Below are 144179 nucleotides of genomic sequence, written 5' to 3'. Positions count from 1 at the left end.
CATTTGCACACACTGTATATATATTTTCTGTTGTATTTTTGACTTTATGTTTTGTTTTTACCCCATATGTAACTCTGTGTTGTTGTTTTTATCGCACTGCTTTGCTTTATCTGGGCCAGGTCGCAGTTGTAAATGAGAACTTGTTCTCAACTGGCTTACCTGGTTAAATAAAGGTGAAATAAAAAATAAAAAAAATATATATATATATAATTTGGAAAGGCACACACCTGTCTATATAAGGTCCCACAGTTGACAATGTCTGTCAGAGCAAAAACCAAGCCATGAGGTCGAAGGAATTGTCTGTAGAGCTCCGTAGAAACCTGGCACCAACCCTACGGTGAAGCATGTTGGTGGCAGCCTCATGCTGTGAGGATGTTTTTCAGCCGCAGGGACTGGGAGACTAGTCAGGATCGAGGGAAAGATGAACGGAGCAAAGTACAGAAAGATCCTTGATGAAAACCTGCTCCAGAGTGCTCAGGACCTCAGACTAGGGCGAAGGTTCACCTTCCAACAGGACAACGACTCTAAGCACACAGCAAAGACAATGCAGGAGGTGCTTCAGGATGAGTCTCTTAATGTCCTTGAGTGGCCCAGCCAGAGCCCGGACTTGAACCCGATCAAACATCTCCGGAGAGACCTGAAAATAGCTGTGCAGCGACGCTCCCCATCTTGAGAGGATCTGAAGAGAAGAATGGGAGAAACTCCCCAAATACAGGTGTGCCAAGCTTGTAGCGTCATACCCAAGAAGACTCAAGGCTGTAATCGCTGCCAAAGGTGCCTCAACAAAGTACTGATTAAATGGTCTAAATACTTATGTAAATGTGATATTTCAGTTTTTTATTTGTAATAAATGTGCAAACATTTCTTAAAACCTGTTTTTGCTTTGTCATTATGGGGTATTGTGTGTAGATTGATAAGAAACAAAAACAATTTCATCAATTTTAGAATAGGGCTGTAATGTAACAAAATGTGGAAAAAGTCAAGGGGTTCTAATACTTTCCAAATGCACTGTACACACTGGCTTTACTCGTTAGTAAAGATTGAAAGTAAGGGGCCTAGACAGCAGCCCTGGGGAATTCCTGATTCTACCTGGATTATGTTGGATAGGCTTCCATTAAAGAACACCCTCTGTGTACGGTTAGACAGGTAACTCTTTATCCACAATATAGCAGGGGGTGTAAAGCCATAACACATACGTTTTTGCAGCAGCAGACAATGATCGATAATGTCAAAAGCCGCACTGAAGTCTAACAAAACAGCCCCCACAATTTGTGTAAGTGCTGTGCTTGTTGAATGTCCTTCCTTATAAGCTTGCTGAAAGTCTGTTGTCAATTTGTTTATCTGGTCAAACACCATTTTTTCCAAAGTTTACTAAGGGATGGTAACAGGCTGATTTGTCAGCTATTTGATCCAGTTTAGGGGGCTTTACTATTTTTAGGTAGGGGAATGACTTTTTCTTCCCTCCAGGCCTGAGGGCACACACCTTCTAGTAGGCTTAGGAGTTGCAATATCGTCCGCTATTATCCTCAGTAAATTTCCATCCAAGTTGTCAGACCCCTGTGGCTTTTCATTGTTGCTAGACAACAATAATCATTTCACCTCTTCCACACTCACTTTACGGAATTCAAAATTACAATGCTTGCCTTTCATAATTTGGTCAGATATACTTGGATGTGTAGCGTCAGCGTTTGTTGCTGGCATGTCATGCCTAAGTTTGCTAATCTTGCCAATGAAAAAATCATTAAAGTAGTTGGCAATATCAGTGGGTTTTGTGATGAATAAGCCATCTGATTCAATGAATGATGGAGCAGAGTTTGCCTTTTTGCCCAAAATTTCATTGAAGGTGCTCCAAAGCTTTTTACTATCATTCTTTATGTAATTTATATTTGTTTCATAGTGTAGTTTCTTATTCTTTTTATTCAGTTTAGTCATTCAGTTTAGCCATGTTCATGCATTTACTCATGCAATATGCTGTTTTGAAGTGGTCTCTAAAGTGGTAGCACTTTCTGAATTGGATTCAAACCACTATATTTCAATGCAGACAAAATAGCTATTGAATTCGGAGCTGAGTAATTGGAAGCCATGTTGTCTAATATCACAGAACGGTGGATGAGGTAGAGTTATGTTTTTGTGTCACACTCAAACCAATGACATTTCAAAGCCGAGTACTATAGCACAAATTGTATGGGTATTGTTGAATGGGACATTGCTCTCCATTGTACAGTATATGAACAATATCAACGAGGAGTTGGAATGCAATTTGGAAAGATGCATTTCGCTTTGATTTGATGGGAGGCTGTGAATTAAATAGAAAAATCTGCATTTTACCAAGAATATACAACCAGCCAGTTTGAACAGATATACTGTATTTGTTACAGTATGAACATTCCAATCTGCTGCAGAAACCTGACTGTTTCCCATTGACTCTCTCGTTCTATTCAGGGTATTTTTTTGTTGAGGGTTATGGCTGCAGTGACTTTCTGTTCTTTTCCCCGCCCCTCCCTTCAACCAATGATCGTTTTGCGAAACTAATTAGCCTATCATTCGTTTAGAGACTCATTCCTCTCCTATTCTCCCTCCCTCTATCTCCCCTCCTTCCTCGGGCCACTGGCCATACTGATGACCAGTTGAAACACGCTATATTACACACACACACTTTGATGGCTCCTATGGTTTGCTGGTGTAATGCACTTTGTTGTATGTAGGTATCAATCAGAGGGGAGCAGATTATTAGAGTGTCTGAAAGAGATCAAACAATGTTGCCGTCTGCACCCACACATGGCTGATTTACAGGCAGGCTGATAAAGTACTGAAGCTCTCTGTCAGGGGCTACATGGCGGCTCGCAGTGATCTTAGGATAAATTATTGCAGAGGCCATGTCTCTCCACCTAGCAACCGTCGGTCGGCCCCAGTAAGGAGGCAGGGGAAGGAAAATGGCCTTCTCCTTGCCTGCCTTAATGGTGCGCTGTCCGGTGTCAGCGGTTACTGTATCGTAAGGAGGGGTGGGGGATACACATAAACACCCCCACCTCCTCCCCCACCTTTTTTCATTCCACCAGCTATTGGAAGTGATCCTTAAAAGACATTCATGGATGTCCGTGGGAGGGCTGAATGGCCATGGGGAGGCAGTTACACCTCTAGAAAACATTCTGAAAAAGGCTCTTTCACAGATTCTGTCCGACAAAGGTGAGGCCATAGTGATCCAAGGGAAAAAACATTTAGTTCATTGTGGTTGTCTGACAAGCTTCCATTGTCATTGTTATTAGAAATGTGACCTCCTATGGACAGTGAATGGTCAGTGAATAGACTACAGTGGTTCACATTCATAGAACTGGCCAAATAAATGTCCTTACCCAGGGTGGTATCTCTAGGAGACTCACTGCTTGTTTTGTGAATACTGGATTTTTTATGGCAACCCTCCAAATCTAATGTTCACTTTACGACTTCATAACACAAGGCTGTCTGCATATCATGCATGATGCCTTTAGGGACGGAGGTAAAGATAGATAGATATCTAAATGAATAAGTCACTCCCTGGAAGTGGATTTCACTCACAGATGAACCATCACTATTTCATGTTGTCCTTCAGTTCTTGGCCTTTTATTTACTTAAGATGGCAGTTTTCTGGACTCAAACCAAGGTCAAATAAAGTGGCATTAGCTTTCCCAATCGGTGGAGAAGACGGTGAACTGTAAAAAAACACCTAGATGCTAAAAGATAGATGCTGTCAATTGAAATGGATAAATATTTAACTCCTGCTTTATCCATTAGAGCTTTTTGACAGGACGGGGAAAAAGAAAAGCTAAAGTGAAATGAAAAACAACAAAAATATGTTTGCAAAGAGGGTCTGAGGGGTGGTAGAAAGGCTGAGGGTTCAGAGCCAGAGCCTGACTTTAGCACTCCACCATCCTCCACTGCCAGTTGGCCATTTTATCTCTGAATGTCTCCAAAATGTCCCCCTGGCTGTCTCCTGCCTGCCCCCTCCCCACGGTGTAATCTCTCTCCAAGCAGTGCCATTCCTCTATTGTAATACTGCCGCTACCCAGCAGCCCTTGGAATGACCTTTCTTTAATTAACTGCATCTTGATGAGCAGATCTACATAGAATGTGAAGGTTAATTAATGAAGTATCACTGCTTAGTCTTAAAACCATCACCTAGCGGATGACAGCCTGCCCACCACTCTCAATTAACCCCCCCCCCCCCATCTCATTAGCAATGTTAGTCTGACGATGGACAGCTCAGGCTGGTGAAATCCACAGCAAATTGTATCAAAGAAAAGGGACTTTTGATTTGACACACACTTGCATCGCAAAATGCGTGTTCATGTTGTGTGCACTCTGTGTACTGTAGTATCAATCTAGTCATACGCCATAAATAATTCAAACAAAGGTAAAATAATACTGTATTTCAATTAGGATCCAGGAGCATGTGTGTAACCATTTTCCTGCAAACAAATACGTACATGACGGATGGCGATAAATAAATCTGGTGTAATTGCACAGTTTCATCTTGATAAGCTTTTGGTTTCAGTACTATTTCATTTCAGGGTGCATTTCAACATGGCTTATCACTGCGATTAGGAAATGAGATCCACATCAGCAAACAGTAAGTGTTATTCTGGAGGCTTTAAATCATGTTAGAGATGTTGTTACTTACAGCACACTTCCACACATTGACTCACATCACCACCCCAGAGTTTTGTCAACCCTCTGGATGTCCATTTCTTCTGTCTTATGAGTGTATGAGTTCTACTCCATTCACTCTCCTCTGAGGGCTTTTGGTGGTGTGTGACTTGTTGCCTGTGTAGGCCATAGCCCACACCTATGCTAGATTTGTACATTTACATTTTAGTCATTTAGCAGACACTCTTATTCAGAGCGACATACAGTTGCAATTAGGGTTAAGTGCCTTGTTCAAAGGCACATCGACAGATTTTTGTCACCTAGTCGGCTCGGGGTTTCGAACCAGCGATCTTTCTGTTACTGGCCAAAAGCTCTTAAGCACTGCTGCTTATACTTAACTTGTGTCATGTCTCTCAACTACTATGGCTGGGTCAGACATCCAATATCTGTGGATCCCTAGTTACATCAAATACGTATCCCCTAGCCCTAAAGACTATGAAATGTTGGTTCAAAATCTATGTACTCTCTCCATTCCTCCATTCAAACTGTTTCTGTCGCAATCCCTCTGCTGTTCCTTCACTTTCATGCACAGTAGTCTGCTACAATATGCCTTTTCTCACAAAACGCTTTCAACGAAGACAACCTGCATGGGGGAAACTGAATGAAGTGAGGACTGTTTTGAGAGTTTGAAATAAAATAGCTGGTGCAGCATTTTCACGATTTTGTCTGAAGATTCATGATATTTTTACAGTTGGGTAGTGAATGGGGGGTCCTCTCTACTCTCATCCTCATCCTGACAGGGATCCTCCCCTACAGCAGCACCCTGTTTCTTTCTCATTCGTTTCTTACTCACTCTCTTGCCCTTAAGACCCGCGGTGGAGACGCAGTGGAGAACATTTAAGTGGCCAGTCAATAGGAATCCCTGAGGTCAGGCAGGTGTGAGGTCTGGCAGGTGTGAGGTCTGGCTTCATTATCTCACAACACCTCTGTCCAATTATGAGCCTTGCTCCCTTAGTGACAACCAATGGTGTAGTGGCAGAGTGTGGCTCCTCCCTGAACAGACAGAACATTGTTATCTAACTATCTATATACTCTAAGTCTTCTACATCATGACATCATCTGTATCATCCCTTTGTCAGACTCCAGACATAGGTCAGTCTAAGATGGTTTGTCTCAATCACAGTCTTTGGTCAACAGCCTGATTTTGTATTTGAATATGAATAATTGATAACAAAGTGATGATCAAACAGAGTTAAAATTCTGCTCATAACCAGCTCTATCCAACAGTAATTAGGTCTTATATCACAGGGTATAGATAGTGACATTAATTTGTCTCATTATCAAAACCTCCTTTGCTTTGATTCATGTATACTGCTTCATCATTCTGCTGACCCGCTGGTTCCAAAATGTCAGCCGCTACAACAAAATAGAACAGTGCCATTGTACAAACATGTAGTCTAGCATCTTCTCTAGCCTGCTTTTGGATACCCCCTGCTGACACTATTCAACAAGACAACAAGAAAACAAGGCCTTCTGTATCTCAGTGTACATGAAGCGAAATACTTGCAGTGACTGTCCTCATTGCAACTAAGGCTATAATAAACTACATTAAATAGTTTGCTTAGATTATCACGTTCCAACATAGTCTCTGGGTTAAACATGCATTTACATTAAAACATTGATCTCCTTGAGTATAAAAATGTCCGTCATAGTTTGGCAAAGTGTATAGAGAATGTCCCAAAAAGGCAATTCTCTATGAAGTCAAATACAGAATCCCACACACACTGCCCTTCCAGTTAGTCTTCATCTTCAAGGATATTATGTGCATCACTTGGTAGAGACAATGAAGTAGTCCTGATTTGTCCGTGAGCGTGCGCGGCTGCGCGTGTGTGCGTTTGTGTGTGTGTGAGCGTGTGTGCATGTGCGTACACCTCAATGTGTGCATGTTTGATGAAGTATATAGTCCGAAGCATCTGATGTTTCCCAGACATCGTCTCTAGCCAACAATTGCCATCAGATAAAACAGAGGAATTCATACAGTACGTGTGTATAATTTGTCATGCAGCTCAAACCAAACATGGAACTTTGGGCCATCTTTCTTCTCCCTCTCTGAACTAGGACAAATATCAGCTGGCCATAGGCCTAAATGTTTGGATTTAATGTTGCATGATGACTATAACTTGCGTCTCAAATCAAATCAATCAAATTGTATTTGTCACATACACGTGTTTAGCAGATGTTATTTAGTAAAATTATTATTATTATTATTTTATTTTTTTATCATAAAAAAAAAATAAAAAAGTCATTTAGCTGACGCTCTTATCCAGAGCGACTTACATGAGCAATTAGGGTTAAGTGCCTTGCTCAAGGGCACATCGACAAATTTTTACCTAGTCGGCTCAGGGATTAGAACCAGCGACCTTTCGGTTACTGGCACAACGCTCTTAACCACTAAGCTACCTGCCGCCCTGTTATAGCGGGTGTAGCGAAATGTTTGCGCTTCTAGCTCCGACAATGCAGTAATATCTAACAATTTCACAACATATACCCAATACACACAAAACTAGTAAGGAATGGGATTTAAGAATATATACATATATGGATAAGCAATGACAGAGCGGCATGGACTAAGATACAGAAGAATATTATAGAATAGAATGTCAGCATGTATGTCTGGGTATGTAGCCAACGTCTCTCTATGTTTTCAATGTTTACATCAGACAGATTTCTGTTGTAATACAGTACATCCATAGAAGTTAACACATCTTCACACTTGTATATTTTATTAGAGGCTTAGGAGCTCTACCTATAGATTAGGAGCTGTACCTATAGATTAGGAACTGTACCTATAGATTAGGAGCTCTACCTATAGATAAGGAGCTCTACCTATAGATTAGGAGCTGTACCTATAGATTAGGATCTGTACCTATAGATTAGGAGCTGTACCTATAGATTATGAGCTCTACCTATAGATTATGAGCTCTACCTATAGATAAGGAGCTCTACCTATAGATTAGGAGCTCTACCTATAGATTAGGAGCTCTACCTATAGATTAGGAGCTGTACCTATATATTAGGAGCTCTACCTATAGATTAGGAGCTCTACCTATAGATTATGAGCTCTACCTATAGATTATGAGCTCTACCTATAGATAATGAGCTCTACCTATAGATTAGGAGCTGTACCTATAGATTAGGAGCTATACCTATAGATTAGGAGCTCTGCCTATAGATTAGGAGCTGTACCTATAGATTAGGAGCTCTACCTATAGATTAGGAGCTGTACCTATAGATTAGGAGCTCTACCTGTAGATTAGGAACTGTACCTATAGATTAGGAGCTCTACCTATAGATTAGGAGCTCTACCTATAGATTAGGAACTGTACCTATAGATTAGGAGATCTACCTATAGATTAGGAGCTCTACCTATAGATTAGGAACTGTACCTATAGATTAGGAGCTCTACCCATAGATTAGGAGCTCTACCTATAGATTAGGAGCTGTACCTATAGATTAGGAGCTGTACCTATCGCAGAACATCACATTGGTTACTTTGTCTGTGATAACAACCTGTGGACTGGCAACAGTAAATTAGCTTCCCCTGAATTACACAGGATAAAAAAAAATGACATGAATAAGTAATAAGCTAAATGATTCAAACCTTGTATGCACACCAAGACCTTCCTACCGTAAGTAGTGGACCCTGGCCTGAGGTGACAAAGTAGGCTACTGTAGGTGAATATTTCATTTCAAAGTATGCTTATTGGAGTCTTTAATTTGCCGTCTGTCAATCAATCTTGAAATGCTCAATACATTACCAAAGCCTTGTTAACAAAAAAAGAAAGCTATGCCTGTATCCAGTTCCACTCTGAACTGAATCAAACACAAAGTTGTATATGTCCCTACTACAAGTATTGTACAAGGAGAGGATGTAACACAATGGCAGTGCTGTATCCAGGCTTGCTGGTGATCCTCGAGGGCCCTCAGGTGGACATATGCTAGAATTGCTGTTGACAAACTACAAGTCACTCTGCAATTACAGCATCTGCCTTGTGGCAGTGGGCTACGATGGGCTGTGACAGGAGGCTTTTAGCCATTATTACAGTGTCTAAGCAGCTGGCGTGCCTCAGTGGTGGGGGGAATAATTGTTGACCTTGTCTCGCTGGGAATAAAGAAGGACATTATATCAGGAAGGGGAATCTTAAGGATCTCAATGATTGGAGAGAGAGAATGATGAGCAGCACACTAAATTGGTAGAGCATTATCTTTAACTGATAAGTGGGGCCTTTACATTTGAGGGTACAAATATACACTGACTATAAACACCTTCCTAATATTGACTTGCACCCCCTTTTGCCATCAGAACAGCCTCAATTCGTTGGGGCATGGACTCTACAAGGTTTCGAAAGCATTCCACAGAGATGCTCGCTTTGGGTGGTGGACCATTCTTGATACACACGGGAAACTGTTGAGCGTTTTTTTGTAACTGCAGCGTTGCAGTTCTTGACACAAACCGGTGCGCCTGGCACCTACTACCATAACCTGTTCAAAGGCTCTTAAATATTTTGTCTTGCCCATTCACCCTATGAATGGCACACACACAAACCATGTCTCAATTGTCTCAAGGCTTAAAAATCCTTCTTTAACCTGTCTCCTCCCCTTCATATACACTGATTGAAGTGGATTTAACAGTGACATCGATAAGGGATCATAGCTTTCACCTGGATTAATCTGGTCAGTCTATGTCATGGAAAGAGCAGGTATTCTTAATGTTTTATAGACTCAGTGTAATTTGTTTATATAAGAATAATTTTTGAAACGTATAGAAATTAACATGATTAACACTGGATATGGATATGAGGGTTATATACAGAGAAAATACAATTCTATAGGCCTAATTGAGTATTGAGCGGCAAGTAGAATATTTTGAATTGAAAAGCTGTGAATGATACGTAATTCTCCAACATAATTATGAAAACTGACTGTAGATCAAAGTCAGAATGAGTCATATATAATTCTTAAGGCATGAGATGTGGTTTATGCCTGTGTAGGTCTCCTGCAGTCGGAAGACCTAGTGGCCTCATGGGTTGAATGTTATTCATATCTTACATCATTTCATAATTAATTAACATTATTTCAAAAAAGTTGCCTGAAAAACGGTTTTGTTATATTTCAGTCTTCTGTGACGTACAGTGGGGAAAAAAAGTATTTAGTCAGCCACCAATTGTGCAAGTTCTCCCACTTAAAAAGATGAGAGAGGCCTGTAATTTTCATCATAGGTACACGTCAACTATGACAGACAAAATGAGAAAAAAAATCCAGAAAATCACATTGTAGGATTTTTAATGAATTTATTTGCAAATTATGGTGGAAAATAAGTATTTGGTCAATAACAAAGTTTCTCAATACTTTGTTATATACCCTTTGTTGGCAATGATACAGGTCAAACGTTTTCTGTAAGTCTTCACAAGGTTTTCACACACTGTTGCTGGTATTTTGGCCCATTCCTCCATGCAGATCTCCTCTAGAGCAGTGATGTTTAGGGGCTGTCGCTGGGCAACACAGACTTTCAACTCCCTCCAAAGATTTTCTATGGGGTTGAGATCTGGAGACTGGCTAGGCCACTCCAGGACCTTGAAATGCTTCTTACGAAGCCACTCCTTCGTTGCCCAGGCGGTGTGTTTGGGATCATTGTCATGCTGAAAGACCCAGCCACGTTTCATCTTCAATGCCCTTGCTGATGGAAGGAGGTTTTCACTCAAAATCTCACGATACATGGCCCCATTCATTCTTTCCTTTACACGGATCAGTCGTCCTGGTCCCTTTGCAGAAAAACAGCCCCAAAGCATGATGTTTCCACCCCCATGCTTCACAGTAGGTATGGTGTTCTTTGGATGCAACTCAGCATTCTTTGTCCTCCAAACACGACGAGTTGAGTTTTTACCAAAAAGTTATATTTTGGTTTCATCTGACCATATGACATTCTCCCAATCCTCTTCTGGATCATCCAAATGCACTCTAGCAAACTTCAGACGGGCCTGGACATGTACTGGCTTAAGCAGGGGGACACGTCTTGCACTGCAGGATTTGAGTCCCTGGCGGCGTAGTGTGTTACTGATGGTAGGCTTTGTTACTTTGGTCCCAGCTCTCTGCAGGTCATTCACTAGGTCCCCCCGTGTGGTTCTGGGATTTTTGCTCACCGTTCTTGTGATCATTTTGACCCCACGGGGTGAGATCTTGCGTGGAGCCCCCAGATCGAGGGAGATTATCAGTGGTCTTGTATGTCTTCCATTTCCTAATAATTTCTCCCACAGTTGATTTCTTCAAACCAAGCTGCTTACCTATTGCAGATTCAGTCTTCCCAGCCTGGTGCAGGTCTACCATTTTTTTTCTGGTGTCCTTTGACAGCTCTTTGGTCTTGGCCATAGTGGAGTTTGGAGTGTGACTGTTTGAGGTTGTGGATAGGTGTCTTTTATACTGATAACAAGCTCAAACAGGTGCCATTAATACAGGTAACGAGTGGAGGACAGAGGAGCCTCTTAAAGAAGAAGTTACAGGTCTGTGAGAGCCAGAAATCTTGCTTGTTTGTAGGTGACCAAATACTTATTTTCCACCATAATTTGCAAATAAATTCATTAAAAATCCTACAATGTGATTTTCTGGATTTTCTTTTCACAATTTGTCTGTCATAGTTGACGTGTACCTATGATGAAAATTACAGGCCTCTCTCATCTTTTTAAGTGGGAGAACTTGCACAATTGGTGGCTGACTAAATACTTTTTTTCCCCACTGTATATAAAGTGTAATATTGGGACGCAGCCGTAGTGGCCGGAGACTAGGCCTATATGAGGCAAGGGGAAGAGCAGCATTAGTACCTCATCAAACTGAATAGCTTATTTCAATGTCCTAATTCTTCACATCTACAGTACCAGTCAAAGGTTTGGACACACCTACTCATTCAAGGGTTTTTCTTAATTCTTACTATTTTCTACATTGTAGAATAATAGTGAAGACATGAAAACTATGAAATAACACATATTCCTTCAAGACTGTTGGAAAAGCATTCCAGGTGAAGCTGGTTGAGAAAATGCCAAGACTGTGTGCAAAGCTGTCATCAAGGCAAAGGGTGGCTACTTTGAAGAATCTCAAATATAAAATATATTTTGATATGTTTAACACTTTTTTGGTTACTACATGATTCCATGTGTGTTATTTCATAGTTTTGATGTCTTCACTATTATTCGACAATGTAGAAAATAGTAAAAATAAAGAAAAACCCTTGAATGAGTAGGTGTGTCCAAACCTTTGACTGGTACTGTAGATGTGAAGAATTAGGACATTCTTCACATCTACCTTCGACCTCATGGCTTGGTTTTTGCTCTGACATGCACTGTCAACCGTGGGACCTTATATAGACAGGTGTGTGCCTTTCCAAATTGTGTCCAATCAATTGATTTTACCACAGGTGGACTCCAATCAAGTTGTAGAAACATCTCAAGGATGATCAATGGAAACAGGATGCTCCTGAGCTCAATTTCGAGGCTCATAACAAAGGGTCTGAATACTTATGTAAATAAGGTATTTCCGTTTTTGATTTTTACTTTACCTGTTTTCGCTTCGTCATCATGGGGTATTGTGTGTAGATTGATGAGAAAAAAACGTTTTTTTTTAGAATAAGGCTGTGTGGAATGTGGAAAAAGTCAAGGGGTCTGAATACTTTCCGAATGCGCTGTATGTTAGCAAATTTTGTGAATAAAAATACAGTTTAAAAGTCACACACAATTTATTAACCTATTACAACTGGAGTAGGCCAACCCTGCTGGGTGTGCAGGCTTCTGTTCCAGCCCAGCACTTACACACCTGATTCAATGTATCAAACGTAATTACAATGGTGGAAAAAGTACCCAATTGTTATACTTGAGTAAAAGTAAAGATACCTTAATGGAAAATGACTCAAGTAAAAGTGAAAGGCAGCCAGTAAAATACTACTTGAGTAAAAGTCTAGAAGTATTTGGTTTTAAATATACTTAAGTATCAAAAGTAAATGTAATTGCTAAAATATACTTAAGTATCAACAGTAAAAGTATAAATCATTTCAAATTCCTTATATTTAGCAAACCACACCGGATAGCCAGGGGGACACTCCTACACTCAGACATCTTTACAAATGAAGCATTTGTGTTTAGTGAGTCCGTCAGATCAGAGGCAGTAGGGATGACCAGGGATGTTATCTTGATAAGTTTGTGAATTTGACCATTTTCCTGTCCTGCTAAGCATTCAAAATGTAATGAGTACTTTTGGGTGTCAGGGAAAATGTATGGATTAAAAAGTACATTATTTTCTTTAGGAATGTAGTGAAGTAAAAGTAGTACAGTACAGATACCCCAAAAAACTACTTAAGTAGTACTTTAAAGTATTTTAGGTACTTTACACCACTGCCTATTTAGTTAATAATCAAGTCTGCTATTGCTGGGCTGGAACAGAAGTCTGCTAACCCAGTAGATCAGTGATCAGTGGAGCGAGGTTGGACACCTCTGGTATTTACTTTTTTTTGTTCTCCTGAAATTATAGCCTACTTGTTACTAAAATGTCTAACCTTTTACATATGAGTTAGCTTACTTGTACACTTTGAAATTATATGAAATAGTGTTGATTCTTTGAAGTTAAGTGTTTAAACTTGATTTAATTGTTAACTTAACTATTATTGAAGATGAACTAATGTCGATGTTGATTAATCACAGATCACAATCCTGCAATAAAGACGGGAAGGGAATCTGTCTCTAATTTGTCTGTGTTTCTGTGTTGTATTACCTTTTTGTTCAGTCATAATCTCTCCAATTAGTTTTATTTGATTGTCATTTTTTCAGGACATCAGTCATGTGAACCCATTTTGTAGCTAATAATTGTCACACCCTGCCTCTGGGACTCATTATGTTGAGCCAGGGTGTGTGCATTCTATGTGTTCATTTTCTATGTTGGGTATTCTAAGTTGTTCTATGTCTATGTTTGCCTGTGTGACTCCCAATCAGAGGCAACGAGTGTCAGCTGTCGGCTGGTTGTCTCTGATTGGGAGCCATATTTAAACTGTATGTTTTCCCTTGGGTGTTGTGGGTTTTTGTTCCGTGTCGGTATGTTAACCGTGGACTTCGCGAATCGTGTTTTGTTTGTATTTCGAAACTTTAATTAAATAAAGTCATGTTTATTTCACACGCTGCGCCTTGGTCTACTTCGCTACAAGACGATCGTGACAGAAAAACCCACCATACAAGGACCAAGCAGCGTGTCCAGGAGCAGGCAGACTGGACATGGGAGGATCGCTGGCCATGGAGTGAGACTGACGAGAGGCAACCCCAAAAAATTTTTAGGGGGGGCCACAGGGCATGGACGACGGGGCTGACGGAGGCAGAGAAGGGGCGTATTCAAAAGGCCACCAGGTTACGGGGGCTACTGGTCAAAGTAGGGAAAGGAGGTTTAGAGGCACGGCGAGAGGTACTGGGGTGTGTTACCAGTCCGGTCCGGCCCGTTCCAGTTCCCGGGGTAGAGCCAGTGGTGTGTGTCCCCAGTACGGTCCGGCCTGTTACGGCCCCTCGCACCAAATGGACGGTGCGCGTCACCAGCCCGGTCCGGCCTGTTCCTGCCTCTCGCACCAAGCCTAGGGTGTGCGTCGCCAGCCCAGCCCGGCCTGTTCCTGCTCCACGCACCAAGCCTACGGGGTGCGTCGCCAGCCCAGCCCGGCCTGTCCCTGCTCCACGCACCAAACCTACGGTGTGCGTCGCCAGCCCAGCCCGGCCTGTCCCTGCTCCACGCACCAAACCTACGGTGTGCGTCGCCAGCCCAGCCCGGCCTGTCCCTGCTCCACGCACCAAACCAACGGTGTGCGTCGCCAGCCCAGCCCGGCCTGTCCCTGCTCCACGCACCAAGCCTACGGGGTGCGTCGCCAGCCCAGCTCGGCCTGTCCCTGCACCACGCACCAAGCCTACGGTGTGCGTCGTCAGCCTGGTCCAGCCCGTTCCTGCCACTCGCACCAAGCCAGGGGTGCGAGTCGTCAGCCTGGTCCAGCCCGTTCCTGCCACTCGCACCAAGCCAGGGGTGCGAGTCGTCAGCCTGGTTCAGCCCGTTCCTGCTACTCGCACCAAGCCCGGGGTGCGAGTCGTCAGCCTGGTAAGACCGGTCAGCTGCTCCACAACGGAGCGTAAGCAATCCGCTCCGTCTATGTCCAGTCCAGATCCAGCCAGCGGGGTCAGACCGGACCAGGGGCGCTACGGGGGAATTATGGAGGGGTGGTGGTCAAGGCCGGAGCCGGAGCCACCTCCGAGGAGGAATGCCCACCCAGCCCTCCCCTGTTTGGGGTTTTGTTTAGACGCGGTCGCAGTCCGCGCCTTTAGGGGGGGGTACTGTCACACCCTGCCTCTGGGACTCATTATGTTGAGCCAGGGTGTGTGCATTCTATGTGTTCATTTTCTATGTTGGGTATTCTAAGTTGTTCTATGTCTATGTTTGCCTGTGTGACTCCCAATCAGAGGCAACGAGTGTCAGCTGTCGGCTGGTTGTCTCTGATTGGGAGCCATATTTAAACTGTATGTTTTCCCTTGGGTGTTGTGGGTTTTTGTTCCGTGTCGGTATGTTAACCGTGGACTTCACGAATCGTGTTTTGTTTGTATTTCGAAACTTTAATTAAATAAAGTCATGTTTATTTCACACGCTGCGCCTTGGTCTACTTCGCTACAAGACGATCGTGACAATAATGGCATAATATAAACGCAACATGCAACAATTTCAAAGATTTTGCTGAGTTACAGTTCAGATAAGGAAATCAGTCAATTGAAATAAATTCATTAGGCCCTAATTTATGGATTTCACATGACTGGGAATACAGATATGCATCTGTTGGTCACAGATACCTTAAAAAAAAGGTACAGGTGAGGATCAGAAAACCAGTCAGTATCTGGTGTGACCACCATTTGCCTCATACAGCGTGACACATCTCCTTTGCATAGAGTTGATCAGGCTGTTGATTGTGGCCTGTGGAATGTTGTCCCACTCCTCTTCAATGGCTGTGCGAAGTTGCTGGATATTGGCGGGAACCATGGAAGAACTGGGACATTTTCAACTTCCAGGAATTGTGTAGAAATCCTGGCGACATTATCATGCTGAAATATGAGGTGATGGCGTCGGATGAATTGCACGACAATGGGCCTCAGGATCTCGTCACGATATCTCTGTTCTTTCAAATTGCAATTGATAAAATGCAATTGTGTTCATTGTCTGTAGCTTATGCCTGCCCATATCATAACCCCACTGCCACCATGGGACACTCTGTTCACAACGTCGACATCAGCAAAGCGCTCGCCCACACGACGCCATACACGTGGTCTGCGGTTGTGAGGCCAGTTGGACATACTGTTAAATTTTCAAAAACGACATTGGAGGCTGCTTATGGTAGAGAATTGAACATTCAATTCTCTGGCAACACCTCTGGTGGACATTCATGCCAATTGTCAGCTCCCTCAAAACTTGTGACATCTGTGGCATTGTGTTGTGTGACAAAATTGCACATTTTAGAGTGGTATTTTATTGTCCCCAGCACAAGGTGCACCTGTGTAATGATCATGCTGTTTAATCAGCTTCTTCATATGTCACACCTGTCAGGTGGATGGATTATCTTGGCAAAGGAGAAATTATCACTAACAGGGATGTAAAGAAATGTGTGCACAACATTGGAAAGTACTAAGCTTTTTGTGCATATGGAACATTTATGGGATCTTTTATTTCAGCTCATGAAACATGGGACCAACCCTTTACATGTTGCGTTTATATTTTAGTTCAGTATATAATAACCACTGGAGTTTTTTGGGACAATAAGGTCCTCCAGGCTATATGGACGTCATTTTGCGTCTCCCATTTTCATGGTCATGGCTAGAAGGGATCCAGCTTTTGTCAAATTAATGTCATATTCTAGATTACATGGTTGCATTCAAGGCAAGGTCGTTTTTATTGATATGTTGTCAGTGTCATCAGTACAGTAGGCCTAGGCTACCATCGTATTAAAAAATATTCTGCTAATGTCTCCAGTCATATGAAGTGTAGTAGAATTGCATCAAATGTTTATCAAAGGCCACATGTTTCCTTTGCAAAGGAAAGAAACGTCTCTGATATAGACTATAAACCTATACCACTACACGCTTATTAATAGCATAAATGATCACTATCCAATCTACTCATCACATTAGGAATAGTAGGCTTACATTAGTCTGCAAATGTGATGATAGACGCATGCAATCATTTGTTATAAAGGTGTCTTTTTATGGTGAAAAAATTGCTTCCCCAAAACGTGAAACTTACTCGACACGTGCTAATAGCTAGACTGCAAACGATCTAGCTAGCCAATTTTGGCTAATTTAGTGTTGCTGTTAACACCTGGTCAGCATAACAGCTAAACTAAACTCGAAATCGATCAGACTTGATTTACCAGTGATGAAATTATCGTAGCAGACCCTGTACTGACAGCTGTCTGGGTTCTGGTCTTGATGGGCAAAAAGGTTTCTTCGCTTTTCTGACAGTTCTTGAGTGTTATCTCATTGTTGTCACCAATCGTGTTTCATGATTGCGGGGGAATCTGTAAACATATTTTTTCCCCATTGTCTTTCCTGCCAGCCAAATAATCCACAGAAAATGACTGTGGTGATGAATCAATTAGTTTTAGGCACTGTTATCATGCAGTTTGGGGTAGCAACTCGGCTGTTGTTGTCGGAAGAATTAATGCGGTGGTCTTCCAACATGGCTGCCAGGAGGCGTCGTATGTCAACTGCAAGCCCTATATGGAACAGCTTATTGTGTGTGTGCGTATGTGCGGTGTGTGAGTAAGCATGTCTGTCTTTCAAGGATTTACTGCTTCAGCATGGAAGGAATCAGTGAAGTGGCATTGCCATTAGGGCTGTTGCGGTGACCGTATTACTGCCACACTGGCGGTCACGAGTCATAAAGGCAGTCAAATTCCACGTGACCGTTTAGTCATGGTAATTAGGCTTCTCCACGCTCTGATGCTGCTGATGGTCATTAGTAGCCTACCAAACGTGCTAACTGCTTGGTACTCAGCACGCTATTGTCCCTCTAATCACTCTGACATCAATGCAAATGTAATCGAAAATCTAATCAAACACTTCATGAGAGCCCATGAGCTCATGTTGCGCAACATTTCTATAGGCTGTGATGGCCTCTATTAAAAAGAGGAGGATTCCATCAGCTTTCTATAGGCTAGGCCTACTATATTTATTTCTCAACTTTCATAATATAACACATTCCTTATCTTTACAACAGGAGTATAGCTTACCTGGCTGGCATGAAAATAAACCATGGGAAAAGCATCCTCCATTCGCTATTTGTGGCGGGTGATTTGGACGGAGTCAGGCGCAGGAGGGTAAATCACAGAATAAATGGTTTATTCGGTAAGACAGCGGTACGCAGCAATGCGTAAAACACTCCAGTGTTTGGAGACAACAAGGCACATGGGTGAATATCCCGGTGATACAAAATACAATATAGCTCCACCGAGCTATAGTCACCTCCACAATAAACAATCCCACACAAAGACAAGGGGGGCAGAGGGAATACTGATACAGGTACTGATGAGGGGATATGAACCAGGTGTGTGTAATAAACAAGACAAAACAAATGGAATGATGAGATGAGGAGCGGCAGTGGCTAGAAGGACGGTGACGACGATTGCCGAAACCTGCCCGAACAAGGAGATTAGGCAGCTTTGGAGGAAGTCGTGACAGTACCCCCCCCCGCCCTTGACGCACAGCTCCAGCAGCGTTGCCGACACCGGCCTCGGGGACGGCCAGGAGGACGCGGAGCAGGGCGAGCCGGATGGCGATGCTGGAAATCCCGCAACAGGGAGGGATCGAGGACATCCCTCACTGGGACTCAGCACCGCTCCTCCAGGCCGTACCCCTCCCACTCCACGAGGTACTGAAGGCCCCCCACCCGACGCCTCGAATCCAGGATGGAACGGACGGAGTACACCGGGGCCCCCTGGAGCGGACCAGCCACCACCGGTCTGAGGAGAGACACGTGAAACGAGGGGTTAATATGGTAATCAGGAGGGAGTAGTAACCAAACGTAACCTCATTTACTCTCCTCGTTTACTCTCCTTGAAGGGGGGTGAAACGGGCAGGCCCCTTCCAGGACGTCCTCTTGAAGCCAGCAGGTTGTCCTACCGGATGACCATGTCCACCAGCTGGTTGAAAGTCAACGTGGTATCCCAGCAGGCTAGCTCCCTTCGGACGTCCTCTCGCAGGTTTCACCGGAAGCAGTCGACGAGGGCCTGCTCGTTCCGCCCGGACCCAGCAGCTAGAGTTCTAAACTCCAAGGCAAAGTCCTGCGCGGTCCTCATCCCCTGCCTCAGATGGACCAGCCGCTCGCCCGCCTCTCTTCCTTCGGGAGGGTGATCGAAGACTGCACGGAAGAGGCGAGCGAACTCCCCGTAGTTGTCCAACGCGTCTCCTCCTTCACTCCAGACCCCGCGGGGGAAGTCTGTCATAAGATGGCCCATGGAAAGGCATCCGAGGGAAGATGGTGGAAACTCATGTTTTATTCGAATCTGTTGGTGTAGATGAGAGTACAGGGAGTGAGAATGAGTGGACTGCAGTCGTGGAAAAAATAAAATAAACAAAATAAGTAAAGTTGTGATGGATACTAAGAAATTCCTAGATTTGTTTATAATCGGTGTGAGGGTTTTGGATCAATGTTACCTGGGGGATCCGTTCGAAGTCCCGAGTATAATGGATGAATTGGGTAAGGTGCCGTCGGTGAGAGCCACAAGATGTTTTGTGTGTCCGCGGAACAGCTTTGCTTTGCGCTTCAAAAATATTTTTTGCATGGATTTCTGAAGCAGGGCGCCTGTCAAGGGGGTTATTTCTGGGGTTGCGCATGAAGCGGATGCAGATGATATACCAGAGGAAGTAGAGGAAGTGATTGGTGCACGTTGACTAACCTGTATGGTGGATGGAGTAAGGATCCCAATTTGTCCATATTATTGCTTTTTGATGAGTCTCTCCCTTCTCGTGTACAGCTAGGCGTTATGAGATACCCTGTAAGAGCTTTTGTGCACAAGCCCCTCCAGTGTTATAAATGACTTGGGCATGTATCAAGTGTATGCAGACAGGAAGAATATTGTGTGCCAGTCCCCGGATTGAAGGAGATGTTTATTTATTATGTTATTTATGATGTTTATTTATTTTCCCTTTTGTACTTTAACTATTTGCACATTGTTACAACACTGTACAGCGCATTCTGAAAGTATTCAGACCCCTTCACTTTTTCCACATTTTGTTACGTTACAGCCTTATTCTAAAATTTATTAAATTACGTTTTTTCCTCATCAATCTACACACAATACCCCATAATGACAAAGTGAAAACAGGTTTTTAGAAATGTTAGCAAAAACACTAAAAATAAAAAACAGAAATACCTTATTTACATAGGTATTCAGACCCTTTGCTATGAGACTCGAAATTGAGCTCAGGTGCATCCTGTTTCAATTGATCATCCTTGAGATGTTTCTACAACTTGATTGGAGTCCACCTGTGGTTAATTCAATTGATTGGACATGATTGAGAAAGGAACACACCTGTCTATATAAGGTCCCACAGTTGACAGTGCATGTCAGAGCAAAAACCAAGCCATGAGGACGAAGGAATTGTCCGTAGAGCGCCGAGACAGGATTGTGTCGAGGCACAGATCTGGGGAAGGGTACCAAAAAATGTCTGCAGCATTGAAGGACCCAAAGAACACAGTGGCCTCCATCATTCCTAAATGGAAGAAGTTTGGACACACCAAGACTCTTTCTAGAGCAGGCCGCCCGGACAAACTGAGCAATTGGGGAGAAAGGCCTTGGTCAGGGAGGTGACCAAGAACCTGATGGTCACTCTGACAGAGCTCCAGAGTTCCTCTGTGGAGATGGGAGAACCTTCCAGAAGGACAACCATCTCTACAGCACTTCACCAATCAGGCCTTTATGCTAGAGTGGCCAGATGGAAGCCACTCCTCAGTAAAATGCACATGACAGCCCGCTTGGAGTTTGCCAAAAGGCACCTAAAGGACTCTCAGACCATGAGAAACAAGATTCTCTGGTCTGATGAAACCAAGATTGAACTCTTTGGCCTGAATGCCAAGCATCACGTCTGGAGGAAAACTGGCGCCATCCCTACGGTGAAGCATGGTGGCGGCAGCATCATGCTGTGGGGATGTTTTTCAGCAGCAGGGAGACTAGTCAGGATCGAGGGAAAGATGAATGGAGCAAAGTACAGAGAGATCCTTGATGAAAACCTGCTCCAGAGCACTCAGGACCTCAGACTGGGGTGAACGTTCACCTTCCAATTGGACAACGACTCTAAGCACACAGCCAAGACAACGCAGGAGTGGCTTCGGGACATGTCTCTGAATGTCCTTGAGTGGCCCAGCCAGAGCCCGGACTTGAACCCGATCAAACATGTCTGGAGAGACCTGAAAATAGCTGTGCAGCAACGCTCCCCATCTTGAGAGGATCTGCAGAGAAGAATGGGAGAAACTCCCCAAATACAGGTGTGGCAAGCTTGTAGCGTCATACCCAAGAAGACTCAAGGCTGTAATCAATGCCAAAGGTGCTTCAACAAAGTACTGAGTAAAGGGTCTGAATACTTATGTAAATGTGATATTTCTGTTTTTTATTCTTAATACATTTGCAAAAAATTATTTTGTGGGGTATTGTATGTAGATTGATGACAATGTATTATTAATTTGTATTTTTTATTTTTTTAATACGGCTGTAACGTAACAAAATGTGGGAAAGTGAAGGGGTCTGAATACTTTCCCGAATGCACTCTACATAGCCATAATATGACATTTGAGATGTCTCTATTCCTTTGGAACTCTTGTGAGTGTAAAGTTTACTGTTTATTTTTTAATGTGAGTGCAGCAGAACGATTTTTGTGACTAAGTGAGTTTACAGCCGAGGCATTGCAAGAAATCCTGTAAAAGGATGTTCTGCCCTAACAGGCCCATGAGCCTGTGTAGGGATGTTACTTGAATTTGAATGTGACTGAAGGAATGGGATGTTATTTTAAAAAATCGCCCTTTTTTTCCTACAATGAATATGTTTACAACATGTACAGTAGGTGGCGGCATGCACCTCTAACGCTTGTTTGCGGACGGCCATAATACCATAGAAGAGGAAGTCTGTCATAAAATGATTGCAGCAATGTTGTCATAGTGGAGTTCATTGCTAAAAGTCAGTAGATAATTACAATGTTTCGATTTCAAAGGTGCTTGATGTGTTGTAGACTTTATGTTGAGTTAATTCCAATCGAGTTTCCTGTCGTAAGTCGGTAGCCTACCTTTAGGGAGCCCTAAACTGAATTGATATCCAGCTATATTAGCGTGAAAATGGCATCATTCAACGGAGAGGGTAAGAACTCAAATGTTCTAAACAAAGTCCACTTGGTAGTCCAATTAATCATTGAAAGTTGTTGTTAATCTGGCGGTATCTGTGTATTAAATAAGTTATCCAATGCCTTTATCATCAATCATCAGTCAGTTTTGTTTGCAATTATATGGCTAGCTCTGTTTACAAGTTGCAAAGCCTATTCAAACACAATGCACAGCCTACGCAAAGGTGTAAGATGAGTCTTGGTATTTGCAGGGTAGGCTATTGGTTGTCAATGTTCTTAAATGAAAGCAGGGTTTTATCCCCTCTTTTCCTCATCAACAGGAGGGAACCATGTACTTGTGGAAGTGAGCCCAGATATCCACATCTGTGGGTTCTGTAAGCAGCAGTACAATAACTTTGAAGTATTTCTTGCCCACAAGCAAAATGGCTGCCACATACCCTCCTCTGACATATCAGCATCTAACTCTGCACCCACTCATACAGGTAAGACCACTCTTACAAGATGTCTTATCCACAGGCTTGTTTGACGAGATTACAACATTTTACCCCAGACTTCTTAAATATACCATTGGAACAATGCATAGCCTATATATTTTCTCCTTGAAATACAACTTGTTATAAAGACAAGTAAAAATGGGTTATTTGGTTACTCAGTAACCATGGTAACAGTCTGATGTTTAGAGAAATTACTCAGTTGTCTGGAAATGTATCCTATACAGTCAGAAATCCTTTCCACTTTTCCCCCCAGATTCCAGCACAGAGTTTGTTTTTGAGGAAACCTACCAGACGTGTGTTATGAGAGGTGTCAAAAAGATCTTGACCAAAGCCTCTAAAACACCTTCCAAAAAATTAAAACCTGCCCTGAGTTCAAAGAGACGCAGCTGCTGTTTCTCGGGTTGGTACCTCACTCCCTCTTTCCTCTTTTATTACTCCTGTGACACATACCTTCCATGCTGCTGCTAGGGAGGGAGGGAGGGAGGGAGGGAGGGAGGGAAGGAGGGAAGGAGGGAGGGAAGGAGGAGGGAGGGAGGGAAGGAAGGAAGGAAGGAAGGAAGGAGGGAGGGAAGGAAGGAAGGAAGGAAGGAAGGAAGGAGGGAGGGAGGGAGGGAGGGAGGGAAGGAGGGAGGGAGGGAGGGAAGGAGGGAAGGAAGGAAGGAAGGAAGGGAGGGAGGGAGGGAGGGAGGGAGGGAAGGAAGGAGGGAGGGGAGGGAGGGAGGGAGGGAGGGAAGGAAGGAGGGAGGGAAGGAAGGAGGGAGGGAAGGAGGGAAGGAAGGAAGGAAGAGAGGGAAGGAGGGAGGGAGGGAAGGAAGGAAGGAAGGAAGGAAGGAAGGAAGGAAGGAAGGAAGGAAGGAAGGAAGGAAGGAAGGAAGGAAGGAAGGAAGGGAGGGTGGGAGGGTGGGAGGGAGGGAGGGAGCACAATATCCGCTGGTCAGTTACAACCAATTGGCTCTTTTCTGGGTCAGTTACATTTTTATAGCTGGCTTTTACACTACCCATTAGTACAGTAAAATGGTCTTGAAATGTGGTTCAAACAACACTGTTATATTCAGGGTGCATGAATCAATCACATTTCTAATCAAATGCATAATTTATTCCTTTGCCCCTAGGTTGCTCTTTCAAGACACAGTACGGTCAAAAGGACATGGAGCGGCATCTCAAAACACATACTGGTATGTAATAATACCGGTGTCATTTTATTATAAATTAAATTATTGATTTCTCATCATAGTATGTATTGCGATTTTTAACATTAATTTGTCCTCCAATCGTTGTGTGGGCCCAGGTGAGAAGCCGTTTGAATGTGAGCTGTGCCACAAGCGGTTTAGCCGGAGGGACAAGCTGAACATGCACCTCCGCTCCCACACGGGAGAGAAGCCTCACAAGTGCAAGTACTGTCCCTACGCTGCGGCTGACAGCAGCAGTCTGAAGAAACACCTCCGTATCCACTATGATGAGAGGCCCTTCAAGTGCCAGATCTGCCCCTATGCCAGCCGCAACTCCAGCCAGCTCACCGTGCACCTCCGTTCACACACTGGTGGGTCTGCTTGGGTTGATTACTACAAGCATTGAATTGGTATTCACAAGTTGTATAAGTCTGGTTATCAAATCTGGTTATCAAATGGTCTACATTGTTTCGCGTTCATTTGGGATTGAAATATGGCACATGGATTTATCCCGATATAAGACCAATTTTGACCTCTAAAAAAGTCTGACAAACATACGTTTTCTTTGTCTGATGTTCTAAAAATGTATATATTCCTCTACTTTAGGGGACGCACCTTTCCAGTGCACTCGGTGTGAAGCAAAGTTCAAGATCAACTCTGACCTGAAGAGGCACATCCGTATCCACTCGGGTGAGAAGCCTTACAAGTGTGACTTCTGTGACTACCGCTGTGCCATGAAGGGCAACCTGAAATCACACGTCCAGATAAAACACGGCACGGCCAACTCCTTCCGCTGTCCTGACTGTGACTTCCAGTGCACCAATAAAACAGCTCTGCGGCAACACTCTCGAGAGCACCAGCCCACTCAACCCATCCAGTGCTCCAAGTGCACCTACTCCTGCTCCAGCAAGGGGGCGCTCAAGGTCCATGAGAGGATCCACTCTGAGGAGCGACCCTTTAAATGTGACTTCTGCAGTTTCGCCACCAAGCAGCGCAGCAACCTGGTCATCCACAAGAAGAAGAAGTGCCACGTGGACAAGCCTAAAAAAGGCACAGGTGTCAGTGGGAAAGGAGGCAAAGCCAGTGTCTGTAACGGAGAGGACCCTCCCAAGCCTGTGAGCTCCCGGTACCGGGCCAAGCTGGACGCGACACGGGCCTTCCGCTGTGACTTGTGCGAGGCGTCGTTCGTGAGGGAGGACTCTCTGCGAAGCCACAGGAAGCGGCACCAGGACTCAGACTCCCAGCAGACGCTCCAGCCCATCACCTCCCAGCCCAGTGGTGTGACTGTGAGCCCTGTATCCAGGCAGGACAGCCACACCACCCAGATCCCACTCCACCAGGTGCCCCTGGCTCCCCTGGCCTCAGACCCCCTGGCCCCCTACAGCAGTGCCCAGCTCCAAATCATAGTATCCCACCCTCTGGGTCAGGAGGGCTCCTTCCTTCCCCTGCAGGCTGGGGTGGGTGTGGACGTTGGGCAGCACCAGCATCACACCAAGGGATCTTCCACGGTCTTCCTGAGCCCAGAGACCCAGGGCATGGTGGTGAACTCCATGATCCAGCAGGTCAACCTGAGCCTCACGCCCATACAGCAGCTAGGAGCTCAGGGCCAGGTAGAGGGGGGTTCTCTGGAGCCTCAGACAGTCCTGCTGACACACCTCTCCCCAGGGGACAGCAGTAACCCTCTCCACCAGGCCCTACTTCAGTCAGCCATGGCCTCCCAGGACTTGTCAGCCCACCATAGCAGCACACAGACCTTCATCACCACCTGCTCAGACCTGGAGGGCCTCAATGCTCTCATCCAGGAGGGGGGTACAGAGGTTACTGTGGTGACGGAGGGAGGGAACCACAGTAACCTAGTCACCACGGCCACCTCCAGGTTCCCGCCCCCGGACATGATGTGTAGCGAAGGTGGCCCCTCGGAAGACTTGGCCAAGCAGGCACAGGTAACAGTGGTGCACAGGGTTGGGGACAATGGCATTAACACCTGTGAGGAGGACAGTAGTCTCATGGTCCCTAGCATCAGTTTAGGCAGCCAGGAAGTGGTCATCCACGGCTTGCCTCTGGTGGTGACTGCCCAGAATCAGCCTGTTCTAGAACAACTCTCAGTCTCTACACAGAACCTCTATTCAGTGTCAGGCACACACACCATTGATGGCCTCCAAGACTGATTAGACCACCATTACTGTACTGTATGTCTGCAACAGGTCAAATAGATAGTTATAACAACCGGTTAGATAGCAGCTCATGTTCTGTTACAGAATGTTCTCATGTGCAAGTTACATTACATTGACTCTTGACTCATGTCATAGCTTTGTCATGTTTAGGTTAGCTTAGTTATTAATCATAAATCCAGAGTTGAAAATGAAGCATGTTTGGTACAAACTAGTCAATCTGACTACAATCATCTTTGACATGTTTCCTAATATGAACTTTTCAATTCAGATGAACATGAAGACAGTGCATTGTTTAAAGTGTCATGAAATAGGGCATTTGTAGCTCAGCTGGTAGAGCACGGCGCTTGTAACGCCAAGGTAGTGGGTTCGATCCCCGGGACCACCCATACACACAAAAAAAAAAATTATGCACGCATGACTGTAAGTCGCTTTGGATAAAAGCGTCTGCTAAATGGCATATTAATAATTAATTATTAATTTCAGAAAAACAAATTAAAACAGTATCTGCTTGTTTGTGCTACTTTCTTATTGTTTTTGTAATGATGATTGAAATGTATTGTCCTTGGTGCATGTTTCTACTTTAACCAACCTGTCATTGACCATGAAAGAGTATTAACATTACAAAGTCAGACCTCCATGATCGAAATTGATAACTTACATCAAAAACCTAGACAGGTATGGACAGAAATAGCTTGCCATTACCTGCTACCTAGGCTTTCCAGTCACCCATTGTCTGTCAATAGAAGTTCCTAATTTGTCCACCAGATGGCAGTAGAGACCATAGAGCTATGTGATATCCGTTCTTTGTGTTTTTACAGAATAGCAGCCTTTCATGGCATTGACATGGGCTGTGTTAAGACAGGCAGCCCAATTCTTATTTAATTGTTTTACTAATCAGATCAGCTCTGACGAAGATCTGATGTGAAAAGATCTGATGTGATTGTTCAAAAGACCAATTAGTGGAAAAAAATCAGAATTGGGCTGCCTTTCTAAACGCAGCCAAAGAGTCATGGTAAACATGTACATTTAAAAACGAGCAACGTTGCAGTTCTTGACACAAACCGGTGCGCCTGGAACCTACTACCATACCCCTTTCAAAGGCACTTACATTTTTGGTCTTGCCCATTCACCCAATGAATTGCACACATACACAATCCATGTCTCAATTGACTCAAGGCTTTAAAATCCTTCTTAAACCCGTCTTCCCTTCATCTACACTGATTGAAGTGGATTTAACAGGTGATATCAATAAGGGATCATAGCTTTCAACTGGATTCACCTGGTCAGTCTGTCATGGAAAGAGCATGTGTTTTTAATGTGTTGTATACTCAGTGTATTTGAACCATTCTATATTCAGACATCTTGTCACTTCAATGAAGCCTGGGTGTCCGAGGCTACCAGACATCTGACACAAGGCTGATGTAATGTCCCTAGATTGCCTTTGGGGGTCAGTAAGTATCCAACATTAAAATGATCCTTCTGAATTATTGATCTGAACCATGCCAAATTTGTATTCACACCTATAAACACATTATATTCTTGTCTATTTTCATCCCTGTACATTTTTGATCTCATTAGGTATTATCAAAACTGTGTACTCTAGCAAATTAAAATGCAGTTTTTGTATTATGAGTGATAGACAGCAATATTATAATGCACCCTAGTGTGTTTCTGTTTAACTTTTTATAATGTGGGGTTAATGATCTCATTTAAGACATTTCTATGTGGTGTTTTATTACTGGAGTCCATTGGCTGAAGCAGTAAGATGACTGGTTGCTATGTGGGAAAAGTGTTCTAGAACTAGAGGTGATCTCTGATGCATCTCTTTGATCTATTATCAGGCAGAGCAGAGAGACTTCCAGGGTTCTAATCCCAAGCACCCTTGAGGAGGGCCTGCTTCCCCAAACACATTCTACCATTCTACATGTGACATCATAGGAGGTGGGTTATGTGCGCGCTCTCGCTCTCTCTCTCTTCAGGCTTTTGTGATATGAGATGTAAAGCCCTGTGTAATTGATCAGAGTTGTGACACAGCCATTTGATAAGTTATTTGAAATGGTTGATATAAAAAGCATCCATCCATACAACATTTATACACCCACAAACCCATTTATCATAGGTGGGTGTGAGTGTTTGTAAAACCAGGTCCATTCACCATTCTATACCATAATCCGACATTTCTGTTTTGAATAAAGGTGTGTTTTGTGGGGCTTTGTTAAAAAGGTATAGCAGGAAGTGTAAATGGACCTCTTTATACTGTATGGCACTTCTCACTTCCTTCCTTCCTGTGTTTGAGATGTCAGGCCTTTGAATGGGGTCATAAAAGTCTCCAGAAAAAGCAATTTCACTCACTGTTGCTTAAAGAAATCGTATTTCGTGATGCATTCCTTCTGGACATAAAAGGAGCCAGAAAAGGCCAAGTGATATAGAGAATGAATGAGGGGAAATACTGGGGAGTCTTACCTCTGTAACATAGAACAGTAGTAAATGACCACTTTTAATAGTGTGAAAATGTCAAAGGTCAATTATCATAAAACCTCATGAATATATTGCTCTTATGGTTAATCTCACTCTGTCAGTAATAAGGTGATGCATCTTTAAGATAGCAGGATGGAGAACGTTGGAACCTTTAGGTTTAGGTTAGATCCTTTTTACTTTCCATTTTTTACTTCACACACACATCTGTTAAAGCTATAAAGTCCAATCTGTCATGTTGCATTATCTAAGACTCTTTGTTTTGTACATTTCTGACCTTTGAATCTTTTGCACACTATTTGCTGCACCATCAGTAAAAGGCATTGAATGCCCTTAATGAAATAAACTTATCAGTTCAGAGTTAATATGGATTTTGTATTCCAATGCAAGTCTCGTGTAGCTCAGTTGGTAGAGCATGGTGCTTGCAACACCAGGGTTGTGGGTTCGATTCCCACGGGGGCCAGTATGAAAATGTATGCACTCACTAACTGTAAGTCGCTCTGGATAAGAGAGTCTGCTAAATGACTAAAATGTAAAATGTAGCATATTTTTCTCCTGACACTACTGACATTTTAAGTGTGTTTTGATTTCTCACAACATGGTAAGCTTTTTATCTTGATTCTCATTCAATACTGTTTCTTCTTCAAATGAACACATACAGTATGTGTTTTAAATACAAAACACAGACATATTTGATTAGACATTACCTGTGACAAGTGCTCTATGTGCTTAGTGGTGCAAGTTAATTGTCTTGTTTGTCAGAAAGGTATGAAGGCCATTGTATAATTTAAGATTTCAAGTCTTTTGAAAATCCTGACAACCAACATGTCACAAGACTACAGGTATGAATGACAACTTGCATTGATTTTCTGTTTTCAACTATATTCCAGAGCTTTCAGTGTCTTATCACTTGAATTGTGTTTTAGTAACAGAGTCACAAGAATACAGGTATGAATGACAACTTGCATATATTTTCTGTTTTCAGCTAAATTCCAGAGCTTTCAGTGTCTTATCACTTGAATTGTTTGATTGTTATCAGATGAATTGTGTTTTAGTAACAGAGTAACACTAAGGGATTATTAGGCTGCAATTTGTGCCTCTGTAACAATATAAATAAATGGTGATTAATCATGTTGCTCTATTCAGCTCTCTGTGAACCCTGTCATTTGCATTCACATTTTAGATACTAGAATTATGAGAGGCGACAAAACAATGGGATGGCCACTCACTTTACAGCTAGTAATGTTTTAGGTCTGATGTCTTTTTAAAACAACTAATATGTTTGTTTGATTCAGCAAATTAATTTAATAGAAGCTATATATTGAAAATAATTATATCTAAAAGTTATTACATAACTTATTCCATTTTACTCATGAAATAAATATATATTCTCCTGACAACTTCAGATTTAAAATAGGCTTGCGGGTAGTGTCACCTAAATGATGAATTAGTAATTGTGGTGTTGTTTTTGTATTATTGTCTTATACTGGCCTGTCAGAAAGCATTGCACTGACAGGCTATTTTGTTGTTTCTTTAAGATTTAAAGCAGGGTTTTAAAAGAAGTCCTCAGGGGGGCCGGAAAATAAGTATCATTTTTAGCCAATGGAGAGGGCCGGAGTGTCGCTGGCCAAAGCCTATAAAAATCCTTAATGGACAAAGGAATGCTACAGTATCCACTGCTCCTAAACCCTCTCAGAAATATCATGTGTTGTGACCTGAGCTCTAGATATACAAGTTTTAAATGACGTATGATGAATGTGATGTTGTCCTAGATAGCCCAGCTGTGAACGAAACAAGCTATTGTGATTGGGTGTTTTTATGCAAAGGACATTAGCCATGGTTTTATTGTCACTTTACCAAAAACATTAATGTTTGCGTGTTCTTTTCTTCTTTATTTTTTACGGTTTTTCTTTAGCTTATAGTATTTTGTCCGTTTCAATATCAGTTGACTATTGGTTACTGTCTCCTGCAATCAATGGTTATTCTCTAGTCAGACATACTATTTGTGTGGTTTTCTGCTTTGTTTTAGGATCATTTTCACATCGTCAGCAGGTTGCTTTGTGTTTTCCTTACGCACTTTCAGTTAGGTTTGGAAGGACAGTCAGTCACAGTTTTGTCTGGTTAGATCTTTGTTTTCAGTGTGTTGTTGTCCATTCCACTGAACAACTCTCACATATACACATACAACATTTCAGATGCAATAACAGGCAGCTGGTATAACAATGGTTAAAAAGGTCTTCTGAACTTCCAAACGTATATGATCAATATTCTCACAGTTAAACCTATATTGTATATTTAAACATTTACCATTTTAAAGATGCCATTGCTTTCGACAGATGGCCATGAGCCAGCAAAATATTTTATTTGCTCAGGCATGCCTTATCCTAAGAAAACAAACATGATGGAAATCGGATCTTTACACATATAGACTATTGTCTCCTGGCAGTGTACTCCTACACTTTGCTGTGTGTGTGTGTTTTCCTTTCCCTGCTTTAAAAGCACATTCACACAGCAGAAAGTTAGCGCATCTTACTGAAGCTGACAAGGTGGATTTCTTTCTGCTTATAATGGTGGTATAGTTGAGATGGTATAGTTGTTATGTTATAAGGATGTTAAAATTACTTTTGAATTGTTTTGACATCTTAAGGAAGTGTTATAATGCATTATAGTGTATATAAGGCATTAGGTGTGTGTGTGTCTCAAGTGTTGCCACATGGACGTGTTTAACTATACTTGGACCAGAAGTCCCCACAAGAATGGGACACAAACAAACATTTGATCAACTGGGGACATTTTGTTAGTCCCCACAATGTAAAATGCTATTCCTAGGGGTTTAGGGTAAAGGTTAGAATGAGTGTTAGGGTTAGAATTAGGTTTAGGGTTAGGAGCTAGGGTTAGTGTTAGGTTTAGGGTTAGGGAAAGCAGGATTTTGAATGGGACTGAATTGTGTGTCCCCACAAGGTCAGTTATACAAGACAGTGTGTTCTTGTTCTACTACCAAAGAAATCTGCAGAAATAGCATGAATGAATGAATATTGAAATGTGAAAGGATGGCTGGGATGGTGTTGCTCTCTGTTATGATGCATATTCACTGAGCAACACCATAATGGCTCAACAGACGACAGGAAAAATCTCCTTTGTTCTCAGTTTTGGAGACAAACACTTGAACTGCCTGGCCTGCATGCATGAACACCATTAGGCCCCTTTTGAAACCTTTTAATTTCTACAGACCAACTGTTTAGAGATGGAGGATGAGGAAAGACAAGAGCCATAGCTTTTCAGAAATATTCCAACATTTTCTTTCATCTTTATTTTGCGCTGTTGTTCTTTTCATCTGAAGATGAGCCTAATGTGTGAGCTTCTCTGTCCTGACGGTCCCCGTGTGTGTTGAACCCCCCCCCTCCCCCCCGGCCAGCTGAGTGCTATGCTACTGCATTGAACACTTTCTTAGACACAGCGTATCAAGAATCGGTATCAGCTTTTTAAAATGTAATTTCTATATTCCCGCTCTTTTTGATCAGGATTTGTTTCATAGTAATGTTCACCAACCCAACCCCAAGGATTTAAGTCGAATTCATGTTTACCGTTGGAACTCATAAGTTCATGAACTCTAGCTGACATCTAAGGACAAAGCTTGTTTGCGTTGACATCATAAATGCCTGTGGAGAGAAAACAATGGCAGTAGACAGAGACATGGCCGAAACCTCCAGCCAGTGTCATGAAAAGTTCCAGAAGGAACTCAACTCACAACTTGACCAAACACACACGCACACACACACACACTCATACAAACACTGCTCAGAATTAGGGAAGAACTGCCTTGGCAAATTACTGTACTTGTGGGGGCAGTGGTTGACTGGAGAGTGACCATTCACATGCCTGTTTTGAGTTTGGTTCTTTGTATACTTATGAGACGGTAGTTCAGTATCAAAGAATGATCTGGTTGGCTCTCTGAACCCAAAGAGCTGATGGTCAGACTGAGTTTCCCTCAAGGAAGAAAGAAGCTTTGTTTTTATAGGCTGACAGGAATGTGTTGAGGACTGCGGACAGACATCTGCTTTATTAGCATATGTGATCCCACCCCCAGCTATGAATCTGTTGGTGGTCTGATAAAGTTTTGTTTATACTGTTAAAGGATCCACAAATTCAGCATTGTACTTGTGAAACTTATACCACATCAATCGCACATACTAATGATGATAAAGATAATCACAAAAAAAGTATCATTATTAGAATATTATGACAATATTTGTATAATCATAACCAGAATCATAACAGTCATACATTGTTAATATACATGATAAAATATAATAACAAGCAAAATAATATTGTAACTTCATTTTATAACCATTGGCTAGTTCATTGGAGCTCATTGGTGTGGAAATTCTTTAGAAGCCGTGGCGTTCTCAGGTCGTTTCACATGCATTCCACCCTTGCACACATTGCTGGCCCAAAAGATTACTATTACCATAACGTCCTTTGTTATGCTAATAATATTATTGGGGCTTTTCAAAGTTCAGTAGGGGTCTGTCTACCATCAATGTGGTATTTAACACCTTTTTTAACGTCATTTAGTTACTTTTTTAGCCATTCATTTGTGTGGCCTTGAATATATGACTTTGTTTTTAAAAATATTAACTGGGAATCCTTTATAATAACATTAATGAATAAACATTTATAAATTATTCATAAACTATAATCAATATTTGTTTAAATCATTGTAAACATGTATATAAAAGCATTGTAATATATATGCATTTATCACTTTTATAATAATTTATACTTCTAATATTCATATGACCATTTACTGTTTACATTTATTTTATTTTGACAGGGAGTCATGCTGAGACCAAGGTCTCTTTCACAGATGAGCCCTGTAATAAAAAAAATATATATATATACACATCAATACAATATGAAAAGCAAAACAGAGATACAAAACACAGTCATAGAAAACAAACACATTCTTCAGTAAAAAGGTCCTCAATCAAATGGTAAAATACATATATCCATTCATTCTCAGTGACTGTTGGATTGCCATCTGTCACCTCAGGGCTCTGGGGTGTTTCCTGTTAGCACTATTTAATAGAAGATGCTTAATTAGCTTATGAATGGCATACCATTTTTCAAAAACTCTGAAGGATTGATAAAGATAAAATGCAGAACTTTGGAGACCTCCAACAGATATCATCTAATAAAGTGGCCGCTGTAACCCGACACCAATTGGGGAATGTATTCAATCATGTCTATTGTTTCTGTTTACATACAGTTCCTTTTTGTTAGATAAGTATGTACTGGCTGGGCCGGGCCACAGAGAGATAACAACAATGCCTTACAAGCATGGATGAGATGTCCAGCGTCAACACCTAGCTTGATACCAAGAATTCCTGGACAGATTAATTTGCTAGCTAAGTTTCAGTATAGGAAGAGTGGTCATTTCAGTCCTATAGTCAGAATGGTCATTTCAGTCCTATAGGCATCCGACATTTTAGTTTTTTATAGGTAGAGTGGTCGGTCATCTGCAGTTTTTTTTTGTGTGTGTGTATCCTCATATATGTTAGCAACCTGTCAGAGGTCAGCATATAACTGAAAATGTACAGTATATCCTAAAGATCCGAAAATACGAGACAATAATGAGGGAATAGACATTGATGCCTTTCAAAATAAGATAATCTGGTTTTATTGTTGTTACCTGGACTGGTTTTAACCAAACTAAGGAGATTGTTTCCAAAATGCCTGCAGTTTTTGTTAGATATGAGATATGTTGTGTCGATTGCTTTTTGTGTCCCTCCCAATAACATTCCCATATTTAGACTTTTAGTCAGTACTTAATGAGGTCACACAGAGCTATGACCCAGTTTGATGAGGGTAGCTTTTGAATGACCAGCATAAACATTATGGCAACAGGGCTGTGAGTCAGGAGATGAAAAATCTAGTTGATTGGTCCGTTGCTCAAGTTGAAAGAAAAGACAGGAAGTTGGAGGAAGATTTGTCACCAGCAGGTTTCTCTCTTTTGGTAAAGGGAAGGGAGGTTGCTCTCTGCACAACTCAGGAATGTGAAAATTATCCATAAAAGGTAAAGAAGGCCTGGATATTGGGAGGATTTGGTTTATTGTTACTCCAAATCTGTCAAATCAGTTTATTTTGATGGTACAACTAAACATAACCAATGCATTTACATTTGCATTCAATTTTTATTCTTAATCAGTGTTTCAAACATCTAAGCCACTATAGGTTAGGATTCCACCATAGGACAGTGCCAGCATATCAGCCATATCCGCATTCTTGCCCAATGCACATCTGAGGCAGTTATCCAGCCGACTGAACCTTTCATCAGAGCTGGGAGGAGGCTGATATGTCCATCCATCTGTGATTGGGTCTGAAGGGGCACTAATCCTGGACAACCATGCCCCTCTGGCACCATATCCGTTGCACTGCTGGCCGGCTGATACAATGGATCCCCTCCTTTGTCCCTGAAACTGTTTTAATTAGCCACTCAGCGGGGGTGGAGAAGCTACGTAGGATGGGTAGGACTGATTATACAGGCCGAGGGGTTGTAGGACGCGTGCTGCTTCAGAAGATTCTAGAAGAGATTTGATTCTACTGAAAACTGTTTGGATATCATCATAATCAGACAATAAGCACTGGATGAAAATTAGTTTCAGGACCATTGTTTGGTTCACTTCTGTCACTTGGTATACAAATCAAATCAAATCAAATCAAATTTTATTGGTCACATGTGCCGAATACAACAGGTGCAGACATTACAGTGAAATGCTTACTTACAGCCCTTAACCAACAGTGCATTTATTTTAAACAAAAAAAGTAAGAATAAAACAACAACAAAAAAGTGTTGAGAAAAAAAAAGAGCAGAAGTAAAATAAAGTGACAGTAGGGAGGCTATATATACAGTAAAATAAAGTGACAGTAGGGAGGCTATATATACAGGGGGGTACCGTTGCATAGTCAATGTGCGGGGGCACCGGCTAGTTGAGGTAGTTGAGGTAATATGTACATGTGGGTAGAGTTAAAGTGACTATGCATAAATACTTTATGGTCAATACATTTTTTTAAATTAAGAAATGTATCTTTATTTTCTAAAATTGTTTGACAAGCTGGCACAGTTATATAGCAAACAGACTTCCAAACAGCATAGCATACTATAGCATGGTTGTAAGCAATTGTACTACATCTGCTTGCAGTGTGTCTCTAACTAACAGTGTTGCTGTTGCAAAGCAATTGAACCTAAAGCCTGCATAATCCATTTTCAACCTCCTCAGCCTATATGGAAACATAACTGAGTAATGAATAGACAGTATTTACATCACAGCAGATGCCTGTAGTGTCTTTCTTAGCAGTCATAACTTGACAGAAAGGTCATCTGTCAACTGTAACATAGCTCACATGGCTTTAAAACCTGTTCAACCTGCTAGCCCATTCCTCTCCACCAAAGATAAGTGATTGACCCTTCGCTAAGCCCCGCCCCCCTTGGTTACTGTTGCAACCTAGTCAAACAACATTTTCCTGGAAAGCCCAATTCCCCCTTCAACCACTGGCAACATCCCCTCACAATGATCTCAAACTGTGTTTCTAATACACAATGAAATTAAACACAGACTACCCCTTGCTAATCAGGAAACTCTGGGGTATGTTGTGGTGGACTGTCATTACAATTACTTCAGGGGAACCTGTTAAATGTATGTTTGTAGCAAGGTTGGAAGCACGTTTTGTTCTCCATTAGTTTAGTTCTGGACAGAAGCATTTTTTTTTCTCTGTTTCCTCTGTTCCCACCAGCAAAATAAAGTTCTGAACCGGTTCGAACCAAAATTAAGTTTATATCGTTCCTTTCTGTTCCTTTTTAAAACCTCTGAAATTGAGCTTTAGCTCAACATTAAATGACTTCACCAATCAGTGCTGATAGAGAAGCTTACTATGGAGCGGGGAAGCTATAGTTGTTGTTTACATACATTGGGCAGACAAGTGTAGGGCGTGAGATGCGACTGAAATTTTGCGGGTGGGGAGAGAGCAAGAGAGGGTGGAGGAGGAGGCTTGGCTTGAAGCGCTGGGCATCTTGTTATGACATGCATTATCTGAATTAGGCTCACATAATTATACCTAGGCTTCTATTATGAAGGAACTTTGAATGTCTTTGAACTTCTCACAGTTGGCTTAACGTTGGACCAGAGCTAGCTAGCTAGCTAACAAGCTGTGTGCAGAGCGGCACCAGAATAAAAATAGAAACACCTCTTACCTTTTTGTTAATAAATCCAGGTGAAACGTGATAACTATAGTATCCTTAACAAACATAAAAAAAGTTAATGCATTATTTTCTAATTAAAAATCTCTCCCTAATTTCTGAATCACGCTTGTAATGTCAGTAGGCTACAGTAGCCTATGTGTGATGAGTGTGATGGAAGGAGTCAGGCGCAGGAGGGTAATCACCGAATACAGAGTTTATTCCGTCTTTACACATAAATGCGCTGGAATAGCGACAAACGAAACAGGCACAGGGGAAACTATCATCCCTGGCAATACACTGTAACGGTAGATCCAACAATACATAGGCACAGGGGAAATATCTACCCTGGCAACAAAATGGTACGAGTAGCTCCACCGAGCTACACTACTCTCACAATTAAACAATCACCCACAAGGACAAGGGGGCAGAGGGAACACGTATACACGGACTAACGAGGGGATAAGAACCAGGTGTGTGTAATGACAAGACAAGACAAATGGAATTATGAATATAGGAGCGGCAGTGGTTAGTAAGCCGGTGACGATGAGCGCCGAAGCCTGCCCGAACAAGGAGGGGAGGCAGCCTCGGCGGAAGTAGTGACAGTAACCCCCCCCCCTTGACGTGCAGCTCCAGCAGCGCTCCGACCCCGCCCTCGGGGACGGCCAGGAGGACGCGGAGCAGGTCGAGCCGGATGGCGACGGTGGAAATCCCGCAACAGGGAGGGATCGAGGATATCTCTCACCAGGACCCAGCACCGTTCCTCCGGACCGTACCTTCCCACTCCACGAGGTACTGAAGGCCCCCCACCCGATGCCTCGAATGCAGGATGGAAAGGACAGAGTAAGCCGGGGCCCCCTCGATGTCCAGAGGAGGTGGAGGAACCTCCCGCACCTCAGACTCCTGGAGCGGACCAACCACCACCGGCCTGAGGAGAGACATATGAAACGAGGGGTTAATACGGTAATCGGGGAAGTAATAACCTATACGTGACCTCGTTGATTCTCCTCAGGACTTTGAACGGCCCCACAAACCGCAGGCTCAGCTTCCGGCAGGGCAGGTGGAGGGGCAGATTCCGGGTCGAGAGCCAGACCCGTTCCCCCGGTACGAAGACCGGGGCCTCACTGCGGTGACGGTCAGCGTTGGCCTTCTGACGATGCACAGCGCGCTGGAGGTGAACGTGGGCAGCGTCCCACGTCTCCTCCGCGCACCGAAACCAGTCATCCACCCCAGGAGCCTCGGTCTGGCTCTGGTGCCATGGTGCCAGAACCGGTTGGTAACCTAAAACACATTGGAATGGCGTTAGGTTAGTAGAGGAGAGGCGGAGAGAGTTCTGGGCATATTCTGACCATGGCAAGAACACCGACCACTCCCCCGGCCGGTCCTGGCAGTGGGACCATAGGAACCTACCCACATCCTGATTTACCCGTTCCACCTGCCCATTTTACTCTGGGTGGAACCCAGAGGTCAGGCTGACCGAGACCCCAGACGTTCCATGAACGCCTTCCAAACCTTGGACGTGAACTAGGGTCCTCGGTCGGACACTATATCCTCTGGCACCCCGTAGTGCCAGAAGACGTGAGTAAACAGGGCCTCCGCAGTCTGCAGGGCCGTGGGAAGACCGGGCAGAGGAAGGAGGCGGCAGGACATGGAGAAGCGGTCCACAACGACCAGGATGGTGGTGTTACCTTGGGAGAGGGGAAGGTCAGTTAAGAAATCAACACTAAGGTGAGACCATGGTTGTTGTGGAACTGGTAAAGGTTGTAACTTACCCGCTGGGAGGTGCCTAGGTGCCTTACTCTGGGCGCACACCGAGCAGGAGGAGACGTACACCCTCACGTCCTTAGCCAAGGTAGGCCACCAGTACTTTCCGATCAGGCAGCGCACTGTACGACCGATACCTGGGTGACCAGAGGAGGGTAACGTGTGTGCCCAGTAGATCAGATGGTCACGGATAAGAGCAGGCACGTACCGCAGCCCAGCTGGACACTGAGGTGAAGATGGATCAGTGCGTAATGCCTGCTCTATATCCGCGTCCATCGCCCATACTACCGGCGCCACAATGCAGGAGGCCGGGAGTATGGGGGTGTTGTCTCTGGGCCTCTCCTCTGTGTCAAACAGCCGAGACAGTGCGTCTGCCTTCACGTTCTTCATACCCGGAATGTATGACAGTGTATAATCAAACCGGGTGAAGAATAGGGCCCACATGGCCTGGCGAGGATTCAGCCTCCTCGCTGCCCGGATGTACTCCAGGTGACGGTGGTCCGTCCAGATGAGGAAAGGGTGTTTCGCCCCTTCGAGCCAATGCCTCCACACGGTCAAAGCTCGGACAACAGCCAACAGCTCCCGATCACCAACGTCATAGTTCTGCTCTGCCGGGCTGAGCTTCTTAGAGAAGAAGGCACAGGGGCAGAGCTTGGGTGGCATGCCCGAGCGTTGGGATAGGACAGCGCCTATCCCTACCTCGGACGCATCCACCTCCACTACGAACGGTAGTGATGGATCAGGGTGGGCCATTACCGGGGCTGAGGTGAACAGACCCCGCAGTCTCCTGAAGGCCAGGTTAGCCTCAGCAGACCAGCGGAGCCGGGACGGCCCACCCTTCAACAGGGATGTAATGGGAGCTGCGACCTTGCCAAAGCCCCGGATAAACCTCCGATAGTAGTTGGCAAATCCAAGGAAGCGCTGCTTCCTTAATTGTGGTGGGAGTCGGCCAATTACGCACGGCTGAAATGCGATCTCCCTCCATCTCCACACCTGAGGTGGTAATGCGTTATCCGAGGAAGGAGACGGACTGCAGGAAAACCATACACTTCTCTGCCTTGGCATAAAGGTAATTTTCCAACAGTCGGGCCAGCACTTTGCGAACAAGGGACACATGCTCGGCGCGCATAGCGGAATAGACCAGGATATCATTGATGTAGACCACCACACTGCGACCAAGCATGTCCCGAAACACCTCGTTCACAAAGGACTGGAATACGGATGGAACATTCATCAAACCGTAGGGCATCACCAGGTGTTCATAATGCCCCGTGGTTGTGCTGAATGCTGTCTTCCACTCATCCCCATCCCGAACACGCACCAGGTTGTATGCATTCCTGAGATCTAGTTTAGTTAAGAAGCGCGCCCCATGCATTGACTCAATCACTGAAAGAATGAGGGGGAGAGGATAACTAAATCTAATCGTCTCCTTGTTCAGTGATCGATAATCAATGCACGGGCACAGACCGCCGTCTTTCTTCTTCACAAAGAAGAAACTCGAGGAGGCGGGTGAAGTGGAGGGACGTACAGTATATACCCCTGGCCCAGGGACTCTTAGAAAACGCGTGTGCCAAATCGAGGTATTCGGGGGGGAATGCGCGGTACCCTCTGGACTTTCCACCGTGGTTGCACCAACGGAAACACCTAGACACCTACCCTGACACTCTCGCGACCACCCCGTGAGAGCCCTCTTGTCACGCCCTGGCTCTGTGACTCTGTTATGTTGAGCCAGGGTGTGTGGTTTCTATGTGTTTTGTGTGCTAGGGTTATATTCTAGTTCATTGGTTTCTATGTTGGCCGGTGTGGTTCTCAATCAGAGGCAACGTGAATCAGCTGTTGCTTGTTGTCTCTGATTGGGAGCCATACTTAGGCAGCCTGTTTTCCACAGGGTGTTGTGGGATCTTGTTCCGTTTGGTTTGTGTAACCGTAGGACTTCACGTTTCGTATCGTTTGTTGTTTTGTTCGTGTGATGATTCAAATTAAAAGTATGTTTGCATTCCACGCTGCGCCTTGGTCCACTTCCTTCAGCGATCGTGACACCTCTGTGGCCATGAGAAGGTGGGGTTGTGGAGTGCTAGCCAAGGGATACCTAATATCACAGGGAAAGCAGGAGACTCAATAATCAAAAAAATAACCTGCGCACAATGAGTCCTGGGTGATCATGGTGACTGGTACAGTGACTTCCGTAACAAACCAGACCCTAATGGTCGACTATCAAGTGCTCTGATGGGGAGTGGAATGGATAGGGGAACCAATGAAATGCCTTGACAGCGTGCGAATGCCCTGTCCATAAAGTTCACAGCTGTGCCTGAATCGACTAGCGCCTTACACTGGGGAACAACCATGTGATCGGGAAAGTGGATAGGTAGGGTACAGTGCGCAGCAGAGGGCTCTGAACAAGTGTGGGTGTTCGATACCTGGTGTGATGCGAGAGTGCCCTGCCTGCCGCCTCCAGGCCCAAAAGAACGTTGACTACGACGTGTGGTGTACTGTCCCTTCGTGCCACCAGAATGGCACTGTCGCGGTCTTCCTCCATTCTCTCGGACAGCAGCTCCACTCAGCTCCATCAGCTCGGGATCCGAGTCATCCGGGGTGGAAACGGGCAGACCCCTACCAGGACGTCCTCTGGCTGCCAGCAGGTTGTCCAAACGAATGACCATGTCCACCAGTTTCGTGAAGGACACATGGTGTCCTGGCAGGCTAGCTCCCGTCGGACGTCCTCCCGCAGATGGCACCGGAAATGGTCAATCAGGGCCCGCTCATTCCACCCGGACCCCGCTGCCAGAGTCCGAAACTCCAACAACGTGAAGTCCTGCACGGTCCTCGTCCCCTGCCTCAGGTGGTCCAGCCGCTCGCCCGCCTCTCGACACTCGGGCGGGTGATCAAAGACCGCCCGGAAGAGGCGAGCGAACTCATAGTAGTCCTCCAATGCGGCTCCTCCTTCGTTCCACACCGCGTTGGCCCACTCCAGGGCTTTCCTACAGAGGCAGGAAATGAGGATGGACACCTTCTCCCGCTCCGATGGCGCCGGCCTGATGCTGGAGAAGTAAAGCTCTAGTTGGAGGAGGAATCCTTGACAGAGTGCCGCCTTCCAATCGAACGCCCGTGGTCGGGATTTCTGGATCCCTCCAGGTGCTGGGGTGTAGCTGGTCTCGACAGATCAGGTCCTCTCCTCTCCAGGCGTTGGACGACCTGAAGAACCCGATCCATCGCTTCCCCCAAACTGGCCAGCATCGTGGAATGCTCCTGGACTCGTGCCACGACTCCGGGCATGCGCTCTTCTCCCGCTGACTCCATTGCGGGTGGGTGATTGGATTACCACAGAAAACACTGCTACTCCTACTGCTCTTTCCTCGTCTGATCATATGTTCTCGCATACCCCGAGAGCATCTGATCAGCGCGGCGGTGGCACAGGAATCCTCATCTCGCCCAAGAGGACATTCTCTCTTTTTCCCCTGACCTATCTGTCTAGCTCCTCATTTGAATTCCATGCTGTCACAGTCACTAGCCCATTCAAGCTTAACATCCTTGTCATTTATCGCCCTCCAGGTTCCCTTGGAGAGTTCATCAATGAGCTTGACGCCTTGATAAGTTCCTTTCCTGAGGATGGCTCACCCCTCACAGTTTTGGGTGACTTTAACCTCCCTACGTCTGCCTTTGACTCGTTTCTCTCTGCCTCCTTCTTTCCACTCCTTTCCTCTTTTGACCTCACCGTCCTCCCCTACTCACAAGGCAGGCAATAAGCTTGACCTCATCTTTCCTAGATACTGTTCTTCTACTAATCTCATTGCAACTCCCCTCCAAGTCTCCGACCACTACTTTGTATCCTTTTCTCTCTCGCTCTCCTCCAACACTACTCACTCTGCCCCTACTCAGATGGTAATTGCCGTCGCAACCTTCGCTCTCTCTCTCCCGCTACTCTCTCCTCTTCCATCCTATCATCTCTTCCCTCTGCTAAATCCTTCTCCCTCCGATCTCCTGATCTGCCTCCTCAACCCTCCTCTCCTCCCTTTCTGCATATTTTGACTCTCTATGTCCCCTATACTCCCGGCCAGCTCGGTCCTCCCTTCCTGCTCCGTGGCTTGACGACTCATTGCGAGCTCACAGAAGAGGGCTCTGGGCAGCCGAGCGGAAATGGAGGAAAACTAGATTCCCTGCGGACCTGTCATCTTTTCACTCCCTCCTCTCTACATTCTCTTCCTCTGTTTCCGCTGCTAAAGCCACTTTCTATCACTCTAAATTTCAAGCCTCTGCCTCTAACCCTAGGAAGCTCTTTGCCACCTTCTCCTCCCTGCTGAATCCTCCTCCTCCTCCCCCTCCCTCCTCCCTCTCTGTGGATGACTTCGTCAACCATTTTGAAAAGTACATCCGATCCTCATTTATTAAGTCAAATGACACCGTTGGTCCTGCTCACACTGCCCTACGCTTTGACTTCTTTCTCCCCTCTCTCTCCAGATGAAATCTTGCGACTTGTGACGGCCGGCCGCCCAACAACCTGCCTGCTTGACCCTATCCCCTCCTCTCTTCTCCAGACCATTTCCGGAGACCTTCTCCCTTACCTCACCTCGCTCATCAACTCATCCTTGACCGCTGGCCATGTCCCTTCTGTCTTCAAGAGAGCGAGAGTTGCACCCCTCCTCAAAAAACCTACACTCGATCCCTCCGATGTCAACAACTACAGACCAGTATCCCTTCTTTCTTTTCTCTCCAAAACTCTTGAGCGTGCCGTCTCTAGCCAACTCTCCTGCCATCTCTCTCAGAATGACCTTCTTGATCCAAACCAGTCAGGTTTCAAGACTGGTCATTCAACTGAGACTGCTCTTCTCTGTGTCACGGAGGCTCTCCGCACTGCTAAAGCTAACTCTCTCTCCTCTGCTCTTATCCTTTTAGACCTATCTGCCTTTGATACTGTGAACCATCAGATCCTCCTCTCCACACTCTCCGAGTTGGGCATCTCCGGCGCTGCTCACTCTTGGATTGCATCCTACCTGACAGGTCGCTCCTACCAGGTGGCGTGGCGAGAATCTGTCTCCGCACCACGTGCTCTCACCACTGGTGTCCCCCAGGGCTCAGTTCTAGGCCCTCTCCTATTCTCTCTATACACTAAGTCACGTGGCTCTGTCATATCCTCACATGGTCTCTCCTATCATTGCTACGCAGACAACACATATCAGTGTGGATGTTGGATCACCACCTCAAGCTGAACCTCGGCAAGACGGAGCTGCTCTTCCTCCCGGGGAAGGACTGCCCGCTCCATGATCTCGCCATCACGGTTGACAACTCCATTGTGTCCTCCTCCCAGAGTGCAAAGAACCTTGGCGTGACCCTGGACAACACCCTGTCATTCTCCGCTAACATCAAAGCGGTGACCCGATCCTGCAGGTTCATGCTCTACAACATTCGCAGAGTACGACCCTACCTTACACAGAAAGCGGCACAGGTCCTAATCCAGGCACTTGTCATCTCCCGTCTGGATTACTGCAACTCGCTGTCAGCTGGGCTCCCTGCCTGTGCCATTAAACCCATACAACTTATCCAGTGGTGTTCAATCTTTCCAAGTTCTCTCATGTCACCCCGCTTCTACTACAAGACCATGGTGCTTGCCTACGGAGCTGTGAGGGGAACGGCACCTCCTTACCTTCAGGCTCTGATCAGACCCTACATCCAAACGAGGGCACTACGTTCATCCACCTCTGGCCTGCTAGCCCCCCCTACCTCTACGGAAGCACAGTTCCCGCTCAGCCCAGTCAAAGCTATTTGCTGCTCTGGCACCCCAATGGTGGAACAAGCTCCCCCACGACGCCAGGACAGCGGAGTCACTGACCACCTTCCGGAGACACTTGAAACCCTACCTCTTTAAGGAATACCTGGAATAATATAAAAGTAATTATTCTACCCCCCCCCCTCCCCCACCACCCCATAAAAATAAAAAATAAAAAAGTGGTTGTCCCACTGGCTATCATAAGTTGAATGCACCAATTTGTAAGTCGCTCTGGATAAGAGCGTCTGCTAAATGATGTAAATGTAAATGTGATTCTGTGATGAGTGTGATGGAAGGAGTCAGGAGGGTCATCACCGAATACAGAGTTTATTCCGTCTTTACACACAAATGCGCTGGAATATCGACAAACGAAACAGGCACAGGAGAAACTATCATCCCTGGCAATACACTGTAACGGTAGATCCAACAATACATAGGCACAGGGGAAATATCTACCCTGGCAACAAAATGGTACGAGTAGCTCCACCGAGCTACACTACTCTCACAAGGGGGCAGAGGGAACACTTATACACAGACTAACGAAGGGATAAGAACCAGGTGTGTGTAATGAAAAGACAAGACAAATGGAATGATGAATATAGGAGCGCCAGTGGTTAGTAAGCCGGTGACGACGAGTGCCGAAGCCTGCCCGAACAAGGAGGGGAGGCAGCCTCGGCGGAAGTCGTGACACTACGCTTCGGAGGGGGAGGGGCAGGTAGCCTACAGACGCACACACACTGGCAAAGATGTTCCGCTGGCAGGCAGGCACTAGAATACGTTTCTTAGTGACAGTGAGGGCCTTGCATAGGCGCTTTGTTGCATTTTGTGGGACTGAAAAAATATTTCCAGAATGTAAAATAACTTTATTAACCGGTTCCCATGCTTTTAAAAAATCTGTTCTGATCCGGAACAAGTATAGATCACTTTCGTTTCCGATTCTGATTCTGTTCCTTGAAAAATTTTGTTATTTTCTGGTTTTATGTTCTGTTCCCTGAACCGGTTCCAACCGCTGGTTTGTAGTGTAGCTATCCACTGAATGGCTCTGAATTCACTGTCAACATGCAGTCAAAGCTATAACCAGAGCTAAATAGTGCTCTTAAATTGTATCCTGATGTTGACAGCAGATGGGAGTTGAAATCATAACATTGCTGACTTAGCTAGCTAGCATGCATTTTGAGAAAATAAGTTATATTAAGTGGCTAGCTAGCGTTAGCAACATTTGGGACAGTTGCTATCCATTGGAGCGCTGCAATTGGTTGCCCAAAATTGTGGGGCAGGGCTTAGCGAAAGGTCAATTAAAATACACAACAAATTCATGAACACTTCATTTTACACTAAAATACATTTCAGTAATATTAAACTGACTAAGCTGAACAATAAGAATCGATTTAGTATGCTCACCTAATTGAAATGATCATGTGATGCAGTGTGTATCAGCCAGCCATCAGAGTGTGTGGTGTGTGGCCACTCCTGACGGCCTCCAAGGCGCACGGCCAGCATCACTCGGACCTCCCACCAGACCCCACACAAACCCTGCCAACAGAGGGCTGACGAAAGAGAAAACTGATTAAAAGAAGTACCACAACCAACCACACAGTCTTATGAAAGCTAACTGGGCATCTAAACATCTAAATGCAATGTAACAAGGGACAATTATGATTTGCATTACCGATTCTACTTGCCTGTCACTATTATTATCACTATTAGATTGATTTTACAGTGCCTTGCAAAAGTATTCATCCCCCTTGGCATTTTTCCTATTTTGTTGCATTACAACCTGTAATTTAAATTGATTTTTATTTGGATTTCATGTAATCGAAATACACAAAATAGTCCGAATTGGTGAAGTGAAATAAAAAAAATTACTTGTTTCAAAAAATTAAAATAAAGAAATAACGGAAAGTGGTGCGTGCATATGTATTCACCCCCTTTGTTATGAAGCCCCTAAATAAGATCTGGTGCAACCAATTACCTTCAGAAGTCACATAATTAGTTAAATAAAGTCCACCTGTGTGCAATCTAAGTGTCACAGTATAAATACACCTGTTCTGAAAGGCCCCAGAGTCTGCAACACCACTAAGCAAGGGGCACCACCATGCAAGCGGCACCATGAAGACCAAGGAGCTCTCCAAACAGGTCAGGGACAAAGTTGTGGAGAAGTACAGATCAGGGTTGGGTTATAAAAAATATCAGAAGCTTTGAACATCCCACGGAGCACCATTAAATCCATTATTAAAAAATTGAAAGAATATGGCACCACAACAAATCTGCCAAGAGAGGGCCGCCCATCAAAACTCACGGACCAGGCAAGGAGGGCATTAATCAGAGAGGCAACAAAGAGACCAAAGATAAACCTGAAGGAGCTGCAAAGCTCCACAGCGGAGATTGGAGTATCTGTCCATAGGACCACTTTAAGCCGTACACTCCACAGAGCTGGGCTTTACGGAAGAGTGGCCAGAAAAAAACATTGCTTAAATAAAAAAAATAAGCAAACACGTTTGGTGTTCACCAAAAGGCATGTGGGAGACTCCCCAAACATATGGAAGAAGGTACTCTGGTCAGATGAGACTAAAATTGAGCTTTTTGGCCATCAAGGAAAACGCTATGTCTGGCGCAAACCGAACACCTCTCATCACCCCGAGAACACCATCCCCACAGTGAAGCATGGTGGTGGCAGCATCATGCTGTGGGGATGTTTTTCATCGGCAGGGACTGGGAAACTGTTCAGAATTGAAGGAGTGATGGATGGTGCTAAATACAGGGAATTCTTGAGGGAAACCTGTTTCAGACTTCCAGAGATTTGAGACTGGGACGGAGGTTCACCTTCCAGCAGGACAATGACCCTAAGCATACTGCTAAAGCAACACTCGAGTGGTTTAAGAGGAAACATTTAAATGTCTTGGAATGGCCTAGTCAAAGCCCAGACCTCAATCCAATTGAGAATCTGTGGTATGACTTAAAGATTGCTGTACACCAGCGGAACCCATCCAACTTGAAGGAGCTGGAGCAGTTTTACCTTGAATAATGGGCAAAAATCCCAGTGGCTAGATGTGCCAAGCTTATAGAGACATACCCCAAGAGACATGCAGGCAAAAAATCTATTTTAATTCCAGGTTGTAGGAAAAATGCCAAGGGGGGTGAATATTTTCGCAAGCCACTAAACAATTATGTTTTACTAAACAATTAGTTCAGCCTACAAATTGTTACAAAGTACTTACCAGGAACTTTCAATAGCCAAATATGCAGGATCAAAAGTCTTCGTTTTTAAGTTTTGGGAAATAATGAAATATCATGTGACCCAGTGGGATTTGCATGTGACTGTTTGAATGGCACCCTAAGCCATATATTTCTTGAAGTGTCTGAATCCAGGGAATCAATTATGTGTCTTGGAAAAACTCAAGGTTCATCCTACATGTTAGCATTTACTCTAGTACTGGATAATGGGAGGTTACACATTCTATGCAGAACATTGTTTGCCCATTAGCCCTGAGATATCTGACTGTGGAAGCCATACCATGGAGACAAAAACAAACATTTTGCCCTTTTTATGTTGATGCCCTACTTCACCCCCTTTCCAAAATCAGCTCTCCCTCCCAACAAGTCAAATACCCCCTTCCCCCTCTCTCTTTGCCTGATAGGAGAAGGAGGGGTGGTGCAGAGACATCCCAAACCATCTGAATCCCTTTTAACCAAGTGGCAATTATTCCACCATGATGCATTCCTTTTCAAAAGAGGATTCCATCCTTGTGCAACTTGTGGAATGCAAGCTGGGTCATGGGCATTCAAGGCATGTCATACAGCCTAGCTAGCCAATCCCCCTATTTTACTGCCCCTAGCCATAGCACACAAAAAGTCAAAAGATGTGGATTTGTGCTTCAAAGCAGATGCTCACAAGAATGTGATGATATAATGTTTGATAAATGAAGCAAATAACCCAAAGGAATCATTGGTTGGCATGGGAATACACAAGCAATGGAATACTTTAAATACTCAAGTAATGAATTTCCTTCCACATATTGTATATTTGTGACTCTAAAACCATGTTTTGGTCGTGTTTAGCATATGGTTAGATGTGTATTTTTCTCCAGTTAATCCATGATCACTTGTCATGCATGCTCCTTCCTTGATGTTTTCAGTTGACTTTTTTGTCATCGAATTGTTGTTGTTAGCCTGTTCTCAGCAGCTTCCATAAACACAAGGCTAATGATGAAAAATCCAGCTGTGTTACTTTGTGAATATAGAAACCTACAATTAAGAAAGATTAATAATGGTGTGCCCTGATTAAGCCCCTCCCTAGCCACACAGAGCTCCCTGAGGCAAAGTTCTTTGAGAAAAGTGTTTGTTTGTTTTTCCGCTTATAGTCACGCTGATTATAAGAAACTTGGAGCATTCTTCACCACGTGAAATTTGCTCAGTTCATTTTCATCACCTTTCAAGATCAATTAATTTACAAAGGAACCTGAGTGAAAATGTTGAAGAAAAAGCTTATTTAGTTTAATGTATTGTGTATTTCCGGTCTCTTTTTTCAGATTTTCTTTTTAAAAGTGTACATTTTAAATAATATTTGTATCTATTTGTTTCTATGAATAGTTGTTATTTTATAATGTAGAGATTTGTGATTTGCCAGTTAGTCTCATGTCCTTGTTTATAGCTTGTTACTGTTTGACAGAAATGCTTTATTATTACATAATTTGCTAGATTGCATAGATACAAATGATGCATGAGGAGGAAATTACACTTTTATAAGATATGACACGTGAGTCTGGTAACCCATATTCCACCTGTAGCTTATGTTATACTGCCTAAGAGGTCGGCTCCTCAATGGTGTTTAATGAAGCTCATCGTTTCAACAATTCTGTCACCGTTTCCCCTGAAACTGAACACTTTTTACCCCCCGTGCATCAGTCACTGTCACCTTTTTAGGAAGGGAATGGAGCATGGAGCAAGGACTTAGCACCTCTTCTAAGAGCCAGGCAACAATAAGCACAAGATGAATGTCCTACTGACCAGGGCTAGCAGCTGCTGGAAAACATGCCTTTGTCCCATACTACCCACTGCGTCATAGGGGCTGTCATATGTTGAGCGTTTGTTTTACTTTTTGGATGGCTTTTTGAAAGCATGTGGAGTGGAACCAAACACATTCTTGTGTTTGAAAGGCAACCGGGAAACCGGTTGACAAGATGGTGAGGGCATAAAGATGAACGGCTACATCATGTCTCATCTACTCTAGCTCTGTTGAACCACATTCATTGGACTTTAGTCTTTTTTGGAGGTTTACAATTGGGATTTTGAATGTCAAGTGCTCGCAACAAACTTTTCACAGGACATTGTCTGTATTGTGTAGTGCAGCAGATTCCATGCATTGACATCTATTGGGAGCAGCCACCAAAATGAGTGGTTCAGTGATAAGTAGCTAGTTATCCTAGCCTTTCATCCTAAGCCATTAGGACAGACAGACAGGCCAGGGTTAGTGACATGCTGGTGTTGCACCTTTCATGTACTAGGTGGTGATGTAGAATGGCCTCTGAAGACATATAGCTTTCACGTGTGAAGGTAACTTGTATATGTTCGTGATAAATCCAACTAATATATTAGTGAGAAATGAAGAACCATGTTTATCCGAACCACTGACCAATGGTTGTGCTCCTCTCTGGGTAGGACTAATAACCTCAACTGTTGTCTTCCGCCCTCCTCACAGTCCAGTGACTATGGCCACAATTTGGTGACAATTTCCTTTGGTGATGGTTGGTGGTTGGCGACTGTAATGGAATACTTGTTAAAAAGAGAAGAATGTGCTTTAATTTGTCAAGGGGATCTAGGCTGACAACTTTAGTAAAGTTCACTATAACAACCTTCAAGCGCCCTGACCCAGGGAGGGGGTGACCCTTGACCTTATTTGGGCCCCTTTTATGAGGACTTTTTTCTCTCTCTGTCCAGATGGCTAACTATCAAAGGGCTTTTATGAGAAGAATCTGCAGGCAAGAGTAGAATAGTGTATTTATCTCATTGTGTGGACGATGGCTGGACGGAGGCACGGAGCATGTGTAGCTTCTGATTCTCAGTGGGGAAATGAAATTGAAAACATGGGATGAGGGTGTGACTGTACGTGGACACTACCAAACATTGCTCTACAGCAAATGTTTTTCCTCTTTCATAAGCCATAATTAATGTTTGACAATGTTTTTTTTTCTTGTTGGTGTTTTTTCTTACGTTCCCTACTTGTTCTTATAAATATCAACAAACAATGTTATGACTCTTCACAACATATTGGCTTACTAAATTCTAAATACACTACTGGTCAAACGTTTTAGAACACCTACTCATTCAAGGGCTTTCCTTTATTTTTTACTATTTTCTACATTGTAGAATAATAGTGAAGACATCAAAACTATGAAATAACACATATGGAATCATGTAGTAACCAAAGAAGTGTTAAACAAATAAAAATATATTGAATATTTGAGATTCTTCAAATAGCCACCCTTTGCCTTGATGACAGCTTTGCACACTCTTGGCATTCTCTCAACCAGCTTCACCTGGAATGCTTTTCCAACAGTCTTGAAGGAGTTCCCACATATGCTGAGCACTTGTTGCCTGCTTTTCCTTCACTCTGCGGTCCGACTCATCCCAAATCATCTCAATTTGGTTGAGGTCGGGGGATTGTGGAGGCCAGGTCATCTGATGCAGCACTCCATCACTCTCCTTCTTGGTAAATAGCCCTTACACAGCCTGGAGGTGTGTTGGGTCATTGTCCTGTTGAAGAAAAACCCTTGCATGAGTAGGTGTTCTAAAACTTTTGACCGGTAGTGTATATACAATCACGTTATCATCTTTCTCTAGTGGACGTTACATGAGGTAGCCTGTGGAGTATTCAGACTCCCTCCATCCCCCACACACAATCACAAGCTGCCACATTTTTATGGCCGGTGTAAAAACATTTTATAAACGCCACCCAGCAACTGATGTGACAGTGAGTCCTCTGCGATCTCTGCGATCTGGGATGAGCACAAATCAGAGGAATTTTCTCTGTGTTTCAGGAGGGGAAAAGGTGTGTGTTCCAGGGTCACAATAACTTGCTCCGCTCACATCACTCATGAGGCTTCTTTTTGAGTGATGTGCCATAAGGCTGAATTAGGTTTCTGTGTGGAACTGCTCATTCCTTGCACAAACTATAAACGTCTCAAAACAGGAATATGTGAAGGAGAATGGAAAATGTTGGCATGTGGTTGGTGTCGTGTGTGTGCTTGCGTCTGTGCGTGTGCACGCGCGTTGGTGTCTGTGTGCGGGTGTGTGCATGCGAGCGTGTGTTTTATGTGGTAATGACAGTAGAGCTGCTCCCTGTGTTGTGTAGTCATGGTAATAGACCACGCCCCTCTCAGCAGGAAGTGCATGGCGCTCTCGGTGGGAAGATATTTGGGGGTGGGGGTGCACGCGTATTATTATAATTTTTTGCCCGCGCTACAGAGGGCTATATCAGTCCACTAATACTAGTAAAGGCCCAGTGCACTACTTTTGTGAAAAGTTTTGACAAAAATAATATTTTGTGTTTTATTCAGATTTTTCAGGGGTGCTGCAGCACCCTCAACACCCCTACTTCCTGCGGCTATGCTCGGTGGTAATGACCGTTGCTGTAAACATTACTAATTGGGTATCTTTCGTCACCACCCCAACTTCAGCTGCCTCCCCTAAGCATCATCTTCTTCATAGAACTGAAATATCAACAACAACATCACCATATTTGTGTGGATGATGCACCAATCTCAAACAGAAGTAGAAAACAGAGGTTTGGAACTTGCCTTAATGCCCTCTCCATATCTCTGTAAGTTCTAGGCATGCCTAACTATGAGATTAATATTTAGACATTTGATTGTGAAAGTGTTCTGCATATACTGTATGTTGTTTTTAGTTAGTTTTGACCCCCTAGCTACATGGAATCAGTAGAGGACTTCCTAGACTAGAGAATGATTGATTGTGAGGCACACTGCTCAGGCACTTTAAATGGTTGTTACCTTTACCTTGTTTTTTTTCTTCTCCCCAGTATTCTATTCATAACTATGGTAACCTAAGCTGTCCCCAGCCTGGACGTTTAATGTGGCCATTCCTGTTCCTGATTGCACTCTGAGGTCGAGCAGGATCTCAAGTCACTGGAAGCAGTTAAAATAATAGGAGCTGGCCACATGTTTGAGGTTATGAGAAGGGGAAGGATGGCCGGGCCTCTGACATGGAAGGACCAAACAGCCGCTATGGGAACTTTTACGGAAGCTCCAACCTTATGAGAGTCAAACCATTCATTATGACATTTTTAATTGTTATTTACTAGACTCTATTTTCCAGAGCGACATACAGGAGCAATTAGGGTTAATTGCCTTGCTCAAGGGCACATTGCCAGATAGTTATTTTCTTCTTCATCTATTCGGCTTGTGGATTCGAACCAGCGACCTTTTGGTTACTGTCTCAACACTCTTAACCGCTAGGCTACCTGCCGCCCACACCCATCATTTGTGGGAGTGGAATTCCAATTTGTGGGTGGCACTGGAAGGAGTTTGTTTGATGAAATAGTATATGTATATGGTTTGTTATCACCATGTCTAAATCTGAAAATAAATTGGGTTAAAAAAAGTTAAAGAAAAGGTAATAATAGGGTACCTCTGCCCATCAAGGTACTGTACATTCCAGTCAAACTTTGAGATATCTGTTAACAACTTAGCTTATTTTAGCACTATAGTCATTGCTGAGATTATAGGCTAGCTGCCACATCTACTCCCAATTGGTGACAGAGCAGTCAGAATGTGTGTGGATAGGTCAGTCTGTTACGTCTGCTACTTCCTGACTTACCTTCCCTGTGGGGTTATCCCTCAGACATACATTCTACACACATGCACACACTTTCAAATATACTCACACACAGACACACACTGCCTGACTGTCACCTCCCACCTCCATTCACAAAGAGGGCTGGTTGGAGCAAATGTTTGACCCAAATGTGTGTGTGTCACTGCAACAGCACACAAGGCTCCATGTAGATAGTCAGTTGTCAGTCATTATAAAAATGTTATTCTTCCAAATTACACAAGGTCAACTGCTCTCGTTTATATGTCCAGGACACTGATGAATGTTTAATATTAGAGGTTGATGTGTAGTTGAACTGTGTGTGTGCTGGGTGAGCAGTGGAGCATACCTCTTTTCAGTATTTATATGTTCCGTACTCATAATTGCCTATTTGTAACATCAATAAATATCTAATGAAGTATACTACACATGATGTGTCCTCTGAATGAACCAGAAGCGTGAGTGAGATTTTTTCTTTCTCTGTTTGCGCCGTCTGTTTTTTTGTCACTTTTAAATCTCCTAAGGTTTGGGGACACAATTGCAAAGACCCCATGGCGGTGCGCTGGCCAACCATCCCTGCAGATGGCCAGAGGATCAGAGAGCTGTCTGTCATCACGCTTAAACGAACCAGGAGTCGGGGTTCCTGCCCTGCGGGGGAGAATGGTATCTGAATAGGGGCATTTCCACTGGCTTCTATAGCCCCCCACTGGGCATTTGTAAAATGATTTGTGGCAAATTTGTTTAATCAATATGGGATGCGGGGGTTGGATGCCTCCTGTGTACTTCACTTTTCCCCCTTTTTTTGCCTCTCTGTATCATTGGTCACTATGCTCTGATGTGTGTGTGTGTGCTTAGGGAGTGGCGTGCATCAGGCTACCTGTGAGGACAAGAGTAATTGACCACACATTGAGTGTGGTGAAACAAGTTTGGCGATTCTTATAACAAGTCACACCAGTTTGAAGTACTCAATCAAAATGAAGGGAGCAGAATTGTACATTCGGAGTATTTTACCACACATGTTAACTGACTGTCAACTAAAAATAAGTTTAGCCTCCTGTACAAATCCTCAACTCTGTTGTCATACGATACAGTACATCAGTCCGTGTGAATGCTTTACGTTTTGGATCCCCTCTCCAAAAGCTTAAATCCTTCCTCTGCCATGTAGAACAGCAACAGGAGTCTCTTTATGCCATTGAATGTGTGTGTGTCAGCTTAGAGTAGAATACAGGCAGGTGGTTTCACCCCCCTTCTGTCTGTTACTAACAGCAAGGCTGCTGTCTTTCAGGAATTAAGGGACAATGGACACCTATGGGTTCATTCCTTTTTGCAACTCATACTTTTATTTTATTTATTACAAACTCTGTATCCCTCCCATCCCCTTTCAAGCTCTGTACCCACCATCCTCTCACAAACTCTCAATTAAAACTGAATTAGGGCTTATTCAGATTGATGAGAGTTGTAGCAGAGGCACCATGACTAGTTTTCAATTTACATTAGGACTGTTATGTGCCAGAGAGCTCGGGGGCTTGGCAACGGACATTCTTGCACTGCAGCTTAAAATCTACTTTAAATATCCCAGTAACGTTAGCCTATAGTTTAGCCACTAGCCAGTAAGCATGCTTACAACAAACTATTCAACTAGCTATGCAAGCAACTTTTCATCTTAACCATATTAGCTACACTCTTGAATAATACAACCAAACCACATTACACTCTTGAATAATACAACAATTCACAATCAAATCAAATCAAATCAAATTTGATTTGTCACATGCGCCGAATAGAACAGGTGTAGACCTTACAATGAAATGCTTACTTACAAGCCTTAACCAACAATGCAGTTTTAAGAAAAATAAGTGTTGAGTAAAAAATAGATAACAAAAAAATTAAAAGAACAAATAATTAAAGAGCAGCAGTAAAATAACAGTAGCGAGGCTATATACAGGGGGTACCGGTAGAGAGTCAATGTGCGGGGGCACAGGTTAGTCGAGGTAATTGAGGTCATATGTACATGTAGGCAGAGTTAAAGTGACTATGCATAGATAATAAAACAGAGAGTAGCAGCAGCGTAAAAGAGGGGGTGGGGTGGGGGGACAATGCAAATAGTCCGGGTAGCCATTTGATTAGCTGTTCAGGAGTCTTATGGCTTGAGGGTAGAAGCTGTTAAGAAGCCTTTTGGACCTAGACTTGGTGCTCCGGTACCGCTTGCTGTGCGGTAGCAGAGAGAACAGTCTATGACTAGGGTGGCTGGAGTCTTTGACAATTTTTAGGGCCTTTAGGGTTTCTTTTCTTGTCCGTACACTCATTAGATTTTAGCTTCAAGACAAAAGCACAGTTACTGCTACTAGCTAGCTAAAGCTAACAACAACAAAAACCACAATCAAAAACCCTTATGAAAGGCATCAGGTAGAAGTAAATTAATCCATTAATAGAAATATAATTTTACATATACCTTAAATGACCACATTTTCATGAATTTGATTATATAAGCTTGAAGCACATTCAAAAACAGTAAGGGATTTAAACCAGGAAGTAGGTGGGACTTTCATGGTGTATTCCATGTCACTTGAATGCACTCAAAACATGATATAATATGAAAAAGCTATGGTATGATACGATTGAGCAGGTTTTTTAGGAAGAGAGTGCATCCTTACCCAGTTTCTTGGGCTGTATGGTTGTAGATGTAAAACCTCTAGAATAAAATGAGAAGTTAACTCTGTATTAACTCTTTATACTCTGCAGGCCTATTCTCTGAATGGAAGTGAATAGCTAACCAGGGGGAGGCTGCTAACACAAATGCTTAGTGCCATAACTGCTTTAAACAGAGTATATTTGGAGTGAGGATCCTTTTATTTTTAACTTAGCAATTTTTTACTTAGCAATTTTTTACTTAGCAATTTTTTACTTAACACTTATTTTTCTTAAAACTGCATCGTTGGTTAAGGGCTTGTAAGTAAGCATTTCACTGTAAGGTCTACACCTGTTGTATTCGGCGCATGTGGCAAATAAACATTTATTTGATTTGATTTAGACCTGGGATGGGCAACTTTGATGGGGGTGGGGGCCACAAAAAATATGAACTCATCATGAGGGGCCACAGTGGCTTGTGGGTCTGCGTACCCACATCCATACCCACACATGCAGTCAGTGCCGGATCTAGCCTTCTGGGGGACCTAAGCAAAACAAATGTTGGGCCCCCGCCACCTTGCAAGCAAAACATTTTAGTGGCCCCCCTCTTGACAGAGGAGAAAAAAATTTGAAGTATTAAAGTTTGTTTCCTGCAATTCTATACATTTTACCAAGGGGCATAGAGAAAATATTACAGTTTTAAGGCAAGTTTGCTGCAATTCTACACATTTTGCTATGGGGCGGAGAGAATATTTTGCTATTTTATAACTCATTTAATGCAATTCTACTAATTTTGCCATGGGGCGGAGGGAAATGTTTGCAATTTTAGAAATAAATTAATGCAATTGTACTCATTTATCCATGGGGTGGAGAAGAAAGTTAACCATGATTACTACAAATTTAGATAGCTGGCTAATTTACCAATCTAAAAATATTTTGCTGACATGGGCTAATTGAGTGACTGTCAGTGACTGACATAACAAGAGAAAAACTGCTGCTGCACAACCACATTTAGAACTTGCACCTTGTGTATTCTACTATTCTAACTCTCAACAGTAAGTTGAGACTCCTACTGAGTTCCGAAAAAATGTATCTGCGCATGGGGCTGCCAGTTGCCCATCCCTGCTTTAGGCCAAGGTGACGATAGCCATAATCTACTGCTGCATGCCTCATGGTTGCTAAGCTCTGTAGTCATTTATACCCCCTCTGTGGTTATGGTCAAGCTAGGTCAGCTAGGTTGGGGGGAACCTTGTGTAGGAAATAAGACCACCAAATATCAACATTGTTTATGTAATTTGCTTTACTTGCCATGTTACTTGCATGTATAATTTCCCTTTTTGAGCAAAAATCCAAAGAGACCAAATATCACGTTGAACATGTTTGGTTGCTGTTCCAACTTGCTCACCGAGTTATCTACAGTGACTGCACAGGTCTAACTGCTAACCAAATCCCACTTCTTTAAACAGATGTTGGCAGAATTCCTAATTTCCTTCTCATTTCTTCAGCCTGTCAATGTTCAAATGGGGAAGCAGGACAGAAAATAATCGGCAGAACATCCATTCATTCTGAATGGGGAGCAGCAGATGTGGAAGAGAGCTGTTACGCCTCCCCACTGACCATTGTTCAGTTCCCCAAGGAGTCCGTTTATAGGGTTGCTATGACACCAATAAGATACTTTAAGACATTTCCCCATGCAGTGTGCATGCTAATTTGAAATCAGATCAGAGCTAGTATTGTTGACAGAGATGACATAAGCCCAATAATAAATAATGCCAAACTAAGCCAAGTAAGGACTTTGCATATATCCTACAAGTGGCAATGGCAGGATGACTAGATATTTAGAGATATTGTCATTTCATCATAACTATTCTAAAATGTTAGAATATTTTGTACTATCGAATAAAGATTCCATTAAATATTAAATATAAATGAATGATCAAATAATAAAATGGTTTACTAGCTTCAAAAGAGTGTGCTTTATTGTACAAGTGGCAGTTGTCCACATTGTTTTCTATCGAATCCTTCCAGGAAGCTGTAGCCCTGAGGTTCAGGGGTCTGCCTCAATAACTGTTTTAAACCCTCAGAAAACCCCACCAGGTGTCTTTGAGGCTTTGAGCACAAGGAGAATGGACACACTCCTAGTCAAGTGCTTTATGTTGTGTTTTGATTCAAGTCACTTTACTGCGAAAGCCACCTAGGGGAATGAAGTATAATGTCTTTGTGTTTAATTGAATTGGAATTGGAAGTAACTATTAGTTGTGACTGCAATCTCATAATTTGTTTGTATGTGTTTATTTTTGGGGTAGATCAGCTTTAATATTGCAGATACATTGTAACTTCCAACAATGTAATTGTCAGCATCACTTCCAATCCCCCATATGTTTTTTTTCTTCTCGCAAATATATATACCCTACCGTTCAAAAGTTTGGGGTCACTTAGAATTGTCCTTGTTTTCGAAAGAAAAGCCATTTTTTTGTCCATTAAAATAACATCAAATTGATCAGATATACAGTGTAGACATTGTTATGTTGTAAATAGCTATTGTAGCTGGAAACGGCTGATTTTTTATGGAATATCTACATAGGCGTACAGAGGCCCATTATCAGCAACCATCAGTCCTGTGTTCCAATGGCACATTGTGTTTATCATTTTAAAAGGCTAATTGATCATTAGAAAACCCTTTTGCAATTATGTTAGCACAGCTGAAAACTCTTGTGCTGTTTAAAGAAGCAATAAAACTGGCCTTGTTGAGACTAGTTGAGTATCTGGAGCATCAGCAATTGTGGGTTCGATTACAGGCTCAAAATGGCCAGAAACAAATAACTTTCTTCTGAAACTCGTCAGTCTATTCTTGTTCTGAGAAATGAAGGCTATTCTATGCGAGAAATTGCCAAAAAACTGAAGATCTCGTACAACGCTGTGTAGTACTCCCTTCACAGAACAGCGCAAACTGGCTCTAACCAGAATAGAAAGAGGAGTGGGAGACCCCGGTGCACAACTGAGCAAGAGGACAAATACATTAGAGTGTCTAGTTTGAGAAACAGGTCCTCAACTGGTCATTTCAAACCACAGAAGCATCATATTATCTCTATATCAGTAACCTAGTCAAAGAGTCTTGTGAACGACAAAACAATAATGTTTCAAAAATGGAGTCACCGCAGCATGTGCATGTTGCATGCTCAAAAGTGAAGTGAAACACATGGAGGTGGAATAGAATAACCATTTTGGCTTGGTGATATTTATTTACATAATCAATTTTTTAAATGAGGAGAAATTTGGGGCATGGCTGGCAAATAGATGAAAGGGCAGCTAGATTAGTTGTTTAGCAAGTTTGTCTTACAACACATTTTATCACTAAAAAGGAATATTCCCAATTTGTTTGGAGGGACTCTACTGAATAATGTTGACAGGCAGATTGTATTTTGGGGGGATTGTGCATGTAAATCATTGAATCCTACTATTAATGTGGTCCACAAGTAATCTTATTCTTGTATGAACAGCTGATGATATCCAAATAACACTTTGAAAGTCCTATAAAAAAGAAAGCCTGATGTTAGGAAACCACCAAAGTTGACAGACACCATTTATGTAAATATAAACTAGTTGGTTGATGATTTTGTGGGTTGGTTCTGTAGCAACAGACAAAGGAGAGGTTTGCCTGTGATGTAAACAGTATCTGTGGTACCTGTCACGACTTCCTCCGAGGCTGCCTCCTCTCCTTGTTCGGGCAGGCTTCGGCGTTCGTCGTCAATGGCCTTCTAGCCACTGCCGCTCCTCATCTCATCATTCCATTTGTTTTGTCTTGTTGATTACACTCACCTGGTTCATATCCCCTCATCAGTACCTGTATAAGTGTTCCCTCTGCCCCCTTGTCTTTGTGTGTGATTGTTTATTGTGAGGATAGTGAAGCTTGGTGGAGCTCCTTGTATTTTGTATTGCCGGGTTATTTTCCCTGTGTGCCTTGTTGGGTCCAGTGCACCTGTTTTGCGCGCTGGAATGTTTTGACACTTTACTGCATACTCTGTATTCCGGAATAAATCCTGTTATTCTGTGATTTACCCTCCTGAGCCTGACTCCTCAAATCACCCATCCCAGTACCAAACCGTGTGTTAGATCAATTTTTCCTCACCACACTTTCCAAAACATTGTGTGTGTTTGTGTGTGTGCGTGCCTGTTTGCGTGCATGTGAGCATGCATGCGTTACAATCATTCAATGTTTCGTCTGCATCACACATTACCAGAAACTAGTCACTTCACCATCTGGCTGCAATTTTCACATAAGCTAATCAATCAATGTGTGTGCACATACCATGTGGGAGCGCTTGTACTCATATGATTCACCTCTCATGCACTAAACAGGAAAGGCATACAAATCCAGTCTATCTAAGAACTAGGCGATGAGAGGCAAGCAACACTGAACCATGCGTGAGAGCACCAGCTGTTCAAGACGACTGTGTGATCACGCTCTCCGTAGCCGATGTGAATAAGACCTTTAACCAGGTTAACATTCACAGACGGATTACGCCCAAAACAGATCCACAGATGTTGCAATCTCTATTGCACTCCACACTGCCCTTTCCCACCATTGACTACAGCTCAGCATTCAACACCATAGTGCTCTCAAAGCTCATCACAAACCTAAGTTCCCTCCCTCTGCAACTGGATCCTGGACTTCCTGACGGACCGTCCCCAGGTGGTGAGGGTAGGCAACAACACATCCGCCATGCCGACACTCACCATGGGGGCCCCTCAGGGGTACGTGCTTAGTCCCCTTCTGTACTCCCTGTTTACCCACGACTGCATGGCCGCGCACGACTCCAACACCATCGTCAAGTTTGCTGATGACACGACGGTGGTGGTCCTGATCACCGACGACGATAAGACAGCCTATAGGGAGGAGGTCAGAGACCTGGCAGTGTGGTGCAAGGACAACAACCTCAACGTGGGTCGAACACACCCCCATTCACATCGACAGGGTTGTAGTGGAGCGGGTCGAGAGCTTCAAGTTCCTCTGTGTCCACATCACTAAGAACCTATCATGGTCCAAACACACCAACACAGTTGTGAAGAGGGCACGACAATGCAGATTCTGGCATTATGGGCGGGCCTTAGGGTACTGGCCAGCCCTACCATACCTCCTTGCCCGTCCAAATAGAATATTGAAATATTTATCATTTATTTGACCCAGAAGCGCACGGACAGAAAGATGCATCAATCTATTTCTGTCCAGGCAGCATCAGATACACGGGCTACATATAGACGGGCGCTGTTTCGCTCACTTGGATGCTTTCTCCAATGACATACAGTTGAAGTTGGAAGTTTACATACACTTAGGTTGGAGTCATTAAAACTAGTTTTTCAACCACTCCACAAATTTCTTGTTAACAAACTATAGTTTCGGCAAGTCAGTTAGGACATCTACTTTGTGCATGTAATTTTTCCAACAATTGTTTACAGACAGATTATTTCACTTATAATTCACTGTATCACAATTCCAGTGGGTCAGAAGTTTACATCCACTAAGTTGACTGTGCCTTTAAACAGCTTGGAAAATTCCAGAAAATGATGTCATGGCTTTAGAAGCTTCTGATAGGCTAATTGACATCATTTGAGTCAATTGGAGGTGTACCTGTGGATGTATTTCAAGGCCTACCTTCAAACTCAGTGCCTCTTTGCTTGACATCATGGGATAATCAAAAGAAATCAGCCAAGACCTTAGAAAAAAAATTGTAGACCTCCACAAGTCTGGTTCATCCTTGGGAGCAATTTCCAAATGCCTGAAGGTACCACGTTCATCTGTACAAACAATAGTACGCAAGTATAAACACCATGGGACCACGCAGCCGTCATACCACTCAGGAAGGAGACGTGTTCTGTCTCCTAGAGATGAACGTACTTTGGTGCGAAAAGTGCAAATCAATCCCAGAACAACAGCAAAGGACCTTGTGAAGATGCTGGAGGAAAGAGGTACAAAAGTATCTATATCCACAGTAAAACGAGTCCTATATTGACATAACCTGAAAGGCCGTTCAGCAAGGAAGAAGCCACTGCTCCAAAACCGACATAAAAAAGCCAGACTACGGTTTGCAACTGCACATGGGGACAAAGATCGTACTTTTTGGAGAAATGTCCTCTGGTCTGATGAAACAAAAATAGAACTGTTTGGCTATAATGACCATCGTTATGTTTGGAGGAAAAAGGGGGTTGCTTGCAAGCCGAAGAACACCATCCCAACCGTGAAGCACGGGGGTGGCAGCATCATGCTGTGGGGGTGCTTTGCTGCAGGAGGGACTGGTGCACTTCACAAAATAGATGGCATCATGAGGAAGGAAAATTATGTGGATATCTTGAAGCAACATCAGTCAGGAAGTTAAAGCTTGGTCGCAAATGGGTCTTCCAAATGGACAATGACCCCAAGCATACTTCCAAAGTTGTGGCAAAATGGCTTAAGGACAACAAAGTCAAGGTATTGGAATGGCCATCACAAAGCCCTGACCTCAATCCTATAGAACATTTGTGGGCAGAACTGAAAAAGCGTGTGCGAGCAAGGAGGCCTACAAACCTGACTCAGTTACACCAGCTCTGTCAGGAGGAATGGGCCAAAATTCACCCAACTTATTGTGGGAAGCTTGTGGAAGGCTATCCAAAACGTTTGACCCAAGTTAAACAATTTAGAGGCAATGCTACCAAATACTAACTGAGTGTATGTAAACTTCTGACCCACTGGGAATGTGATGAAAGAAATAAAAGCTGAAATAAATCATTCTCTCTATTATTATTCTGACATTTCACATTCTTAAAATAAAGTGGTGATCCTAACTGACCTAAGACAGGGAATTTTTACTAGGATTAAATGACAGGAATTGTGAAAAACTGAGTTTAAATGTATTTGGCTAAGGTGTATGTAAACTTCCGACTTCAACTGTAGTTTCAGCAGAGAGGTAGAGGCGAAGCGAGAGGGCTCACACTCAACAAAATCTGTCCAGAATAAGACAATGCGTTTTTATGGGGTTTTATATGCAGACCTAAGTTTGTCACCTGCCTTCGCGCCTTTGGGACAAAGACACCCATTGTTAGGGCGGAGACATCTCATTATTAGATACAGATCTCTGGTTTCAGCCTCTTGCGAATTGGAAAGGAAAGTTAGCGGTGCACATTATATGGATGCTGGATTCCCCTAAAGTAAATTGATGTTTCGCCAAAATTATATAATTACTCCTGTCTAAATAAAATAATTCAAAATAGTTCACCAGGGACCATTACGTTTTTAAATAGCTGTTGATTGTTTCAAATCACAAGTGTGTAGGCCTATGCCTATTTGGGAAGCCTGCAATTTGGGTAGTGCTCGTGGCAATAGGTCCAGCTGATTGAGTTGCAGCTGTCAGTGATAAGCATCTAAAATATGTGTGAAGATAATGTGTCTTGAGTATAGTTTAAAATGTTGCAATAAGAAGAAGAGGAGGGGTGTGTGGTAAAGATACGGGGCGTCTCTCTCCAGAATGCATGCACTCAGCTCTCCAGAATGCATGCACTCAGCTCTCCAGAATGCATGCACTCAGCTCTCCAGAATGCATGCACTCAGCTCTCCAGAATGCGCTCAGCTGTCTTCCGCCAATTTCTCTTTCCTGATAACGTTGAGGGAGTGCATGCGCCTGAGCACGCACAGAAGTAGGCCTACCTGGCCTGCTGCGTGCAAAAGTAGGAAAGTGCCCATTTGGCAATGTCTGATTGTCATAACTCACCACGTCCACCACTAATAAGCTGAGCTTCTCAGTCATTTTGTCTTCACCTCACACAGTAATTCAACAAAGTCTGTTTCTTTTACATCCATTGCGAATGATAATTCCTCAGTATTTGAAAAATATTTTCAACACTCCCAGCCTCGATAATCACCAAGCCTCGGTGTGAAAGAGCAAAATACCATGATCTGATGATTCCATATATCCAGTGAAAACGTCATAAAAAACAGCTGTCTGTCCCGAGCTCACTGGCATGGAAACTCAGAGGACCCGGAATAGGCTAGTTGATACAATGTTGCAAGTTCGTTATAGTCACAGCTTCAGGCTGGACCCAGTTCATGATTTGATACAATGTTGCACTTCACTAGCAATAGCTCAAGTCAAGACAGATAGAAAGGGAAGGAGGCAGACAGGTGGAGTAGAGAGATGAATGTAATTGAAAGAACCAGAATTTTCATCAGGATGTTTTCTAGGGTTTTTATTTGTAGGCTTTAGGCCTATGTATTTTATTTAGTTGAAGATTAAATTATAGGCTTACTGCTGCATTGGCCTATAGGCTATCTTATCTCTGAGTTATATGTGCTCAGTGTATCAAAGTGTCCATATGGCAGAGGCTTGTGCTTTCGCCTTAGTTGAATTTTAACTTTGGGATTTGTATCATTTTACTTAAGATTTTGATGATTAACCACGTGACAATGATTTTGAGAAACTAAAATGTTATTATTGATATGAAACGTTTTAATCATAACTGGCACGCAGATTGGTAGAAATGGTAGGATAAAATGGTAGGATAAATTGCTTCCCCAAACTTGAAACTCATGAGCTGCCTGTGGTCTTTACTATAACGGCCATTAAAAAATATATATATCCGCAAGGGCGTGCACACTGTAGGAGGTCCCATGAAAAAATGTGCCTGCCTATGGAAATCGACGGCCTGTCCAACTGATTCATTCTGTTACCAGCCCTGCGACAACACCTCTTCCCCCTCAGGAGGTTGAAAAGATTTGGCATGGGACCTCAGATCTACAGCTGCACCATTGAGAGCATCTTGACTGGCTGCATCACGGCTTGGTATGGCAACTGCTCGGCAACCGACCGCAAGGTGCTACAGAGGGTATTGCGTACGGCCCAGTACATCACTGGGGCTGAGCTCCCTGCCACCCAGGACCTCTATACCAGGCGGTGTCAAAGACTCCAGCCACCCAAGTCATAGACTGTTCTCTCTATTCTCTCTGTTCTCATAGACTGTTCTCTATGTCTGGGACCGAAAGGCTCCTGAACAGCTTCTACCCACAAGCCATAAGACTGTTAAATAGTTAACCAAATAGCTACCCGGACTATTTGCATTGACCCTTTTTGCACTAACTCCTTTTGACTCTATGAACACACACTGGACTCTACCCACACACTCACACATACTTACACTGACACTCCAACACATACACACCAACATACTCACGCACACATAACACGTACACACAGGCACATTGTCGCCACACACACACTTCCACACTCATCTCATATGCTGCTGCTACTGTCTATTATCTATCCTGTTGCCTAGTCACTTTACCCCTAACTATATGTACATATCTACCTTAATTTCCTCGTACCCCTACACATCGACTCGCTACTGGTACCACATGTCTATAGCCAAGCTATCATTGCTCGTGTATTTATTCCTCCTGTTACTATTTTTTTTCTATTATAATAATTGTTTTAATTGTATTCAGCATGTTTGGGAAGGGCCCATAAGTAAGCGTGTCACTGTTAGTCTACACCTGTTGTTTATAAAGCATGTGACAATTAAAATTGTATTTGATTTGATTTGAGAGGGCTTGCTATGCTGCTTTTCTGATGGACTATCGTCACCATCAGACCTGGGTTCAAATAGTATTTGTTTACTCTCAAATTCATTGAGTGTTTGATTGTTTGATTGAGTTACTTATTGGGAGGGGGTTGCACATTTGGGACCATTCCATTGGTTCCATTGTGCCAGGCAAGCTCAATCGAACATAGAAAAAAATCAAACCAATACTATTTTAACCCCGGTCATGATCACCATAGGCTAATTAAAGAAGGATCTCCTGCAGCACCACCCACCCAGTAAACGTTTATAGCTCTCTGGCTCCAGATTGCATCTCAGATTTGAAGGATTGGCCCCCTGTTGACTCACAGCTTGATGGTGACTGCCTGGCTCTGTGTGTTTGCTGTGTCTCAATTTCTCTAGCACTTTTTTTCTCTCAGTATCCGACACCACATCAACCAATGCCATGGTAGCTAGTGACACACAAAATGGAAAATGGCTGCATTCCAGTGATCACTATATCTGAAGGCATTTACAAGAGCACTTCATATGTACTCATTACTGTTTTTAAGTCTAATAAATGAGTATGCTTTTTCATTTTCTGAATGGAAAGACGGAAAATGGATATCACATCCCATGCAGTCAGTCCATTCATGTTTTACTATTGGCTTCTAAATATAGACTCATAAATAATCTGTGGTCAATCATCCACTGGAGGTGAGAAGTGAGAAGTGGGCACAGCAGGGAACCCTCCATACATACAGTACGTCCTTGTTCCCTCAACACTTTATTGTTTGTTGATGGAAGCAGTTGTCATAGTCGTGCAATAACAAAAGCCTGACTATTAGTGTGTTTACCTCTGGACAGGAACGTGGTGGGCAATTCTCCATTAAATTACAGCCATGTGTGGGATCCTGCACTGATCACTCTCCCCCCACCTACTACCCCCTCCTGTTCCCTCCGTCACACGGTCACACTACCGACACTCATTCACAAACTCAGGGGTGAGCTAGGTAGATACATGCTGACTACTACCAACACTATAAATAAAAATATAACAAATCACAAATATATTTTCCTTCTGTAACACATGACACACTCTGTCAACAGCGCCGGAGAAGATGGCTGCCGTTTTACAGCCCTCTAACCAATTGTACTATTATGTGTGTTTTTCCGCGTTATTTGTAATTTATTTTGTACATAATGTTTATGCCATCGTCTCTTATAACCAAAAAGAGCTTCTGGATATCAGGACAGCGATTACTCACCTCGCATTGGACGAAGACTTTTCTTCAACGAGTCGGACGCGAAGGATATTCTACAGACACCCGGCAAGGCCCAGATCCCCGTCATTCGCCTGAGGAAGAGACGGAGATATCGTGGACGTAGGTCGGGGTGCCTTGTAAGGATCCGACGGCGAGCGAGTAAACTGCCTCTCCCATCAATACTATTAGCCAACGTTCAATCTTTTGAGAATAAAATTGACGATTTAAGATTACGGTTATCCTACCAACGGGACATTAAAAACTGTAATATCTTATGTTTCACGGAGTCGTGGCTGAACGACAACAATGATACCATTCAGCTAGCAGGCTACACGCTACATCGGCAGGACAGAACGGCTGGCTCCGGTAAGACAAAGGGTGGCGGTCTCTGTATATTTGTAAACAACAGCTGGTGTACAAAATCAAATACTAAGGAAGTCTCGAGGTTTTGCTCGCCTGAGGTAGAGTATCTTATGATAAGCTGTAGACCACACTATTTACCAAGAGAGTTTTCAGCTATATTTTTCATAGCTGTCTATTTACCACCACAAACCAATGCTGGCATTAAGATTGCACTGAACGAGTTGTACAAGGCCATTAATCAACAGGAAAACGCTCATCCAGATGCAGCGCTCCTAGTGGCCGGGGACTTTAATGCAGGGAAACTTAAATCCGTTCTACCTAATTTCTACCAGCATGTCAAATGTGCAACCAGAGGGAAAAAAACTCTAGACCACCTTTACTCCACACACAGAGACGCATACAAAGCTCTCCCTCGCCCTCCATTTGGCAAATCTGACCATAACTCTATCCTCCTGATTCCTGCTTATAAGCAAAAACTGAAGCAGGAAGCACCAGTGATTCGGTTAATAAAAAAGTGGTCAGATGACGCAGATGCCAAGCTACAGGACTGTTTTGCCAGCACAGACTGGAACATGTTCCGGGATTCTTCAGACAGCATTGAGGAGTACACCACATCAGTCACTGGCTTCATCAATAAGTGCATCGATGATGTCGTCCCCACAGTGACCGTACGTACATACCCCAACCAGAAGCCATGGATTACAGGCAACATCCGCACTGAGCTAAAGGGTAGAGCTGCCGCTTTCAAGGAACGGGACTCTAACCCGGAAGCTTATAAGAAATCCCGCTATGACCTCCGACGAACCATCAAACAGGCAAAGAGTCAATACAGGTCTAAGATTGAATCATACTACACTGGCTCTGACGCTCGTCGGATGTGGCAGGGCTTGAAAACTATTACAGACTACAAAGGGAAGCACAGCCGCGAGCTGCCCAGTGACACAAGCCTACCAGACGAGCTAAACCACTTCTATGCTCGCTTCGAGGCAAGCAACACTGAAGCATGCATGAGAGCACCAGCTGTTCCGGACGACTATGTGATCACGCTCTCCGTAGCCGATGTGAGTAAGACTTTTAAGCAAGTCAACATTCACAAGGCCGCTGGGCCAGACGGATTACCAGGGCGTGTACTCCGAGCATGTGCTGACCAACTGGCAAGTGTCTTCACTGACATTTTCAACATGTCCCTGACCGAGTCTGTAATACCAACATGTTTCAAGCAGACCACCATAGTCCCCGTGCCCAAGAACTCTAAGATAACCTGCCTAAATGACTACCGACCCGTGGCACTGACGTCTGTAGCCATGAAGTGCTTTGAAAGACTGGTCATGGCTCACATCAACAGCATAATCCCAGAAACCCTAGACCCACTCCAATTTGCATACCGCCCCAACAGATCCACAGATGATGCAATCTCTATCGCACTCCACACTGCCCTTTCCCACCTGGACAAGAGGAACACCTACGTGAGAATGCTATTCATTGACTACAGCTCAGCATTCAACACCATAGTGCCCTCTAAGCTCATCACTAAGCTAAGGATCCTGGGACTAAACACCTCCCTCTGCAACTGGATCCTGGACTTCCTGACGGGCCGCCCCCAGGTGGTAAGGGTAGGTAACAACACATCTGCCACACTGATCCTCAACACGGGGGCCCCTCAGGGGTGCGTGCTCAGTCCCCTCCTGTACTCTCTGTTCACCCATGACTGCATGGCCAGGCACGACTCCAACACCATCATTAAGTTTGCCGACGACACAACAGTGGTAGGCCTGATCACCGACAACGATGAGACAGCCTATAGGGGAGGAGGTCAGAGATCTGGCCGTGTGGTGCCAGGACAACAACCTCTCCCTCAACGTGACCAAGACAAAGGAGATGATTGTGGACTACAGGAAAAAAAAGAGGACTGAGCACGCCCCCATTCTCATCGACGGGGCTGTAGTGGAACAGGTTGAGAGCTTCAAGTTCCTTGGTGTCCACATCACCAACGAACTATCATGGTCCAAGCACACCAAGACAGTCGTGAAGAGGGCACGACAAAGCCTATTCCCCCTCAGGAGACTAAAAAGATTTGGCATGGGTCCTCAGATCCTCAAAAAATTCTACAGCTGCACCATCGAGAGCATCCTGACTGGTTGCATCACCGCCTGGTATGGCAACTGCTTGGCCTCTGACCGCAAGGCACTACAGAGGGTAGTGCGTACGGCCCAGTACATCACTGGGGCAAAGCTCCCTGCCATCCAAGACCTCTATACCAGGCGGTGTCAGAGGAAGGCCCTCAAAATTGTCAAAGACTCCAGCCACCCTAGTCATAGACTGTTCTCTCTGCTACCGCACGGCAAGCGGTACCGGAGTGCCAAGTCTAGGTCCAAAAGACTTCTCAACAGCTTCTACCCACAAGCCATAAGACTCCTGAACAGCTAATCATGGCTACCCGGACTATTTGCACTGCCCCCCACCCCATCCTTTTACGCTGCTGCTACTCTGTTAAGTATTTATGCATAGTCACTTTAACTCTACCCACATGTACATATTACCTCAACTACCTCAACTAGCCGGTGCCCCGCACATTGACTCTGCACCGTTACCCCCCTGTATATATATCCTCCCTACTGTCACTTTATTTTACTTCTGCTCTTTGTATTTCTCAACACTTTTTTTTGTTGTTGTTTTATTCTTACTTTTTTTGTTTAAAATAAACGCACTGTTGGTTAAGGGCTGTAAGTAAGCATTTCACTGTAATGTCTGCACTTGTTGTATTCGGCGCATGTGACCAATAAAATTTGATTTGATTTGATTTGATTTGATTTGATATGACCTCAACCACTGAGAGAAAATTATGTTATAAAGTTTGTAGTTTTGCACTGTCCACACCCACTTACAATACTCAGACAGACAACTCAAAAGACAAAAGCCCAAGAGGTTACTGCTGAGTTGTTTGTGGAATGCCGTGGCACATAATTTCCTCCTGGAGCCCAACCCCCACACCCACCTCCCATTCAGTGGTGTGAGACAAATAAGAAGTCATCTTGTTATCTTTGAAGACTCACATCTCTATCTGAAGGCCTGTGTAAATTGAACTTCCTGTGTGGAACTCAGTTCACATCATGTTTCACCCAGGTGTTGGAACCATTTCTGCATCTATGAAGTACTTAACTATGCTATTGATCTAAAATGTTCCCTGTATTAGGAATACATGTTTTTAACCTTTTTGTATAACTCTCTGAAACTATCCTTCCTTAGACAAGTGTTTCCCAAACTCGGCCTTCAATGGTGTGTAGAACAATAGTCTTCCACTGAGAAATACTGTGGTTCTATACAACAAATTCATACTTGAAACTATTTGGAAATAATTTAGAGTCCCCTTCGTGCCTCACAACAATGACATAGCACTGGTTGTTCAAACAATAGACAACATCCTAGCTTCAACTTGTGAAACCTTCTCAAACCACATGCCTTTACGCATCAATGCCCTCAATCTCGATTCTGAAGTTGCCCAGCAAAAGAACTAAATAGGCCTAATGGAAAGGGAAACGTTTCAAAGGGTGTTTTCTGATCGATATTGAAAACAACCTAAGACTATGGATCGGTTGATGAAAGCCTTTGGATTTGCTGGATGGCACTGTGTGTATAGATGGTTACACAATCATAGAGAACAAAAGCAAATAACTAAACGGAAATTAAAGTTATGGCCCTTTAGAACATAACAACAACGTTCATGTTATGGCCTCCACTGTAGCTCTGCTCTTTCTGTCATTCTGAAACATTTATCTGACAACTGTACTTAAAAGAAAACACATCATTTGGAAGACTATCATAAAAGAAGTGGCACCACAATTGTATTATTTTTTGCTCCCAGTCTTTCTTCAACATTGCCCATCCGTTTCATGGAAATCAATTTTTACATGTAAACTGTTACTCTCTCCTTTGTGTGTACTTAAAGGAAAACTCCGCCCAAAAACAATCATTTGGCATTTGTTTCATTAGTCCTTTGGGACTATGTTAACAATGGACTAATGAAACAAATATCAAAAGATAGTTTTTGGGTGGAGTTTTCCTTTAATGGTGTTATTTATGGTTCTTGTGGGGAGGAAGCATTTCAGATGCAACCAAAGAAGGTACACAAAGAGAGGAGAAAAAAATCAAAATGAGATCTGGGGAAACACTCAATACGTAAAGAAGAAAATCTGAAGTCGGTGATTGAGTACCTGAGGAACTGTTAAAAGCTCCCCAAGAAGATCGCCTGTATAGTTTCCGGCTCAGCTCCAGGAATAAAAGCATGACTGGTGAAATGGTCAGAGGACCCTGGTAACTATGGATGTCTCAGTATTTCACACAAGGTCACACCTCAGGAGAATGCTCCTTTTCTTCATGTTTCTGCACAATAATAAACTGCCATTTGGCGGGCAACTTTCTGCAATCAATCACTCCTCAAAGTATGTGATTAGAGTGCAGGAACTATGGACACAAAGAGGCAACTCATTTAAAGCAAATTATAAAGCAGGCTCCTAGATTAACATTTTGATAATAAAGTGGGATTTCTAAAATACCACAGATACACTACCGGTCAAAAGTTTTAGAACACCTACTCATTCAAGGGTTTTTCTTTATTCTATACTATTTTCTACATTGTAGAATAATAGTGAAGGCATCAAAACTATGAAATAACACATATGGAATCATATAGTAACCCCCAAAAAGTGTTAAACAAATCAAAATATAGTTTATATTTGAGATTCTTCAAATAGCCACCATTTGCCTTGATGACAGCTTTGCACACTCTTGGCATTCTCTCAACCAGCTTCATGAGGTAGTCACCTGGAATGCATTTCAATTAACAGGCGTGCCTTGTTAAAAGTTAATTTGTGGAATTTCTTTCCTTCTTAATGCGTTTGAGCCAATCAGTTGTGTTGTGACAAGGTAGGGGTGGTATACAGAAGATAGCCCTATTTAGTAAAAGACCAAGTCCATATTATGGCAAGAACAGCTCAAATATGCAAAGAGAAACTACAGAGTTACCAGCCTCAGAAATTGCAGTCCAAATAAATGCTTCACAGAGTTCAAGTAACAGACACATCTCAACATCAACTGTTCAGAGGAGACTGTGTGAATCAGGCCTTCATGGTCGAATTTCTGCAAAGAAACCACTACTAAAGGACACCAATAATAAGAAGAGACTTGCTTGGGCCAAGAAACATGAGCAATGGACATTAGACCGGTGGAAATGTGTCCCTTGGTCTGGAGTCCAAATTGGAGATTTGGACTCCCTTGGTTCCAACCGCCTTGTCTTTGTGAGACGCGGTGTGGGTGAACGGATGATCTCTGCATGTGTATTTCCCACCGTAAAACATGGAGGAGGAAGTGTTATGGTGTAGGGGTGCTTTGCTGGTGATATATTTAGAATTAAAGGCACACTTAACCAGCATGGCTACCACAGCATTCTGCAGCTATACGCCATCCCATCTGGTTTGGGCTTAGTGGGACTATCATTTGTTTTTCAACAGGACAATGACCCAATACACCTCCAGGCTGTGTAAGCGCTATTTTACCATGAAGGAGAGTGATGGAGTGCTGCATCAGATGACCTGGCCTCCACAATCCCCCGACCTCAACCAAATTGAGATGGTTTAGAATGAGTCAGACCGCAGAGTGAAGAAAAAGCAGCCAACAAGTGCTCAGCATATGTGGGAACTCCTTCAAGACTGTTGGAAAAGCATTCCAGGTGAAGCTGGTTGAGAGAATGCCAAGAGTGTGCAAAGCTGTCATCAAGGAAAAGGGTGGCTATTTGAAGAATCTCAAATATAAAATATATTTTGATTTGTTCAACACTTTTTTGGTTACTACATGATTCCATATGTGTTATTTCATTGTTTTGATGTCTTCTCTATTATTCTACAATGTAGAAAATAGTAAAAATAAAGAAAAACCCTTGAATGAGTAGGTGTCCTAAAACGTTTGACCGGTAGTGTACATCAACAAATGTATGGACATACGTCAATAACACCCTATTGTACCTCAAGTAAACATGTTTTATTACAATACAAATTGCAGATGAATTCCAAGTCATGCATTGTTTCCTAACATAAGGAAACATAAGCGGAAACATTATTTATTTGGTTCACCTCTTGATGAAACCGTTTACAGCAACAAAACTGTAATGTGGTCAAAGAATGATAATTAAAGTCATTTCAGTAGATGTATTTATTTTCACTCTCATTATTTTGTATAACCCTAATCAAATAAGTACATCAAATATTGAGCTAAAGAAAGTTGTACTTTTCTTATGGTGTTGATGCTTCCGGTGCTTACAGTTGATTGATAAACAATTCAACACTATCATTAGAGAGCAATGCCATGACTTAGTGATGCATTGTTAGTGTCAAACTGATGCTGGCACTGAGGAAATGTTGTATTTTTTGTTAACGTCCCTTTGGTTCCCACCATTTCAGATTTATAACAATAAAGCCTGTAGTTTGAATTGTTTCGTTTGAACGCAGCAGAAACACAGTGTATTCAAGCATCGTTTTCTTATTGGGGCTATAAAGCGTCTAGACAACCCTCCCTTCTTTTTCACCTTCAGTCAGTCCCTAAGTAAAAGACATTTGTTTTTCTGGATATACCTGTATGGACTTTTCTTTGTCCCACAGTCATCGACAAAGGCATTTTTTTTCTCCCGTTCATCAGACAGTTGTTACAGAAACAACAAATAACCATAGACTGGACTTACTGAATTTCTATGGTCTCCCTCAAATTCAAGTTTCACTCTGATTTACACGTTATTTACTGTAATTCAACTTTACTATACTTCAAGGAAAAATGCATTGCTTTGGATGTAAAACTAACCTATTTCTCTCTGCCTTGGCTAAAGTTTGCATGTGCCTTTTAGCTGTTTGATTTGTTGTCATCTTTCTACTGAATGGAATCAATTCCATGTCCATAGTGTATGGAAACCTTGAACACCTCCCACCACACACAACAACATGGAGGGCAATGGGGTGGTCTGAAATCTGGGACAGAGTTACTTACTCATGTCCTTACTGATTTTAGCATGAATACCCCCATCCCATTTTATTTGAGAACAGTCCCCTTTTTGTGAAGATGGCTGACAGTGGAAATGGGGGTTGAGTAGGTAAAATAGGTTGGCCTATCCTTTTATGAGTTCAGTGGGCAATACATTCTTTACCACCTTGACCATTTACCAGAACTCACATGGTCTAATGACAAATATGGGAGGAGCTTCAGGGATTGCAGCTCTGACAATGTTTGAGTTTTTAAAAGGGGATTGTAAATCACATGTATTGTTTTACAATCTGGATCACAGGAGGTTGGTGGCACCTTAATTGGGGAGGACATGCTCGTGGTAATGGCTGGAGCGGAATGAGTGGAATGGTATCAAAGATGGTTTCTATGTGTTTGATGCCATTCCATGAGCGCTGTTCCAGACACTATTATGAGCCGTCCTCCCCTCAGCAGCCTCCACTGGTCTGGATATCCTCACATTAGATAGTACATCTATATGCTATCTGAATTGTGGCACTGAACTGACATATGGCACACAAACAAAGTATATGCTGCTCAAAGACATCTCCCAAAAATACTGTATATTGTAGCATTTTAATCATCATAGCAGTATGGTTCACCACACAGTTTCTACAATGATATTACAGTTTAATAGTAATAGTAGGGGTCTTGACCCTGACTATTATGCTGGAAGGTCAGAGTGATTGGACTCTGGGCCAAAGGTGTCTCTCTTGAGGAAGAGTCTGTTGTCTGTCTGTACTTCACTTGCATGTGATTTTAACCAATTTTCATCATTTCTATAATAATAAGAACTATATTTTCAGTAACCAGAAATACTTTCCCTAAACGTATTGGTAATTGGTAAATCAATGAACAAAATGATAATGTAAATACCTTTATGAATGATCTTAATACATTTTGGGGGGGACAATTTCACAATAATTTTTCATTTAGCTCAACTAGATCACATTGCAAAGGACAGCGTGCAAGGTTTATGGATAAGAAATCATATATTTGACTGCATGTTGGAAGAAAATGACAGATTAATATGAACCAAAATGTCTGCATGGGAATAATGTCTTATCAAAGGTATTTACAATTGTTCTACATGATAAAATACACTCTTCTAATGAGTACTCTAAACAAACTTTTTGAGTTGAATGATATTATTATGATTATCCAAGTGACAATATTTCCATAGATAAAGTATGGCAGATAAGGTAGGTCTAGATCTGTAACTCCTTTACCTCACTCCATCCATCCATCCATCCGTCACCGCCTATCCACTAGTATCGCATCTCACGCCCCCTTATGGCACTGCTTTTCTCATCAATGGGCCCTATTTGAATAATGTGGAAGCACTTGGACTGGAGCCAATCAGCTGTCAGAGGACCATGATACATCGCAATGCATTATTGATAATAATAATTACTTTGACATGCGCATTTCTACTTGAGGAGCAAATTTTCCAACCCGAAGAATTTGTAAAGAACGGAAGAAAATTGTGTTACTGTTTGCTCCCGATGTTTGCACCATGTCGAGGCGCAAGCAAGCTAAGCCACAGCAAATTAATTCCGATGAGCCCGGTTCGTCAGAAAATGGTGAGTTTCTGGATTGATAAATTACTTTTAGAAAGAGTCGCGCGGGGTTACATTTATACAATTTTGCAAGATATCAACAGAATAATTGGAAAGTGATACAATGTTTCTCCTCGCACTTTGACCTGGCTGGATCATGACCCTTGGAACTGACCACGCTTTTTCATGAATAAACCTGCGAGTTGAAGATTTCAACTCGTTTTTTTGTTGTTGCCAAAATAGGCTACAGTTGTTCACTTTTTGAAATTGTATGAGTTTCTTAATTGGAAACGTTTGATCGGTTTGACCAACTGATTAAGCAATTGCATTTTATTTGTCAGTGAGCCAGAAGCCCACTTTAAACGACACTGCCTTTCAACTTTTCTCTAATTTAAGTTACTTTTTCAAAATGTACCTATGGAATACGAAACGGGAATATCTGGGTGAAAATCACTAACGTGATTATTGCTGTAGGTTATTTGATTATCTGATTGTTTCGTTGGCTATCTTTTAGAATATCACCTTTTTAAACTTTTTTTGTTGTTTTTATACACAAAAGCAGTCTTATGATTTTATAGGCCTAATTGAACAACTATCCATTTTGGGCATTCGTTTTAGATGTTATTGCATGTGGTGTTTGTCTTTCATTATGACTAGCCTACTAATATGATTGCACTGTAGGTTTTCTTTAGCTTTCCATCATTATGTAGGTGTATATGGAATATATTTGATGTGGTGTGTTAGGTGGCAATTTTTAAACAAAGGTGTCGGACAGTATGAAATGTGACTCAGGAGTAAACTGACCTGAAGGCAATAAATCCCCCAGTTTAACGCATGACTGTTTTCTTTCCTACATATGTGGAGAGGTGGGGGATGGACGGAGCGTTAGTGGTAGGTTTGTAGGCAAGCAAGGGGTGGGGGTGCGGCTTGTGTTGCCATATGTAAGCCATAGTAATGAACATAACCTTTTATGAATGATTATTTTTCATTTACATTTTAGTCAGAGCGACTTACAGTTAGTGAGTGCATACATTATTATGATTTTTTTTTTTCATACTGGCCCCCCGTGGGAATCGAACCCACAACCCTGGCGTTGAGCTACATCCCTCAGCCTACTGATGGCACTTACACTAGACCGCCTTGATTGGGAGAGTGTAGATGTGCTATGACTTGTCGGAGATTCTTTGATCTGAGAATTGTCACTTGGGCTCCCGAGTTGCGCAGCAGTCTAAGGCACTGCATCTCAGTGCTAGAGGCGTCACTACAGACCCTGGTTCGATTCCAGGCTGTATAATAATCCGGCGGTGATTGGGAGTCCCATAGGGCGGAGCACAATTGGCCCGGCGTAGTCCGGGTTTGGCAGTCATTGTAAATAATAATTTGTTCGTAACTGACTTGCCTAGTTAAATAAAAAATATGTTCTGTTTGATACAATGTATCAATGTACTCTCATTGATAAGTGGCAAACTGGCAACCCCTGTGTGGTTTCACCTCGTGCCATATTGAACTATGAGACTAGATGATCTGATAGAATTTATGCGCCACCAAGTGGTTATATGAGTGGAGGGACACGTTGTGAAGTCAATCTTTTCTGATCTTTGTTTTAAATATTAATTGAATATCCCGATTTTAATCGAAGTTGTTTTTTTCTAGAAACTGGTTTTTCTCTCATTTTGTAGGTTGTAGGTTAATTGCGTCTTTTTCATAATCGACCACTTTTGCATAGTGATTGATAAGGTAACGTTCTCCTCCCGCTGCCTACTGCGTTATTATGCACTGAAACATTGGCAACTTCTTTGACAATGAACGGATTCTGAATAGCCTACCTACAATGTCATTTGCAACTTTTTCACCCGACCCCACTGAGCGATTAGCAAACCCAGCAACAATTGGGTTAGAAGAATGCAGACAGGCGGTCTAACCCCCCACAGTCGAGAGTACATTAGCATTTGACAATGCGACTGGTTGTTAAATGGCCTCGGGTGGGCAGACACATTTAAAATGATCACTTTAGGATTTATACCGGTTCACGTGTTCCATTTTGTAAAAATTTTGCTCGTATTACTTTGCATGTAAATGAGAACTTGATATGTCCTCCTGTAGCTCAGTTGGTAGAGCATGGCGCTTGCAACGCCAGGGTTGTGGGTTCGTTTCCCACGGGGGACCAGTGTGAAAAATGTATGCACTCACCAACTGTAAGTCGCTCTGGATAAGAGCGTCTGCTAAATGACTAAAATGTAAATATGCGGGCGATTTTCCCTGATCTTTTCTGGGTGTGAAAGTTAGAAAGACAAATCAATTGGTGTGAAGCAACTGCCCTGACTGGCCATAGGCATATGTAGTTTATATAACATTTGTTGATAAATTACATTTAAGTGCCGGTTATGTAGACTACATGGTTGTTTAATAGTTCGTTCACGCCTGCCCCTGTATCAGTGCGTTAGCGATGTCGACGATGAGTATAGCTATGACGTGTCTCTTCTCTAACGCTGAACACAGAAACTGGGGCAGTTCATACAGTACTTCCCAGACTTTAATTATTGTGGCAAATTCGGACTGATTATTACAGGCCCACACAATATGATATGGGTTCACATGTTAGCCAATCCTTATAATAAAGTATGATTGCTATAGGAATGTATTTCAGTTTCTAAATCGAAATGTGTCAGTAAAGCCAGGTTGCCCCTGTTTTTGTCTCAAATCAGATGTTGCCCTCTGCTGGCCCAGTTGTGCACTAAACCCTCATGTTAGCAATGCATTGACTGGAAATCTGATTAAATGCTTTTCATGAATGTAAGACTTTGATTCAAGCTTTGCCCACCAAAAGCACAGACTTTCTAATGTAGATGAGCCCCATTAGTTATTGCAGTATTTGAATACAACCTTTAGTATAGTTAAAATGCATTTGTGTGTGTTTGACTGAAATAAAAAAATATAAATAATTGATTGAATTTCAATTCTACGCAGATATGCGTATGCTGGCTATTTTAAATTATATCCAGACTATAATGAATTTATACTTTGTGAATTTAGTTGGTTTTTGTTATTTAATGGTGGTTTTAACCTGATTGCCCTGCTGATTTTCATTACAGGGGTTCTACAAGACGGTCAAACTGAAGAGGTTGGGAATGAGGCAAAAAGGTTTCGAATGGACACGACGAAGGTCTGCACCAAATGCTGTGCTGAATTCTTCGACGAGGCTGAATTTCTCGAACATCAGAATAATTGCACTAAAAGTCATGAGGCAGTCATCATGAAAGATGGAGCGAGGAGAGAAGTACCAGAAGAGTTCTCACAAGGAGACTCCCCTGGTGACTTCAAGAATGACCAGAATGACTGCCAGCCCAGCAGTAATTCTCTGTCAAAGTCCAATGCAGAGTCTATGGAAAGGATGGAGGATGAGGAAGGACCTAAATTAAATGGTGAGGAACAACCATCCAAACAAGACCAGGTAGAGATGTCTGACAGTCCCAGGCCTGAGATGAGTCACCATCAGCACCAGGCCTCATCCAAACTCCAAGATTCAAATGTCACCTTGGAGTCCATGCCTGGCACCAAAGTGGCCGTCACTCAGCATTCATCGAACAGTGGTTTGAACAACCGCAAGTCTCCACAGGCCTCCCAGGAGGCCTTGCAGGCCATCCCCATGATCCTGGAACAGCTGGTGGCCCTCCAGCAGCAGCAGATCCAACAGATCCAACTGACTGAGCAGATCCGTATCCAGGTGGCCATGATGGCTCCACAGAGCTTCCACTCGGCCAAAGGGACAGCAGTTGACCCCCTTAAAGCCCTAGGAGCTCACCTCTCCCAGCAGCTCTCTGCTGCAGCAGCCCTGATCAGTAAGAGGACCGGCCGCCAGAGTCTCTCGCTAGAGTCCCTCAAACAGGGCAAACTACCACAGTCCAACGGCATCCCCACCTCACTGGCTGGAGGCATGGGGCCGATGCCCTTCAAAGCAGATATGTTGAAGGGGCTCCCAGACCTGGCCAACCGCCTACCAGCGTTACTGCCTCAATCACCAGGCTCCATGGCTTTCCAAAGTCCCTTCACTGGCCTCTCATCAGGGTTGGATCCCTCTAAGAAAGTAAAGAGCAAGATCCCAAACATGCCTGAGTCTAAAAACGGGTCTGGTGGCGACAGCATGTACAAACACAAGTGTAAGTACTGTGGGAAAACCTTTGGGAACGACAGCGGGCTCCAGATCCATTTGCGCTCGCACACCGGAGAAAGACCGTTTAAATGTAACATCTGCGGAAACCGCTTCACAACCAAAGGAAACCTTAAAGTGCATTTCCAGAGACACAAGGAGAAGTACCCTCATATCAGGATGAACCCACACCCTGTGCCAGAACACCTTGACAACATTCCCACCAGCAGCGGTATCCCGTACGGCATGTCAATGCCCATTGAAGAGTCCAACATGGTGGAAATGAAGCCAATGCTTGGCATCCCATCTCCAGGTTTCCACCCATCAGCACTGCAGGGGTTCAAGCCTTCGTTTGATGGTTTCAGGAGCGACCCGTTCTCCCAAAGACCGTCATCATCAGGAAGTGATGGAGCATCAATTTCCTCAAACATGTTCAATCACGAAATGGGCTCTGATCAGAACCACCAGGTATCTAAAGAGCTAATGGGAGCACTGCATCACATGAACGGCAAAGACCTTCCCGGCGAACCCGACGGCTCTGAAACTGCCAAATTACAGCAGATGGTGGATGGGCTGGAAAAGAGGACCAATGACCCAAACGAGTGCTACATCTGCCACCGGGTGCTCAGCTGCCAGAGCTCCCTGAAGATGCATTACCGTACACACACGGGTGAGCGGCCCTACAAGTGTAAGATATGCGGCCGTGCCTTCTCCACCAAGGGCAACCTCAAAGCTCATTACAGTGTCCATCGGGCCAACACGCCCCTCAAGATGCAGCACTCCTGCCCCATCTGCCAGAAGAAGTTCACCAATGCTGTGGTTCTCCAGCAGCACATCCGCATGCACATGGGAGGCCAGATCCCCAACACCCCCATGCCAGAGACCCAGTTCGAGGCCTCTGAAGAAATGGACTCTTCTCTGCCCGACGAGAAGTCCATGGACATCAACGACTTTGATGAGAGCATGGAAGACCAATACACAGATCTTGACTCTCAGGAGAAGCCAAGTGACACCTCAGATTTTCTCCCACCAGCTGCGTCTGAGGAACCACGCCAGCCTCATCATGCTCCTCCATCCTCCGTGTTCTCCAGCATAGCTGCTCTGGAGAACCACATGAAGAACCTCACCTCAGCTCTCAACCTGCAGCGCCAAAGCAGCACCGCTTCAGAGAGTGACGGCGTGCCCCCCAAAGAGGCCCCCTCAGCCTCTGAGAGCCTCCGGGAGCAAGAGTACCAGAGCGGCCGCAGCCCCGCCATCTCCGACTCTGTCTCTTTCCACTCCTCATCCCCAGTCTACAGCCATGTGGGCAGCAGCAAGTCAAAGTCCCCAGAGTTAGCCTTCCCTGAGGATTACACCCGGAACAGGCCTAAACCAGACTCTGATGGTGGCTCTCAGGATGCCAGTGAGTCCAATGGCGCTCTGGACCTGACGGCACCCAGCTTCACCCCAAAAACCATAAAAGAAGAGCCTGGCCTGTACTTCACTAATGGAGAGTATGGTAAGTGTTTAAACCCCTTTGTTTAGAATGTGCTGTATTGTAAATCAATGGCATTCTCTGAATGGTTTTAAGAGTAGGCTGACTGGGAGTAATCTTTGAGTATTGTTTATTTACTGGAATCTTCTCCTTCTCAACAGCTCCCAGCCATTTGCCTCCTTTCATGAGGGTGCCCTCCAGTCTGGTCCAACTGGAGATGCAGATTCCGCCAGAGAGCTCAATGGGCATGAGCTCTCTATTTGTCTCTCAGATGCCCCAGGGAGCGGGAGGGCAGCCACGGGACAGCTCTAGTGCTCCCCGTAGATCCAGCAAGCAGCACCTGTGTAACTCCTGTGGCAAAAACTTCTCCTCTGCCAGCGCCCTGCAGATCCATGAGAGGACCCACACTGGAGAGAAGCCCTTCGGCTGCACCGTCTGTGGCAGGGCCTTCACCACTAGAGGCAACCTCAAGGTAAGGCTGTCTTTCATAGAAGATACATGCTATAAAAGCCTCCATCTTTCATGGACTCTGTGGTCTGATATGATACTTTTGTAATGTATATGCAACAAAAAATGAGGTATTTTTAACAGTAATTTTCTGTAGTAATACATTCTGGATCACGCTTTTATGAACATTGGCACTTTTTCTTGATGTGTATTCTATCTATATTTGTTTTAGGTGCACGTTACAACTCACATGTGGAACAGCTCTGCGAGGCGCGGCCAGCGCCTCTCTCTGGACAACCCCATGGCCCTGATAGCCATGAGCTCAGAGTCTGGCAACATGATGCCAGAGATGATGCCACCTCCCAAGGAACAGGGTCCTCCTCAGCCAATGAACTTCGACCAGTCTCTGTGGAACCAGTATGCCGCTGCTTTCACCAACGGCCTGTCCATGAAGACTAACGAGATCTCTGTGATCCAAAATGGTGGTATGCCTGGTAGCCTGGCCGGTGGTCCTCTGGTCCGCTCGACTGGAGGCCTGATGAAAATGGATGGGTCCCACTCTGGTCTGCCTGCCACCATGGCAGAGATGGAGAAGAATGGCTCAGAGAGCGTGGCCAAATCTCAGTTCCTACATTTCATGGAGGAAGGGAAAATTGCAGTGAACTAGTTTTGAAATGGAAGAACAAGGCAGTTTTATCTGTTTTGCTTAGTTTTTTTCATCGATTGTGTACAGATTTTGAATGTTCATAGTAGCAATGTTGGCTAACATTTGCCACTTGGTCCTCGACAGGTACAATCAACACGTGCTATTCCAACACTTTTAGGAGATCGTCCTTAACCCTTGCTGAACATATTGCTGGTTTTTGCAAAGCCTATTTGGAACTCTCAGTAACTTAAATGATGCAGCTCTTCCCTACCCTTTCATTTGAACAATTCATCCCTTAAAAGTGTTACATTTAGTTGAACTAGATATAACTACTGGAGTTGTATTTACTGTTTTGTTATTTTTTTCTCAATATATGCGGGTATATCTGTGAGTGACTCCTTTTAGTCTTGTATCCAGAAGTTGAATGTATGGCTTACCTGAAACCGCTTTGATTCAGAATGTCTGATGGAAGAACCTGTACTTTGAATGATTTTGTCTAGCATTTGAAAATATTCAGTGTATGACTGATTGTGGACACCATTGTTTTAGTGCCAATAAACAAGTGGTTATCCTGATTCCTCTGTACAGTACATAACTGCTTGGCTCTACTCCTATTGTGTGCTATACATTTGATGTTTATATAATGACCAACAGTCTCTCACGATATTTCAGAGGGAAGCGTTTTATTTCAAGTTTGGAGATGCTCTGAGGTGGTCTACTGAGAGAGTTATCTGTCAGGTGTCATGTACTTTTGTTTGATCCAGACAGGCCTACAGATGTGCTCAGTTGTCCATTTTGGATATTGATAATTTTTCCAGATATGTTACACATGTTGAGACAAAGTAGTTTATTTTGCCTTTCTCTCTAAAACCGAAAAACCTCGTGCCTAGCTAGAATATGGATTGTTGCTATATTGTCTTTTTTATTTTTAAAGCACCACAAGATTGTAATGGTTATTTTTGTCTGTTTTGACTGATACTATTTTTCTATAGTGCATTGTTTCTGGAAGTGTTTTTTTTATTTGTTTTATTTTTTAAACTCACATTTACGTTATTGTTTTGTTCTTTTTGCTCCCATTAACCTTTTTCTCGACCAGCAGAGCTTCTGCGTCTTTTGGTGGGTTGTTTTCTGAAAGCTATAGTTGTGTTCTAAATGGCACCCTATTCCATAGTGCACTACTTTTGACCAGAGCCCCATGGGCCCTGGCCAAAGGTAGTTCACCATATAGGGAATATGATGCCATTTGGGACTCACCCATATAATGCTGAATTCTCTCAATCATGCCTGCACTTTATATTTCTTCAAATTTTTGGTAAGCTTATAATTTTGACGGCAACATTTCAAAACCATCCATCTTGACTTTGTTTACCTTGGTGGTCATATTAGAGAGGGTACATCAGTGATTTGTTGCCTTTTATTTTCTTACTTTGTTTGAGGACTTGGAAATGTTGACTTCCAAATTTTACTCAACATTTCACTCAATTCCCAACTCTGTTAAGTGACATATTTCAATACTTCTCTCCATTGACTGATACAAGTGCGAATCTACTATACATTATTTTATCAACTGTTGAATCTTATAAACTTTTTGTTTATTTATATTGCGTGCGATGCCAGATTTTGGGGGGTGACTCACTACCTCATTTAGATATTAGTTTTTCCTCCACCTACCCTCAAGGTTAACAAAGGTACATTTGCTCTCTGATACATTCTGAGTAAGCAATGATATGCTTTCATTCTTCTCATCTACTGAGTTGTAAGTAATGAATGTATCACTGGACTCTTTGCACAACTCAGAATGCTCAGATGAACTCTAGAATACTGTTGTACATTCCCCATTTAAAATGCATTTACCAAGTTGTGCCTTGTTTAAAAAATCTAATCATGTCAGAACTGCTTTGAGGTTGTCTCTAAAATTGAAGAAATGTTGAGCCTGTTTAGGCTTGTTTACAATGTAAATGTCCTCTGTTTTCTTTCATTTGTTTCCTTATCGCCTAAACGTTACCTTCTGGTCTTATGAAAATAAAAATCAGGGTGACTTTTCCAACTTGGGTTTGCATTCTGTTTTCTGTCCCCATCATGCCATGCATTATTCTGAAAATCATGTGATGTTGCAGTGTTTTATTTCATTGTATGAAGTTGATCTCTTTAGTTGTCTATGAAGAGTTCGTTACAGTCCTGCCAATGAAATGCTATCTGATCTGTTCTGTCAGGGCATACACTTTGTGGATTACATGGGTCTGTTCTTGCTACTTTTCTTTCATTTGCATCGTGCACACCCCTGCTTTCCATCTAGTCTCCTTCAGATGACACAATTGTTAGTTTGGTTGCTGATCTCACTTGTCCTAGGAATGAATGTTGGCTCCCAAGGCAATTTGCATCCTCAACTAAATTCATTTGCATCTCTATCCAACTAGCAGTCTATTCAAAAATGTCCCCCCCCCCCCACAATCAAATCTAACAATCTGTTTGACAGATGAAGGCCTAGATCGGTCTTTGGGTGGTTAGCAAAATGGAGGTAGCGTAATAAGTTTATCCAACCATTTTTAGATAAAATGATCCCCCAAAACCGGGCCCATCAGGTGTTGCAGGTATAGACCTAATTTAAAGTATCCTATTCCAATTTGGGTCTCTTGAAATGGAGCGCAAGATGGCACATAGGCTACTGGGTTAAAGTTCTGATCAGTGCATTACTCTGGACAAGCCCCTAGGCCTGTTGGAATGAAGATAAAAAATTTTAAATATATACATTTTAAGCCATTGGAGATTTGTCGTATAATGTTATAGGCCATAATCTATAGGTTCATATTTTTAAATACTATTTCATCACACCAATTCTAACCTATTTCATAAAGCGAAATGGCATCAGCTAAAAAAAAAATGGAGCAGAGCCAAGCCACTAGCTGAAGCATGCCCAGAGCAGCCACTGACAGATCGAGAAGCCTCCGCCCAGAACGCAGAGACTGCGAGGTGGCGTCACCGTCAACTGGGCTGCAGGAATGACGGACAATATTGCTTTGCAACCAGTGAGACACAAAAAAAGACACGACAATAAAAACAGGAATGGGTAAGAACAAAAAATACGTTGTATACACTGTACATTTTAATAAGAACGACGATGTTAGGCGGATTTAGCTGTTATTTAGCTCGATGGCTAATAACACGAATTGTTTTCAAAACCCGCGGACGAATATCTACATTGTAACCATATATTCTAAACGTTCAAGATGAAAGTAACCAATTTTCTAAAAAAAACACAATTGACGGGCTTGTTTAGGGAAATAGATGTATCATCCATTCTTGTTCCGGGTGCTGTCTGTCCTGTCGGTGCTAGTACAATATTAATCGCCTATTGTTAAGTATCCATGGGACAATGTCATATAGACCGATAAAAAAAAACAAAAAACTCCGCATTATGCTTCTAAATAAGATGGGATAATGTGGCATGGTTGACTGGCATTCTTTGTGTCATTGCGTTGAACCAGCCCAAACAGTGCAGGCCTTATAAGAATCAGCACTTGTTTAGAGCAGGGTTTCCCAAACTCGGTCCTGGGGCCCCCCCTCGGTGCATGCGTTTTTTTTTTTTTTTTTCAAGCACTACACAGCTGATTCAAATAATCAAAGCTTGATTATGAGTTGGTTATTTGAATCAGCTGTGTAGTGCTAAGGCAAAAAAAAGTGCACTCATGGGCCCCAGGACCCTGGTTTAGGGAACAGCAAACCACCATGACTATCTATCAATAGACACATAATATGTATGATGTGACTTTTATTATTACACAGTGTATTATATGAAAAATAAAAATAAATATAATTATAACTCCTATTTCCTGAGGGACGCTGGCCCATGTTGCCTCCAATGCTTCCCACAGTTGTGTCAAGTTGGCTGGATGTCCTTTGGGTGGTGGACCATTCTTGATACATACAGGAAACTGTTGAGTGTGAAAAACCCAGCAACGTTGCAGTTCTTGACACAAACTGGTGCGCCTGGCACCTACTACCCTACCCCGTTCAAAGGCACTTAAATATTTTGTCTTGCCCATTCACCCTCTGAATGGCACACATACACAATCCATGTCTCAATTGTCCAAGGCTTTAAAATCATTCTTTATCCTGTCTCCTCCCCTTGATCTACACTGATTGAAGTGGATTTAACAAGGGACATCACTAAGGGATCATAGGTTTCACCTGAATTCACCTGGTCAGTCTATGTCATGGAAAGAGTAGGTGTTCTTACTGTTTTGTATACTCAGTATACAGTGCTTTCGGAAAGTATTCAGACCCCTTGACTTTTTCCATATTTGTTACGTTACAGCCTTATCCTAAAATTTATTAAATTGTTTTTTCACCTCATCAATCTACACACAATATCCCATAATGACTAAGCAGAAACAGGTTTTAAACCCCGGAAATATCACATTTACATAAGTATTCAGACCCTTTACTCAGGACTTTGTTGAAGCACCTTTGGCAGCGATTACAGCCTCAAGTCTTCTTGGGTATGACGCTACAAGCTTGGCACACCTATATTTGGGGAGTTTCTCCCATTCTTCTCTGCAGATCCTTTCAAGCTCTGGATGGGGACTGTTGCTGCACAGCTATTTTCAGCTCTCTCCAGGGATGTTAGATCGGGTTCAAGTCCGGGCTCTGGCTGGGCCACTCAAGGACATTCAGAGACTTGTTCCGAAGCCACTCCTGCTTTTCTTGGCTGTGTGATTAGGGTCGTTGTCCTGTTGGAAGGTGAACCGTCGCCCCAGTCTGAGGTCCTGAGCGCTCTGGAGCAGGTTTTCATCAAGTATCTCTGTGTACTTTGCTTCGTTTATCTTTTCCTCAAACCTGACAAGTCTCCCAGTCCCTGCCGCTGAAAACATCCCCACAGCATGATGCTGCAACCACCATGCTTCACCGTATGGATGATGCCAGGTTTCCAGATGTGACACTTGGGCATTTAGGCCAAAGAGTTCAATCTTGGTTTCATCAGACCAGAAAATCTTGTTTCTCATGGTATGAGAGTCCTTTAGGTGCCTTTTGGCAAACTCCAAGCGTGCTGTCATGTGCCTTTTACAGAGGAGTGGCTTCCGTCTGGCCACTCTACCATAAAGGCCTGATTGGTGGAGTGCTGCGGAGATGGTTGTCCTTCTGGAAGGTTCTCCCATCTCCACAGAGGATCCCTAGAGCTCTGTCAGAGTGGGCATCGGTTTCTTGGTCACCTCCCTGACCAAGGCCCTTCTCCCTCGATTGCTCAATCCTGGTGGTTCCAAACGTCTTCCATTTCTTTAATTTTCCTATTTTGTTGCATTACAACCTGTAATTTAAATGTATTTTTATTTGGATTTCATGTAATGGACATATTCAAAATAATCAAAATTGGTGAAGTGAAATGAAAAAAAACTTGTTTCAAAAAATTCTTTAAAAAAAGATACTGGAAAAGTGGTGCGTGCATATGTATTCACCCCCTTTGCTATGAAGCCCTAAATAAGATCTGGTGCAACCAATTACCTTCAGTCACATAATTAGTTAAATAAAGTCCACCTGTGTGCAATCTAAGTGTCACATGATCTGTCACATGATATCAGTATATATACACCTATTCTGAAAGGCCCCAGAGTCTGCAACACCACTAAGCAAGGGGTACCACCAAGCAAGCGGCACCATGAAGAGCAAGGAGCTCTCCAAACAGGTCAGGGGCAAAGTTGTGGAGAAGTACAGATCAGGGTTGGGTTATAAAAAAATATCAGAAACTTTGAACATCACATGGAGCACCATTAAATCCATTATAAAAAAATTCAAAGAATATGGCACCACAACAAACCTGACAAGAGAGGGCCGCCCACCAAAACTCACGGCCCAGGTAAGGAGGGCATTAATCAGAGAGGCATCAAAGAGACCAAAGATAACCCTGAAGGAGCTGCAAAGCTCCACAGCAGAGATTGGAGTATCTGTCCATAGGACCACTTCAAGCCGTACACTCCACAGAGCTGGGCTTTACGGAAGAGTGGCCAGATAAAAGCCATTACTTAAAGAAAAAAATAAGCAAACACGTTTGGTGTTCGCCAAAAGGCATGTGGAAGACTCCCCAAACATATAGAAGAAGGTACTCTGATCAGATGAGACTAAAATTGAGCTTTTTGGCCATCAAGGAAAACGCTATGTCTGGCGCAAACCCAACACCTCATCACCCCGAGATCACCATCCCCACACTGAAGTATGGTGGTGGCAGCATCATGCTTTGGGGATGTTTTTCATCGACAGGGACTGGGAAACTGGTCAGAATTGAAGGAATGATGGATGGCGCTAAATACAGGGACATTCTTGAGGGAAACCAGTTTCAGTCTTCCAGAGATTTGAGACTGGGGCGGAGGTTCACCTTCCAGCAGGACAATGACCCTAAGCATACTGCTAAAGCAACACTCGAGTGGTTTAAGGGGAAACATTTAAATGTCTTGGAATGGCCTAGTCATAGCCCAGACCTCAATCCAATTGAGAATCTGTGGTATGAGTTAAAGATTGCTGTACACCAGCGGAACCCATCCAACTTGAAGGAGCTGGAGCAGTTTTGCCTTGACGAATGGGCAAAAATCCCAGTGGCTAGATATGCCAAGCTTATAGAGACATACCCCAAGAGACTTGCAGCTGTAATTGCTGCAAAAGGTGGCTCTACAAATTATTGACTTTTGGGGCGTTAATAGTTATGCACGCTCAAGTTTTCTGTTTTTTTTGTCTTATTTCTTGTTTGTTTCACCCCAAAAAATATTTTGCATCTTCAAAGTGGTAGGCATGTTGTGTAAATCAAATGATACAACCCCCCCCAAAATCCATTTTAATTCCAGGTTGTAAGGCAACAAAATAGGAAAAATTCCAAGGGGGGTGAATACTTTCACAAGCCACTGTAAGAATGAAGGAGGCCACTGTGTTCTTGGGGACCTTCAATGCTGCAGACATTTTTTGGTACCCTTCCCCAGATCTGTGCCTCGACACAATCCTGTCTCGGAGGTCTACGGGCAAGGCACACTTAACCAGCATGGCTACCACAGCATTCTGCAGCGATACGCCATCCCATCTGGTTTGGGCTTAGTGGGACTATCATTTGTTTTTCAACAGGACAATGACCCAACACACCTCCAGGCTGTGTAAGGGCTATTTGACCAAGAAGGAGAGTGATTGAGTGCTGCATCAGATGACCTGGCCTCCACAATCCCCCGACCTCAACCCAATTGAGATGGTTTGGGATGAGTCGGATGGCAGAGTGAAGGAAAAGCAGCCAAAAAGTGCTGGTGAAGCTTGTTGAGAGAATGCCAAGAGTGTGCAAAGCTGTCATCAAGGCAAAGGGTGGCTATTTGAAGAATCTCAAATATAAAATATACATTTTGATTTGTTTAACACTTTTTTGGTTACTACATGATTCCATATGTGTTATTTCATAGTTTTGAGTCTTCACTATTATTCTACAATGTAGTAAAATGTAAAAATAAAGAAAAACCCTTGAATGAGTAAGTGTGTCCAAACTTTTGACTGGTACTGTATATATTTATGTGTTCTTGAAATTAAATATTTCCTTTGAAGTAAAGTAGGCCTACTGTAGCTTGACTTCTTAATGTAAGCGGCATTGGCTCACATATTCCATATTTTGTGAAAGTGAGCAGTACGTCTAATTATTTTATTTCAATATGAATCAATTTGACATGCATGCTTTCTCCTAACTCCAGTACAGAGGGGACTTTTGTGAAGTTGTTGTCTCGCACATCTGAAAGGGTAACTTCATTATACTGGATGTCTTGAAAATCAGGTTCTGCATTCATCCAATTTGTAGTAAGCAGAGTCCTAGTTTGAACACAGATTTCTATTTTCGGAATTATGATAGAAGGGGTTAAATTACTCACTTTATCTACAGTCAGTGATTCATTATTCAGGTAATTAGTATCTAGAATGTGTACAATATTTGATCTGTAATAGGCACATGGCAACCCATAAGGTTAGGTTACCAGCTGGCTGTGTAACGATCCCGGCAGTCTGAGTCGGGTCCTGTCTGTGGACTAGTTTTTCTGCTCGTGATCTCCAGTTTCCCGAGGGTTCTGGAACGCTCCGGGGAGCTCTCTTGATTTCCGCACCTGCATCCCATCAGCAATCTGCACACCTGGTCCTGATCATCACCCTTCTTAGGCTCTGGCCTAACATCCATTCCCTGCCGGATCGTTAGCCATGAACAGTAGGTTTACCAGAGTATCAGTCTTAGAGCTTCTAGCGTTAGTTTTGTTGTTTTGCACCTTGTTGGTTTGTTGTTTACTGACCTCCGTTTTGTTCCATCTGCAGTCACTCGTCCGGAACCTTCATCCAACCTCTGCCTGGTGGTCGGCGGCTGCCGAGCCATGATTGGATCAACCACTGCACCCCCAACAACTAATCAACGCCGCCCGCTCTGTTCCCTGGATTATTCAGCATCACTCTTGAATTTGTAAATAAACACTCACCTTCGTTTCTACTTACCTTGTCCTGGTCTGCTTCTGGGTTCTGGCTTTGTAACTCGTGACAGAACGATCCGGCCAGTAATGAACCCAGCGGACCTGGACTCTGTTCGCCATGCCATTACCCATCAGGAGAAGATGTTGGGCCATCATAGCACGGAGCTACAGGAGATCGCGTTGGCAGTTCGGAACCTTTCTACCGGTCTGACGGAGGTCCAGAACCAGCGCAAGTTTCCGGTGGAGGATCCACTACCGGTTTCACCCATCTCGCCTGCCGCGTCTGGAGCGGTGTCCTTCCGTGAGCCCAAGGTTCCGACGCGGATAAATATGAGGGGGAGCTGGGAAGATGCCGTTCTTTCCTTATGCAGTGTGGGTTAGTGTTCGATCTACAGCCCTACTCTTATGCCACAGACAAGGCTAGGATAGCCTTTGTGATTGAGTTGCTGCGTGGTCGAGCGCTGGAGTGGGCTTCAGCCGTTTGGGAACGACAAGACCCCTGCATGGCTTCATACCAGGGGTTCACGGCCGAGATGAGGAAGCTTTTCGACCATTCCGTCCGAGGGAGGGACGCAGCTAGGCGCCTGTTTTCGCTTCACCAAGGAACTCGCAGCGTGGCCGACTTCGTGATCGAGTTCAAGACGTTGGCTGTGGAGAGTGGGTGGAATGAGGAGTCTCTGCAAGCGGCCTTTTACCAGGGTCTGTCGGAGCAGCTCAAGGATGAGTTGATCTCCTATCCGGAGCCTAGTGACCTGGACAGCTTGGTAGCCTTGTCTATTCGGGTGGATAATCGAGTCCGAGAGCGAAGGAGGGAGAAGCAATGGGGTCCGTCCAATCGATCAGCTTCTCAGGTTCCAGTCGGGTCGGGGATTGGACCAGAATACGTCGATCATCGTCCACCACACAGGATTAGTGGAGAGGTCCTGTCTCCCGATTCGGAACCAATGCAAGTAGGGCGGCACGGGTTAACCAAGGAGGAACGCCAACTCAGACGTAGGACTAACTGTTGCCTCTACTGTGGTGGTTCGGGACATTACCTCGCCACCTGTTCCCGGCGGTCGTCAAACTGCGCGGCTCGCTAAAGTTGGGAGGACTTTTAGCGAGCCAGTTTCGACCTCTCAATACCTCTGTCAGACCCGTTTCCGGCTACCCTTGTGAACAGGAATCAGAGCTTAGCGATTAACGCTTTTATCGATTCAGGTGCCGATGGAAGCTTTCTTGATGCCGAGTTGGTGGAACAGCTGGGGCTTTCCAAGGAGCAATTGCCGGAAGCCATTGAAGCGACCACTCTGAACGGCAGTAGTCTGGCACGTATCACGATGAGGACTGAGCCGGTTAAGATGCTGTTGTCGGGGAATCATTCGGAGATGATTTCATTCTTCATTCTGCCGTCTTCCCATGTTCCTCTGGTCCTTGGATACCCCTGGCTGAAGGAACACAATCCCACGTTCGATTGGGTGACGGGCAAGGTAACGAGTTGGAGCCTTGATTGTCATGCTAACTGTCTCAAGACTGCCTGTCCCCATTCGGTTCCCAGTCAGGTGATTGAGGCTAAACCCCCAGATTTGTCCCTGGTTCCCGAGACATATCACGATTTGGGGGAAGTGTTCAGTAAGCAGAAGGCTCTGTCACTCCCTCCCCACCGACCATATGATTGTGCCATCAACCTGTTCCCTGGAGCTGTCTACCCCAAGGGAAGGTTATACAGTATCTCCCGCCCTGAACGTGAGGCTTTGGAGACCTACATCAAGGAGTCCCTAGCTGCTGGTCTCGTTCGTCCCTCGTCATCACCCCTGGGGGGCAGGATTCTTCTTTGTGGGTAAGAAGGATGGCTCTCTTCGACCGTGTATTGATTATCGGGGGTTGAATGACATCACGGTCAAGAACAAGTATCCCCTGCCCTTGATGAGTTCTGCCTTCGACTCCTTACAGGGTGCTACGGTGTTCACCAAGCTAGACCTACGCAATGCGTATCACATGGTCCGGATCAGAGAGGGAGACGAGTGGTTGACGGGTTTCAATACACCGATGGGTCACCGAGTATCAGGTGATGCCGTTTGGACTGACCAATGCTCCAGCGGTATTCCAGAGTATGGTGAACGACGTCCTGAGAGATATGATCGGTCTCTTTGTGTTTGTTTATCTGGATGACATTCTGATCTTCTCGAAGGAACCTTCCGACCACGTCCAGCATGTCCGGCAGGTTCTGCAGCGATTGTTGGAGAATCGCCTGTTCGTGAAGGCCGAGAAGTGCGAGTTTCACGCCCACACGACATCCTTTCTCGGGTACATCATCTCCAGGGGAGAGATTAGGATGGACCAGGAGAAGGTTAGAGCGGTTCTGGAATGGGCCCAGCCCGGTACGAGATTGCAGCTCCAGAGATTTTTGGGGTTTGCGAATTTCTACCGCAGATTCATCCGGGATTACAGCCGTGTGGCCGCTCCGTTAACTGCCTTGACTTCCAGTATCAGGAGCTTCAAGTGGAATCCGGAGGCGGATCGAGCGTTTCTGGATTTGAAGAGGCGATTCACCAACGCACCGATTCTCTCTCAACCGGACACGGCCCGTCAGTTCGTCGTTGAAGTGGACGCGTCTGATGTGGGAGTTGGCGCCATCCTGTCGCAGCGATGCTCCACGGACAGTAAACTCCATCCCTGCGCCTACTACTCTCGTCGCCTTTCGCCTGCGGAGAGGAATTACGATGTGGGTAACCGGGAGCTTCTCGCGGTGAAACTTGCCTTGGAGGAGTGGCGCCACTGGTTGGAGGCGGAGCAACCGTTTATTGTCTGGACTGACCACAAGAATCTTGCTTACGTGCAATCGGCTAGACGTCTCAACTCCCGTCAGGCCAGGTGGTCGTTGTTTTTCGGACGATTCAATTTTTTCCCTGACGTTCCGACCTGGATCTAAGAACGGCAAGGCGGACGCCTTGTCTCGGATGTTCTCCAAGACGGAGGAGAGTGGGTCCAAGACCGAGACAATTCTCCCCCGGAACTGCGTCGTGGGAGCTGTTAGGTGGAAGATTGAGGAGGAGGTGATGGCGGCCCTTCGGACGCAGCCCGGTCCCGTAACGGTCCACCCGGGTCGGTTGTTTGTGCCTGAGTCGGTTCGTCCTGCGGTCCTCAAATGGTCCCACGCCAGCAAGATGGCTTGTCACCCTGGCGTGGCTCGGACGATGGCGTTTCTTCGCAGACGTTTTTGGTGGCCTGCCATGGCCGAGGATACTCGGGGTTATGTTGCTGCCTGTCCAGTGTGTGCGCAGAATAAGAGTACCAATCGGCCCAGCTCTGGACTACTTCACCCCCTTCCTATTCCCCGCGACCATGGTCGCATCTGGCCCTGGACTTTGTCACTGGGTTGCCCGCTTCTGAGGGGAACACGGTCGTTCTGACTATCGTGGACAGATTCAGCAAGTTCGCCCACTTTGTGCCAATTGCCAAGCTTCCCTCTGCCTCGGAGACGTCCGAGATCCTGGTTAGGGAGGTTTTCAGGGTCCACGGTTTGCCCAGTGATATCGTTTCCGACCGTGGCCCTCAGTTTACCTCTGCTGTCTGGAGGTCCTTCTGTTTGGCCATTGGAGCTACAGTCAGTCTCACATCTGGTTTTCACCCCCAATCTAATGGTCAGGCGGAGAGAGCCAACCAGAAGATGGAATCCACGCTACGCTGCCTGGCCTCTTCCAACCCCACCTCCTGGGTCTCTCAGTTGCCTTGGGTTGAGTATGCCCACAATACTCTCCCTACATCTGCCACTGGGATGTCTCCCTTCCAGTGCCTGTATGGCTACCAACCTCCCTTGTTCCCTTCTCAGGAGAAGGAGCTCTCAGTGCCTTCTGTTCAGGCCCATATTCGTCGTTGCCACCGGACCTGGCATCGGGCCAGAAAGGCACTCCTTAGAGTTTCGGACCGGTATCAGCTCCAGGCGAATCGTCGGCGGATCCCCGCTCCCACCTATACCATCGGAGATAGGGTCTGGTTGGCCACACGGGATCTTCCTTTACGGACTGAGTCTAGGAAGTTGTTACCGAAGTTCATTGGTCCGTTTGTGGTGGAGAAGGTGATCAATCCGGTGGCAGTTCGACTCAAACTCCCGAGGACGCTCAGAGTCCATCCCACCTTTCATGTCTCCTGCCTCAAGCCTGTTTTCCCTCAGTCCTCTGTTGCCTCCTCCGCCTCCTCCTCCTCCTCCTCGGATGATCGGAGGTGGTCCTGCCTACACGGTGCGACGCATCATGGATTCCAGACGGCGGGGCCGGGGTTTCCAGTATCTCGTGGACTGGGAGGGGTATGGTCCTGAAGAGAGGAGTTGGATTCGCGGCGACAGATCCTAGATGCTGACCTCATCCGTGACTTCTACCGCCTCCATCCTGGCGCTCCGGGAGTCCGCCCGGTGGCGTTGCCGGAGGGGGGTACTGTAACGATCCCGGCAGTCTGAGTCGGGTCCTGTCTGTGGACTAGTTTTTCTGCTCGTGATCTCCAGTTTCCCGAGGGTTCTGGAACGCTCCGGGGAGCTCTCTTGATTTCCGCACCTGCATCCCATCAGCAATCTGCACACCTGGTCCTGATCATCACCCTTCTTAGGCTCTGGCCTAACATCCATTCCCTGCCGGATCGTTAGCCATGAACAGTAGGTTTACCAGAGTATCAGTCTTAGAGCTTCTAGCGTTAGTTTTGTTGTTTTGCACCTTGTTGGTTTGTTGTTTACTGACCTCCGTTTTGTTCCATCTGCAGTCACTCGTCCGGAACCTTCATCCAACCTCTGCCTGGTGGTCGGCGGCTGCCGAGCCATGATTGGATCAACCACTGCACCCCCAACAACTAATCAACGCCGCCCGCTCTGTTCCCTGGATTATTCAGCATCACTCTTGAATTTGTAAATAAACACTCACCTTCGTTTCTACTTACCTTGTCCTGGTCTGCTTCTGGGTTCTGGCTTTGTAACTCGTGACAGGCTGCTTGCTTTGATGAAGTGGAATACTTCGTTTGAGAATGGTGTATGAAACTAGGGCCTTGCTGCCTAACACATGATGCCAATATTTACATTTACATTTACATTTTAGTCATTTAGCAGACGCTCTTATCCAGAGCGACTTACAGTTAGTGAATACATATATATATATATTTTTTCATACTGGTCCCCCGTGGGAATTGAACCCACAACCCTGGCGTTGCAAACACCATGCTCTATCAACTGAGCTACATCCCTGCCGGCCATTCCCTCCCCTACCCTGGACAACGCTAGGCCAATTGTGCGCTGCCCATGAGTCTCCCGGTCGCGGCCGGCTGCGACAGAGCCTGGATTCGAACCAGGATCTCTAGTGGCACAGCTAGCACTGCGATGCAGTGCCTTAGACCACTGCGCCACTCAGGAGACTACTGCATCAGGACACACCTCTATGGTGAGTCAGGACCCACCTCTATGGTGAGTCAGGACCCACCTCTATGGTGAGTCAGGACCCACCTCTATGGTGAGTCAGGGCCCACCTCTATGGTGAGTCAGGGCCCACCTCTATGGTGAGTCAGGGCCCACCTCTATGGTGAGTCAGGACCCACCTCTATGGTGAGTCAGGGCCCACCTCTATGGTGAGTCAGGACCCACCTCTATGGTGAGTCAGGGCCCACCTCTATGGTGAGTCAGGGCCCACCTCTATGGTAAGTCAGGGCCCACCTCTATGGTGAGTCAGGGCCCACCTCTATGGTGAGTCAGGGCCCACCTCTATGGTGAGTCAGGACCCACCTCTATGGTGAGTCAGGACCCACCTCTATGGTGAGTCAGGACCCACCTCTTTTTTTTTATTTGGTACCTTTATTTAACTAGGCAAGTCAGTTAAGAACAAATTCTTATTTACAATGACGGCCTACACTGGCCAAACCCGGACGACGCTGGGCCAATTGTGTGCCGCCCTATGGGACTCCCAATCACGGCCGGTTGTGATACAGCCTGGAATCGAACCAGGGGGTCTGTAGTGATGCCTCAAGCACTGAGATGCAGTGCCTTAGACCGCTGCGCCACTCGGGAGTCAGGGCCCACCTCTATGGTGAGTCAGGACCCACCTCTATGGCCCTACTGTTTGACTGAAGCCATCCACACCACCATAGGAAACATAGTATTTGCATATTATTGTGGTGCCATTTCAGTGAGAGGAAAACTCTAAAAGGGCCAGTTTCCCGGACACAGATTAGGTCTAGTTCTGGACTAAAAAGCACTGTATTGGCATTTCTTCATTGAGCATGCTTTTTAGTCTAGGGCCAGTGTTCAAAAGCATCTCAGAGTAGGAGTGTTGATCGAGGATCAGATCCCCCCCTGTCCATATACTCATTATGATTAAAAAGGCAAAACTGATCCTATATCTGCACTACCCTGAGAGTCTTTGTGATGTACAGGTCCAGGAGTAAGCTTAACCTGGGTCCAGGAAACCAGCCCTAATGATGAACTACACTGGTGTTCCTCAGGTGCTGCCTGTGGTCGAGGTGCTGCGGCATGGGGGACTTCCGGCCGCGGACGGTGTGGCTGGGCCACCCAGAGAAGAGGGAGCAGAGGTACCCCCGGAACGTCATTAACAACCAGAAGTATAACTTCTTCACCTTCCTCCCAGGGGTGAGTGTCAGGTACTCCGGGTCACCCAAGCAACCGTCATCTGCTCCTCATTCACAACACAACAAGCCGGAATGAGTTTAGTGGGAAAGTGGAGTTATTGGTTTAGTGGCAAAGTGGAGTTATTAGTTTAGTGGAGTTAGTGGTTTAGTGGCAAAGTGGAGAGTGAGCAGTAGAGCTGACCCCATATATTTGAATAGTGGGTTGGTGGACTCTGATTCTAATCAAATGAGCACTCATGTTAGCCTGTGCTGTATAGCCTAGTGTGCCTCTACTGTAGTTGTTGAGTCTCTAAGTAAAGCTAAACCACGGCAAGAATACTAAGGAGCACTTTTTTTACTTTCTGATTTTCTGAGCCTAATTTTCATATGAATTTGGTTTTCAGACATTAGCTAATCTTAAAACATTGTGCCTTTTTTGGATATTAAGTCATGCATTAAAAGTAGGAAAAACAAGAAGACCAGTCCTTTTTTGCATTGCAAATCAACACATTCTCAAATCAACACGTTATTGTTGTTGTGCGAGTGTTCCCTGTCACCTGTCAGTAGTTGAGGAAATGACTCACAGTAGCAATGAGAGAACACAAGCTTTCCCTTTGTACTAATCTTGCACATTGGTGGTAATGAAATTCAGCTACAGTAGTGTGACTGTTAAATCTATACTTGACTGTGGGTGGCACTGGAAAAGTTGATGTCTGTCTTTTTTGAGATATATCATATATATATTAGAACGTGTGTGGATATGTCTGAAACTATAAGCTTATTTTTGTCTCAACTGAACCCTGAGTGATCAATATCTTATCACATGCATATACAGTGGGGAAAAAGTATTTAGTCAGCCACCAATTGTGCAAGTTCTCCCACTTAAAAAGATGAGAGAGACCTGTAATTTTCATCATAGGTACACGTCAACTATGACAGACAAAATGAGAAAAAAAAATCCAGAAAATCGCATTGTAGGATTTTTTATGAATTTATTTGCAAATTATGGTGGAAAATAAGTATTTGGTCACCTACAAACAAGCAAGATTTCTGGCTCTCACAGACCTGTAACTTCTTCTTTAAGAGGCTCCTCTGTCCTCCACTCGTTACCTGTATTAATGGCACCTGTTTGAACTTGTTATCATTATAAAAGACACCTGTCCACAACCTCAAACAGTCACACTCCAAACTCCACTATGGCCAAGACCAAAGAGCTGTCAAAGGACACCAGAAACAAAATTGTAGACCTGCACCAGGCTGGGAAGACTGAATCTACAATAGGCAAGCAGCTTGGTTTGAAGAAATCAACTGTGGGAGAAATTATTAGGAAATGGAAGACATACAAGACCACTGATAATCTCCCTCGATCTGGGGCTCCACGCAAGATCTCACCCCGTGGGGTCAAAATGATCACAAGAACAGTGAGCAAAAATCCCAGACCCACACGGGGGGACCTAGTGAATGACCTGCAGAGAGCTGGGACCAAAGTAACAAAGCCTACCATCAGTAACACACTACGCCGCCAGGGACTCAAATCCTGCAGTGCCAGACGTGTCCCCCTGCTTAAGCCAGTACATGTCCAGGCCTGTCTGAAGTTTGCTAGAGTGCATTTGGATGATCCAGAAGAGGATTGGGAGAATGTCATATGGTCAGATGAAACCAAAATATAACTTTTTGGTAAAAACTCAACTCGTCGTGTTTGGAGGACAAAGAATGCTGAGTTGCATCCAAAGAACACCATACCTACTGTGAAGCATGGGGGTGGAAACATCATGCTTTGGGGCTGTTTTTCTGCAAAGGGACCAGGACGACTGATCCGTGTAAAGGAAAGAATGAATGGGGCCATGTATCGTGAGATTTTGAGTGAAAACCTCCTTCCATCAGCAAGGGCATTGAAGATGAAACGTGGCTGGGTCTTTTCAGCATGACAATGATCCCAAACACACCGCCCCGGGCAACGAAGGAGTGGCTTCGTAAGAAACATTTCAAGGTCCTGGAGTGGCCTAGCCAGTCTCCAGATCTCAACCCCATAGAAAATCTTTGGAGGGGAGTTGAAAGTCTGTGTTGCCCAGCGACAGCCCCAAAACATCACTGCTCTAGAGGAGATCTGCATGGAGGAATGGGCCAAAATACCAGCAACAGTGTGTGAAAACCTTGTGAAGACTTACAGAGAACGTTTGACCTGTGTCATTGCCAACAAAGGGTATATAACAAAGTATTGAGAAACTTTTGTTATTGACCAAGTACTTATTTTCCACCATAATTTGCAAATAAATTCATTAAAAATCCTACAATGTGATTTTCTGGAAAAAAAAATCTCATTTCGTCTGTCATAGTTGACGTGTACCTATGATGAAAATTACAGGCCTCTCTCATCTTTTTAAGTGGGAGAACTTGCACAATTGGTGGCTGACTAAATACTTTTTTCCCCCACTGTATTACAATGCCCCTAATGTACATACATATCGTGGTTGGCTTATTTATGTGAAATCATATTGTTCTGTTTTGTTTTCTCAGGTGCTGTTTAATCAGTTCAAGTACTTCTTCAACTTGTACTTTCTTCTCCTGGCCTGTTCTCAGTTTGTCAATGAGCTCAGGCTAGGTGCTCTGTACACCTACTGGGTTCCTTTGGTAAGCAGTGGAGCATTTTGTCAAAGTAATGTAGCATCAAGTATTCACATGATCCACCAATCAATTGCTAAAAACAAGATACTTACTTGTTATAATTTGTAGTTATACACATTTAGAAGGTTTGTCTTATATTTTTGTATTTTCAGGGAATTGTTTTGATCATTACCATCATGAGAGAAGCAGTTGAAGAGATCAGATGTTATTGTCGAGACAAAGAAGTGAATTCACAGATATATAGCAAGCTCTCAATAAGAGGTAAGGGTTTGTTTGCAGTTGGTACACAATAAGAAGAATAAACAACAACATAAATATGTTAATAAACATATCCAAAGTAACCAGTCCAACCAATTAATGACCTACAGCAGTTTTCTGATGCGTCTATTCAATGTAATACAAAAACCTGAATAGTGGTTTGAATTGGGGTCAATTCAAAATTTATTTGAAAATCCAGTTAAATTCTTGAATTTACTCATGAAAGAGAGAATTTATGGTGAATTCAATTCAAATTTCAACAATCTTGAAGTTATGGAATTGAATTGGATTTAGACTGTTTGGACTGTTTGAATTGGAATTGAATTGGAATTGTAAACACATTTAATCTTTGCAATTGACTTGAATTGGATTTCCCAGTGAATGGAATTAAAGCACTTAGTATCAAAAGTTGACTGCAAGATTTATTTTAACTTGTATTTCTGTATTTCCAGTAGAGTGAGGCAGTCTGAACAGTGACATGATCAGCCTGAAAGCCTGATTGGAATTTGTGGAATTGTTGGTGATAATATTGAATTGGCAATTTAATTATTGGAATTTACCTAACATTGAAATTTAGAGGAATTTAGTTATCTCTGAATGCAAAGACTGACCTGGAATTTGAATGAAATGGAATTTCCAGGGAGAGGGAATTTAATTTGTGGAATTAACTCGAACCCTGGTCTCCAGTCCAGTTAACTGTATGAGGTTGGTCCTGTCCTGTTTAAGCTGACAGGGGAGTGGGTCCTGGGTGGGAGGGGAGTGGGTCCTGGGTGGGAGGGGAGTGGGTCCTGGGTGGGAGGGGAGTGATGGCTAATTCAAAGCAGAGATGTAAAAGTGTACACATAAGAGGGCTTGGAATAAAGTGCTACCAGCAATAAAAACCTGGAGACCTCTTGTGGTTTCCATCACTTTTCCCCTTTGATCTGGCAGCTTGTTTTATCCATAAACACAATAAATGGTTGCTTCCATGAGAGTGGCCCCAGTGGCTTGTCTTGCTGCATGGGGTGAGAGAGAGATAATAGCATTAAATGCCTGTATATTGTTGTTCTGCTTTGAGAAAGTAGCTACTTTATCAAGAGCAAAACATGTTGTTAATTTATGTTTTGATGTCAGACATCCACCAAGGGTTTTTATGTCATCCTGTAGGAATGTATGATTCATCATTTTAAAGTAGTTTTTTTCTCCCTAGTATTTTGACTTCTGACTGATTATTTCTAAAGCTTATTGGGAAAGTATAATTTGTATTATCAGATTTGTGTATAAAGTAGACTAAACTCAGTTTTATTATCTAAATAAAACAGAATGGGTTTGAAGTATCAACATATTCAAGCCCAATAAACCTAAACGCATAGCAATATTAATGTATTACATATGCAAAAGCCTGAGGTCACAGAAAAGGTCAAGGGTGAGTGACCCGCTCCAAACAATTTTGCCTGTTCATTCCAAATGGAATGGGAGAAAAGGCTCAACTCCCCCCACCCTCCCAACATTCTTTCAGATCTGAAGGCCTACATGGAAAATTACTTTCCCCCCACATTTAGGAAGGAAATCTATAACAACAGTTGTCTACATTTGCAAGGTAACCTGGACGAGACAGTTGGGCATAAACAGTGAGCTGAATAGTGTTTCTGTATGTATGGGCCATGAGAAGAGAAGCAGGGAGTATGAAGACTAGGGTTTTAACTGTGTCTTTGAATGATGTTAATGGTACCAGAATGTCTCACTACCATAAAAAACCTGTGTGAGCCATGTGAACGTTGACATGGATGTTTTAGATTTTGACTTGTTTGGGACGTTATACTCTATTCTTCTCCTCCCAGGAGGAATGGAATGTCCATAAGACAACATTCATCCTTAATATTTGGTCTAACCACAATACCATTATGATTATCACAATGAATTTAGTCACCTCAGCTCAATATTCTGCAATCTGAAAATGCTTATTGAATATTCATTTGACATGTGTTTTTATTTCAGGCACTGTGAAGGTGAAAAGCAGTGGCATTCAAGTTGGAGACCTTATAATCGTGGACAAGGTTTGAGATTTCGCCTTGACTGCATCAATGAATTAGGCCTACTACTTACCAGGATAGTGAAGTTGCCAAATATGACAAATAATAATGAGTGGTCTGTTAATCTGCTAGACTGGTGACTTGAGTTAAAGATTTTATAATCTTGTGATCAATGTTGCTGAGCTTGAGTCGTAACTGACACAAACTTTAAATGAACTTAATTGGATCAGAAAACCCAAAATTTGACATTTGGATTATTGATGCCATTGACAAAAAATTGAAGGCAAAACTTGTAGGATATTAATCTCTCATGGACAGTCTACATAAACATAAATGGTACCGTAGATCTGTCATGATACAACGGTATGTGTGAGATCAGCAGCATTAGTTCCAGTGCTTGTTTTTTCGTCACTGGTTATTTGGACAAATCACGATTTCGCAGGTGTTAGTATCTTTCGAACTTTGGAAGGAGAGGGGACATTTGGCCCATAGACTTGCTCGTAACTTGCAAAGAGAGGTGGAGCTCTTCTTTCCGGTTCCGCTCCTAGTTTTCTATCTCTTCTCTTAACACGTATGGACCCAGAACTTAATTGAGCATTTGACCAATTACGCAAGATTAAAGTAATGAGGTTAACCGAGATTAGTAGGACATAGACCACCCAGAAAATACCAATGCACTCTTACCAGATAGTTAACTTAAAACGCCATTAAGTTGGCATATCCATGTGGGAAAGTTAAAGAAGGCAATCAATTGATGCCATTTGTGAGGCTAATTTTGAATGGCACAACACTGGTAACATAATTTGGTGGGTTCTTATATTTGTCCTATTTCAGACAAGTACAAGTGTGTATTATACGCATGTGTGAAATGGAAATATTTTTTGCATATTCCAACTCCCCCTGAGACACCCTCGGTGAGTGGGGTCATGGCCAGGGTCAGCCATTATCAACGGGGACCCTGGAGCAATTAGGTTTAAGTGCCTTGCTCAAGGGCACGTCAAAAGATTTTTCACCTTGTAGCTTGGGGATTTGAGTTAGCAACCTTTTGGTTATTGGCCCAACGCTCTAACCGCTAGGCTACCTGCCGTCACTATGTTGTTAAAAGTATCTTAAGTAATTCTAATAGACATTCCAACTCAACAACAGTCTTTTTTGCTGGCTATTGTAGAAAGAGTAGATTCTGGGAGTCTTTGTACATGAAATATGAGAATGTAGTCCTGTCCTCAGTTACCAACTGGCCACTTCTATATAAAAGGTTCTGTTAAACACAGCTGAAGGATAAGTCACACGTGTTGTTCTCTTTATACATTTGATCTTTTTTATCCATGACTGAGGAGACATTGAAAGTAAATCAAATTCTGAATTGTTACGATCTTCTGATATTACATTTGTTAAAACCTACAAAATATATAACATTCAAAATGTGAACCACCGCATGGATCTGAAGTGCCACAGTAAATCTTTATTAAACCCATCGACCACTTAAAATAATCCATGTCCAACTCGATGTTTTGAAATCTGTCAACTTAAATAGTGTTGAGAATTCATCTTCCAATTACTCTGACCAGGACTCAGTCACAGTGGAGTCTGGGTCAAACAGAGTGTAAAGCCTGGTCAGGCTCCTATTCAGGGTAAGGCTGGATGATTTGCTGCAGGGATTATTATTGTGACTAGCTGAATGCAGGTAATGTAGCACATTAAAGTAAAAGTCTGAACGTCTACAGTTATAGAGGGGGGTAGAAGAACAGGATACAAGTCGTGTTTTTCTTTATTTCTGTCTTTTCTTTGTAGAACCAGCGAGTTCCTGCTGACATGATCTTCTTAAGGACCTCTGAAAGAAATGGTAAACATCTGCTGGTCATTCATTCAAATCTCCAAAACAGGATAGTTAGGGTAATGGCATGTTTAAAAAGGGTGGTGAGGTGAAGGGATTAGCCTAGAGCCAGGACAGGAAGTGTAACAATGTCTAAATTGTAATTGGGTCCAGTAGGCTATCGTTCAAAGTGATGGTTGGAGGGGGGACAGGTTGTGGTAGAAGACAGAAGAAGCATGGGCTATGCATTTTCCCTAAGATCTGCACTGACCATTTTTGTCTTTTAAATTGCAAGTTAGTTCCTAAGGAAAATCACGAAGACAGGCAAAGTGTAGAATAGAAAGAACATGCATGCAAAGAGAAAACGGGGGAACCAAGGTACAAAGACGGAGCCTAATCTGAATAAACAAATGTGGAATTGGATGAGATTCTGAAGAGTGGTGACAGTACTCCACCACCCACTCGATAACTAGCAGCTGTTAGGATCCATCAGAAATGTGCAATAAAACATTTGGAGTACGATAACCTTACACTTTTATAATCTTGATTTGGAGTAACACAAACTAGATGACACATGCTTGGTTGTGGTTGTGCTTTCCTGTGGGGGGAGGAAAAACAACACGTTTATTTTACTGGAAAGAGTGGTTAGTTGGTTATCTCTCCAACACATGGAGGCCATTAGGTCAATTATGAAGAGCCTAGCTAGGCCCAGTGTTCTCAGCTATAGACAGGCAGGCAGGATGACGCAGACCAGGGGGAACTGGGGTTATGGGAGGCTGTGGGGGGATGAGGGCAGGGTTGGCATGGATACCTCTTCACTTTCTTGTTAATCCCCAGAGTAATGTGCAGTTGGGCATCATTCATATTTGAGCACTATTTTGCAATAAGTCATTTGGTAAGATATTTTTATGCTGAAGATAGAGGGGATGAAGGATACACCAAATAAAATAATGCTAGAAGTTGACGCAAGTGGCAAAATGTACACGTTTAAATTATCATTATTTACATAGGGTAACACATTTAGTTTTTTAGATATACAGAATGTTGTTATTTGTACCATGGAGGCTATATAACTGAATGCTTTTTCAGTCTCTAAAGCCTACACAACGGTGCCCCCTAGAGGTGACTGTGACTCCATTCTGGATCAGTTCTTCTCCTCACTTCTCCTTTCTTGTTCTAGGCTCCTGCTTCCTGCGTACTGACCAGCTGGACGGAGAGACGGACTGGAAACTACGCCTCCCAGTGGCCTGTACTCAGAGACTGCCCACTGCTGCTGTGAGTCACCAGACTAGATGGCTGATCTGTAGTAGAACACAATGTTGGCACTGCACTGACTGCAGAAATATTTAATAAAGTAATGCCACATCTCATGTTTTTTTAGGATGTTCTTGGAATTGTTATCGCTTATCGGTAAGTGACCATGTTGTGATTGCTCCTCCAGGACCTTCTCCAGATCAGATCCTATGTGTATGCGGAGGAACCAAACATTGACATCCACAACTTTATTGGCACTTTCACCAGGGTAAGTGTTTACCTGGACAATTCTATTTTACTTTTCTTGATTAAGACTAAAGATAATTGCCACCATATATAGTGAATGTTGATGAAAGACTTTCTGTTTTCATAGAGTAATGTTCCGTACTCTTGTCTGTGTTTTGTGTCCTTTGTGCTGTGCTTTAGGAGGATGGAGACCCTCCAGTCAATGAGAGTCTCAGTATTGAGAATACCCTGTGGGCCAGCACTGTCATCGCCTCTGGTAAATACCAACTCGCCCGGTGGTGTGCTCTCTCTCTCTCCACTGAAGCAGCTAATAACATGGAAGGAACCAGTACCAGCAATTCCATCCCTCTCTCCCTCCATCCATCCCTAGAGCTGTGATGAGGCATTACTTCCTCCACACTTGATGTGCTGATGATTTGTCCTCCTATATACACACACACACACACACACACACACACACACACACACACACACACTGGCACAATCAGACATTTGGTCATTTAAAACTAATTCAGGGGCAGTTAACCATAAGAGACAACATTTCCCTAAAGGGAAATGAGAGTCTAACCTACTGTATTTAGCATATGGTAGTCATTTGGCAATTTGGCAATCTATCTCATTCAATACTATCATTATACATTTCAAAACATGCATTCACATCAAGGGAAGTCTGCTACATGCTTTATTATATGTTATGCTTTATGATTCGAGACTTGTCAGTTTAAACGTTTCAGTCAATTACTATAATGTTATTTCTCTGTAGGCACTGTGGTAGGACTAGTGATCTACACAGGCAAGGAGCTCAGGAGTGTGATGAACACCTCAAACCCAAGGCACAAGGTATATTAATGTTTCTCACAGATAAACTTCCTGCACATGACACTTTCCTTTAGCAGATAAAGTAATGAAAATATTCTGGTAGCACTTTATTTTACGGTACTGTTTCCACTGAAACAAACAGGTAATTCATAGGTTATTACTGTGTTGTTACCTTTTTACAAGGTCTTAAAAAATGGTCATTTATGTACCGTAAAATAAACCGCTACCAATAGTCAAATAATCATATCATTTCTGTCAACAGTTGTTCCATAATATTGTGTTTAGAGTGTATTGCCTGATGTCATTCTCATTCATCATCTCTTGTAGGTTGGCCTATTTGACCTGGAAGTGAACTGTTTGACCAAGATCCTGTTTGGGGCTCTGGTGGTGGTGTCTCTGGTCATGGTGGCCCTCCAACACTTTGCCGGCCGTTGGTATCTGCAGATCTTCCGCTTCCTACTTCTTTTCTCCAACATAGTCCCCATCAGGTAGGAGTTTAACACACTTTCTATTTAATTTAAATTAGATCATTTTAAAGCAATAAATAAAGTAGTATGTAACAAAGTTTAACAGCAGGTTTAAGACCAAAAGTTGGTATTTTCTGTTGAGGCCTACATTTACATAAAATCTATCCTTGCTTAATTGTTATATCCTTATGTACATGTTTGATGGACAACCTAAACCCATTGATATCCAAACTATGTAAATAGTATTTTATTAAATGAATAAAATGTGAACTTTGTGTCCAGCTTGCGTGTGAACCTGGACATGGGTAAAATGGTGTTCAGCTGGATGATCAGAAGAGACTCTAAGATCCCTGGTACGGTGGTCAGGGCCAGCACTATACCTGAACAACTGGGACGCATCTCCTACCTGCTCACTGACAAAACAGGTCTGCTAATTTTGTGGTTTATAGACATAAATATGTAATTAGGGGCCGCCGGAGTATCACGGCTATGTGGCAGTGGACTCTGTATTGAGCTTAAGAGGTGAGCGGGCCTCCATAAACTTTCAGCTTAGTCAATATCACATGAGATGTAACTATGGTAATAAAACAGTGCAGTATAAGGTTTGCATAAAACTGCTTAAAATTAAATTTTAAAGGTAAAATGCCTGCATCTTGCTTTAGTGGTCAGAAGAGGACATTGACCCAACATGTCAGTCTGTGGTATGAGAGATGATAGTGTTGAAGATTTGCTAAGGTTATGTTCATTGTGACAGTGCTAGGACAAGCCTGTCCCTGGGGCTTTGGGGCTGTGTGTTACTTACTGGGTTTTTAAATCATATGCATGTCTGAACTAAGGCTCCTGTCTCTACACCCCCCCTTACACACACACACATCCTCAGGAACTGGCCTGTACCCCTCTTAAATTTACGATCCTGACGGCCAATAAAATGATACTGTATTTTCGAAGACCGTGATCAGGGCGATGGGGCCTAGGGGTCAAAGGTCAATCTAATATATGTGCTGTAGGGGCCTCTCAGGTCATCCTGAAATACTACCTACAGAGAGAGGGGATTTTAAAGTGTGAGGACAGTCAGGACACTGAAAGCATGGACAGCTACTTGACTTGTAGATCATAGTGTGACTGTACTAATTATGATAATAATTTGAACACCAACACTACCATCTCGCTTCCAGCACTTCTGACACCAGTGCATACAGTGGGGAGAACAAGTATTTGATACACTGCCGATGTTGCAGGTTTTCCTACTTACAAAGCATGTAGAGGTCTGTAATTTTTATCATAGGTACACTTCAACTGTGAGAGACGGAATATAAAACAAAAATCCAGAAAATCACATTGTATGATTTTTAAGTAATTAATTTGCATTTTATTGCATGATATAAGTATTTGATACATCAGAAAAGCAGAACTTAATATTTGGTACAGAAACCTTTGTTTGCAATTACAGAGATCATACGTTTCCTGTAGGTCTTGACCAGGTTTGCACACACTGCAGCAGGGATTTTGGCCCACTCCTCCATACAGACCTTCTCCAGATCCTTCAGGTTTCGGGGCTGTCGCTGGGCAATACGGACTTTAAGCTCCCTCCAAAGATTTTCTATTGGGTTCAGGTCTGGAGACTGGCTAGGCCACTCCAGGACCTTGAGATGCTTCTTACGGAGCCACTCCTTAGTTGCCCTGGCTGTGTGTTTCGGGTCGTTGTCATGCTGGAAGACCCAGCCCCTTCCCATCTTCAATGCTCTTACTGAGGGAAGGAGGTTGTTGGCCAAGATCTCACGATACATGGCCCCATCCATCCTCCCCTCAATACGGTGCAGTTGTCCTGTCCCCTTTGCAGAAAAGCATCCCCAAAGAATGATGTTTCCACCTCCATGCTTCACGGTTGGGATGGTGTTCTTGGGGTTGTACTCATCCTTCTTCTTCCTCCAAACACGGCGAGTGGAGTTTAGACCAAAAAGCTCTATTTTTGTCTCATCAGACCACATCATCTTCTCCCATTCCTCCTATGGATCATCCAGATGGTCATTGGCAAACTTCAGATGGGCCTGGACATGCGCTGGCTTGAGCAGGGGGACCTTGCGTGCGCTGCAGGATTTAAATCCATGACGGCGTAGTGTGTTACTAATGGTTTTCTTTGAGACTGTGGTCCCAGCTCTCTTCAGGTCATTGACCAGGTCCTGCCGTGTAGTTCTGGGCTGATCCCTCACCTTCCTCATGATCATTGATGCCCCACGAGGTGAGATCTTGCATGGAGCCCCAGACCGAGGGTGATTGACCGTCATCTTGAACTTCTTCCATTTTCTAATAATTGTGCCAACAGTTGTTGCCTTCTCACCAAGCTGCTTGCCTATTGTCCTGTAGCCCATCCCAGCCTTGTGCAGGTCTACAATTTTATCCCTGATGTCCTTACACAGCTCTCTGGTCTTGGCCATTGTGGAGAGGTTGGAGTCTGTTTGATTGAGTGTGTGGACAGGTGTCTTTTATACAGGTAACGAGTTCAAACAGGTGCAGTTAATACAGGTAAAGAGTGGAGAACAGGAGGGCTTCTTAAAGAAAAACTAACAGGTCTGTGAGAGCCGGAATTCTTACTGGTTGGTAGGTGATCAAATACTTATGTCATGCAATAAAATGCAAATTAATTACTTAAAAATCATACAATGTGATTTTCTGGATTTTTATATTCCGTCTCTCACAGTTGAAGTGTACCTATGATAAAAATTACAGACCTCTACATGCTTTGTAAGTAGGGAAACCTGCAAAATCGGCAGTGTATCAAATACTTGTTCTCCCCACTGTATAACCCCACGATCAGTAGACATTTTACAAATAGTATAAATTGTGGTTGTGTATTTGATGCAGGGACTCTCACCCAGAATGAGATGGTGTTCCGTCGCCTCCATCTTGGAACGGTGGCCTATGGAATGGACTCCATGGACGAGGTGCAGAGCCACGTGTTCAGTGCCTACACACAGGTAAACAATAACCGTGTCCACCGAGCCATATAGCGATAGTTGTGGCGCACATAGAGCGTCATTGACAGAAACGGCCAAACTCGCTATGTAGACCTGTGGCTCTGCATCAGTCCATATGGGCTGTGGGCAACGAATGTAGTACTAATCGGTGAGACCAGTCAATGCTTGAAAACTCAAAACTAATTCTGTGCGAAAACAAATAACAACCCTTATCTTTAGGGCATATTTTTTTGCCAGCATATCAGCTATGTGATTACTGTTTGGCTGAATGCTTCCCGACCCCTAATGACACTCTTTGTCCCTTTGACACCAGAGGTTAGTGGAGAAGGAAACCGGATTAGCCACTAGCCCCAGAGCCCACTAGCACTGACCTGCCCTAGTTTAATGACTCCACCATTAACCCCTGTGGAAACACAACCCCCAGCCTAAAAATAGCAGCAGCAAGATGCTAAAGCTAATTGTTCATATTTCTTCTTTCGTCACACACCTGGTTGTGTTTACTTGGCGTGGGTCTTTCTGTGTATGGTATGAATGAATAGGGTAGGAATTAGTCAAATGGCTTTGTGGTAGTCATTTTGGAACTGAGTAAGTTCAGAGAAGTGTTCTGTTTTAGCGCTACAAAACACATACAGTATATTCCATATACTTTGTTGCCATAGTTACTGTATAAGGCAGCTCACAGGTACATGTACTGTATATATATTTTCCCCACAAATCATTTATTTATCTGATGACTGTTTGTCAATTAATGATTAGCTGAGAAAAAAAGTTTGGTTACAAAAAAAACGCTCTACCAATGATTGAAAACCTTGCAGGTAGACAGATTCTTATAATCCAACTCAGTCGGCTATATTTTCTTTTCTACACCTTCCTCCCCACAGTCCTCTCATGACCTCCCAGCATCCAGAGCTCCGGCGGCCACTAAGGTTCGTAAGACCATCAGCAGCCGTGTACATGAGGCGGTGAAGGCCATCGCCCTGGTGCACTGTGTGACACCCGCGTACGAGGCCAACGGCGTGACGGACCAGGCCGAGGCAGAGCAGCATTATGAGGACACCTGCAGGGTTTACCAGGCCGCCAGCCCAGACGAGGTACACAACGGCTCACCCTAACTACTAGACATAGCGGTCCAAAAACACAGCAACCGGGGGTTGTTAGTATTTTATACAAATAATGAATTAACAGTTTACATTTGCTCTGCGAGGTTATAATATTGTCCTTTGTTAAAGATAGACCAACATATATAAAAAAATTGCCTGTTAGAAATGTTAAAAGTTAAAAGATGGTGAGAGTCACTTCAAGTGATTTTGTAGTTTGAACCCTTTGCTGCCTGCTGCCTTTGAAGGAAACCTTGAGGAGACAAATTACAGGTGTGCCTAGCTGTGTCATTGATCACTATGAATCCTTTGAACTCCAGGAAGAAGGCTGAGGAGGAATTCAGCTTGATCCATTTCCTGCAGTGTAAATATGGATTTCCTTAATGTGCTCCTCAGTTTATTGGATTTCACTTAACCTATCCCCCTTTGAATTGCCTACCTTAGTATTAGATACTTTGATATGGCCCACAGCTGTTGCTTTGTGGTGAGCTGTGGCCTATTGTATGCTCAACTTCATGCAATACAAGCATTATTTTATGTATATGTTCTTGAAACTCATGTCCTGTTCCAAGATTTCTCACAGGTTACAATATCAGTCAATGTGTAGCTATTTCCTTTCTTGATTTAATGTTTTTGCTGTTGTTACAATAGGTATATTGTATCAGCTTGATATGATCTTTGCTCAAATTCAGTTTGGTTTGCTATGGCTTCTCAGGAAGTCTATATATAGATATGGTGTTGACTGTTGGCTGCCGGTGGTAGTGGTCACAATGTCAGTGGCAGTTGCATGCATGGTTTTTAGTAGGAGTCCAATCTTAAGCCATTTATCTAACTTGTTTTGTTGGATGTGATACAGGTAACTGCCAAAATAAAGGAAATACCAACTGAGTGTCTTAATAGGGTGTTGGCCACCACGAGCCGCCAGAACAGCTTCAATGCACTTTGGCATCGATTCTACAAGTGTCTGGAACTCTATTGGAGGTATGCAACACCATTCTTCCACGAGAAATTCCATCATTTTGTGTTTTGTTGATGGTGGTGGAAAACCCTGTCTCAGTCGCCGCTCCAGAATCACTGTTCAATTGGGTTGAGATCTGGAGACTGAGACGGCTATGGCATATCGTGAAACATCAGCAAGATGAGCAGTCTTCGTTACTGAAGCTCCTGCCAAACATGCCCCATCAATCACTCCTCTTTCAAAGTCACTGAGATGTCTTCTTCTAGCCATGGTAGACAAAATATTTGGCAACTGGGCCTGCCCAGTATTTTTATACATGACTTTAAGCATGATGGGATGTTAATTCCACACCTGTGCTTTGATTATACTTTGTATCCCTCATTTACTCAAGTGTTTTCTTTATTTTGGCAGTTACCTGTACATGTTTGGCAGATATAACCAGTTTTTTAATTACATCAAAATGAATAGTCCTGGTTGTTGTGTGGAGTTATTTTTCCACAACTTATGCCTTTACATCTGCTTATTTAGCATATCATATTTAATATGTCTAATTGTGACATCTACTTAAGAGAAGTGTGTTACTATAAGAAAAGACTGAAGAGTATGAAGTATTTCCTGAGTGTTCCACTTCCAAGCAGGACCAATAAGTACTTTAGCTTCTGCCAAGCTGTGGTTTTCACTCCAGACATTTGCCAGTAGCAGATCCAGGTCAATTAAATCCTAGACATTCCCATTGCTAGGTGGTGCTGTTGTGGTGGAGGCCGATTCACTGCATGTCTCCATAGTGAATGTAGCCTTACTAATGTTACCAGGACTAAGTCAAACTCCTCATTCTCCCCAACATGTATGACCAACACACAAGGTAGTCAGAGCTTTATTGACCATTATGGAGTTCAGCTCAGGTCTACCATTAGCCAAGCATAGCCTCAGGCCAAATATGAACATAAAATAAGTATTGTTTGTTAGCTGGAAGAGGCTTGGTTTGGGACTGGACTTTGGGAGTGTTTAGGGTCCAATTGATGCCTCTTCCTGTCCATCTGAGATTTAAATTAGAGACCTGTCAGTGTAGGCATGAGGGATGAATTGTGTTTTTGATCTTGTGCTGGTGGTCTGGAAGTTATTGGGAAAAAGTTACTTATGTTTGGCTTTATCCTCATGTGCCCTTCAAAAGAGACCAGAAAGAACATGTGGCATGGTCTTTTAAAATTGTCTTCATAGTTTGTCAATCAATACTCTGAGTGCAGAAAATGCTTTTATTGTTGATTTGAGCTGAGGTAGAGCTGTGCTCTTTGATGTGCTACTCAGATTTATATTTCCTGTTTATTCATTTGTCCTGTGAAAAGGTACATCATGTTAATCTCTTGTGGACAGACTACATAAACATAAATGGTACCGTAGATCTGTCATGATACAACGGTATGTGTGAGATCAGCAGCATTAGTTCCAGTGCTTGGGTTTTTCGTCACTGGTTATTTGGACAAATCATGATTTCGCAGGTGTTAGTATCTTTCGAATTTTGGAAGGAGAGGGGACATTTGGCCCATAGACTTGCCCGTAACTTGCAAAGAGAGAAGGTGGAGCTCTTCGTTCCGGTTCCGCTACTAGTTTTCTATCTCTTCTCTTAACCCATATGGACCCAGAACTTAATTGAGCATGTGACCAATTATGGTCCATTCTCCTTTTACCCCATCAAATTGATCTATTTTTATAACCACCCATTCACCAAACTGTTGCTAGGTGTCGCTGGTGCAGTGGACAGAGAGTGTGGGTCTGACCCTGGTTGGACGGGACCACAACTCCATGCAGCTGAGGGCTCCCAGTGGACAGATCCTGAACTTCACCATCCTGCAGATATTCCCCTTCACCTACGAGAGCAAGCGGATGGGAATCATAGTTCGAGTGAGTGCTGCTGACTGGGATATGAATTTGGTTTGAAAATTCAAATTTGAGTCATCCCTTTATAGTTGCCAGAGGTGTATGCCTTCCTGAGCTGATCTAATGTATTGTGGAAGATAATTTGTATTTTGCTTGCCAACTGTTGTGGATGTAACTGCTCTTTTGAAAGATCCATTTTATAGCTGATATCAGTAGGTGCCAACTGTTTGGGGCCAACGGCTCTTTTGGAAGATACATTTTATGGCTTTTGAACCTGGGCATTGATCCATTTATCTATCAAGATGAAGGCTGATCTAAGAAATACTTTACCCTGCTCTGACCTCGATGACTAAGTCTCTGTGCTGTCTGCATGACTAGCTATTGTTGTTGGCTTGGATAGACCTGGTATAAATCTAATTCAGGAAAGCTGGGATTAAACTTTGCTTCCTCAAGAGAATATTTTCAAACATGTTTGAGACCCATTGTGTACATTAACACCAAAATAAGTTTCCCTTTCTAAGCAACCAACCGACAATAATAAACTCATCCTGTATGTGCATCTCTACACAGGTGCTGAGAGTAGGGGGGGAAACCCCTGAGTGCACCTTATTGATTGATGTGAATGTTTTTCTTCTATTTTGTTCGTCAAGCATTGAATTAAGGTAATGACAGTGAATGGTCTGTTTTACAGGATGAGTCCACAGGAGAAATGACCTTCTACATGAAGGGTGCAGACGTGGTGATGGCAGGCATCGTCCAGTATAATGATTGGCTGGAAGAAGAAGTATTTTTGGTTTCTTCTATTAAAACACGTCATTTTAGCTTTTAGTTTTAATAAATGACCACCATGAATTTACTATATCGTGTTGAGTTCATCTTTAGGGTTTTGCTGTAGGAGTCCTTGTGTATGTTTGAACATTCTGATACTAATGCTTTGGTGATGCTTTTGCTCTTTCTTCCAGTGTGGAAATATGGCCAGGGAAGGCCTGAGGGTCTTGGTTGTTTCTAAGAAGTCTCTAACAGAGGAACAGTACCAAGACTTTGAGGTTAGTAGCATCCCCTCTGTCTTTGAACGAACTTCAATGTAACTGTCATCATCACGTTGATCCATAGAGTATGGGACTGTGCAGTAACCCAAGCCAACAGAAGGAGGATGATGTTTAGATAGAGAATGAATTGACTGTCCTGAGTAACCAAGCCCACCGTGAGCGACCTTGACATTTCAGTGTATCATAGCTATTTGGCAAACTAATTAGTGAGGCTGAAGCCCAGGGTATCCATCTTGGTTTGAGCACATCCACATAGTGTCGTAAATAGAAGAGGAATTCCTTTTGATCAACGTCTGGGTATGACATGTGAAACCAGGTGGGGTAATATTCTTACAACAACATGAATTGTTTACTTTTACTAGTTGATGCACCTCCCTCTCCATGTGTTGTTTTTAGTTTACCAGTATATTATTATTATTATTATTATTATTATTATTATTATTATTATTATTATTATTATTATTATTATTAGTGCCACTCCTCACACTCCTTATGAGATTAAATACATTTATATTTGTGTTGGATGACAATTTGTTTATCTTCCTCCACAAAATACACTCTTTTCAGGTGTTGTCTTGGAGTTGTCATGTCCTCTCAAGTATTTTATATCTGCTAGGTAGCCTACCTGCCAACAACAACAAATACAAAAACAAAATAGTTTCCACAGATACTCACCATTGTTCTTAAGATGTCAAAGTGTGTTGTTTGATACTCGGATATCCCTCCCTCCCTCCCTCCCTCCCTCCCTCACACACACACACACACACACACTCTCCCATTCTCAATGCAGGGTGAGCGGGCGGATGGGTGGGCAGTGTCTCCCCTGCAGCTCCACCAGGCCCATTGCTGGAGTGTATAATTGTGTGAGCTGGCTGGTGGGCGGTGGTGACTCACCAGCTAAGTGACTCACACACAAAGCTTGTGTTCCTGAGTGAGTCACTCGGATAGTTTTTGCTTTATCTCCTCTAAAAATTGCCCTCTGAGCTGGAGACTGCTGGCCATTTACTTGCTCCTTCCAAATCCTTCTCATCCAAAACATGTTATATTTGATGATTTTGTATGTTTGACAGTTAATAAATCGAACTAGCTAAACTCCAATATGCTATATTCAGATAAAGTCATACAATCCAAATATTTTCACCACATTTCTCCTGTTACTTTCTCCACAGGCCCGATACGTCCAGGCCAAGCTGAGTGTGCACGACCGGTCTCTGAAGGTTGCCACGGTGATCGAGAGCCTGGAGATGGAGATGGAGCTGCTGTGTCTGACGGGGGTGGAGGACCAACTGCAGGCTGACGTACGGCCCACCCTGGAGATCCTACGCAATGCAGGCATCAAGGTCAGGGGTCACCGGGGCAGGGGGGAGACGGCCGTATAGCAACAATTCACTTCAATACATTTTACATTTACATTTGAGTCATTTAGCAGACGCTCTTATCCAGAGTGCATACATTTTCATACTTTTTTTCAATACACTTTATTTATCTCTGGGGTTTATGCCCTCTGAAACTGTTGTTATGTGTTGTGTCATTGTATGAATGTTAAAGCGTGTTAATCACACAGAAATGTAATTTTAAAACTGTATTACCTGTGTAGGTGTGGATGTTAACTGGAGACAAGCTGGAAACAGCCACGTGCACGGCTAAGAACGCCCATCTGGTGACCCGCAACCAGGACATCCACATCTTTAGATCGGTGAGTGGAGAAGCAGTAGAGGACATTTTTCTGTTCAACCACTGCACTTTGAATATAATGTTTATTGTGGATTAGAATAAAAAAGCTTTAGCATACGGGGTCATTCCAAGTTCATCGGGTCATCCACAGTTTCCTGTCGTCTGCGCTGACCTCATGGGGACATCCATCCTCTGTGTGGTGAAGGCCCATAGCTGTGCTTATGTAGTCCCCAAGCAATTTTAACCCAGCCCAGCCCAGCTAGGATCCACTGGCTATTTGGTCAGCCCAACAATAAATCACTTCTCACAAGAATAAGCATTCAAACCAGTGTCAACCAGACCAGAGCCTTCCAGACCTGGGTTCAAATACTATTTGATATCGTTTCATAAACTTAAGCTGTGCTTGACTGGCACTACAAGCAGTCTAAAATAAACACTTATAGTACATGGATTTGAACTATTTTAAATACTATTTGACCCCAGGTCTGGAAACAGGCCTGTGAGGACCAGCTGAGCCACTTCCTGAGGGAACACAAAGACAGAGAACCTAACTTTCTAATTTGTTTTGCAGGCTTAGCTCTCAAACTGCACAATTGCTTTGATAGTCTGTTGACTTCCCCTTTGGCTTTCGTCTAGTTGCAGAAAAGCTTGCCTGCCATAGGAAGGTTAGGACTTGCGTACAACAGTTGTTACTGGAAGAGGATAACAATGGCTGGCACAGCATGACAACAATCCCTTTGCTTCTCCCAGCAGAGCAGGGCAGGCAGGGTCTGTGACTGTTGAGTGGTCCAATAGCCAAGGCATCTGCTATTGGCTTCCTGGTTCGACACAAATGGCACTGGGTTGAAGACTTGACGTATGAACAGGCAATAGAAGAGGAATATAGCCATACTAGTGCAGAACATTGGTTGACAGATTGATGTCTTGTTGTCATTTCCAGTTCCACATTTTTGGAATTCCAAGTACACATATAAGTTTGACACAGTTGCAGAAACTATGGGATGTGTTCTTGTTAATATGGACCTCAGGTTAGAAAATTTGCCCTATTGCAATGTCCACACAATCAACCTCCATATTTCATAAGAAATAGTAGTCTACAGTGGGGGAAAAAAGTATTTAGTCAGCCACCAATTGTGCAAGTTCTCCCACTTAAAAAGATGAGAGAGGCCTGTAATTTTCATCATAGGTACACGTCAACTATGACAGACAAATTGAGAAAAAAATATCCAGAAAATCACATTGTAGGATTTTTAATGAATTTATTTGCAAATTATGGTGGAAAATAAGTATTTGGTCACCTACAAACAAGCAAGATTTCTGGCTCTCACAGACCTGTAACTTCTTCTTTAAGAGGCTCCTCTGTCCTCCACACGTTACCTGTATTAATGGCACCTGTTTGAACTTGTAATCAGTATAAAAGACACCTGTCCACAACCTCAAACAGTCACACTCCAAACTCCACTGTGGCCAAGACCAAAGAGCTGTCAAAGGACACCAGAAACAAAATTGTAGACATGCACCAGGCTGGGAAGACTGAATCTGCAATAGGTAAGCAGCTTGGTTTGAAGAAATCAACTGTGGGAGCAATTATTAGGAAATGGAAGACATACAAGACCACTGATAATCTCCCTCGATCTGGGGCTCCACGCAAGATCTCACCCCGTGGGGTCAAAATGATCACAAGAACGGTGAGCAAAAATCCCAGAACCACACGGGGGGACCTAGTGAATGACCTGCAGAGAGCTGGGACCAAAGTAACAAAGACTACCATCAGTAACACACTACGCCGCCAGGGACTCAAATCCTGCTTAAGCCAGTACATGTCCAGGCCCTTCTGAAGTTTGCTAGAGTGGATTTGGATGATCCAGAAGAAGATTGGGAGAATGTCATATGGTCAGATGAAACCAAAATATAACTTTTTGGTAAAAACTCAACTCGTCGTGTTTGGAGGACAAAGAATGCTGAGTTGCATCCAAAGAACACCATACCTACTGTGAAGCATGGGGGTGGAAACATCATGCTTTGGGGCTGTTTTTCTGCAAAGAGACCAGGACGACTGATCCGTGTAAAGGAAAGAATGAATGGGGCCATGTATCGTGAGATTTTGAGTGAAAACCTCCTTCCATCAGCAAGGGCATTGAAGATTAAACGTGGCTGGGTCTTTCAGCATGACAATGATCCCAAACACACCGCCTGGGCAACGAAGGAGTGGCTTCGTAAGAAGCATTTCAAGGTCCTGGAGTGGCCTAGCCAGTCTCCAGATCTCAACCCCATAGAAAATCTTTGGAGGGAGTTGAAAGTCCGTGTTGCCCAGCGACAGCCCCAAAACATCACTGCTCTAGAGGAGATCTGCATGGAGGAATGGGCAAAATACCAGCAACAGTGTGTGAAAACCTTGTGAAGACTTACAGAAAACGTTTGACCTGTGTCATTGCCAACAAAGGGTATATAACAAAATATTGAGAAACTTTTGTTATTGACCAAATACTTATTTTCCACCATAATTTGCAAATAAATTCATTAAAATTCCTACAATGTGATTTTCTGGATTTTTTTTCTCCTCATTTTGTCTGTCATAGTTGATGTGTACCTATGATGAAAATTACAGGCCTCTCTCATGTTTTTAAGTGGGAGAACTTGCACAATTGGTGGCTGACTAAATACTTTTTTTCCCCACTGTATATAAACCCACAAAATCAGCCATGGTTGAGCGGGTTCATGTCCTGGTCGTCCTTATGGTTTCATACCTTACATCATATTTCCATTGATCATCCTTGAGATGTTTCTACAACTTGATTGGAGTCCAACTGTGGTAAATCCAATTGATTGGACATGATTTGGAAAGGCACACACCTATCTACAGTGGGGAAAAAAGTATTTAGTCAGCCACCAATTGTGCAAGTTCTCCCACTTAAAAAGATGAGAGAGGCCTGTAATTTTCATCATAGGTACACGTCAACTATGATAGACCAAAAAAAATCCAGAAAATCACATTGTAGGATTTTTAATGAATTTATTTGCAAATTATGGTGGAAAATAAGTATGTGGTCAATAACAAAAGTTTCTCAATACTTTGTTATATACCCTTTGTTGGCAATGACACAGGTCAAACTTTCTCTGTAAGTCTTCACAAGGTTTTCACACATTGTTGCTGGTATTTTGGCCCATTCCTCCATGCAGATCTCCTCTAGAGCAGTGATGTTTTGGGGCTGTCGCTGGGCAACACGGACTTTCAACTCCCTCCAAAGATTTTCTATGGGGTTGAGATCTGGAGACTGGCTAGGCCACTCCAGGACCTTGAAATGCTTCTTACGAAGCCACTCCTTCGTTGCCCAGGCGGTGTGTTTGGGATCATTGTCATGCTGAAAGACCCAGCCACGTTTAATCTTCAATGCCCTTGCTGATGGAAGGAGGTTTTCACTCAAAATCTCACGATACATGGCCCCATTCATTCTTTCCTTTACACGGATCAGTCGTCCTGGTCTCTTTGCAGAAAAACAGCCCCAAAGCATGATGTTTCCACCCCCATGCTTCACAGTAGGTATGGTGTTCTTTGGATGCAACTCAGCATTCTTTGTCCTCCAAACACGACGAGTTGAGTTTTTACCAAAATGTTCTATTTTGGTTTCATCTGACCATATGACATTCTCCCAATCCTCTTCTGCATCATCCAAATGCACTCTAGCAAACTTCAGACGGGCCTGGACATGTACTGGCTTAAGCAGGGGGACACGTCTGGCACTGCAGGATTTGAGTCCCTGGCGGCGTAGTGTGTTACTGATGGTAGGCTTTGTTACTTTGGTCCCAGCTCTCTGCAGGTCATTTACTAGGTCCCCCCGTGTGGTTCTGGGATTTTTGCTCACCGTTCTTGTGATCATTTTGACCCCACGGGGTGAGATCTTGCGTGGAGCCCCAGATCGAGGGAGATTGTCAGTGGTCTTGTATGTCTTCCATTTCCTAATAATTGCTCCCACAGTTGATTTCTTCAAACCAAGCTGCTTACCTATTGCAGATTCAGTCTTCCCAGCCTGGTGCAGGTCTACAATTTTGTTTCTGGTGTCCTTTGACAGCTCTTTGGTCTTGGCCATAGTGGAGTTTTGAGTGTGACTGTTTGAGGTTGTGGACAGGTGTATTTTATACTGATAACAAGTTCAAACAGGTGCCATTAATACAGGTAACGAGTGGAGGACAGAGGAGCCTCTTAAAGAAGAAGTTACAGGTCTGTGAGAGCCAGAGATCTTGCTTGTTTGTAGGTGACCAAATACTTATTTTCCACCATAATTTGCAAATAAATTCATTAAAAATCCTACAATGTGATTTTCTGGATTCTTTTTTCTCAATTTGTCTGTCATAGTTGACGTGTACCTATGATGAAAATTACAGGCCTCTCTCATCGTTTTAAGTGGGAGAACTTGCACAATTGGTGGCTGACTAAATACTTTTTTCCCCCACTGTATGTTCAACATTTAACAGTTGATCAGTTCACCCTGATGCTAATCTAGAGTGTGGGTGACAGTTGCAGTCAGGAGAGCAGCTACTCCTGCTGCTGTGGGTTAGATAGCTATCTGTGTGTCTGTGACGTGATGGTAAGCGATATACTGTCTGTGGTCCTAGGTGACAACACGAGGAGAGGCCCATCTGGAGCTCAATGCTTTCAGGAGGAAACACGACTGTGCTCTGGTCATATCAGGGGACTCACTGGAGGTAAGCTGAGCATCGTCCTCACTCTGAACACTTTACCTTATCTGTGTAAACCAAACCAAAGCACTGTTACTGAAGAGGCCTTTGGTGGTGGCTGTGGTATTGGTAAGAGTCAGTCTAACATTGGTTAAAGTTGAACTGAGACGCTTGTGAAACGTCAGCCGGTGTTGAGTCTTATCCAATCACACTGCTGTATTGTTTTGGGTCTCAATTGACAACTGCCTAGATAAATGTAACAGACGTTGAGGAAGGAGTTTATATCATTGATAAAGATCCAGACATAAACCACAGTTGGTCGTTGGTCCCAGTTGTTGTTCAACCCTCATCATACTCTGCTTCTCCTGCAGGTGTGTCTGAAGTTCTATGAGTATGAGTTTATGGAGCTGGCGTGTCAGTGTCCTGCGGTGGTGTGTTGTCGCTGCGCTCCGACCCAGAAGGCCCAGATAGTCCGGCTGCTGCAGGAGCGCACAGGCAAACTCACCTGTGCTGTAGGTGAGTCTCCCCAGTGTCAGCCCCAAGCCTTTCTCTATTGGGACATTACAGGAGTTAACAAATAGGCTACTCTCAATTCAGCTCACTGAAACTCTCCAATGACATTTCACTGCAGGGTTACTGACCTGTACGATTTAAGATATTGAATGGTATTGTTTTCATGATATAAACTTGATAAACAGTTTTCATCATAGTATTTGCTTTGGGTAATGATTGATGTCCGATCGAGGGAGTCGCACGCACACACAGACAGACAGACAGGCAGGCAGACACAGACAGACACACGAAACACACACACACACACACACACACAAAGCCCTCTCTGCTGTGAGTCACATTAACAGACGTGTTCCTCCTGACACTTCCACTGATGTCTGTTTGTTTTCTCTTAGGGGATGGAGGAAACGATGTCAGCATGATCCAGGAAGCCGACTGTGGCGTGGGAGTGGAGGGCAAAGTAAGAATCTCTCTGTCCCTGTCACACACACTGTCCCTGTCACCCTGATGCTTTCACACACACACTGTCGCTGCTGTCAGCCTGTGTCGTGTGTTTGCTGGGAGCTGGCTCCCCTCTGGCCAGAGCACCTTTTAACATCCATTTGTCACTATGTCATTTCATGCACAGATGATTCCCTTTTGACTGTGTGAAAACATGTCATGGGTGTAGAGGAAATGAATGTGACGTTGTCTTCTGACAATGTGGTATTGTCTTCTGTTCTGATTGGGACTTCTTGAACTGTAGTGCTGACAGGTCAACCATGTAGAGTTCCTACCTTATTGACACCTTGCTATGGACCAGAGCTCCACATAAAGTCAGTAGTTGGTAGATATTGATTTAACTGTGGCAGAAATAGGGAACTTGTTTCCTCTAAACCTTTCTTTATATACACTCGTAAAAAGTGTTATTCTGGTTACCAAAGACCTTTGCTAACCTTTTCTAAATGTATCTTAGAATGTCTTAAAAATTCCACCACCATGTTGTTGGTTGACAGGAAGGGAAACAGGCATCGCTGGCTGCAGACTTCTCTGTGACTCAGTTCAAGCACTTGGGCAGACTCCTCATGGTCCACGGGCGGAACAGCTACAAGAGATCCGCCGGCCTCTCCCAGTTCGTCATCCACCGGAGCCTGTGCATCAGCACCATGCAGGTAGGCAGGACCAGGGTACCAAATGGTGGAGTGGAGTGGGGTGGGGAGTGAGTCAGGATCTGGGTACCAAATGGTGGAATTGGGTGGGGAGTGAGCCAGGACCAGGGTACCAAATGGTGGAGCGGGGTGGGGAGTGTGTCAGGACCAGGGTACCAAATGGTGGAGCGGGGTGGGGAGTGAGCCAGGACCAGGGTACCAAATGGTGGAGTGGAGTGAGGAGTGTCAGGACAGGGAGTGCCAGCAGCTTCTCTGGAAGCCTCGTCACCATGCAGCACCAGCACCAGAGCCCCAGAGGCAGTGGGTAGTGAGAGTACCTAGGGCCAGGCATAGAGAGGTGGAGCAGGGTGGGGAGTGAGTCAGAGCGGGGGACCCCAGGAGCTCTTCTGGGAGGCCCCGTCCTTCAGCGTCTAATCCCCAGCCTCAGCCCTAGTGAGTACCACAGCCCAAGCACCAGGCCAGCTCTTCAGCCCTATAGTCTCCCAGACCAGGCCATAGACTCGTTCGGGAGGCCCCCAATGTGTCTCGGATTAACGCTGCCCCCAACCACAGCTGTTAACCCCCAGGAGTCGATGTCCGCGCCCTCGCGGAAATCTAATTAGCATAATAAAAAATCTGTAATGCCATGAGTGTGCAAAGCTGTATTCAAGGCAAAGGGTGGCTATTTGAAGAATCTCACATATGAAATATATTTGGATTTGTTTAACACTTTTTTGGTTACTACATGATTCCATATGTTTTGATGTCTTCACTATTATTCTACAATGTAAAAAATTGTAAAAATAAAGAAAAATCTTTGAATGAGTAGGTGTGTCCAAACTTTTGACTGGTAGTGTATATCTTCTTGATACTTCAAGAGGTCTTAAAATTCAAAGTCAAATAGCAAAATGGTCCTTGGTATGACCTTCTTAAAATAATTCCATATAGCTTAAATGAAAGTAATAAGTATATTGTTTTGAAAATGATGTAAATTATGTTTTGTAGTAGTGTATTACAGTTCTCAATATGAAATGAACCCCCCCAACCCTACCACCCCTCCCCTGATTGGAGTAACATGTACGATATTTGTAGTTAAATAATTATACATATATTTCAAATTTCCTCTTTCTGCAAGTGCTGGATTTTCACCCACAGCAGCCAATCCACCATTAATTCTGATCTTAACTCCAACCCGCCGATGTACACAGATTAACTCCTCTTTCACAGTATAATACAATTTTGCTATGATGATGACTCATTCATGATCTCTTCTTCCCCCAGGCTGTCTTCTCCTCTGTCTTCTACTTTGCGTCTGTCCCCCTCTACCAAGGATTTCTCATTATTGGGTGAGCTGAGCTGAGCTGATCTTTTCTCAATAGCAGTGGCTTATCAGGATGGCATTTCAGCTATGTGTTAGTCGTGTTGCTATGACATTGAGATTGTGTTGACATATTGTTGCATTGGGTTGAATGTAGAAAAAATATGAAATTACTTTAACCCTGCTGAGTCATCAAAATCTAATTAAAAGACCCTCTTCAGCCTTAGAATGGAGCTCAGAGCACTCCATTGACGTCTGTGAGAATTTATATAAGTAACCATACTTGAATAAGCTTCAGCTTTAATTTTATATCCAGCATAAATCGATTTTGAGAAATGTCAGGAAATGAGATGCCTGAAATGTTCTATCGTTTGGGGGAAAATGTAATAACTGTATTTGTTACATTTACCTGCCTAACTTCTCAGTTAAAACATAGTTTCTGTGTTTAATTTCTTACATAAATCATTGATCAATTCCCATTAAATTGTTAATGTTCTTTATTCTAGCTACTCCACCATCTACACCATGTTCCCTGTGTTCTCCCTCGTGTTGGATAAAGATGTCAAGTCAGAAGTAGCTATGCTCTATCCTGAGTTATATAAGGATCTCCTAAAAGTAATACACTGTCTGCATTATTTGACTTTATTGGCTGTATAATATAGCCGTATAATATGGCTGTATAATATGACTGTAAAAATGGCTGTAGAATATGGCTGTATAATATTGCTGTATAATATGACTGAAAATATGCATTATATCAAAATAATCTACTGCATAAACCTCCATAACCTTCAGAGTAGTATACAGTGGCTTGCGAAAGTATTCACCCCCCTTGGCATGTTTCCTATTTTGTTGCCTTACAACCTGGAATGAAAATTGATTTTTGGGGGGTTTGTATCATTTGATTTACACAACATGCCTACCACTTTGAAGATGCAAAATATTTTTTCTTGTGAAACAAACAAGAAATAAGACAAAAAAAACAGACAACATGAGCGTGCATAACTATTCACCTACCCAAAGTCAATACTTTGTAGAGCCACCAGCAATTACAGCTGCAAGTCTCTTGGGGTATGTCTCTATAAGCTTGGGATTTTTGCCCATTCTTCAAGGCAAAACTTCTCCAGCTCCTTCAAGTTGGATGGGTTCTGCTGGTGTACAGCAATCTTTAAGTCATACCACAGATTCTCAATTGGATTGATGTCTGGGCTTTGACTAGGCCATTCCAAGACATTTAAATGTTTCCGCTTAAACCACTCGAGTGTTGCTTTAGCAGTATGCTTAGGGTCATTGTCCTGCTGGAAGGTGAACCTCCGTCCCAGTCTCAAATCTCTGGAAGACTGAAACAGGTTTCCCTCAAGAATTTCCCTGTATTTAGCGTCATCCATCATTCCTTCAATTCTGACCAGTTTCCCTGTCCCTGCCGATGGAAAAACATCCCCACAGCATGATGCTGCCACCACCATGCTTCACTGTGGGGATGGTGTTCTCTGGGTGATGAGAGGTGTTGGGTTTGCGCCAGACATAGCGTTTTCCTTGATGGCCAAAAAGCTCAATTTTAGTCTCATCTGAGCAGAGTATCTTCTTCCATATGTTTGGGGAGTCTCCCAAACATGTTTGCTTATTTTTTTCTTTAAGCAATGGCTTTTTTCTGGCCACTCTTCAGTAAAGCCCAGCTCTGTGGAGTGTACGGCTTAAAGTGATCCTATGGACAAATACTCCAATCTCCGCTGTGGAGATTTGCAGCTCCTTCAGGGTTATCTTTGGTCTCTTTGTTGCCTCTCTGATTAATGCCCTCCTTGCCTGGTCCGTGAGTTTTGGTGGGCGGCCCTCTCTTGGCAGGTTTGTTGTGGTGCCATATTCTTTCAATTTTTTAATAATGGAGTTAATGGTGCTCCGTGGATGTTCAAAGTGTCTGATATTTTTTTATAACCCAATCATGATCTGTACTTCTCCACAACTTTGTCCCTGACCTGTTTGGAGAGCTCGTTGGTCTTCATGGTGCCGCTTGCTTGGTTTTGGCCCTTGCTTAGTGGTGTTGCAGACTCTGCGGCCTTTCAGAACAGGTGTATATATACATTTACATTTACATTTACGTCATTTAGCAGACGCTCTTATCCAGAGCGACTTACAAATTGGTGCATTCAACTTATGATAGCCAGTGGGACAACCACTTTTTTGTTTGTTTTTTGTTGTTGTTTTTTTTATTGGGGGGGTGGGGGGGGGTCGAAGGATTACTTTTATACTATTCCAGGTATTCCTTAAAGAGGTAGGGTTTCAAGTGTCTCCGGAAGGTGGTCAGTGACGCCGCTGTCCTGGCGTCGTGGGGGAGCTTGTTCCACCATTGGGGTGCCAGAGCAGCGAATAGCTTTGACTGGGCTGAGCAGGAACTGTGCTTCCGTAGAGATAGGGGGGCTAGCAGGCCAGAGGTGGATGGGTGTAGGGTCTGATCAAAGCCTGAAGGTAAGGAGGTGCCGTTCCCCTCACAGCTCCGTAGGCAAGCACCATGGTCTTGTAGTAGATGCGAGCCTCAACTGGAAGCCAGTGGAGTGTGCGGAGGAGCGGGGTGACATGAGAGAACTTGGGAAGGTTGAACACCAGACGGGCTGCAGCGTTCTGGATAAGTTGTAGGGGTTTAATGGCACAGGCAGGGAGCCCAGCCAACAGCGAGTTGCAGTAATCCAGACGGGAGATGACAAGTGCCTGGATTAGGACCTGTGCCGCTTTCTGTGTAAGGTAGGGTCGTACTCTGCGAATGTTGTAGAGCATGAACCTGCAGGATCGGGTCACCGCTTTGATGTTAGCAGAGAACGACAGGGTGTTGTCCAGGGTCACGCCAAGGTTCTTTGCACTCTGGGAGGAGGACACAATGGAGTTGTCAACCGTGATGGCGAGATCATGGAGCGGGCAGTCCTTCCCCGGGAGGAAGAGCATCTCCGTCTTGCCGAGGTTCAGCTTGAGGTGGTGATCCGACATCCACACTGATATGTCTGCCAGACATGCGGAGATGCGATTCGCCACCTGGTTATCAGAAGGGGAAAGGAGAAAATTAATTGTTTGTCGTCTGCGTAGCAATGATAGGAGAGACCATGTGAGGATATGACAGAGCCAAGTGACTTGGTGTATAGAGAGAATAGGAGAGGGCCTAGAACTGAGCCCTGGGGGACACCAGAGGTGAGAGCACGTGGTGCGGAGACAGATTCTCGCCACGCCACCTGGTAGGAGCGACCTGTAAGGTAGGACGCAATCCAAGAGTGAGCAGCGCCGGAGATGCCCAACTTGGAGAGGGTGGAGAGGAGGATCTGATGGTTCACAGTATCAAAGGTGCAGATACAGTGGGGAAAAAAAGTATTTAGTCAGCCACCAATTGTGCAAGTTCTCCCACTTAAAAAGATGAGAGAGGCCTGTAATTTTCATCATAGGTACACGTCAACTATGACAGACAAATTGAGAATTTTTTTTCCAGAAAATCACATTGTAGGATTTTTAATGAATTTATTTGCAAATTATGGTGGAAAATAAGTATTTGGTCACCTACAAACAAGCAAGATTTCTGGCTCTCACAGACCTGTAACTTCTTCTTTATGAGGCTCCTCTGTCCTCCACTCGTTACCTGTATTAATGGCACCTGTTTGAACTTGTTATCACTATAAAAGACACCTGTCCACAACCTCAAACAGTCACACTCCAAACTCCACTATGGCCAAGACCAAAGAGCTGTCAAAGGACACCAGAAACAAAATTGTAGACCTGCACCAGGCTGGGAAGACTGAATCTGCAATAGGTAAGCAGCTTGGTTTGAAGAAATCAACTGTGGGAGCAATTATTAGGAAATGGAAGACATACAAGACCACTGATCATCTGGGGCTCCACGCAAGATCTCACCCTGTGGGGTCAAAATGATCACAAGAACGGTGAGCAAAAATCCCAGAACCACACGGGGGGACCTAGTGAATGACCTGCAGAGAGCTGGGACCAAAGTAACAAAGCCTACCATCAGTAACACACTACGCCGCCAGGGACTCAAATCCTGCAGTGCCAGACGTGTCCCCCTGCTTAAGCCAGTACATGTCCAGGCCCGTCTGAAGTTTGCTAGAGTGCATTTGGATGATCCAGAAGAGGATTAGGAGAATGTCATATGGTCAGATGAAACCAAAATAGAACTTTTTTGGTAAAAAACTCAACTAAGTCGTGTTTGGAGGACAAAGAATGCTGAGTTGCATCCAAAGAACACCATACCTACTGTGAAGCATGTGGGTGGAAACATCATGCTTTGGGGCTGTTTTTCTGCAAAGGGACCAGGACGACTGATCCGTGTAAAGGAAAGAATGAATGGGGCCATGTATCGTGAGATTTTGAGTGAAAACCTCCTTCCATCAGCAAGGGCATTGAAGATGAAACGTGGCTGGGTCTTTCAGCATGACAATGATCCCAAACACACCGCCCGGGCAACGAAGGAGTGGCTTCGTAAGAAGCATTTCAAGGTCCTGGAGTGGCCTAGCCAGTCTCCAGATCTCAACCCCATAGAAAATCTTTGGAGGGAGTTGAAAGTCCGTGTTGCCCAGTGACAGCCCCAAAACATCACTGCTCTAGAGGAGATCTGCATGGAGGAATGGGCCAAAATACCAGCAACAGTGTGTGAAAACCTTGTGAAGACTTACAGAGAATGTTTGACCTGTGTCATTGCCAACAAAGGGTATATAACAAAGTATTGAGAAACTTTTGTTATTGACCAAATACTTATTTCCACCATAATTTGCAAATAAATTCATTAAAAATCCTACAATGTGATTTTCTGGATTTTTTTTTCTCATTTTGTCTGTCATAGTTGACTTGTACCTATGATGAAAATTACAGGCCTCTCTCATCTTTTTAAGTGGGAGAACTTGCACAATTGGTGGCTGACTAAATACTTTTTTCCCCCACTGTAGGTCTAGAAGGATAAGAGCAGAGGAGAGATAGTTAGCTTTAGCAGTGCGGAGAGCCTCCGTGACACAGAGAAGAGCAGTCTCAGTTGAATGACCAGTCTTGAAACCTGACTGGTTTGGATCAAGAAGGTCATTCTGAGAGAGATAGCAGGAGAGTTGGCTAGAGACGGCACGCTCAAGAGTTTTGGAGAGAAAAGAAAGAAGGGATACTGGTCTGTAGTTGTTGACATCGGTGGGATCGAGTGTAGGTTTTTTGAGGAGGGGTGCAACTCTCGCTCTCTTGAAGACGGAAGGGACATGGCCAGCGGTCAAGGATGAGTTGATGAGCGAGGTGAGGTAAGGGAGAAGGTCTCCGGAAATGGTCTGGAGAGGAGAGAGGAGGGGATCATACTGAGATCATGTGACAGATCATGTGACGCTAAGATTGCACACAGTTGGACTTTATTGAACTAATTATGTGACTTCTGAAGGTAATTGGTTGCACCAGATCTTATTTAGGGGCTTCATAGCAAAGGGGGTGAATACATATGCATGCATCACTTTTCCGTTATTTATGTTTTTTGAATTTTTTGAAAGAAGTAATTTTTTTCATTTCACTTCACCAATTTTGACTATTTTGTGTATGTCCATTACATGAAATCCAAATAAAAATCTATTTAAATTACAAGTTGTAATGCAACAAAATAGGAAAAACGCCAAGGGGAATGAATACTTTTGCAAGGCACTGTATCTACAGTATACACACACACACTCTGTTCAGATTTCATTTAATGTCACTGTTATCGTGAGTGTATTTATAGTTAATTATATTGTATTAAATATGTTATTTTTCTATTCCTCTCTCAGGGTCGACCTTTGTCCTTTAAGACCTTTCTGATATGGGTCCTAATAAGTATCTACCAAGGTAAGAAGACATTGATGCAATGTGTGATGGAAGTAATAATGGAACTAAGTAGAAATAAAGGCTTGAGCAGCTATAGGCATTCCTATAGATTCTTAGGAATTTGTTATGTTTTGTTGTTGGGGAAAACATCTAATTCCTTTAGGCCTCTCTCACACAGATAGTACTTTAGAAACTGCCCTGCCCTGTGGTGTAGGATCCATGATGCTCCCCACCAGCCCACACACTTTCTTCTTAATTAATAGTAGTGGAGTTTATTTATGTCTGTGGTTTGTAAATGTTAAATAACCTAAGGTGGTTTTCCAACAAGGACTATTTGTATTGCAAAGGCGTTGACAGAATCATCCAAAGCTACACCCTAAACCTTTAGTCTACAGCTCAGCGCTCAGTCCCTAACTCCCACCTCTCCCTCTCAAAACAGAGTGTGGCAGAATATTCTGACATTTCCTTTGCCATTATCCTTTTTATCCTTATTTGCTATTGAGTGGGCTTTGGTTTCTGTGTTTAAGGCCATTGGTGGGTTGTTTGGTATCGATTCCATTACAGTTGTCCACGGAGGCAATGTTTTGTATGCTTTTATAAGAAGAAAAATATTTTTTTGTCCAATGTACTGAATGTACAACGGAAAATGTACATCTGGTTTATCCCAACCACTCTGAACTTTACTCTATGTGATGTGTATAAGCAATACCTTCAAGTACAATGTTGCTGTCTTTTATACATAACTGTGATACTGTATGACCCATGTCAGATTTGTTGGTATTAATTACATTTTCAATCGCAGGAAGTGTATCTTTACTTCCCGTTTTAAAGGTCACAATAACATGGAAAAGTGTTAAAAATTATGGAAACGTGTTACATTTCCCGTCCTCTTCCCCTCACAGCTACAAATCCTGACATCGATCCCCTTATTTTTTAAATGTTAAACTCTCTCTTCATTGTATTTCTGTAGTCCATTCCTCTGATGGTAGTGTTGGAATAACTGATGTATAACAGAACAGTTAGAGCCAAGGTTCAGGTTGAGCATTAAAGTTTGCCAGTCATGCATTTAAACGGCACCATACAGATGTCCGTTGATTGACAATAAAAGCACATGCACATCGATATAAGCAGTGGCAGTGCGTTTGACATTGTGCTAACCTGTTCTCTGTGCTCCTCAGGCAGTATCATCATGTATGGGGCGTTGCTGCTGTTTGAGTCGGAGTTTGTCCACATCGTGGCCATCTCCTTCACCTCTCTGATCCTCACGGAGCTGCTGATGGTGGCGCTCACCATCCAGACATGGCACTGGCTCATGATCGTAGCCGAGCTACTCAGTCTGGCCTGCTATATTGCCTCACTCGTCTTCCTGCACGAGTTCATCGGTGGGTAAACACACATACTTAACACCCACACACATTTGATGACATGTTTCTGGCCAAGGAATTCCGATGTCAGGAATTTTGATACAGATGAGAAAAATAATAATCCATCCACAATTGTATTAACTTGTACACAGTGATAGATTGATAGTAATGGGCTTTCACTGCCCTTGGAGTTGTACGTCAGCATTCAGTGATGATAGGCTCTTCTCCATTCATACTGTGCCCCTGGGCTGTCTGAGACCTGGCATGTACTGCCAGTAGGAAGTCCTGCTAAAGGTGAATAAAGTGACAAACAGTACCAGAGGAGTGCAGCCAGCCACCGGCATGCAAGAGTGTTGAAGTGGAAATGCCAAAGCCTCGTGTTAGTTTCCTGCTCCCGCTACCACACACATGCTGGCCAAGGTCTTTGTGTTTATGACTAAACAGCTAGCTGTAGTTTAGAAACTACTGTGCCACATGTAGAACCTCACACACTGCCAATTATGTTTTTTATGGAATTTAATGTTGGCTGTAATTATGTAGTTCATGAAATATAAACAGTGGTAGGCGGCAGACATATGTCACTTAAAAAGCCCAAGTGAAGCGAGAAATGCAAGAAATGGAGTAGTTGCATAGATTCCAATCAGTTACTTCACAGTCTGTAGTTGCGTTTTCCAAGCGTTATTTTAGGCCTTTATGTGGGGTGTGGAGGTCCATTTTCAGACCACAGCATTATGACCTGAACGTGGTCAAAGTACCCTTCTCGTCCTTCTCTTTCTTAAAAGAGAGGCCATTTTAACGTTTAACGTCACAAGTAACTCAAAGGGTACATAATGTCCCTGAATGGAACAGCTTGAATCCAAGTCAATTACATGGTAAGCCATTTCACTCATCTGCCATATTAGCAACATGCTAGGTCTCCCTAATCTCCTATTTTCAAAGGGCCAGTGCAGTCAAAAATGTGATTTTCATGTGTTTTATATATTTCCAAACTATGAGGTTGGAATAATACTGTGAAATGATGATAATGCTGATTGAAAAGACTGCCTGAAATTTCAGACTGTTTTGGTGGGATAGAGTTTTGGCCTGCCTGGTAAATTAGTTAATAGACCAATAAGACAAAGAGGTCCAAACCTCTCTGCCAAAAACAGCTAGTTTTCAGTTTCCCCCTCCCCACGGGGACATTGCTCTTTGCTAAGAAGCTATGTTTGTTTCTTTTTGACTATTTTAATTGAAAACAATCACAGTAATGTACTATATTGTTACCCAGAAATTATTTAATATTGAGATAAAATTGGCTGCATTTAACATAACCTTTTAAGTCACTAAATGAACTGAGTAGTGGCAACTGAAACACGAACAGAAGTCATACTAGCCTGATTACATTGTTATACTTACTCAATTCCTCATCTACAGTGCCGTCCATCATTATTGTGACAGTGAAGCATTTCTTTCTTCTTTTGGCTCTGTACTCCAGCACTTTGGATTTGAAATGATACCATTTAATTTGAGGGTATTATCCATATCGTGTAAACCGTTTGGAAATAACAGCACTTTTTGTACATAGTCCACCCATTTTAGGAGACCAAAAGTATTGGGACAAATTCACTTATGTGTATTAAAGTAAAAACACAAAACAGCAAATGCATCCAACAAGTTAGTGGAGTCACACGCTTGGCGTAATCATTGTATGCTAGGAATTTGGGACCAAATACAAAACTTTTGACTACTTTAATACACGTAAGTAAATTTGTCCCAATACCTTTGGTCCCCTAAAATGGGGGGGAAATGTACAAAAAGTGCTGTAATTTCTAAACGGTTCACCCGATATGGATGAAAATACCCTCAAATTAAAGCTAACCGTCTGCACTTTAACCTCATAGTCATTGTATCATTTAAAATCCCAAAGTGCTGGAGTACAGAGCCAAAACAAAAAACTAAATGTCACTGTCCCAATAATTACGGGGGGCACTGTATAAAACATCTCTGTTTGAATGACCCACCATCCTGCCCTCTGTTTCCTTGACTGTTTCTAGATGTATATTTCATTGCCACGCTGTCTTTCCTGTGGAAGGTGACGGTCATCACCCTGGTGAGCTGTTTGCCCCTCTACATCCTCAAGTACCTGCGCAGACGCTTCTCACCGCCCAACTACTCCAAGCTCACCACTTAGAGAGGGACAAGGCGGCAGCTGTCCCCACCGCCACCACCACCACCACCATACAGTACCTCCATCCCTGCTTCTGTGCTCGCACTCCTCCCTACCTCTCTCATCTATCAGAGCGTATATTTATTAGGACCTAAAGGGTTCCTTTCCCCTTTAATTTATTCTTAAAGGTTCTTGTGCAATTGGAAGAGATGGTGTGGGAAGAAAAAAAGTTTAATTTGAGAAGAGAGAAAGTTGTTGTGTAAGTTTACAATACTTCACTTAGATGTAAAAACTGACAAGTATGACTAAGTATTTTTCCAGACTGATTGGATTGGTGGTTGGATTGACTATCGCTGGTTGGGAATACCATACAATTTAGACTGAAGCCGGAACCGGAATTCTGTGTTTTGTCATGGTCACAGGTCTAGAAATGTGTGAATACCATCAGGAAATAGGTGCCATAATGTACTAACAGAGGGCTATGAGTGCCTCTTAATCATGGACTGACTCATTAACAATTACATTTACATTTTTACATTTTTGTCATTTAGCAGACGCTCTTATCCAGAGCGACTTACAGTTAGTGAGTGCATACAGTTTCATACTGGCCCCCCGTGGGAAACGAACCCACAACCCTGGCGTTGCAAGCGCCATGCTCTACCAACTGACCTACAAGGGACTATATAGGGAATATAGAAATTCTGTTTGGTATCTAAACATCAGGCCTATAGAACTGTAACAAGAAATGCCTGATTGGATTTGACTAACATACTTGCATAAAAAAATAACACATGCTTGTCAGTCTGAAATGCATTGAATTGGTAATTATGTTTTAATTGCACATATTTATTAAAAGTAATCGTTGTAGTTACATTGGAAATATAGTGTGAAATGTAATTATTTTATATTCCCCCAAAAAATTCAATGACATACAGTATACTGTAATAGTTACATTACAGATTACGGCACTATCTGTTAATGGGTAACACTGGTATTGAAAGTAGCGTTTCTCAAGGACTTTATGCAATTTGATGTTAAAAACAGTTATGGGGTTTAAAGATGGATGAGTGGACTGATCAGTTCTGTTTGTGTATGTGTTTGTGTGTCACTCAACGACTATAACCCAACCAATTCGAGGTGGCTTGGTTGTTCAATACAGCATGATAACCCACAGTCTCAGATGTCAAAGTGTGAGTCTATCATTTCGTACGTCTGGGTGGAGAATGTTAAAACAGTTTGTGTCTAAACTGAAGAGCATGGTCAATATTCAGCCACTAACAGGATGCTATTTGTAGCCAAGCCATATATTCCACTGGCCCCCGGACTAGCTGTGTGTCCTCTAGGCCAGGGAGTCCGTAGGCTACCCTGTCATGTGGTCACTGCCCACTCCTGATGCCAGTTCTGGCCACACTGTATCATTGCATGATTCACTTTAGTTGTGACATGAAGCCAATTCAAGCCATAGCTGAAAATACTCTGACCACTGTCCGGCTGACCCCTCACCTCACCCAGAGCCGACCCCCACAATTCCCACTGCTTCTCCCCTCACAGACACAGACATAGACATGTCCTGAATAGAAAATAACACTTTTCACCTGCTCAAAGTGGATGGCCCAGTAGAATGTGTTGACGTTCAATACGTATTAGTGCACATTTGAAAAAAAAAAAATTAATGAATTCCTCTCATACTGTTCCTCCCAATTCCTACCTTCCAGTAAATTCAGAGACGACTGGTACAAAACATATAATAGTGTAACTGATGACATTGTGTTGTATTGTCCCAATTTAGATTATTTTCGCTAATGGGACACATTTGACACATTATAAAGATGTAGCCTAATACCATGACGGGGTTACTGTTAAAATGTGTGAATTATTTGTGTCAAATAATGCATACAGTGTGGCATAACTGCTAATTCACTACCTTTATTGTTCAGTTCACACTGGGCACAGATGTCAATTTCATTGAAATGACATGGAAACAACGTTGATTGAACCAGTGTGTGCCCAGTGTGTTGGAATTACAGGCATTTTGTATTGTGTACCCTACTGTACATCTCCTTATTTAAGTTGACGTTTCAAACATTATTGAAACCCTTTGAATTTGACATGCCTTTTTGCACGGAATTTTGTTAGCACTGACAACTGTACTTTATTTTGTATAATGTGGACTTTGGAGGTTTCAGACCATCAATTGTGGTAGAATGACACTGCATCGTTTGCCTTTTTGAAGCATTGTGTCTTGCATAATTGTAAATAACCTGTTTTTATTTATTAACCTTGATCATTTTGTGTTTGTATAGTTGCATTCTAATTAGCAGAACAAAAAGGGAGGATAGTGTTGAATTGTGAATATCGGTGGTGATAAAATTAATCTCATGTTGTTTTCCTTTCTAGTCACTCAACCTTCATTGTCATTTCTCTGAAATCATTTTTTTTATATTTAAGCTTTTTGTGAGTATGTTTAAGTGCTTAGTTTTTAAACAAAATTCCTCCAGTAAAACTAAACGTAGACTCGGACTGGACTGAGGCTGTACTATAGTGGAAATCTTCCTTATGGAAATCAGTGTGTGTCTCATTTTCACCAGAGGAGGGAGTCCCTGACGCTCAACTCTACAGTCAGCCGCACAATCCAACGAGCAGATCCTGTAGCCTTCACTGTGGAAGGGTCAGTCTATGCCCTGTCTCTTTGACCATGTAATGTCAGATAGGGATTTTATCATGATAGGGAACTATATGGGATTTAGTTAATCTGATAAAATACAGTTGGTATAAAATACATTTTTCAGTTCAGAAAAATTATAATCTTAGCAAATAATACTTGAATCTCACATCAAGTTAGAACATGCACAAGTTAAAATGTATTGAATCTCCCAAGATTTCGCAGTCGTCCCAGAAATGGTTTTAGTTGGAACCAAGCCTCAGCCCAACCCGTAAAACATGGATCAAGCCCAATACTACTGTATGTTCATAATAAAATCCTGCTTCTCTGTCCAACGTTTTTTTCTTGTTCCATGGCCCAAATGCGTAGGTTAAACCATTAAAATAACCCATTTAAGTTAATCAGCCCAATGAAAACTGAAATTCCACCCCAGAATCAACAGCAATGTTAAAACTCTTTCTTCCGAGCTTCAAGCGTTCAACAGAGCCCCTTGTTGGAGCATTGCCAAACCTACAATTCAATCAAAAGAGGAGAGATATAGTCCCCAGTATGGCTGAAGACTCCTTCTGATGTCAGGGAGTACTCTACAGAGAAAGACAGCTTGTTAGGGTCAATTGTACCCTTACGGAAAATATTTTACCCTTACAAAAAAACATAATCATGATTTTAATAACATTATTTTGTCAAATAGAAAATATGTCAAACCCTATTCGCCGTACTGTTTGGATAAATCAAAAGTAACAGATCATTACAACAAACCAGTTAATCTACTTCAATCTACTACACATTCTATTATGCCCAGTGTAAACAAAGGATTTTGGTGATGACAGCTAGGCTCCTCATAGGAAAATGTGCTGAGCTTGCACACACTTCAACAGCTATTTATAGCCTGGCATGACTGGAACGCTTCGATTGGTCTTCGCACCTACTACTATTGCGAAGGAAGGGCCGCTGAAGTATTTTCCTTCCTATTGTAATCCTCTATAACACCTAGTGAGGGAGAGTGAAGTACAGTTCAAACAGTATCGTGGGGAGACGATTGAGATGATATACAGTAACTGTCAGTTAATGTTTTTTTCCATTGCATCATCAGAAGAGGTGGAGCTATCTGTTAAAGGAGTGGTAGTAGTAGTTGTAGTTGTAGTAGTAGTAGTAGCAGTGGTGGGAAAAAGTACCCAGTTGTCATACTTGTGTAAAAGTAATAGAAATAGATACCGTAATAGAAAATGACTCAAGTAAAAGTGAAAGTCACCCAGTAAAGTACTACTTGAGTAAAAGTCTAAAAGTATTTGGTTTTAAATATACTTAAGTATCTAAAGTAAATGTAATTGATAAAATATACTTAAGCCTCAAAAGTAAAAGTATAAATCATTTCAAATTCCTTCTATTAAGCAATCAAGACAGCACTATTTTCTTGTTGTTGCTTTTTTACAGCTAGCCAGGGGCACACTCCAGCACTCAGGCACCATTTACAAACCAAGCATGTGTGTTTTTTTTTTTTTACAGCTAGCCAGGGGCACACTACAGCACACAGACACCATTTACAAACCAAGCATGTGTGGTTTTTTTACAGCTAGCCAGGGGCACACTCCAGCACTCAGGCACCATTTACAAACCAAGCATGTGTGTTTTTTTTTTTTTTACAGCTAGCCAGGGGCACACTACAGCACACAGACACCATTTACAAACCAAGCATGTGTGTTTTTTTTTACAGCTAGCCAGGGGCACACTCCAGCACTCAGACACCATTTACAAACCAAGCATGTGTGTTTAGTGAGTCTACCAGATCAGAGGCAGTAGGAATGCATTCAAAATGTAATGAGTACTTATGGGTGTCAGGGAAAATGTATGAGTAAAAAGTACATTATTTTCTTTAGGAATGTCGTGAAGTAAAAGTAGAAGTTAATAGTAAAGTAAAGATACCCCAAAAAAACGACTTAAGTAGTACTTTAAAGTATTTTTACTTAAGTACTTTACACCACTGAGTAGTAGTATTAGTAGTAGTTGTAGTAGTAGTAGTATTATTATTATTAGTAGTATTAGCTGTGGTACTGTAGTACAAGTAGGAGATGCAGCTCTTCCTATAGGGGTCAGAGGTTATTGTTGTTATTGTTATTGAGGTGCTGGGTGAATAGACAGTCACAGTGTTAGGTGTCTCCAATGGGTGTTAGCCTGAGAGGGCAGGAGTGGCACAGTACAGGGGTGACTGAAAGGTTGGTTTCTGGCTGCTTATTCTCTATCATGTACTGCTTAATAAAGACGTTTCACCGTTGAGCCAAAGAACTCCACACCTCTTTGCTACCGTGGAAACAAACAGGGATAGAAGGGATAGAAGGATGTCAGAGTTATGAGTTAGGATCGGAAACTTGGTACTACGACAACGAAGAGTGTCTTCTGGGGGTATATTGTTTCATGGGATTTCATAACTCCACCTGTGCTCAAAAGGGAAAAATCCATGAGCTATGTAACTTTGTTTTCCAGTGGACTAAAGCAGAGACATTAATTTGTTATACAAACAGAGTATTGATCAAACTCCAATTACATAGCTACGGGGATTGTTTCATCCAATGTGGACATATATAGTTTCCATACTGATACGGAACGTATTAGTTAATTCAGTTGGAAAAAGAAGGAAGGAAATGTTTTCCAGAGATGACAAGATGTGTTAGAAGAGGAAAAGGATCCCTAATTACACAACGTAATATACCTCCCGGTTCTACTATCCAAGCATTTTAGTTCAGTTCCATTAACTACTGTTCTGTCAAGTTTTAAAGCAGCAACTTTAAGAACTTAAAATGTTTTTATATAACTTTCTTTTAGGAATTAAGTTTTAAACACCGGCTGAAACAATGAACAGGAAGTCCAAACAGAAATCTAAATACAGTAGGAATGTGGATTTTTGACAAGTTGCTTCTCTATCGGTTAGTACTTAGAACATCTAGTGTACATTGTAATGTGTTAGACACAACTATGTAAATAATGACGCTCAAGACAAGACAGCAGTGCCACATTAAAGGTAGACTCCGCAATATGACATCATCAAATGAGTGGCGACTTCCTGCTTACAGAAATCAATAACAACCCAATTCCAATTTTTGCTTTTCCCAATGTGGGCATCCCTGTAAGGGGCATATATAAATTGGGGACAACCAGTGCTGGCAGTCTTGGCAGATTTGAATTTGGTTGTTGCTGATTACTGTAAGGAAAAAGTATAGCCGCTGTCGATGATGATGATGTCATATTGCTGAGTCTACCTTTAATAAGATAATTGCATGGATTTCTTAAGGACAAACTCAAATGGAGCCAAATGTGTACGCATCCCTTTAGCTGTCTGAATTTCCTTTGAAAGCTTTCCATGAGACATGATATAATGTGCCATGCATTTCCATATCAAAGTTCCACTGCTCCTCTGGTTTCAAAACTCAAACACGCATGTTGCACTTGAAAAAAATAATAATGGGGTAATGCTATAACCCAGACAATGTTCCCTAAATGAGCTGTTTTACAGTGTTGGAAAAATCCTGCATGAACTTGGAAAAAGTGGGTTCCTCTAGCAAAAAACGGAAATGCAAACTCGGCCTTCTGGATAGGCGCAGTCAATTTTCCTTCTCAAACATATTCATTTTCTCATTCATCATTTGCGTTGCACAAGAGTAGCGTAACAGTGGAGGAATTTACATCTGGTAGGCAATGGATTTAACTCAGATGGTCAGAGAGTTAGGCTAACCCTAAAATGCATAATCATTTATGAATTGTGTGATTTTCTGCATGGTCACTGACCGGTCATTAAATTTGATAATCTGGGTCTAGCACCCAAAAATATTTCAGAACTCGAAACAGATCCCTGATTATCCCTTAAAGTACACATATTTTCCTATGGATAGCTCTGCTGCTCACGTCATTGACTTTTATTTTATTTTATATTAGTCTTATTGTATTATTTTTGTTATATATATTTTATATAAATATTATTATTTTAAAAAAATGTTTTCATCTTTATCTTTAACTCAACATTTTTGGAAAAGTAAGCGTTTCACTGTTAGTCTACACATGTTTACGAAGCATGTGACAGATAAAATGTGATTCAATTCGATGTCAGGACTCAGTGTCCTAATTCTCTACAACGTACCACATTGGGTATAAAGGTATTTCCACTTTAAATGAACAACAACTTTAAAAGCTTCATGAATGCCTCCATAGGTCCTCACAAGTCATTGTATATTGATGGTGGGAAAATAAATACATTTGGTTATGCTACATTTGGCTATGTGTCAGATATAAAAACCTGTATTATAACACTTTGATAATATATATTTGCTTATAAATATTTTGTATAGGCTTACTAAGACAAAAATCTAAAGAGTGCCCCAGAGACCATAAAAGTATTGGTGGAGTTCATGTACATGGTGGCAAGTCCACTCATAGCGATAAACTACTACTGTAGCCTATGAACCATATGAAAGAATGATCACAACTGCAAGAAAGGCCTATGTTAATTGAAAACCATAAACTCAACATTGGCCATGTCCTCTTACTTAAACAAAATGGTTGCATATCCAGTACTTGATCCATTCACAAGTTCCACATACTCTGAGATGCATCCTGTTACAAGGTAATAATACATCAAATTGGCTAAATGGCTATCTTTGTATTATGTAGCCTAGGAACCAAGCCACTGAAGTGTGAGAGAGTAAGGGCCTGATACAGACCTGCATGGTGTTGTAACTAATGTCTGTTAAGTTTACCTTGGCTTCTCAGTATGTCCCATTCCACTGCTTCCTCCACTGGGCACCACACTGAACTTGTTAATGCGCTGAATTAGGTTTTCTTGAAATATTTATTGGTTTGGGTTACCCGGTCCCCATGATTTAAAAAGACCTTTCCAAGATAAATGCATCAGGTAGACCTTGAGTGTTTAATTGCCAGTGTGTGTATTGAGTGTGAATAGACTTACAGTAGCAAATGTACGGAACAAAAGTCCATAAAAGGATGATGCATAAGCCCCAGGAGCTGACTGTGTTGCCAAAATCCAATCCAAACAATGACATGCCATTGTTGACCATTGGCATAGAAGCCAGGATAGTGGGGCCTTGTTCATATATGAAAAGTGAAATTCATTTAATATGTACTGATCGGTCAAGATTTTATTTAACCTTTATTTTGACAGGGAGTCAATGCTGAGATCAAGGTCTCTTTTCCAGATGAGCCCTGTTTAGCACCACAATACACGTCAAAATACAATACACACATTAAACTACACATCCATATACACATAAAAATACACATTATTATACACAACAATACATTAAAAGCAAAACACACTCATAAAAAACAGACATATTCTTCAGTAAAAAGGTCCCCTAACAGCCATCTGAACTGTCCCAGAGGCACCGATTCCTCCAATTTTAAAGTGCATTGGAGATCATTCCACACAAGGTGCAAAAAAACAAAATGCCTAAATAAGTTTTGCTGGGGTCAATTTAGCGGTCTATGATTTCAAACTTGTTTTGTCTTATATTGCCATTAGAAGTTTCCATTCGAAAATTGTATTGATGGAAACTGAGAATTCCTCAAAAAGATTCCATGTTCGACAGGACAAGCAAGCCAACCAATAGCCTAATTTTATTTCCAGCAGGATATCCCACAGGCTCAAAACCAGACAGTATTAAGACAAAAGCCTACAGGACTACTGCTGATTTTTACAACTCAGTTAAAAGGCACAAGTTACAGTAAAGTGACTAGCAAACATTAACACTGTGCAGCCTAAAACATTAATGTACTGTATATAGTATATACTGTTTTCATTTTTTCAGCCTCTGTCCTACAGTAATTTTTTCACATCCCTACAATGAAGTTATTGTGTGCCGCTGTCTGCGAGAAGGCTCAGAAATGCCTTGGCGCATGAGCCGGAGACGTCATGGATTCCTGAGTGTGGGCTTTGCAGGAAAGCCCTGAGTCTCCGAGAGATGGAGCCGCTCCAGGTTTCCATGGCGAAGCGCATAAACAGGAGGAAACACTGAGGGAATCCCGTTATTTTACAGCATTGGACCATTATAAACACCCAGAGCAGGGAAGGAAGCCGCTCCTGATACTGAAGTAATCCTCAGAGCAAGGAAAATAAGTTCATACCATGACTATAGCTTGCTGGAGTCTATTTTAGCTCCATGTTTCTGAATTTATAAACTAGTATTGGATGTCTATTACTTCATTTTTACTTAGCTTTTTACGCGAGTGTGTTTCTACTGCTATGATAGGATAATATTTTTTAATTTGATAGATTTTTTACTGTATTTCAAATGTTTAGAGAATCTTGGAGATTGGCACAGTACCACAACATGAGGTCGATGGATCAAGGTATGGATGCCGCGTGCTGAATTGTGATAATCTGGTAATTTATCAACCCTATTGATTTTCGAGTAGCCTAATAGCCTAGTCCTGGACGTGTGTATATGTAATGTTACATTGTATATTCCACAAAATAAGGTTTATTGACTTTGTAGTTGTCTAATTTTTTGTAGCATGAGTTGATCAGCCCATAGCCTACCACGATGAATAGCTATTACATGCCCCCTAGACAGCCATTCGGGAACACTATAGCGCCGTGTAAGATAGGCTACTGTAGTGGTAGGCTATACGTCATTGTAGTCACATGAATATGAGGCTTCAGGTTATAATTCTAATTGTTTACATGTATTACCAGTAGCCTATTGGCTAACATCATTCTTAAAATAAAACACTGATGACTCTATAAATGGCAGTAATGTATCAAAATTCCTAATAATACTATAATGGTAAAACATTTATGATAGACATTGTTACCTGTTACCTAAAGCCTATGGGATGGGACGGGACATCATGGCATTTGCATTATTAATTGTGACTGACACAGTATGTGCAGGCAAGCTCAGTGCTTCCTTGGGAGTTCAGTATGTTGACAATGCCAAGGCAAGATACTTTCAGGTAAGGTGTGTATGGCTATTGAACAGTTTGGTTTGGGATTAATAAATAAGAAATTATATAAATGTGTATTTCAGTAATAAGCCATTTCACAAATGTTTGCTAGCAAGGCATTATTAGGGTGCACCTAATGTTTGCATGGGACTCTTTTTCAGTTATTGTTGGTAGGAGCAATTAGGAGTAGGACCCACACATATTTCAGACTTCTGCTGTAAACATTCACAATATAGCTATTGCGGTATGGTGTTATTACAACGCTATAACAATGGTTGTACTGTAATAGCTGATCAATTAGGGTTTGCAGGTATAATAACTACAAATGGCATTGTTCCACTGTCAGGTTTATCACAAATATTAAGTATTCTACTAAAGAACATGTTTAGACACCAAGGAGCACAGGCTAGGGTTTACATTACAATAATCTGTCAACTTTATCTAGCCTGATTCTATAACTAATGGTGCTGTTTTACCAACTCCTATGGTCATTGTCATGCCACAGCACAAACAGATCCAGGACCAGCAGTCAGGCTCTCTCAATTCAATGTAGATCAGGGCTCGTATTCATAAAGCGTCTCAGAGAAGGAGTGCTAATCTAGGATCAGTTCCCCTTGTCCTTGTAATCATATTTATTATAATCTAAAATGATAAACTGATCCTAGATCAGCACTCCTAATCTGAGATGCTTTATGAATGCGGGCCCTGGTTTTGGGCCACATAATGTTGTTTTTTAGTACGTTCCGACTGAGCACCCTGGGAGGTGCCATTCCTATGGGCAGTTTGAACAGAGGTACATTCTGTGCTGTTTCATGAGTACAACACACTAACTGTCCTATTGGTTCCTTACAGCTGGTGGGGGCCTGTCTACAAGAGGATTCTAATATCCCATAACTCTTTGCATACATGAGGAAGAATTCTAAACAATGGGACCAGCTATGCTAGTTAGCAACGACATTGGTCCCATGAATCTGTTTATTTTCAAAAGCCTCCTCATGGAATTATTAGGTTGTCCTGACCTGGGTATCTTCAACCTAGTCTACAGTACTGCCTTAGAAACATTTCCACCTAAACAGTCGAATCCTGAAGCTGTTTCCATTGGATTTACATGCAATGAACCAATGCCAGCTTTAGAAATGCCTTTGTCAAATTTAGTTTATAAAGGGTCTGGTATAAACGTTTATTAGTAATACATTCATTAGAACATATAGACCATACCAGTGAATTTGTAGTAATTCATCATTTAAATATTTATTGACTCATTGATACAGCATCTGGGATGATGGGTGAAAATTGATGAAAATGCTCATCCAGTAAGCCAGTCTAGCATCCGTTCATACTGTAGGCTATATAGGCTACTCTAATTGGGCATATCTTTACAGTTTG

General features: G+C 43.2%; 3 protein-coding genes across 3 annotated transcripts; all 3 read left to right on the top strand.

Moving 5' to 3' along the window:
- The first annotated feature begins 21840 nt into the window (after nucleotides 1-21840).
- On the top strand, nucleotides 21841-26280 carry LOC121537969 (zinc finger protein 64). The gene is made up of 6 exons (XM_041845652.2): nucleotides 21841-22069; nucleotides 22373-22534; nucleotides 22800-22946; nucleotides 23659-23721; nucleotides 23835-24086; nucleotides 24322-26280. The coding sequence occupies exons 1-6, from the start codon at nucleotides 22048-22050 to the stop codon at nucleotides 25881-25883; spliced, it is 2208 nt and encodes a 735-aa protein (XP_041701586.2). The 5' UTR covers nucleotides 21841-22047; the 3' UTR covers nucleotides 25884-26280.
- A 48981-nt stretch (nucleotides 26281-75261) lies between these two features.
- Nucleotides 75262-84114, top strand: LOC121537966 (sal-like protein 4). Its single transcript, XM_041845648.2, has 4 exons — nucleotides 75262-75377; nucleotides 78446-80998; nucleotides 81136-81446; nucleotides 81654-84114. The coding sequence occupies exons 1-4, from the start codon at nucleotides 75311-75313 to the stop codon at nucleotides 82086-82088; spliced, it is 3366 nt and encodes a 1121-aa protein (XP_041701582.1). The 5' UTR covers nucleotides 75262-75310; the 3' UTR covers nucleotides 82089-84114.
- Nucleotides 84115-85024: 910 nt separating this feature from the next.
- On the top strand, nucleotides 85025-136174 carry LOC121537965 (probable phospholipid-transporting ATPase IIA). Its single transcript, XM_041845647.2, has 28 exons — nucleotides 85025-85134; nucleotides 96980-97124; nucleotides 99620-99733; nucleotides 99880-99988; nucleotides 101963-102021; nucleotides 103789-103840; nucleotides 104991-105085; nucleotides 105252-105332; nucleotides 105491-105566; nucleotides 106074-106150; nucleotides 106457-106617; nucleotides 106879-107021; nucleotides 109459-109571; nucleotides 110453-110662; nucleotides 113364-113525; nucleotides 114193-114285; nucleotides 114464-114547; nucleotides 115720-115890; nucleotides 116148-116246; nucleotides 120839-120928; nucleotides 121273-121417; nucleotides 121810-121874; nucleotides 122410-122565; nucleotides 123823-123887; nucleotides 124366-124474; nucleotides 129634-129691; nucleotides 130849-131052; nucleotides 133068-136174. The coding sequence occupies exons 1-28, from the start codon at nucleotides 85067-85069 to the stop codon at nucleotides 133202-133204; spliced, it is 3141 nt and encodes a 1046-aa protein (XP_041701581.1). The 5' UTR covers nucleotides 85025-85066; the 3' UTR covers nucleotides 133205-136174.
- Nucleotides 136175-144179: the final 8005 nt, after the last annotated feature.

This window comes from Coregonus clupeaformis, chromosome 24 (genome assembly GCF_020615455.1).
Source record: "Coregonus clupeaformis isolate EN_2021a chromosome 24, ASM2061545v1, whole genome shotgun sequence".
NCBI lineage: Eukaryota > Metazoa > Chordata > Actinopteri > Salmoniformes > Salmonidae > Coregonus > Coregonus clupeaformis.
The sequence above is the reverse complement of the archived record's forward strand: the minus strand, read 5'-3'. Positions and strand labels throughout refer to the sequence as shown.

What these genes read in the sequence shown, in the direction of transcription:
- LOC121537969 (XM_041845652.2), top strand. Translation starts at nt 22,048, where the DNA reads ATGGCATCATTCAACGGAGAGG. An exon ending in GGCATCATTCAACGGAGAGG is followed by an intron (nt 22,070 to 22,372) that starts GTAAGAACTCAA and finishes CCTCATCAACAG; the next exon opens with GAGGGAACCATGTACTTGTG. An exon ending in ACGCAGCTGCTGTTTCTCGG is followed by an intron (nt 22,947 to 23,658) that starts GTTGGTACCTCA and finishes CTTTGCCCCTAG; the next exon opens with GTTGCTCTTTCAAGACACAG.
- LOC121537966 (XM_041845648.2), top strand. Translation starts at nt 75,311, where the DNA reads ATGTCGAGGCGCAAGCAAGCTAAGCCACAGCAAATTAATTCCGATGAG. An exon ending in GCCCGGTTCGTCAGAAAATG is followed by an intron (nt 75,378 to 78,445) that starts GTGAGTTTCTGG and finishes TTTTCATTACAG; the next exon opens with GGGTTCTACAAGACGGTCAA. An exon ending in CCACTAGAGGCAACCTCAAG is followed by an intron (nt 81,447 to 81,653) that starts GTAAGGCTGTCT and finishes TATTTGTTTTAG; the next exon opens with GTGCACGTTACAACTCACAT.
- LOC121537965 (XM_041845647.2), top strand. Translation starts at nt 85,067, where the DNA reads ATGACGGACAATATTGCTTTGCAACCAGTGAGACACAAAAAAAGACAC. An exon ending in AAGGACCTCTGAAAGAAATG is followed by an intron (nt 103,841 to 104,990) that starts GTAAACATCTGC and finishes TTCTTGTTCTAG; the next exon opens with GCTCCTGCTTCCTGCGTACT. An exon ending in TCCAACATAGTCCCCATCAG is followed by an intron (nt 106,618 to 106,878) that starts GTAGGAGTTTAA and finishes CTTTGTGTCCAG; the next exon opens with CTTGCGTGTGAACCTGGACA.